General features: G+C 35.4%; 1 protein-coding gene across 2 annotated transcripts; it reads right to left on the bottom strand.

Moving 5' to 3' along the window:
- Positions 1-47,718: 47,718 nt before the first annotated feature.
- LOC138699426 (DNA ligase 1) lies at positions 47,719-139,097 on the bottom strand. 2 transcript variants are annotated; one of them, XM_069825297.1, is made up of 4 exons: positions 138,939-139,097; positions 88,562-88,729; positions 75,072-75,308; positions 47,719-49,550 (listed from the first exon to the last, which is right to left on the bottom strand). In XM_069825297.1, exons 2-4 carry the CDS (start codon positions 88,727-88,729, stop codon positions 48,366-48,368), a joined length of 1,590 nt encoding a protein of 529 aa, XP_069681398.1. In that variant the 5' UTR covers positions 138,939-139,097; the 3' UTR covers positions 47,719-48,365. The 2 variants fall into 2 exon arrangements, with proteins under 2 accessions (XP_069681398.1, XP_069681391.1); XM_069825290.1 differs by lacking the exon at positions 138,939-139,097 and adding an exon at positions 138,781-138,909.
- Between the last annotated feature and the right edge of the window lie 5,082 nt (positions 139,098-144,179).

The following is a 144,179-nucleotide window of genomic DNA, read 5'->3' as shown; positions in this document are numbered from 1 at the left end:
ACTGTCTCTTATTTGTGTACTTTACCTTAAATATAGCTTTGCGAGACGTATATGATGATAAATTTGTAGTTAAAAGAAAAGAGATTGTGGGAGATTCGAATCTTGAGCTACTACTATTAACTCGTTCAATACATCAATGCCGTAACGACTTACGCTACTGCGACTGTTAATATTGTTTTGGCATAATACTTGGTTGTCCTGTTCATATTCGCTTCGGTTGATTTTGTATTTATTAATTTTATTATTATTTCACTCTTCAGAGTCCCTGATGTATCTAGAATCAACCCTACATTCGATTTTATAACACATTTTAGACACTTAAACAAAATACAGCAAATTTAAATCGTTTAATTATGTGTTACCTGGTGAACTGCGGCTTTGACGAGACAAGCATGCGCAATGTTATGTCCCTGGAACTTAGAACTTGTCGGTGGCCCATTCTCTTTGCCGCTAAGTATATATTTAAATAGCTATAGAATTTCTATTATTTCTGTAAAATAAATATTTCTTTATTAATTAATAATAGTACAAGATAGTTTTGTAAACACTGAACGGGAATTCATTTCATGAACACCTTTTGTGTACATTTTGTACGAGATCACCCCTTTTTCCAGTCCACCCTTATACAGAGCGCAGCTAATATCTGCATTCCGCTCATGAGCTGTGAGCCGGCTCGGAGAGCGCAAACCTTGTGGAGGGCTGCTCTAGTTGAACGGAACAGTTATAATATTTTGTAACAGTGTTGTATTCGTAATAGTACAGGACAAAAGTAAATACATTAAAGAAACCAAGGAGGGCATTCTAGATAAAATTGAGTAAAGATTATTAATTTTAAAACAAAATGGCGATTTTTCAATACATTCTTTTAATTCTGGAATAACTTCAGCACGAATTTCGTTTGTTCCATCCTTGATATTCCATGACATGATGATTGAATGTGGAATAATAAAACTTTGCCGTAAGTAGCTCCAACGTCAATCATTTTAATAAAGCATCTCTTAAGGCTGATCCACAATAAACCGGGAACGAGAACCAGAACGACAACGGGAAGCAAAGAAGGTGAACGTGAAGCTTTTTGATTCACAATAAACCGAGAATGGAAACGGCTATGTATATCGATATGTATGTCAATAACGATATGTAAAGTCGTTATCACGCATTCTGATATAACATCAGAATTCAATTCGCGTGGTAATCTGGTTACATATACACGTTGCATATATGGAAAGTGATTCTACTGAAATTTTTTGGTTAGTTACAAGCAATGAATGAACAAGAAATTATGTCACGGCCTCCTTGCTATAAAATAGGCCTATACGACCAAATAGTTTTTTGACGACAATAGAATGAATCTAGTAGGCTGTGATCGAAAACGAGAACGGCAAAGTTAAAATTTGGCCAACTCTCACGTTCCCGTTCCCGGGCTCCAGCAAGCTTCTCGTTAATTGTGAATGCTCTTTCTCGTTGTCGTTTTCGTTCCCGGTTTATTTTGGACCAGCCTTAAATATACACTATTGTAAAAATGTTAAGCAAAGTGAATATGATTTTTAATCAATACTATGATTGAAATAAATTATGTCTGCTTTTGAAGAAATTTTGGATGCATCACAAAATCCCTGTTGTTTTTATGCAATCGCATATTATTATTTCATTACCGGTACTGATATGAGTTCGACAAGATGGGTCCGGAATAACATTATTTAGAATATAAAGCAATACTTTATTTAAGAAATTGTGTTATTTAAAGAATATGTCTCCTTATTTAAACACTCTAATACTTCCTGCTCTTCATGCTAACTGAAATAAAAATAAAATGGTAACCTCATAGGTATGCTGTTTTGAGCATCAATCATTAAAAGGTGATGTAATTGTAGTGCAACAACCTCGAGCTCTCGCGACCGATCGAGTAAACGCATTAACCGATCGGTTATGAATTCTCGACTGCATGCGCTCGAGCGAATCATTTCCCGACTGCCTTCTCCACAATCGAAGACTAATCGGTAAGCTTCGGTCGGTTGTTTTCATGAGAATGAAGGTATCTAGTCCCTGCACAGTAGACACCGGCAAATCAGACAAGACTCACGCCCGTAACTGTTTGCCGTGAGGTTTGGGTTCCGGTGCGCTACAAAGCAAGTTAACTTTTAAGACTGAACCCATTCAGCCCGAGTTTCATAGGTTCAGCCCAGGCGGAACCCAAGAAAGTCTGCCTGGTTGCTCGTATTATAAGGTAGAGTAACTTGCATTTACGGAAGCCAGTCTGCGCTGGTTAAGATGAAACAGTACTAGTTTGAAATCTAAGTTCGTTGGCTATTTATTCACTTCAAAAAATCTTTATTTTATGGTCCAACACGGCAGAAAATTCTTGATTAAAGAAATATAGTTTTACAATTTCTTGCACTACAGAATTTCATAAAATAATAAGATAAATATTATACATTTCATTTTTATACAAAGTGTATGTGACTCAAGAAATAACGGCAGATAATTCTTGATTAAAGAAATACATTTTTACAATTTATTGCGCTCCAGAATTTCATAAACATATTAATAATTAGATAAATATTATACATTTCATTTTTCTACAAAGTGTATGTGACTAAGAAATAACGGCAGTTAATTCTTGATTAAAGAAACACAGTTTTACGATTTATTACGCTACAGAATTCATAAAATACTAAGATTACAATTACAAATTACAAATTTATTTACAATTTACATTTGAATTGAATACATATGCATAGATACCCGAAATGAGCATAATGCTCGTGCTCGGGTACAGTCCAGTAGTCTACATAAATTTTACAGGGTTCAAATAATAATGCTGATGATATAAATAATAATAATAATAATAATAATAATAATAATAATAATAATCATAATAATAGAATAATCGTGACAGAAATGATACAAAGATTGTAATACAAAATAATGCATTAATAATAATAATAATAATAATAATAATAATAATAATAATAATAATAATAATAGTGATAAAATAAAAATATTTTACAATAATAAAATAAATACTAAGACGGATAAAATAAAACATAAAACCACTAGCGAGAGTTAACACAACTTAAATAAGCATATAATAACCGGAAAAGCCAAACTCGAAAATCAACAGAAACGTTCGTTGTATCGCAGACGACAGCAACCGCCGTATTGACATTGTGTTGTGCATTAATGGAAGTAGTGGGGAACTGAAAGTCTACGTAACTGCCGTTCTCTTCGAATCTTCTCGTAAAATCATGGGAAGTTAATGCTGAAAAAACAAAATGTCTACGAGTCAAACTGTTCATTATTACCAGGATAAATACAAATAATACTGAAATATATTAATCGAGCTTCAGTTATAGATCTCTCCTTTTGTGCAAGAGGTATCATATCAAAATATTTTATGAATGGCGGGGAAAATATAAATTTCAATAACTTTCTAGTGACAAGATATAGTGACAAGTACAATCAAGTGTATCTATGGCGATGCTAAGGAATCATTTATTGAAGATATACACTGTTATTAATTTAAGAAAATGATCTATTTATATTTATTACAATGTTTATCTTATAGGGTACATGCATCAGATAAATACAATAAAAATTAGTACCATATAATGATAGTAACACATAAAAAAATTATAATAAAATTTATCAAATATCATACAAACATTTTCATTTTATTTTTAAACTTAAGAATGTGTAAGTTGCTTAGGTCTGGATTATTTTTCAATACTGAATTGTATAGTCTTGGTCCATAATTCCTACTGTGTCTTAATCCAGCTGTAGTGTGGCATTTAGGTTCTGCCAAAAGAGTTGGGACATTTCTTCTGGTGTTATGTATATGTTTTTCAGTTATAAAATTCATTTGATTTTTGTGAAAATTAGTTAGTAATGTATGTTTATATATTTGCTCAATTTTTAGTACTTAGAATTCAGAATAAATAAATTGTGTCGGATAATCAAGTGGTTTATGCAGACAAATTTTAATGATACGTTTTTGTAGTAATATTAATGGAGTTAAGATAGTCTTCATCATTCCACCGTATTGGATGACTGATTGAAACAAGGCTAGATAAACTACACGGAGAACATAGATAGGCATATATGCACGAAGGGTTACAAAGTTGTGAATTGTTTTCCGTAACCTATTACATAAATATGTTACATGTTTATTCCATCTTAAATGTTGATCAATGACAACACCTAAGTATTTTACTTGCGTGGATTCTGTCAAGGAAGAGCAATTACAATCAATCAAGTTTATGTTACTGCAATTGTGTATTTTTTAATTTTTATCCTTATCGAGTTTGATTTTTCTCAGACTAGAAGCCGTTAATGTAAAAGGAACTGCAGTTGTTTTTGAAATGTTCAATGAGAGCAAATTTTCATCTAACCATTTCTTAATTATATTTATACCTCTATTAGCAATTAGGTAGGCATCATTCCAATTCGATCCACTAAAAATTACGGCTGTATCATCGGCATATGCAAATATATCTCCAGATGTGTTTCCTAGATTAATATTTAGCAAGTCATTGATGTATATTAAAAATAGTAGTGGGCCTAAAACTGTACCTTGTGGCACATCTATATTTATATTACGAATTTCACTGTGTTGGTCGTTAAATTTCGTTAATTGGGATCTGTTGCTTAAGTATGACTTAAATAAATTTAAAGCGATTCCTTTAATCCCGTAGGCATGAAGTTTAGAAGTGAGTATATTATGGTCTACAGTATCAAAGGCTTTTTGAATATCTAGGAAAACTCCCAAACATTTTTTACCCGAGTCTAATTCTTTGATAATCCTTGATGTTACGTTCATAATAGCGTCGTCCGTGCTCATGTTAGTACGGAATCCAAACTGCTTTTGACTTAATAGACTGTTTTTTTTCTAAGAAATTAATTAGCCTGCTTTTAATACATTTTTCTAATAGTTTAGAGAGACTTGGTAAGAGTGAGATGGGTCTGTAGTTACTGAGATTGTTTCTGTCACCAGATTTGTATACAGGTATTACTACAGCACATTTAAGATCAGTTGGAAATACACCTTGTGATAAACACAAATTAAAGACATGGGTTAGTGGTTTCGATATGGGTTCAATAATCATTTTGAGTGTTCTAGTAGTGATACCATCAACACCCGGAGCCACATTATTTTTTAAAGTTTTAGCAATAGTTATAATTTCTTTTTCACTCACGGGAAATATGAACATTGATGATGGTGGTGATGATGATGATGATGATGATGATGATGATGGATAAGAAAAGGAAGAAGAGAGTCTTGTGTTTTTGTTTATTTTTGATGCTATATTGTGTCCTATGTTTGTAAAATGAGCATTAAATTCGTTTGCAATATCATAAAGATTCTTAATAATTGAGCCATCTTTATTTACTATTTCCATATTACTGTAGCTTTTATTTGTTGAAACGTTAGTAACTTCGTCAATAGTCTGCCAAAATCTTTTGGGATCATTCCTATTGTTGACAAATTTCTCTGAGTAGTAACTAACTTTCATATTTCTTATAACGCAAGTTAAGATATTTCTGTACCTTTTATATTTTTTTGATAAATCTTCATTCAAAGGTTCACGTTTTACTTTTTTGGCTAGTCTGTCTCTTGTGCGTATTGATTTAACAATACCCGAAGTGATCCAGGGTTTTATTTTTTTATATTTACTGGGTACATTATTACAAGTATGAAAGGTAGGCTATATTTAGTTATTAGATCGCGGAGTATTTTGTAAAAATTTTGAAAACTAATTTCAGCGTTTTGGCAATCAAAAACCGTTTCCTAGGTCTCTGAGCTAATATTCGCGACTAAGTCTTTGTAATTAATATGTTGCTTGCAATTATTATGTGAATTTATGATGGGATCCTTAATAATATTTTTAGTAGTGATAGTGACTAGTCCAAATACCATATAATGGTCTGTAATTGCACTATTATATACTCCAGATTTGAAATCTAAGTTAATAGATGTTTTGAAGAATATATGATCAAGGCATGCATTATATCGAGTAGGGGCATTTAAGTATTTCAAAAAACCATATTCATGCATAATATTCAAATATCTGTTGCCAGAGTTATCTAAATTGTTTTCTGAAATTTGAATATTAATGTCACCTATAATAACATGATTTTAACGTCTTTTAGTTCATACAAAGACTGTTCAAAGCTATCCAGGAAATCAATTTTGCAGTTACTTGGAGATCTGTAAATTGCTGTTAGAGAAAATGGAGTATCGCCTATAGAAAAGTCAAAATGAATAGAGTTACAGTGATTAAATTCTACATCCTTTAAGCATACGGTAATATAATCTTTAAAATATACCACTATTCCATCACATTTATTATATTTATTTGTTTTAGAGTATTTATTATAGCCAAGTAAGTCAAAACGGTACACCACGAGGAGGTAATGACTCTAGTCAAGTGCCAATGCATTGAATAAAAAAAAATTCATATTCCTGCAAAGTGTATCTGACTCAACAAAACAGTAACATTTCGTAACTAGTGACTAGAAGAGAAGAGAAGAGAAGAGAAGAGAAGAGAAGAGAAGAGGAGAGGAGAGGAGAGGAGAGGAGAGGAGAGGAGAGGAGAGGAGAGGAGAGAAGAGAAGAGAAGAGAAGAGAAGAGAAGAGAAGAGAAGAGAAGAGAAGAGAAGAGAAGAGAAGAGAAGAGAAGAGAAGAGAAGAGAAGAGAAGAGAAGAGAAGAGAAGAGAAGAGAAGAGAAGGAAATATGTTGAAAAGATATTGGTAAGAAAATATGTTGAAAAGATATTGGTAACATTTATTATGAATATCAACAAATATTATAGAAAAATATTTCATTTTAACTTTTTCCTTGTCAGCAATTAAAAGTCTCATGAATACCTGTAAAATTTATAAAAGTTTTTCGTTCTTCAGAATATTGATTTGCTATTTAACTTCTGAGGGACAGATTTATTTTTATTTATGAAGCTGAAAGTTTAATGGTTTGCATTAAATTTATATTACTACGATGAAAAGGAAAGTGCAAGTAATTTATAATAACTGTTGACATTTAATGGATATTATGTTGACGAGAAATAGTTTTCTATGTCTTTATTAACGGTACGTTTCAGAAGACAACAAATTAAGTTTTCAGTAGTTTGTCTATATCTGTAGGCTTCTTATCAGGTTGGAATGACTTGGTTAATATTTATCATGCATCTGAAAGCAGCACAGTCTGGCGCAGGTCGGCGGAACCCAACAGTCCTTTCGGGTCACTCTTAGGACTGTTTGGGAGTCACGTGCAACCACACTGACTGCCTGCTTGTGAGGGAAGGTTGCAGGCGGGCGAACGATACAAAGCGTAAGCCTGCTCACGGACGTAAACAGTCATGGCAAGCCTGAAAGAGATTTTGCCTGTCTCTGCTGCACAGCGACAAGGCGTCACGTCTCTTGGTGTACGGAGGGAGCGTAGCAATAAGTTCAATGACCTTCCTGCAACTGACGTACTGTCTTCGCGCTACGAGTTGGCGCGGTGAGTAGATAGGCGGGACGGGGAACTTCACGCTACGCTCTGACCTGAAAACTTCAGTCCACTTACTTGGCTACACGGGAACGGAGTCAGACATAAAAGATTCCGCATCTTCGGTGCTGTCGCTATGACTATCATTATCACATTTTTCAAAATTTCTGGAGTATGATCTGTCCATGATAATCGTCTGTTTATGTTCCAGCCGTGTATATTAATTCGAATCTCTCAACAAAGCCATTAGCCCCACCGCCCCTGTCCTGATGAACAACAATGAGTGTTCTGGATACATTTGCGGTAGTCAAAACTCCCGTAACATTTTTATCGTGCCAGAACTTGGGAAACGTTAAATTGGTAGGCCTATCTATCCGCATTTCGTCCAGATACAAAATCGGTTTTTCCACTTTCCTAAGTATTTGCTGTAGATATCTTCACGTATTCTAATTTACAGTGTTTTCCTCAATTTTTTTTTGCTGCACACTTCTTCCATCTGAAATCCTTTTTCTTCAGTATTCGTCTTAATGTTGTCTTTCATTTCAAATCAGTTTTCTCTTGTAAAAGGGTAGACGTTTGTTGCAGTTTGGTACTATTTTTTTACTTGTTATTTAACGACACTGTAATAACTACTAGCTTCTTCAGTGTCGATTGAATTGATAATGGCAAGATGGTATTTGGCGAAATGAAACCAAGGATTCGCCATAGATTACCTGACATTCGCCTTCCGCTTGGCAAAACCTCGGAAAAAACCCAACCAGGTAGTCAGCGCAAACGGGAATCGAACTCACTCCCGAGCACAACTGCAGATCAGCAGGCAAACGCGCTACCTCCTGAGCTACGCCGGTGGCCCTCTTTCTTTTTCAAATAAAAATTCTCAATTATATCTTTTTTGTCAATCTCCCGTCGAAGTCATCTACATTTGCGTTTCGGTAATCTGGACGTTTACATTTTTTTTCTCCCTCAGATATCGACAACGCACTTTCTTCTGTGCAGTCTTTCATTTCATTCCTTATACGCTGTATTGTTCTTGTGGATAGATTAGAGTACTTTTCTACCTTCGCTGTAGGTTTCGTAAGAGGAATGCAAAGGCACTGTTGTTCTTTTTCTTCATCACAGAATTATTTTGCACTTCTAATAATATTCCTTGTCAATCCTTGTTTCCTCTTTGTCGACATATTTACAATAAACAAAAAACTGCTATAAACCTAAATAACAGTATACAACAACATAAATTCTATTAACTATATTATTATCAACACTATTAACACGAAAAGCAAAGGATAACTAAAGCAATACAAGATCTGTGGTATACTGAAAACAATTGTCTTGTTGAAACTAATAAAACACTACAGTAAAAACCCCACTATTATTATCACAAAGTCGCAAAGACTCATAAACACGTGCAGTAGATGTTTGTGAAACAGGAATATTGCAGTGAACAGCGCGGTGCGCATGCGCGACTGTTTCCCCTCCGCCCCGTCTAAGTACAGCCGCCTTCTCCTGGCGTGACAACAGTACATTTAACGTTCAGTGTAAGGACTGAAAATCCTCTGTCTGGTTATGAAACATGATTATTATGATTTTATGCAGTCCTTCAAACTTCAAATGCTCGCGCCTCAAAAAGTGCAAGAAATGACATATCGCATTTTCCTTTGGAGCCACAGAAATCTTGATTGACAGAAACAACACAACATTTGCAGTTTTGTCGTTTCAAATACTAAAAGAGCACCTATCGAATCAGATTCGATTTGAGGTGAGAGGTAAGGTTCAATATACGTCGGTTGTGTGAATTTTTAAACGCATCCGAATACATAATATTGTCGATTCAGATATATTTTTTCTACAAGCTTTCCTTATACTTCCCTCCTTCCACATTTGATTCGGACATGTGTGCAGTCTTACAAGTCCCCAATGAACTTGAAAGATACGGTAGGTAATCGAACAATTTTGTTTGAACCTCTAGATCAGTTAGAGAGTTCTTTTCCGTGTCGTAAATCTGCTAGTCGAAACCCTTGGCTTTTCTTACGAAGGAAGCCTTGCTAGTTCCTCATGCCGCAACTTAAACTTCTTGTCGATTAATCAACATTTTGAAGGACATGATGTTTATTTCGACAGACGTCGGACTTGTCTGGGTTGTTGGCGTAGCGGCCACGTGTCGTGCACAGTAGTATACCAACAGGAGGTGCAAATTAGTTACGATTCTTTGTGGCACGGGCTTCATCTGAATCAGACCAAAATTAAACCAAATGAATGATCGTGGTTACCTCGGGCAATCTAAGAAAGACTATTGCGTGCACAAGTGGATCATGGCTTCTGATTATTCTGATTAGCTACTTTATATTTATATAACTAGCGCATTTTAGTTTTAGATACATTGTGGCTCCGACAAGCTACGTAATCTATTGTTTAATGAAAAACCCGTCAATAACTTATCAATCGTAAAAGTTTTATTGTACTTTAGGTTCGGACAAACTTTTTCACTCGCATGTCAAGCATCATCAGGTCCTATGTTTGCGTGAACATATGCTGCCAGATGACATTAAATCAGATTGTACACATGCCACAAAAATTGCACCTTATGTCGTAAGCTAGGATTGTGTAATGTGATGTTCATAAGTTAAAACACAGATTTGTTAAAACATTACTGTATATTATATCAAATTATTTCTGGAAATATTAAAAACATGCTAAAGAATTAGGGTGGTATTCATAGACATTTCGCAGCACGCGCTATGAGCGTACTAAGCTAGCCCCGGCTATCCACTGGTTACTAGTACAGAATTCAAATCATATCCTATCGCTGACACTGGTTTATGAATACGAAAAACGCTGATAATCCACCGAAAGCCCGCGCTAAAAATGTCTATGAATACGGCCCTAGAAGACTAAGAATGCTAAAATGTAGTTTTGTACACTTGACACGTGAAGTTGGCCTTACATCACAAAATTGAAGTGTTTGACAAATGTATAGATGAGGTGAGACCTGGAATGTGAGCTGTGCGATAGGGGAAAGAATGAGCTATCAGAAAGAGAGTTTGTTTCACGATGGTTAATACTATACGAATCTACCGACACTGAAGTCCATCTCAGACTAAAATCTTTCTTTCCACTTAATACTCATTAAGTCATTAGTGATACAGCCACAGCACATGGTAAGGTCACAGGACAGGTCTTGCTTCCTCTACTGTACACTGGTTAAACAATATTGAAGACAATTATATGTAATTTGAACAATAAATTAAAATGCCAAGCAACCATAAGGAAAATTCCCCTATATGACGCAGTCAAACTGCGTAAGCAATCTGCAGTAGGCTCTTGAATATAGACTACGACTAATAATAATAATAATCCGTGGCGCTACAGCCCGTGAAGGGCCTAGACCGACCAGCCGGCTGCTGGCCTCACGCCCACATGCCAAAGCAGAGGTGGACGATCATCCAACCAGAATGAAGGTATCGTGTGGTTAGCACGATGATCCCCCCAGCCGTTATAGCCGGTATTCGCAACCGGATTTCGCTACCTAATGTAGCTCCCCAAGTGCATCACGATGCTGGGTGGGCACCGGTCCCATACACTGGCCGAAATTTCATGAGAAAATTTCTTCCCCCATGAGGACTCGAACCAGCGCGCATTCCGTAACGCGAGTCCTAGGCGGGATGCCTTAGACAGCGACGCCACGGCGCGGGACATAGACTACGACTACACCGTAAAAAAAAAGCCGTTCAAAAGCAGAAAAGGGCAAAAATACAAAAAAAAAGTAGAACATTTCCTAAAAATTACCAATAGATAATAAAAGATAGAAAAATGTAAATTAAATTCAAAATAAAAGTAGGCTATATGGTTTGTTTTGAAGTGAAACGAATTTATGTTCAATCCTGCATTTTTTGTGAAATCTCTGAGAAAAGATTATATTCGTATTAGTTCATCGACTTCCGAGCCATAATCTTTCATGACCGTGTAGCGCCGAAAGAGATCTTAAATCTAGACCTAACCTAAATTCCAGACCATGGATGAACACAGGAACAGTTCCCTAGTTATCGAACATAAATCTTTAAAAAATTATTATATTATTATCGGCCTATAAGTTTAAGAAGTATGGACAAAGCAATGTTAATTGTTGTACTATAAGATAAAATTAAATAAAAATTACATATCTGATGATAAAAAGAGTAATGTCGTCATTAGTCTGTCTTTTACAGGAATTACAACTCGCATTTCGTGTCCTCCTTAGTAATTTGTGGTCCAATCAAATTTATTAATATTTCAAGTTGTTCTGCTGACATCCTGACAACGTTTCTAAAGCGTTGAGGATCCCCTTAAGCCTTGGTTTTTCTGAACCGACGCATGCGACGTGCGAGGTGCGAGGCCCGCCTCGCACAAATCTGGACTACATGAGAGATAGCGAGTGATTTCTATGGCTGCGAAGTGCGCAATCTGCGGAGGTTCGCAGAGAGGCCTCGCAGCGTCGTCTCGGACCGAATCGCGCAGCCGGATTTGTGCGAAGCACGCACTGCGAGGCCTCAGCAAATAGCTTTGGTTCTAGAGGGAAGAAACAATGGTGGGTGGTAAAGAAAAGTTGTAAATTCACATTTTTTCACTCCTTAAATTTAAAGGAATTCACAACTTTTCGGTGATTGGTTCTATCTCCCTATTCAGGTGAGAAAATAAGAGGTAAGAAGGGTAGCCTATTCGTCGGAGTCGTTACAAATACCTGTTCTACTTGACTAAACAACGATAGATTGCAAAGAGGGGAATATAAAATACGTAAGAGATGAAAAACAAACATGAGGGTTCACAAGAACGGATATATGAAGAAAATACTGACGTATCTAGAAAAAAATTGAAATTAGATAGCCTAGATAGAGTAGAAAAAGAGAGTCTACTGATCGAAAATACTGTGCATGTAGCAGTAAAACCGTATTAATTCACTGATAGTGTTCTTCCCAACGATAGATCCTTCACTGCAAATCTAGCATTATTCAATCTTCCATATTTTATGCCTTCTTCTTAGTCTCCACATACATTTCAAATATCTTAGGCCTATGTTGTGTATCATCTGATAATTAGTTCTGCTCCGAACTTCTTTTCCCGTTCACAATTCCTTCCAGTGCATCTTTCAGTAGGTAGCTTCTTTCTCAGCCAGTGAACCAACCAATCTGTTATCTGTTCACAGCAGGGATGTTAAATCGCCTGTATTACGTGCTCATACTACAAACATTACAAATCCAACAAGATTCACTTTTCAGCAAGATAAAGTACAATCATCGCTCTTAAGGAAATGGTTTGCAGGTTCTTGAGAGCACGCAGTGCAGGCGCTTTGATAGCCCTGGTTTACAGCTTTTTAAAATGAGTCCAGTACTCATTATTATTTTCAGGTGTGGATTCTAATTTAGTGGCTTTCTCTTGAAAACTTGCTTAAAGTTTTCTTCTTTCTCTTCGTTCTTAAGTTTATAGCCTATATATCCAATTTCGTCACAAGAAAAATATTAGAATTAGATACATATAGCGTTGACAAATAGTCTAATGAAGATATCACTGTTTTCTCCACTAACAATGCAGGATAATTTTGGCTTATTCTTTCAAAAGTAGCAAGACGGCGAAATCCATTGGACATAACAAGCGCTCAGCAACTGATTCACGCGAACTCGCAGGATGAGAAACCACAAGCTTCTCAGCGTCATTGCGAAAATGGTACGCATGATCGGGGTTGGTTTTTCTGAACCGACGCATGCGAGGTACGAGGTGCAAGGCCCGCATCGCACAAATCTGGACTACACTAGAGATAGTGAGTGGTTTCTACAGCTGCGAGATGCGCGGTCTGCGCAGCGTCGCAGAGAGGTCTCGCTGCGTCGCCTCGGACAGATTCGTCCGGCCGAATTTGTGCGAGACGCGCACTGCGAGGCTTCAGAAAATAGCTTTGCATCTAAAGGGAAGAAACAATGGTGGGTTGTATAGGAGAGATGTAGATTGGATTATTTTTACATTGCTTAATTGTAAATGAATTCACACCGTTTCGTAGAATGGTTTTGTCTTCGTCATAGACGAAAAAAGGGGAGTGAGAAGTTGAAGATCAATATGAGAGTTCACATAAACAGATAAATAAAGAAATTAATGAAGTATATGGGAAAATAAAATTATTATAATTTAGATATGTTGAGTAGGGAAAACCTCCTTCACGTCCACGTCGTGGTCCCCGAGGCAGTGTAATCTGTGGTTACACTGAACAAATTTTTATATTTTATCTTGCTCCGAAACAAAAATAGGTGAATATTACTAATAATTATGTGTACCCTAAATCTGAATTTAAAATCCAAATTGCCCCTTCACGTACCATTTTCCGCGGAAAATGAATTTAATTTTTAAGAGAAAAACTTGTTTTTAATTTTTCACTGCTTCTGGTAAAATGACAACACACTTGGGATTCAAAACGCCTCATAATATTTGAAAAATGTTTACTGGATACAAACATGATGTTATATAGTTTAAAACAGAACAACAATAAAAATATTTCATGCATATATTGAGAAAAAATTTGAAATTTGAACTTACATTAAACGAATTTTCTGGATCACTTCTGTTTATAACTAGACCCGATACTTTCTTTTACAACGAACCAACAATAGTTTCCAAGCATCCTGGATGATGATCTTCCTTTATATAGTCTTTCCATTTCAGATATTTCTTGATGAACTCTTTTCCCATGCTCCTCGCTTACCGCTCCAAGGTTGGGAGAAAATAAATTCAGATGAGAATGTAAAAAGGGTATTTTGAGAGACATATTACACCTCATTTTCTCATATGCACGTGACATGGCTTCCACAACAAGTTCTATGTAGTTGTCTGCCATAGAATTTCCAAGGAAATTTCAGCACACATCTTTGAAAGCACGCCATGCCATTTTTCTGTAATGGAAAGTTTTTCCTCAAACAAAGAGTCAGCCATAACTTTGTGAATTTGTGAACCGATGAAAATGCCTTCTTTTAATTTACCTTCACTCAAACTGGTAAACTTTTCTTTTAAATACTGAAAACCACACCCTTGTTTATTCATTGCGTATACCTCACGTTGAACTGTTCTGAAATTTACTGAATAGAAGGGACCAATATATGTTAATTTATTACGAGTACAAAATAAAATGCCAACAACCATAAGAAACCGGAAATAAGTTATAAACTCATAAAATGCATTAGCTTTAGATTTGGTTTACAACCTCCAACCCGCGCCAGACGTTTCCTGGGGGAGCGCTTATCGAAAAATGAAATCATAGTATCTCTTAAAACCCTTATGCGATACGAAGGAAAGAGATGCATTTTCAGATTCAGCGTACACAAAACCATAAGGAACACATTGTTTTAAGTCGGAGCAAAATTCTTATTGTTCAGTGTTATAGAAAACGGGAGAGAATGAGAGCGTGGGTCCGTTCCTTACAAACCGGAATCCTCTGGCTATGGGGTCATAACTAGATAGAAAAGCAGACAGGTTTAGAGGTTTTAAGGTAACAGTCCCATCACGAAACTCACTCATTGAGGGACTAATGCCCTAGTCCGAGGATATTTTCAAATACTCGAAATTTTCAGGCAAAAAGTCGGAAGCGGTGGAGAGACCAGCTTTTAATCAGCGTTCAGTCTGAAGCGGAACAGACGAGAAGGCCTAATCCAAGATAATTAATGATGAGGATAGTGATGATAATGACGATGATGATGTATAGGGAGATAGTGTCTACTTGATGCAAATAAGCGTGAATCTAGTAGTAGAATAGCATAGGGAAGCGTAAATCTGTAGAAAATGTGTAAAAAAAAACCGGCACTCATACCTCAGGAAGGTTTAAACTAGGTCGAAGTTTTCAGATGTCCCCATCAAGCAACCGAGTTTAAACCTCCCTGACGTGTGCTGAGCTATCATACAGCAATATTAAAGTTAAATAGAAAATATTACAACGCCCTTTCACGTGATTCGTTTCGCAGCCGGAAGATGTAGGTTAGTTTATTTTACGGCTCTTTATCAATATATTATGGTTATTTAGCGTCTGAATGAAGGTGATAATGTCCACACCTGTGGAGTAACGGTCAGCGCGTCTGGCTGCGAAACCAGGTGGCCCGGGTTCGAATCCCGGTCGGGGCAAGTTACCTGGTTGAGGTTTTTTCCGGGGTTTTCCCTCAACCCAATACGAGCAAATGCTGGGTAACTTTCGGTGCTGGACCCCGGACTCATTTCACCGGCATTATCACCTTCATATCATTCAGACGCTAAATAACCTAGATGTTGATACAGCGTCGTAAAATAACCCAATAAAATAAATAAAAAATGAAGGTGATAATGCCGGTGAAATGAGTCCGGGGTCCAGCACCGACAGTTACCCACCATTTGCTCATATTTGGTTGAGGGAAAACCCCGGAAAAACCTTAACCAGGTAACTTGCCCCGACCGGGAATAGAATCTGGGCCACTTGGTTTCGCTACCAGACGCGCTAACCTTTACTCCACAGGTGTGGACAACAGATCATAGAGAACTCTAGTAAGTACATGGGTTGATTGGAGCATGATAACTGGTTAGCAGGCAAATATGCCACTTCAATCCGTGGGAAAGAGTGGTCAGAAAGTTGATTATGGATATAGTAAATGGTTGGATTATCTACAGAGAAATACATGGACGAGAACTCCCTGGACCTACTTAGAATCCGATGATACTTGGCTGTTCAATATCTCAAGATGTTTTCGAATTGCAAGAGAATGGAGCGCCCTATTTCATCACCTCGAGGAGTGAAATTTGATATGAGGTTTGATAATAGAGGTCATTTCATGGTAAATCGACCTCTCAGAAACACTGCCGGATGGAATGGTGTAAATGGAGACCAGTAACATTTCGCAAGAAGTGTGATGTAACACTCTGTCAAAGATGCTTTGAGCCTTACCACACTTGGTAAAGACAGATATTACTAAAATAAGTGCAGCATTGTATTGTTGCATTAATTACTAAAACCGTCATAAATAAATTTATTTATATTGTTGTAAATATTTCTGGTTACAATACATTAAATATACAAAAAATATATTTACTTTATTGCAAATGAATACGCAGACATCATAAGTGCCCAGAGGTCTATTTATAGACAGGGTGATATTCAACTACTTGGTGCACGGCAGAAGAAACAAAATATATTCTTGACATCTTATGGATTAAATTTTTTTAATAGATACATTGTTCTAGTTTTTTAAATAAAAATAATTTGGGCTTTAATGGGTTAATTAAATACAAAATTCTATAGAAGAGATCCCTTGAGACTCCAAAATAACTTTTAAATTTTGTTTCACTATCAATCAGATGGCGGTTTACAAGAATATTGTAAGCACCCTCGCTTTTCATATTCTTGAAGATATCACTGTCTTCACCAAAAAGAATACAGGATCATTTCCTCTTCATCATTATCTTCCTCTTTCATCATTAGCAAACAGGTGACGAGATCCACCATGCGCTCAGCGACTGATCCACGCGATCTCGCAGCCTGAGAAACCACAAGCCTCGCAGCGTCATTGCGAAGATGGTTCGCAGCGGCGGCCTCGCATCTCGCACGTCGCATGCGTCGGTTCAGAGAAACCAAGGCTTAAGAGTCGTTCATCCAGTAGTGTTGAGTATGCACCCATACTTTGTCGACGATAAACGCAGTTTCTCACCCAATACTTTCCCTCCTGCGGTTGTTTTTTATGTTTTAAAATTCTGTACATGACCAAGGCTTCTAAACTTCTCATAGGTTGCATTAGTATCGAGCTTGCTTGCGAGGGATTGACGGGGAAAAGAGAGAGACTCTAACGTCAACAGATTGCTGAGCGCGCCAAAGCTCAAATGCTTCAAAGCAGTATCTCGTGTTTTTTCTTGTTTATGTTGTTTCGAGTGCATTATGCCAGGTCAAAGATGTGCTGTTGCGAAATGCAACAATTCTAACGATGAAAATAAAGAGTTATCTTTCTTTACGAATCCTAAAGATTTAGGAATTAGAAAAAAAATGGGTAATTGCGTGCAAAAGACAGGATAAATTCAATCTTGATACAAGCAGAGTATGCTCTGACCATTTTAAAGATGACGATTTTATTCCTAATTTCCGAGCAGCATGAATGAAAATAAAGCCGAAACGACCGAGAATGTTAAAGCCTACAGGTAAGTTTAAATAAATCACATAGGCCTATATAAGTAGCCTATGTTAATACCAGCTTTGTATAATTAGATTCATCTATGTTAACCTACAAATTATTTTCTTTCTTTTGTAATCATGCTACTTATACTAATAGTTGCAAACCAAAGGGGTGGAGGGTTAACGACTGATACCAGTGATGTTTTTTCACTATAATTCTCGTTATATTATTATATTGATTTTATATTAACGATTTATGACATTCTGTCATTATGGCATAATCAGTGGGTTAATCATAATAGCCTCCAGTGACAATTCATTGTTGAGTTATAATGATTATTGTAAATGAACGTGTTGTTGACATTTCATTACCGGTACATGCCCATTTTTCCAAACTTAGAATGATATATTAAAATAGATCAACGTTAGATTTTTTATAAACATGCATTTAAAACAAAACACCACCATCTTGGCCCTCTTTAAATTTTAGTACATTATTCTTTCTTTTGAAGGTTTAACCATGCCATCACCAGTATGGCTAAGTAGTTTCAATAATACTGAAAAATTCTACAATGAGTTTCATGGCAAGAACACGATTAAAAAGGGGCTGAATATTATAAAAAGAACCAAAGAATATGTGGCAATGTTCGTACGTAACGTTCCACGTGAAATTTTATTGTTGATTGTACAGTCAAAACTAGGTTCTTTATACGAATCTAGTATGTGAACACAAGCCTGGAAACTAGCAGACGAAAACGGACGGCAGACACTGAGAGCAGATGAATTGTTAAGTGTAAGTACAGCTTTTATATACACGGAATAAACACTTTCAACGTATTTATTTTATTCCATGATGCGTACACACTTGGTTTATATTTCTTGTAATGTTTTCATTTGAGGCGATTACGTTTATAGCTATTTGATTGGCTAATGAAAAACGAGATAACCTATTGAGAGTATAGAAGTCTTGGTACATGACAACAACAACACATTGTTGTTCATCCATTTTTTGACGTACAGTACCTCTTTTGTCAGTAAACGCACAAAAAGTTAACACTGTTGATTCAAGCGGGCACGGTTCTGAGAGAATTTCGAGATTTTTACTCTCCAGAATTCCAACAGCGCTCTCTAGTGGGCAATCCACCTGAGATTACTCTTCAGACTTTCTGTCTTTCTCAATTCTAGTAAACACTAAGCTTAACACCACTACTTTCTTAATCGACTCAAAGCGGGAAACCCAGTATAGTTTCTCAGGAGTAGTACTGATTAATTATTTATATTTGGTGTAATCATAGGATGCTTACGAATTTTAAAACATTAAATGAACTTACAATCAAGTAATCACTGAAATTTATTTCTAAAACCTTACGTAGAATTTCGATTTTTATTTGCTACTTTTAAGTATGCAGGGTGATTCAGGACCTCTGCAACAAAGTCTGGAGATCGATAGACCTCGCAATGAGGATCATTTTTCGTAAAACGTCCATGTTCTCCGATGCTCATTTAGGAGCTAAGCGACATCGAAACAAAGACAGGTTTTAGTGTGAAATTAACAATTATGAAATGAATTATTTTTCAAGTATGTTTGCTGACAAGTTACAGGTGTTCAAAGTGTTTACCCTGAATGTGGTTACATTAATTACACCGTCGTAGCAGTGGTTATCTGCCTGTGTCGAATTTGCTCAAAAGCAGCTAATACTCGCATAGTCGGTTGTTCTCTGGTGTAAGTTCACATGTCCCAAAAGAAAAAAAGATTAAGGGCATGAAGTCGGGTGATCACGCTGGCCACGCAACAGGTCAGGCTCTTCCTATCCATTGCTCCCCTTAGTTGTTGTTCCGATGTGCTCGTACAACTAGGTTGAAGGCGTTGGGACGTTATGTTGAATCACATGTTCCCTCACATCGTGAAGGGTACATCCTCCATGAGCAGCGGAAGCATGTTCCGAAGAGCTCTCCATTCAAACGGGGCAGCAAAATGACAGGACACTTCTAACTTTTCCTCAAGAGTACTTGAAGAAATAAATGAATAATTCATTTCATAATTAACTGTAAATGTCACTAAAACCTGTCTTTTTTTCGATGTTGCATAGCTCCTACATGAGGCACCGGAGAACATGGGTTGTTTTACGAAAAATGATCCTCATTGCGAGATCTATCGATCCCCAAAGTTTGTTGCGGAGGTCCTAAATTACCCTGTATACAGAGTGTAACAAAACATGTGGGAAAGCTCTAGGGAATTTAGAGAGGACCTGAAAACAAGTAAAAAGTTCATATAAACATATGATCAATTCGCTTAGTATATTAATTACAGTCATTGTTTGTGGTGTACATAATATTTGTGATGATAGGGTTTAATTTACAACTTAAAATACTTTCTTCTTATAAGGAAACTTCTACATTATGTGCTCAAAATGGCAACCATCAGCTCTAATACAGGATTCTGAGCGTCGCAACTTACTCGACTACCTTACTCTCTCCTTCCAGGCGTCTGCCATATCTGCTGACATCCTTCTAGTCGCTGGCGAAGAATTTGCACGTTATGAATAGGTCTGGAATACACAACTGCCTTTAAATGACTCCATAAGTAGAAATTCAATGGACTGAGATCAGGAAAACGAAGCAGGCCAGCATGTCGGTCCCTCACGACCTATCCATTTATTAGGTAATCGCTGATTAAAAATTGCTCTAGAAGAAAAATCATAAGCTGTGTGTTTATTTTGTTATAGCAACTGTCATTATGTGGCTCTGAATACAAAACAAATCAACAACGACTTGAATACAGACGAAAAATTACATGTGGTTTGTTTGTCATCACAGATATTAGCCTATGCACACCACAAAACAATGTCTATAACTAAAAAAAAAAAACCTAAGCGAAAAAAAGATATGTATACACACATATAGACCTATAATTTAACTAATGGCGGATACTTCACTGTTCGTCATTCACGCATATGAAGCCAGTTATGTAGACCAATTTACCGACATAATCGTTGCCCAGGATGCGCCATTGGAGATTGGTCTACGCTACACCCACGATGAGATGAGGATGATGGAGATTTTTTGGGATGTCACAGGGGAACCGGAGATCCCAGAGGAAACCCCTGCGTTATCTGGAACGAGGGCTTGTCCAACACAAGTTATTATTCGGAGATACACCAGGGATTGAACCCGGGTCCACAGGATTATAAGTTCAACGCTCTAGCCACTAGACCACCTCGGTGGCTCATTTATTTAGATATTATACAGATGTGAAAAAATTCACGATTTTTACTGTATGAACTTTTTTAGAAAATCAAATCGGGCTTAATCTGGCTACGAACGTCATAAGTAGTACAGCACTCCGAATAAATAGGCAAATCACATTCCAACAAGTATTCATTTCATACCACCTGCTGTAGCAATTTCGAAATTGATATTCCTACATTGTTCGAACTAATGTTCTTGAAATGCCTCTCAAAGTAATTCTGCAGGTTTACTTTTGCGTAATATAGTATTTGTTAAGTTTGACAGTTTTCATTACAGAAATAAATATCTAAATCAGTGGTATTTCGTGAATCGCAAATCAACACCTTAATACACAAACAGGGCGTAGGTATAAGGCATGATCTCCATCCCCTTGTTCGTTCAATGTTAAGGAGTTTGAGTGTCTTCTCCCTCCTACTGTCACTTTACTGTGTATTGCCGGCTGCATTTTATGACGTAATCTTTGCCACCCACTGATCTAAATAAATTAATTCCACAATTAAGATAAACCACATAATACCTTCTTTCTGATTATATTTTAAAGCACATTAGCCTGTTTTATCCATCCCAGGCAAGCATTTTCTCCGTTCACTTCTGCATACGTAATAATAATAATAATAATAATAATAATAATAATAATAATAATAATAATAATAATAATAATAATAATAATAATATGCAAGACGATTCAGGAGGAATAGTAAATATTTCAGGGAGTGGTAATATAGTCTGTTCTGAGTAAAAAAATTCATATAAGCAAGTGTCCAATTTTCAATAAGTATGGAGATATAAGATACAACTGTCTGAATGTTGCTCATAACCAGGGAAAGGATTTATATGTAAATACATATTTACTTATAAAGCTAATATAATTTATATTTTGCATTATCTTTATGTTTCACAATGTGTAGGGTTGAAAAATCCTACTTTTATTTTCCATATTTTTCCATATTTTAGAGTTTAGTACATATTTTCGTTAATTTCCATATATTTTCCATATTTCATATAAAACAGTCCATATTATATTAGGTTTAACAATAAAACAAAACAAAATTCCATTAACTTTTAAAAATACATTTCAACAATAGAGATTTAAACACATGTTCAGTAATCCCTTTAACATCAGAGTTATTTGATAATTAGCAGTCCTATCAACAATGGGAAAGTAAGTTACAAAACTGTATTAATTTAATTTAAAATTTTTAACAGACTTCAGTTGTGCAGCTCAACAGTTAAATGCCAGTCAGAGTACACATAGGTTCAGTTTTGTAAATCATACTATAAAGACGGTAAATATGCCAAAAGTACGTCATTCAGTCAATTTAAAATCAAAACTAACAAGTTACATTTCAGAATTTAAAGAAGATGGTTTATCAACTGACAATAAAATATTATTTTGTAATTTGTGTCAGTGTGCAGTATCATCTACACAAAAGTTCCTGGTGCAACAACACATTACAACTAGTAAACATCAGGCCAACAAACAACTAAATTCCAAGCAGAGACAATTGTTTTTAACACAACCAACAACATCGAATGTAAGATCTGAGTTTAACATCGACCTGTGCCGTTCTCTCATCTCTGCTGATATTCCTCTCTACAAACTAAAGAATAAGGTCTTCAGGGAATTCCTTGAAAAATATACTCAACATACAATCCCGGATGAGTCAACACTTAGGAAGACGTATGCTCCATCCATCTACGATGAGACAATACAGAAGATAAGAGATGAAATTAAAGATAGTTCAATTTGGGTTTCCATTGATGAGACTCCCGACAAAGAAGGTAGACTTGTTGGTAATGTAGTTATCGGTTTGTTAAGTGAACAATATTCTGAACGAATTCTTTTACATTGTGATGTTCTAGAAAAGTGCAATAACAAAACTATAGTTAAACTGTTCAACGAAGCTATGGGTATCCTGTGGCCAAAGGGTATTATGTACGATAATGTGTTATTCTTTATTAGCGATGCTGCCCCTTATATGGTCAAAGCTGGACAAGCATTATCTGTTGTATATCCTAAATTGACTCATTTTACTTGTGTGGCGCATGCATTTCATCGTGTGGCAGAAGTGGTCAGAGACAATTTCCCTAAAGTAGATTTGTTGATTTCATCAGTGAAAAAAGTATTTCTCAAAGCTCCCAGTAGAGTTAACGTGTTGAAAGAAATGTACCCTGAAATTCCATTGCCACCAAAGCCAATTTTAACTAGATGGGGTACATGGCTAGAAGCAGTTGAATATTATGCCGAACATATAGACTCTATTAACAATGTTCTCCTTGCATTGGACTCTGAAGATGCAGTCTCAATTGATACTGCGAAAACAGTTACCTGTGACATAAGTGTGAAGAATGACTTAGCTCACATTCAGCATACATTTTCATGCATCATAAAAACGCTCAAAAGTCTCCAAAATAGGCACCTTTCACTATCTGAAAGTTTTGAAATTATAAATAGTACTGTGGAACAACTGAATCGTGGTAGAGGTAAAGTTGCAGATGCAGTAAGAGCTAAGGTGGACACTGTACTTTCAAAAAACCCTGGATATGAAGAACTACAAAAGGTTGTTGCTGTGATGAGTGGTGAATCAACAGTGAAGATTAACTTGGACTTATCCCCAGCAGACATTGTGAAATTGAATTATGTACCAGTTACTTCTTGTGACGTCGAACGCTCTTTTAGTCAGTATAAATCTATCCTCAGAGACAATAGAAGAAGATTCACTTTTCAGCACTTGAAAGAAATGTTTGTAACCTATTGTTATGGTAACAGACAATAAAAATTGTGTTTTGTTGAAACTACATTGGAAGATAAGGTACGTCCATTATATTTTTTGTTTAGTTTGATTAAAATGTACCAATATTTAACGTACATAGTCATTTTTTTATAATTTTAAGTCCATATTTAATTCCATATTTTGGTAAAAATCCATATTTAATTCCATATTTTGGTAAAAATAACTACATATATATTTACATATTTCATATATTTTTAGTCCATATAAATCCGTTCCCTGCTCATAACAAACGTTACAAGCAGCAAGAAAGAGAGACAAAAGTGACATAAGTAGCTACACTTACATGAATACATAATATGATTACTACAGACACAGCTGGTGCAACTATATTGGCAAGAATGTATCATTGTATACAACAATACAGTCAAGACACGGGAGCTCAATTAAATTAAAGGAAAACGAAGACCATATACATTGAAAAAGAAGACATTACTCCACTTCGTAGCTGGCTTAGAATTCAACTGTCCATTAGAATTCGAGGAGTTACTTTTTTCAATTACCTTGCTCAAACTAATATGAAACAGGGTCATGTTGGGAGATCTCGACACTTTTAAGAAAAGTAGTCATTGCGAGCGCTGTTCCTAATGAAAAAGTCGAACTACATGAGATCTGTACTGACTGTGTTTTTAATGTCTGTGTAAGTGAATCTCGTGACTTCAACTTGTTTTTTACGTTCACAGAAGGCAATAAACAAAATGAATGTGAGATACAATTTTCTTTTCGGTCATGAAATATAATATACCATCTTTAGCTTATTGTATTTTGACTGGATTTGCGTGATATTAGAGATGCACAAATTATTATTGTATATATATATATATATATCTTTATTGATCTGTAATATATATATTACAGGTCAATAAAGACGTCAAAGTGATTAGTGATTACCCTCAAACAATTAAATTTGTTTCGAGTGTGCTGCTATATTTTGAATGAAGGTCTACCTCGGGGAGAGGTCGACACTGTGTTCTGGGGAGGTCTCGACATGTATCGAGCTCTACCTGATTTCGCTTGTGGTCCTTCTGGGAGGCTGTCTCTATCACAATTTTTGTGTTTTTCGTCTTCGGAGAGTTCGCAATCCTTCATAGTTTTTAGTGCCACTTTTTCCGTCTATCTGTTATTCTCTGTGTATCTGCCTGCATGTATGAAGCTACTCATCTTTCATTGAACCGATTTAATTAAACTTTATATTTTAACTTTCATTTATATCGGGAAAATAGGAAAAAGCATAAGTCTCGATACAAACATGAAAGATTAAATAATTGGCATATCCTTTACCTTGATTCTAAAGTATATATGAATTAACAATTAACGACGTAAGAGAATTGAAATCCTGGCGCACTGCAGGATGATATGTTTGAGTACGAGCTGGTTTTAGTAAAAAATTGATGTGAAATTCGCGTTGAAGAAGACATTAACACTCTTCCAAAAAACACCACAAACATCATCTGCACAAGGACATTTAAGCTTGCCTAATTCTTCACCTACTGATACTTTCTTTGAAGAACTGTCGCCAGTTCCGCTACTAACACTTCCATCTGGTGGCAAAAGAGTAATAAACCTGCAAGACTCAGATTAATAATGTTTGAAAACTATAGGAAACAGCTGAAGGGGACTAAACAACAAAAAGAAGTTAGGCTTTCCCACACAAAGAAGCCGTCTAATGCTCGGCGTGTAGGGGGAAGAAGCTAGTTCATCAAACAATTCGGACAATCTAAAAAAACCAATTGTGCCACGTGTAGTGGGTATTACTAGGATGACAATGCTAGGGAACTTTGTATTCAGTGTGTTAGTGAATACCAAAATTATTTCACAAGGCATGTGTGAAAAATGGCACCGATGAAAAATTCACATGTAACCAACGCCAAATTTAGAAATATTGCAGGAGTAAGAATTGTTTTGTAAATGCTGGGTTTTAAAGTGTTTCCTATGTTTGTAATACTGTGTCGAAAGCTTCCCCATTATGAGAGAAGTCGAAACTTCGACACCAATTTGTATTTCTTTTAATACAGTGATACAAATGGTCATATTGGCATCAGATATATGAAATGCACAAAAAAGCATGTCCATATACAGGGTGTTTCAAAAATACGGGGCATAATTTCAGGTATGTATTTCCCACATGTAGACAATCAAAATAGTTCATTACATGTGTCCGGAAATGCTTTACCTTCACAACATTGAAATTCACCGGAACGTTTTTCTTTCCGCAGGTCGTTGCCGTCAAAGGAGACATTAAAAGGGCACTCTGACACTTCATTCCGAGGCGAAGGTTACATTCAGTGTCGTGTAGGCGTTAGACTGTGCGACATGTATTCAAATCAAGAGCTGGCAGAGATACACTTAATGTACGGTAAGGTGGACGGCAATGCTGCGCTGGCTCGTCGTTTGTACCAGGAGAGGTACCCACAGCGACAATGTCCAGATCGGAAGACATTTGTACGTCTCCATTACCGTCTGTGCGAGTATGGAAAATTTAACTCTCCTGGTTTGGGAAGGGGACGACCAAGATCTACAACTCCAGAAGTACAGGAGGAGATTCTGGAGGCTGAGAACATGACTCCTTCTATCAGCACACGAAGGGTAGCGTTGCAAGTCAATGTTCCTCATACGACTGTCTGGAGACTGTTGAAAGAGCATCAATTGTATCCTTATCATTTGCAACGTGTACAGGCCCTGTTACCAGCAGATTACCCTGCACGAGTTAGGTTCTGTCAGTAGTTCTTGCAGCAGTGTGGTGTAAATCTGAACTTTCCTGCCTTAGTATTATTTACAGATGAAGCACAGTTCACACGAGATGGCATAACAAACTTCCACAATCAGCATGTATGAGCGTATGAAAACCCACGTGCAACTGTTCCATCTCATCACCAGGTGCGGTTCTCCCTCAACATGTGGGCCGGTATCATTGGTGATCGATTAGTTGGACCCCATGTACTTGTAAACAGACTTACGGGGCAGGCGTACACAAACTTCCTGGAAAACACCATACCTCATGTTTTAGAAGACACTCCACTGATCAATCGTCAACACATTCACTTCTTGCATGATGGCGCTCCTGCACACTTCAGTCATACGGCTCGCCGGTACTTGGATCGAAGGTTTCCTGATCGATGGATAGGTAGGGGTGGCCCAATTGCTTGGCCTCCACGCTCACCTGATTTGAACCCTCTCGATTTCTACTTGTGGGGCCATTTAAAATCATTGGTTTATTCGTCTCCGGTGCCTGATTTGGAATCCCTTCGGAATCGAATTGTGGCATGTTCTGAGGACATATGCAATACTCCTGGAGTTTGGGATAGTGTTCGCAGGTCAATGAGACATCGATGTGAGGTCTGTATTCAAGCAGGAGGTGGACATTTTGAACATCTTCTGTAATGACAATGACCTGCGGAAAGAAAAACGTTCCGGTGAATTTCAATGTTGTGAAGGCCATAACTCGGAAATGAAGCATTTCCGGACACATGTTGTAATGAACTATTTTGATTGTCTACATGTGGGAAATACATACCTGAAATTATGCACCGTATTTTTTAAACACCCTGTATATTAGAGGAAAAATTAGAATACATTTTTTATAAATTCACCTCAAAATTAACATTTTTCCTTAGCGTGTCGGGATGTCCCTAAAAGACCGTAGTTGGAATTTTATTACTAATATCATTCGTCAGGTATTGTCTACACACAAATTTCCATTTGTCGATTTGGTGAAGCCAGCATATTATGTCAACATATGTGCTCTGTCGAAGGCATGGTATATGGCGAAAATTATACCCACTCCAGTTCTATCTGCAAGAAATTGCATTTTGTTAAAGGTTAGGTTTGTGGAACTGACAAGTCTTTGGCGCTCCAAGAGATCAGTTAACTCTCAAAATTTCGAGGAGAATAAGGGGTATGAACTGTATACTAAAACAGCCAGTCCCCTTATTCACCGAAATCTTCTTCACTTTCAAGGAAATGCAGATGACTTCTCCTTCAAGTTTTTCTCTAAATGAATACCCATAGCCAGCAAAGAAAATCCACCAGATTTACAATATCTGCCCAGTCATTCACCACAAATACAGACTCTGAAACAGGAACTGAGTTATAAATATAGGCCTACCAAAAAATACCATACCTTCTGTCGCATGTAGATATATTTACAACTATAGAATTTTTCTGACTCTTAAATTTGTTTGTCGTTTCCCTCTGTATAATTGGAAACGGATTTGGAAAATCCATGAAATAATGTTTTGACCTTTCAGCAGTAATACGTATCGTTCCGAGTGGTCAGTGATATAATATAACCCACTAATATTAAACAATATCCTACAATAACATGTTAGCACGAACATCTTTCTATAGTCTACTTATTGCAAGGAAGAGGACAATCTTTAACATCGTTTTCTTGAGTGCCTGAGTACTAAACAATATTGCGAGAATACGATTCAAGGTATTAGTGACGTCACTCATATCCTGGTGACAACTATAGATTTTACAAACTTTTGTGTGGATTGTGGGAATGTATGGAACAGAAACATGGACATTACGACGAAGTGAAGATAAACGACTGGAAGCATTTGGAATGTTAATATGGGTATGGAGAAGAATGGAGCGTGTTCAATGGACAGACAAAATAAGAAGTGAAATTGTGTTTTAAAGAGCGAATGAAGAAAAAATGATGCTGAAACTGATCAGAAGAGAAAAAGGCTAAGAAGAAACTGCCTACTGAAGGATCCACTGGAAGGAATGGTGAATGGGAGAAGAGTTTGGGGCAGAAGAAGATATCAGATGACAGTCATTAAGATATGTGCATCGTATGTGGAGATTAAGAGGAAGGCAGAAAATAGGGAAGATAGGAGAATGCTGGGATTGCGGTGAAAGATCTGCCTTTAGACACAACACTATGAATGAATGAAATATCCTCAAGCCAAGTTTTTATTATGCGCCAAACAGAGACACTGTTGTGAAGCGATTAGCAATTTGCATGGAAACAAGCTGGAATAAATGTTCATGTAATGTATAAATAATATACAGACATAATTGAGGGGTTCACAACGAGAGTGGACCAAGTCCATCTGGAATAGTTCTGAGATATTTGAGTCTTAAAGTTCCTGGCTCACACTTAGCAACCTTCACTTTCCATAGGAAATGCTGCCCTCTGTGGAGTAACAAATGAGTTATGGACTTTGTTTGTTATGGCAATGAATAAATCTAAGTTTTCTTCATACGAGATTGTATTAATCCACAAACTGACCACTGATGGACTTGGTCCACTCTGGTTGTGAGCCCCTCAATTATAGGCCTATATTATAATGTACACACAATGTCATTAAACGTATCACAGTGTTTCAATAGAATTATAATATTATGTAGAAAGTACTGTTCAAAATTTACAGTATTGAGTACAACATTTTGTATGTGATAAACTACATATTATTAAAAAAAAAATAAAAAAAATAATAACAACAATAATAATAATAATAATAATAATAATAATAATTTAATAATAATAATTTATTTATTATTAATATTTGTGTGCTAAACAACAGCCGGAGGCCAATTATAGTTCAGCACAATACACAAACAGAAGATACAAAGGTGCAAAAACAAATAAATAATATATTAAATAAACAAAAACATACATAAATAAAATTGAGAACAAGAACAGTAAATACTAATAATCAAAACGAAACTATACCTTAAAAGGATCTAAATTGTGCCCATGCAAATTGGCATATTTTATGCATCTACAGACTGGAGAAAGTGATTTTGAATTTCTGTTATAAAAATTTTTTTGAAATCTTAAACCTTTTGTAGGAATACGAAGGCTGATATTTATTTATGATAGACTCACAATCAATATCACCCTTGATAACTTTGCAAAAAAATTGATAATAAAAATTTTGACGTCTAGAATAAAGGCTACAACAATTAAAATATTTACAGGTAATCTCATAGTTAAAGTCAGAGGAATTGGGTGTAAATCGAAAAGCACATAAGGAAATAAATTTTCTTTGAATATTTTCCAATTTAACCGAATCAGTTGAAGTAATGGAATTCCAGGCTATAGATGCATATTCAAGTTTAGATCGAACCAAAGTAAAGTATAGAATTAATAAAGTATCTGGAGTAGAAAAAGAATAAATTATAGACCTTATTAAACCGAGCATTCTTATTGAATGATTATAAATATATTGAACATGATCGTGAAAGTATAATTTAGAATCAAGTAATACACCAAGATCTTTAATAGAATTTTTCCTAATAATACAGACGTTATTAAGAGAATAATTAAATTTTATGGAAGTACTTTTTCGTGAGTACGAAATGACAAAAGTTTTTGTTTCATTAATTTTCATTCCATTATTGTCAGACCAAAGTTCAATAGAGTTAATATCATTTTGAAGAGTTTGGCAATCGGCAGAACCATTTATTGAGTGAAAGATTTTGAGATCATCAGCAAATAACAGGTAGTTTGAACTTATTCTTTTACATATGTCACCTATAAATAATAAAAATAATAGAGGGCCCAATGTAGATCCTTAGGGAACTCCACATAAACAATTAAATGGGTCCAAGAGAGAATCTCCTAGACGAACACAACATTGTCTATTAGTTAAATAGTTTTTAAACCAGCTCACGTAGTTAGAAGAGAGACTAAAGTTTTTTAATTTATTTATCAAAATATTGTGAGGTACAACATCAAATGCTTTGCTAAAGTCTATATAAATTGAGTAAATTTGACCTTGAGTTTCAACAACAGGCGTAACAAGATTAAGGTAGGATACTAAGTTTATAGTTGTTGATTTACCTTTAATAAACACATGTTGGGCTGAATTAATTTTATTCTTAACATAAAATGAAACATGTTTGTGGATTATTTTTTCAAAAATTTTTGAGAAATTGTTTAATATTGAAATAGGTCTATAATTGGAAACAACATTTTTTTTACCATTCTTAAAGATAGGAATAATGGATGCTTCTTTCCAAACCATAGGGTATGTACTGGTTAATAAACTTAAATTAAATATAAAAGTTAAAACGGGTATTAGAATATTAGAACATCCCTTAATAATAAAATTAGGAATGCCATCAGTGCCCTTGGATTTATTAGGTTTAAGCATTTTTATGGCTAATGAACATCAACTTTAATTTTAGGTAAGGATAAGAAGTCAGTAGAATTATAATCCAACAAACAGAGATTAGAATTAGGCTGTTTTGAATCGATTTAAATTGATTAGCAAATTCATTAGCAATTTCTTTTTGATCAGTAATGTGAACCCCATTTATTAATAATTCGGTGGGATAATTATTGGATTTTCGAAAAGATTCTACATATTTCCAAAATTTCTTGGGTTCATTTTTCAAATTTTCATAATAATAATAATAATAATAATAATAATAATAATAATAATAATAATAATAATAATAATGGTTCTATTTAACCTGGCAGAGTTCAAGACAATCAGGAGATTGTATGATTACTTCATACATATTGCATGGAATACATCATTTTCATTAAGCATTGTTAGACTAACACTAGCCTATTTGAAGTTTTGCTACTGGTATATTTGTATATCCGATTACGAAAACCAGCTATAACGGTTGGGAGGGATAATCGTTCTAACCACACGATACTTTCATTCGGGTGGATGATCGTCCACCTCTGCCTCGACATGTGACAGTAAGGCCAGTAGCCAGCTGGTCAGTCTGGGCCCTTAAAGAGCTGTAATGAGAGCCCGAAATTATTAGTTCATCTACAGAATGATATAATATTCAAATTAGTTTGTTTTTATTGACATTAAATAGTAGTAAATGTATGTGAAGATGTATTGCAGAGCTTCTTCCTCACAGCATTGTATTTATGTTTACAGAATAAGGTACAAACAAAAGTGTGTGCTGCTAATGGCGTAGACTCGTTACATGTCAGTTACGATTTGTGTCTATAAATTGTCCAGATTTTCGTACATAAATTCTCAGTTTGACTATGTTCCTTACCATTAAGATATCCTTTGGTTAAGCCAAGAAAAAGTTCTGTCCAGGTATTTTGAATTGCGTGAATATTTATCAGAATTCATAATAGAAAAATAGAGACAGTCCAGAACTAGTTGACTCTACATGGATTGAGGAACTTAACTTTCTCAAGGATATATTCGAGCATCTGAATGTTTTGAATTTGAGATCGTAAGGAGAGGATCAATTAATTTGTGTCGACAGATATTATTAAAAGCTTTCAGATGAAGATTTCATTGAGGATGTCACAGATCTCACAGCACAATTTTTATAATTTCAGCACCTTCAGTCATTAAACTCCTGTTCAGCAGTGTAAAATACTGCAATGTTTTAAAAAAAATCTCTGGGAAGAGTTCCATAGACAATTTAAAGATATTGACTTACTCCAGCCCAAGTTGGATTTGTTTTGTGATCCTTACTCATCAAACCCAGAAAATATACCAACACAGTTACAATTGAATACCTGAATTGACAACATCCCAAGTCCAAAATTGATCGAATTCGACTTTTTACCTAACAAGTTGTATTTTACATAGGCTATCATTTGTTTTTGGATCATACAAATATTTATTTCAATACCGTACTCATAATGCAAGCCTATATAGTTTCTTTGTGGTCCTGAAAAATTTACTTCAATGGACTTGGAATGTTAGCCATTTCAGGTCTTCCATTAGAAATTATTTTGCTGCAGGAAATATTTCATCAGACATATGAAGGCTGGTGTCGGCAAAAATCAGAAAAAGCACTTCTGAATTACGCGAGAAATCAGGAATTTAAATTTGTTTCTAGAAGTGTGATGATGCTCATATAAAACAGTACATGATCATGAAGCAGTTAATAACAATAAATAGGCTAATTATAGGCCTCATTATGTAAAACTGCTTAAGTTAAAGAGAAGCTAAGTTTATTATTTGTTATATCCTACTATTTTATAATTAACTGCATTATTACAGAGGTACATGCTCCAAAACATGCTTTTATTTCTTGTTTTTTTGTATGAGCTTAACACATTATCTATTACTGAAGAGCAGTTTAATTCATCTTGCAGTGGTAGGCCAATAGAGTTCATTTTGCTCACCGTTTCTTTTTCCACCACTACTGCCTGCGGAATAGATTCATTGGAACCCGTGAGCGCTTGGTAGCATATGGTCTTTCACTTGCTCTGACCTTGACATCCCTGGTCTATTAGAATTTCGGAATGAATAAGAATAAATTAAAAAAATAATAACACTTGAGTGTAATTTCCAAAATATTCTTGCATATTGCAGGTTAATGTGAAATCCAGATACCAAGACCGTTATACTAACTTGTATAAAACAAAAAGACAAAGGATTTATATGAAAAGCAAATCAAACTGATAAGTTTCTATTTTCTCTATCGTCATAAAAATGGCCGACCTCAACTCACTGAATTTCTTTGAAAGCGGCTAATTGAATTTCGGGATGTATTGTTAGGCATAGGGGAGGTTGCCCTAGTAACGGTCACTTAAGCCTTTATCATTATTTGAGGTAAATCTGTTAATGAATTTAAACAAAATTGAAATCTAAGATACGGGATAACGTGAAAAAAAAATCAGTACAAGAATTGTATCAAATAACTTACGTTTAATTATCCATGATTTAGTGTTTCCTAAACTGTTGAGATAATGACTTTAAAAAAACTGTTCCCAGTACTGGTCACGTTGGTTTACATGGAAAAACAAAGGTATGACTGAAGAGTTACACAAAATTTAAATGAAAATAATACAATTATGTCTATTCTCTTGATATATATCACTCTTAGTCATTTCTTGCAATTCTCACATACAAAATAGACTATTTGGTCACCGTCTGCACAACCTACATGAGCCCAACCACAACACTTGCAACACTGCACCCAATCCTCCTCAAAAGATTTGCCACAAATAATGCATTCAGTTTCCTCGGTATCATTTTTGTCTTTTTTGTTGGCTTCATTTTCATTCCCAAGCTGAAGTTTACGTTTGGTAGGCCTACCGCCTGAAATTGCCTTCTTCTTAGGGTCATTTTTTCCACACAACGCTATTTGTTTCTTCTGTCGCTTGATTTCCTCCTTTTATTCTAACATATTTATAAAGGGGATGGATGTTAGAATTTTCTCCTCTCCTTTTTCTGTTAATGATTTTTCTCTGCAGGTCATCAGATACAGGAAAGACCTTAGCTATGGCCTTCTGGAAGTCTGTAGATCTAGACGTCGAAGGAACAGCCATGTCAACCACTGGATTTTTCGAAAGTGTCGGTGATGACTCTGGCAAAGAGTCGCCATTGAAATCTGAAGACTGCTGAAGGTTTGCCACGTTCACCTCCCTCTGCCACTTTTCTTGTGTTTGACGCTGGTAGGAAATCCAGTTCTCAAAAAATATTCCTGTTGAAGGGATATATCCCTGTACATTGGAATCCTGACTTTGCCAATTCCATCCTGCATATTTTGGTGAACGCAGTTCCTACCAATCCGCAGATGTCTTTGTCATGATTTTCAATCCCAGTTTTCCATACTTGCTCATCCACTCTTCACAAGCTTGCATTGTATGCAGATTTGAAAGGCCTCATGACTGCATGATCCAGAGGCTGGAGTTTGTGTGTTGTTTGTGGGGAAGGCTCAACATATGGACGTGATGCTTTTTGGCAAGAATAATAGCTTGAAGATCTTTGTGTGTACTATGGCCATCTAAGATGAGCAGAACTGGAGTTTGCTCTGTAGTATTTACTCTCTCAATGAAAGCCTTCAGCCATTTAATAAATCCTGAAACCGAAATCCAGCCGCTTTCTTGAGCATCAAAAATGCTACCATCTGGCGCATCTTTCATCAGCTGTGGATTCATTGGAATCCTCGGAAATACAAATAAAGGCGGGATGAATTGGTCACCAGCAGCATTGATGCAAAGCATCACTGTGATATTCCTGGCCCGTTCACCTGATGTTAGCTTGCTTTGGCTACTTGTTTTTTCCCCTTAATGGACAACACTTTCTGAAAGTTTGAATGTACAACACTGACACCCATCTCAATTGCATATCTTGTTTGGAGGGAATGAGTACTTATCCATAAGTTCTTCTAATTTGTTAAAAAAAAGCATCTACTTGCTCCTTGTTAAAGCCTTGAGCTCTCTGCAGGCTTGTTGACTAAGCACAACGCAGAGAAAATTCGGGATGCTGCTTTATAAATCCCCGATAAAACATGTTCCCTGCAGTTTTCTTTATTTTATTGAATCGGTGGGGATATTTGAAATGTTCAGCCAGAGCATAGGCTAGTTTTAAGAATTCAGTTTTATTTACAGGCAAGAAACAGCTATCAAGGTATTTGAGATACGAAAAAAGTTCGCCCTCTAGCTCATCATCAAAGGTTTGTTTAAACCTTCTCATTGAGGGTGTAATTTTAATGCATTTCCCCTTTTTAAGAGCACATACACGGTCACTCAAAGTGCTCAGAGAAGCAACGAGCTGCTTCCCTCAAAGTCAATTTTCCCGCCATCATACCATCAATAGCCATTTTCATGTTTTTTTCATCCCATTTTCCTTTCTTGGTTGCTGCCATCTTGACAATAATCCCTGAAATGTAGAATAAGTTTACTACAGCTGTTACGAGACTTTCTGCATGACCGGTAGTAGGAACAGACATAGTGACCGGCACTAGGGCAAGAAAAGGGTTATAAAGATAATGACAAAGGAATTATATATAACAAAATTTTTCGTAATGTAAGCATATTAAATCATTGCTTAGGTATGTTAAGTATATAATAAAATATAATAGATAAGAACAACTCACCTAAACACAATCAGTAATGGTCCAAATGTTAACAGCGTAATACAAAAACCCCGTGGTGCTCACTTCACAAAGGTTTCCTCCAGACTGGCGAGGCAAACACTGAACCCTATGCTAGGAACCAAGTTCCTTTGTCACCGGCTACCACTTCATAACAGGTTGCTTCTCCTATATAGCTTATAAATGTGTAACTACCTGGTGACCGGTATTATGGTCTGACCGATAATAGGGCAACCTCCCCTACACCTTTATAATAAACGAAAAAAACATGACTTCAGGGCAGTTTAAAAAATGTTTCTGTCTCTTATAGGTTAATGCAATAACCTAGATACTGGTACCAGGGGCGGCTTTAGAGGTAGTGCCGTTGTGCCATGGCACCACCAGAATGCAGAAGGAAAAGGAGAATTCATATTTTCCGCTCAAAACCTGAGAGAAACAAGTTACGCTTACACAAACTCTACCGTCAATATGATCTTCGCAGCGAAACACGTTGTAACCAGTGTTTGGAGGATGGATCTGTGCCAGGCACTACATCCCATAAGAAATATAATGGGATGTGCGCGCAATCTTCATGTTCGCTCGTCATTTTTAGCATTTAAAAGCATGATCTGAAATGTGCCAGGCACAAATTGCCGCTGGCTTTTGCAATGCTTGTAAAACTGTATACATCCCCATTTACTACGCCGATCCCTTACTACCTCGCGCTCTGTCTGTCCTTCCGCTTTGTCGGAACAAGTTTCTTAGCGAAGACTGCAACAATACGATAATAAAATCTCACCCGGTTTCTTGAAAACTTGGCTTGAGAAAGTTTTCACTTTATTATTTCTACCAACAGTACCAAGTGTAGTGTGAACGTGTTAAGTTGTGAGGTTGTCATCGTAATAGTGGTCGTGTTATCGTGTTGTGTACTGTTAAAAAATTAATTCGGTTGGCGCTTTATTGAAATCTCAGTTTTCAACATTAACATATGAAAACAAACTTCGTGTTAAAGAATTAGGCAGACCAACACCGCACTTAAATATTCATCGAAAGCAGCAAAGTGCTAAAGTTAACAGATCTCGCAAATTCAACCCAGATATTTATTTAAAAAACAACTGGTTGTGTGGATGTGATGTGAAAAATGCGTTCTTTTTTTTCCCGTGTGTTCTGTTCGGAGGTGAACTTAGCTGGTCAAAAGTGGGTGTGACAGATTTAGTACACTTATGGGGTAAAATAAAAACACATCATAAGTCAAAGGTTAATATGAATAACGTCTTCAGTTTGTCTATGCTGGGTAAAGCGAACACTGAAAATCAGTTAAATTCGCGATTGCAAAACACAATGAGCAAGTTGATAAAAACATACATGTGTTAAATTTAATAATAAATTGTATACGATATTGTGGGGCACTAGATTTAGCACTAAGAAGGCACGATGAATCTGAGGAGTTTTGTTTGCAAAATAGACAACTTCAACAAAAAAATGATGGATTTATTTTCAAGTCAGAAGAATAGGCGAATGGGTTTTGTCTATCGCGCATATTAACCTGGTCAACAAAAGTGCTCAAGTGCTCCAGTTGTATAAATTTTGGTGAGTGATTATTATTATTATTATTATTATTATTATTATTATTATTATTATTAGAGACGAGAATTTTATGCACTATAAAATCCCAAAATATGCATGCATTCATGCACTATCAAACTATGAAATATGCATGATCAAGCGAAAAATACATTAAAATATGCACTTTTATTTTCGTTTCAAAATGTCTTATTTCACTTCACTTTTTTTGCACAGTTAAAAACCTAATAACATTTTTAAATTGGTTTCTGTGAGGTTCCTGCACTTGTCTCTATATTGCAAGAAGTTACGGGTTTAAACTTGAATGAACATATTTGTGACAGTGTCAGGTCAAATTCTTCATTCAAGTTTTCGCCACAAATAACCTTCTTCACTGAACAAAAGAATCCGCAGTCCGGGTTAGCATTTAGGACCCTGTCCAATTTGTTTTTCGCCGCTACATTCACTTTCCCACGGGCATAACTGAGGGATCTATGAAATTCTTTGAAGATTATTTCTTTTGTTGCATTCTTGCAATATGTGAAACAGATGCGACATGCTGGTCGACTTGAAATTTTTTAGTACATTTCATCTGAAATTATAATAGACCTTACGGTTACCTAGATACGATTTAAAAACGGGCATCGTAATTTAATAATTATTTTGAACAAGTTTTGTAATTTTTTACAAAGAACAATTCATATAAAATATTCGGAAACAGAACAGCATTGCTTTACTCTTTACTCCAACAGTCGCAAAATACGACATCCTCATCTGACCTAATAAAATCTTTTCCTTTACAGTAATCCACTGTGCAAAGAGTACACTTTTGGAATCTTTAAATTGGAAACATATTAGAACCACATTAACACGCGCAAACAGAATAAACAAACACATTAACAACTTACGACATTCACACACTGCAAACACAGTTTTACGGTGATTCCATCTTTTCTTTCTGGTAACTTTTGTATTTCTCACCTTTCATTCTCAATATTTATCTCATTTTTCACCCATCCCTTTTTATCTGCTTTCCTTCTTCTGTCTCACCTTAGCATCATATTGCTGTTCAACATCTAGGCTCTTATTATGATATTCTAATGCACAATTGGAATCCCCTATATTATCTGAATCTGTCTCTCAACCAGTGTCGATATATGGTCCTAACTTCGTACTGGAAGCAGAATTGTGATTGTGGCTGGAAGGTACCTGTGTTAGAAATACATTAAGTGGCAAGAACTATCTTCAACAATTGGTGTGGTTAATTGTAGAAATGATTGAGGTGTGCACATTCACATTCAGTTGTGTCAAGAATAGTACTGGTAAATTTCTTAATAACATCCGATAGCGTACATCAATCAGATCTGACTGGCTATATTATCTCGTAAAATAACAGGATTTTAAGTTAACTGAGTGCAGTTTTCATATTGTGTAACTGCAGCCATCTCACCTCATTTCTCTATACAGGGTGATTCATTATTACGTATAAATACTTCGCGTGTGTAATGTAGAGGTGAAACTAAGACTAAAACGTTCTATGCAACTTATTCTCAAAACCTTTAATTCCAGAGTTAACGCCATTTTGCATTCCCAAATAAAGAAAGATAACACACCAAATGTAAACTAATTATCACTTTCGTACAGTGCATTTCGACTTCAATACAAAAACAATCAAAGTCACTAAACCCATATCCTCGGCAGTCCACTTAAGCACGTTTTGTGAATTAAAACCAAACACAGTAAAAAATGTAACACAGCCCGTTCAACTCATTACGAACAATTCCACACGCATGTTCAATTTGCTGTCGTAGTATTTCTACGTTAGGTACAGCAGAAGCATACACTAACAACTTCAGGCGGCCCCGAAGGTAGAAGTCCAGAGGGTTCATGTCCGGTGATCTGGCTGGCCAAGGAGTTGGCCCTGCGCGGCCTATCCATTGATCTGGATACGCAGCATTGAGATACGCCCTTACATTGCGGCAGTAAGGTGCAGGAGCACCACTGCGCATAAACCATAAGTTCACTCGCATTGCAAGAGGGATATCATGTAGCAGACCATGCAATTCGCGTTCCAAGAATGCGCGGTAGATTTCCCCATTCATTCGCTGATGTAGAACTCGAGGTCCAAGTAACTGATTCCACACAATACCACATCAAATGTGTGGGAGAACAGTAATGCCTATGCAGTTACTACGACATAGGTGGCATCTACTGGAACTCTGGAATTAAAGGTTTTGAGAAAAAGTTGTATAGAATGTTTTAGTCTTAGTTTCATCTCTACAATACACACAAGAAGTATTTACACGTAGGCCTAATAATGAATCATCCTGTATTTGATTCTGAGTTGTGTATCTAAAAATGACTGAAATAAGAGCAAAAATAGTTTTTAAATCAAACTAAAAGTTTTATTTTACTTGCAGGATTGGAATCACCCTGCTAAATTATTCATAAAACTTATTGATACATTAGAACTGCAAACCAGCCCAACCACCCTCCTTTCACAAGATAAGTTAAGACATTTATTTTTAGAAGAATATGAACTCAGATACGTGGTATTAGCACATGTTCTAATGGAATACCTAATATGTGTTATTAGAAAAAATGTCATCTGTGTTATTAGCAGCAATAATTCCAAAATTTTGATGCAGGTTATTAGAAAACTTAAACAGCTACTAACGTAATTTTTTCTCATACGTTGGATTAGCACTATGGGATAGAGTATAAAAGAGTATCCCAGAATAACTCTAAACCTCGATTTCGTAAAATTGAAAGTTATGTGGTATTAGATATAGACTATTGATATGTTGCATTTGTGTCCATGTGAACTTGACAGCAAATGAATTTCTGTTTGCTTTAGTCGAGGACCTATTTTATCCAATGAGAAGTTCTGTTTCATTCGAACTATAATTATTATAAGTAATGACACATTAAAGTTTTGTTACTGTATGTATTACAGTAGAACTTGGTTATAGCGACCTCGTTTTGTGCGACATCTCGCCTATAACATCAAATATTCTGTGGTCTCAACTAATTCCCCATAAGACATATGCTTTTCTACCTTGCTTAATATGACAAACGTATATGCATCTACCTCGCATATAACGTCATTTTCAATCTCAGTTTGGAATACGACTTTCTAAGAACCAAAGTATTTTATGAAATATTTTGTTGAAATCTGATAACCTGGCAAATTCTTTACTGTCTCCTTCTGTCATAGACTCCTGGAATGCAAGCAGATTCCCCACCCCATTGTAACCTGTACAAATTCATTCGGTATTAGCAGTACCTGCATGTGGTCAATTTCAATAGGAAGTTTTCACTAAGTGCACGCATTTTAACGCGTATGGCCACTAAAAGAAAAGTTTTAACATTGGAAGAAAAAGTTGAAGTGATTCATCAAACTGAGAATGGAATTAAAATGTGTGATGTGAGTTTGGCCTAGTTAATTTCACAGTCCAAACGCTTTGGAAGAGCAAGAATAAAATTGTTTCTGCATTTGAACAGAATGGATCGAAGCTAGGGGAGGGAGCAGTGAATTGTAACTGAAATAATGAACATACTCATAGAACGTAATTTAGAAAGTGTGTATTGGGCAAGTAGGAGACAGAGTAAAATGACTGATTACTTCACTCCTAAGTAAAGAAGTTTAGTAAGTACTGAACAAACTGTTTTAATATAGAATACTATACTTATAATTGTACATGTATTTTATTGTGTTCATGGCAGGCTTAAAAGTGAATACATACATCTAAAATAAGCCTAATTAAGTTTATTAGTGACAATTAAAATTTATTTCATGTGCCGTCTATGCTTATCCTTATTTAACAAGTATATTGGTTATACAATATTTTGTTACATAATTATGTAATTATGTAACAAAATATTGTATAACCAATATACGTAATATGTATAATATATATGTAATTATGTAACAATGTAGCAATATATGTAATTATGTAACAAAATATTGTATAACCAATATACTTGTTAAATAAGGATAAGCACAGACGGCACATGAAATAAATTTTAATTGTCACTAATAGTAAATTAGCTTATCGGTCCCATCATGCCTTTTAAATTACTAATTAAATTTGTTAATTTTCATTTTCCACCTCACTAGACTGATAATATTAATCTCAGTTACTACGACACTCGTTTATAACAACATAATTTTTAAGGTCCCTTGAATGTCGTTATAACCAAGTTCTACTGTATATTGTTTTTTTTTTTTAATTTGAAACCACCCCCCCAGAATCAAATTCTGACTCCACCACTGGTGGTAGTAAACTGTAGTCTGTTAAAATGTCACCATATACATTAACACTAGAACAGAAAACTTTCGTGAATGACATGTATGGTATATGATAACAAACTTACATGGGGAAGTATGTAGGCGATTTTTAAAGATACTTTCTGATGAACCAGTTCCACATAGGGATACAGTACGAAGGCTTGTTCCTAGGCTTATGGAAATGGGATCTCTCAACAACAGAATTTCTAAGTGAAATAATGTTTTAATGAAAGAAAAACCGGATCAAACTGGAGAAATATTAAAACACTTTCCAAATCGTCTCGCACAGGTAACAGGCATCTCAAAATTCAGTTACTAAAAGTCTTAAAATTGAAATCTTACAGAGCATTTACTTACAACTGCATGAATTTTTGTGATTGAATTTCGTAGAATATTGCAAATGGTATTGTGGATCCATTGTAATGGTTTCATTCACGTGGTCATATTACTTCACAGAACAATAAATACTGGATCACGGAAAATCCCCAATTACACCCGAAATTCCACTGCATGGTGGATAAATAGGTGTATGGAGTATCATAACTTCAAGAAGAATAAAGGGCTCACTTTTTTTTTTTAAAACCCTGCAATACTGGCACATATGAGGGGCAGTCAAATGAAAATAGGTCAGATGCCAAAAAGTATCACAACACATTTATTTCCTCAAAAGTAATCTCAAGAACTGTTTAAACATTTATCCCACTGCGAGACAAGACGATCAGTTCCATTCTTTAAAAAGGTAGTGGGCTGTATACCGAACCAGTTCTTTACCCAGTCACCACGTCTTCATCAGATACAAAACGAAGTCCACAAGTGTCTTTCTTCAACTCTCCAAAAATGTGAAAATCGCATGCAGAGAGATCTGGGCTGTAGAAGGTGGTGTTGAAGCATTTCCCAACCAAATCTCTGAATCTTATTCCTCATGGAGTTGGCAGTATGTGGACTGATTGTGGCTCCATGCTCGAGCAAATCAACAAGCAGAGGACCCCTAGAATCGAAGGAGAATGTCAACATGACTTTACCGGAATGTGTGTATTACTTTGGACTTTTTCGGTGGGGAAGAACCCACGTATTTTCATTCTTGGCTCTGTCAGTTGCTCTCTGGTTCAAAATGGTGACACCATGATTCGTCCCCAGTGACAAAACAGGACAGAAATGCATTGTCTTCCTCGTGGTATCGTTGCAAGTGACCCAGTTAAGCAGCCATTCTGTTTGTATTTTGTTCCTCCATCAACTGATGTGGAACCCATTGCAAGCAGATTTTTCAGTAATGCAAGTGCTTCATCGCAATGATGTGTACGGAACCATGACTTATTTCCACCAAACAACGAAGTTCTTCCACAGTGAGCCGTCAATTTCCCCATATAAGACCATCAACCTCTGAAATAACAGCAGGAGTGATGGCACGATGAGCCTGTCATGGACAAGCATCGTTTTGGAGTGACACACGTCCCTCTCGGAATCTGTTGTGCCATGACATGCTGTGTTCGCCTAAACAGCAGACATGATATGATGGACTTCTCGTCCTCCTACTCCTTCAGCAGTCAAAAATCGCACACCTCGCTGTTCTTTGCCTGCCTCCATTAGTGACGTTGGACAAATAAACGTATCTCTAACCTCACTTCCAGCACAATAAACGAATGACTAGTGTGTAGTGTGTAAGCAGAGGTTGTAACTGTGCTTTCGCAAGTCGCCACCAGATGTCAGTTTAGAAGTCAAATTCCAGTGGTACCAACTTGCCCGACATGAGATATATGCATGGTGACCCATTTTCACTTGACTGGCCCTCATAAATGAATCCTCTGGATTCAAAACCCTCATTCATTCACAGTGTTCTGCCCAATGGCAGGTCTTTCACTGCAAACCCAGCATTCTCCAGTCTTTTCTATTTTTTGCCTTTCTCTTAGTCTCCACATACGATCCATATATCTTAATGTCATCTATCATTCCTTCCAGTACATCCTTCAGAAGGCAGTTTCTTCTCAACCAGTGACCCAGCCAATTCCTTTTCCTCTTCCTGATCAGTTTCAGCATTATTCTTTCTTCATCCACTCTTTCCAACACAGCTTCGTTTCTTATCCTGTCTGTCCATTTCACACACTCCATCCTTCTCCATATCCACATCTCAAATGCTTCTAGTCGCTTCTCTTCACTTCGTCGTAATGTCCATGTTTCTGCCCCATACAATATACACTTCACACTAGTCTCTTCCTTAGTTCTTTCTCAGAAGATGCTCCTTTTTCTATTAAAAGCTACCTTCGCCATTATCCTCCTTTTGACTTCTTGGTAGCAGCTCATGTTACTGCTTACAGTACACCCCAAGTATCTGAAGATGTCCCCACTTGCTCTACTGCCTCATTTAGAATTCGCAAGTTTACCTTCTTTATTTTTCTTCCTATGACCATGGTCTTCGTCTTGTTGGCATTTATTTTCATTCCAAACTGCTCACTGCTATCATTTAGCTTCAGTAACATACCCCTTTACATCATCTCCTCTTCTGCTAACAATGCCGTATCATCAGCAAATTTTATGCACTCTATTCTTTTTCCTCCTACTATCACTTCTCCCATGTTCTGAAAACAGTTCTTCACTAAATCCTCCAAGTAAATGTTGAACAGGATAGGTGATAAAGGACATTCTTTATGTACTCCTCTTCCTATTTCGCTTTCTTCTGACATTTCTTCTCCTATCCTGACTTTGATTCGTTGTGTCATATAAAGTTTACTGAACAGCCTCCTCTCTTCCCAATACAATCTATTTTCTTTAGGATCCCCATCGTGTCATATAAAGTTTACTGAACAGCCTCCTCTCTTTCCAATACAACCTATTTTCTTTAGGATCCCCATCAGTTTATTCCAATCCACTCTGTCAAATGTCTTTTCCAAGTCCACAAATATTATATACACTTCTTCATTCTTCTCGAGGTATTTTTTGCCAATTGTTCATAGCAGTCCAATTGCATCTCTCATACCTTTTTCCTTCCTGAAGCCATACTGTTCCTTTTCCAACTGTTCTTCTATCTTAGAATATAAATGTCGATTCAGTATTTGCAGAAGAATCTTCGCTGAGTGTAATATCAGGCTGATAGTCCTGAACTCATTACATTTCTTGGCATTATTTTTCTTCGGTATTGGAAGCAACACTGTCTCTGTAAAGTCTTCAGGCCAGTCACCTTTCCCATATATTTCGTTGGATAATGACAGAATTCCCTTCTTGTCAAGCATTTCACTAATTCAATTGGGATTCCATCCACTCCTGTTGCTTTCACATTCTTCATTTCCCTAAGCGCTAGTTCAACTTCTCTTAAAGTAGAAATTCCTTTTCTGTCTTCTGATACGACTATTTCGTCTTCTACAGCCAAGTTATCTGGACAATTCCCTGTCTCATGTAACTCTTCTACATATTTCGTCTCTCTGTTCAGTATTCCTGGTTTGTCTGTTATTTCATTTCCGATTTTCTGTTCTATCAACTACATGGATTTGTTTTTCTTTGTGAAGTCCAAACATTTAACTTCACGGTACATTAAATCACATCTTCCTTTCCTCTCTAGATCCTCGATTTCTTTACATTTCTCTTTCATCCAGTCTTTCTTTGCCTTATCAGTTCGTTGTTAAGTTTCTTCTACCTTCTTTTGTGTTGATGATTTTCCATTTTCTCCTTTCCTCCACATCTTCTCCAACATTTTCCCTGTGACCCATGGTTTCTTAATTCTTACACCTTCTCTGTATCCTATTGTTTCTCCTGCTGTTGTTTGTATACAGCTTTTTAGATGAGTCCAGTACTATTCTCTGGTGTGGATTCTAATGTAGTGGCTTTCTCTTGAAAATTTGCTTCAAATTTTCTTCTTTCCCCTTCATTGGTCAGTTTTTTCATGTTCAATTTCGTCACCTGTCTTTCTCTTATCTTCTTCAGAGGAATATCTACAAGATAAAGATCTGACCCCCAAGGGAAAATCTCTGCCTCGGAGAGAAAAATGTCCAGCATGATCCTCTGGTAGAAAAAAGCAAAATTCTCTTGCCCCTTCTATACATGAAAAACTTTGTAAAGGGAATGAACTAGGATGAAGAGGTTTTTCAGTACCTCAGAGGATTACTTCCACAGCTCAGTGATGCTAACGTTAAAGAAGGATCTTCACTGGCCCACAGATTCGTTCTTAAAGACAAAAACTTCGAGCATGGGAAGCATTCAAAGATGTTGTGCATGGATTCCTGGGAAATCAAAGAGTTGACAAATATGTTAAGATTATGAATAATCTCCTAGAAAAGTACCATCAATTAGGCTGCAACATGTCACTCACTACATTCTCAATTGGACTTACTCCCTGATAACTGCGGCACAGCGAGTTATGAGCACGGAGAGTGATTCCAGCAGGATATTTCGAAAATGGAACAAAGCTATCAGGGAAAATGGAATGCTTCTATGCTTACAGACTACTGTTGGACAATGTCAAGAGATGCCCCAAAATATGAGTACAAGTGACTTGCAAAGAGAAGCCGTTCACGTGATTAAGCACTTTCATTTGAGGTTAGTGTATCCATAAAACCAGAGTTAGGCCTACTAAACAAAATCTAATGTCACATTCATTTTTCTCGACCCAAAATTAAGTTCATCTAGCAATTTTGAGAAAGGAAAGAATTTCTAAGTGTATTTAGGCTCGTATAGATATATCTAAAAAACTAAAAATTTAATGTCATATTCGTTTTTCTCGACCCAAAATTAGTTATTTTGAGAAAGGAAAGAATTTCAAAGTGTATTTTTGTTGACTAGTATAATATGAAAACAGAAAAGTGGTGCTGCCCAGCCTAAAAAAATAGTATCTTAGTGCCAGCAGGGCCCTCCAGGTCTGAAATACACCTCTGATTGAGTGATGCACACCAATAGATTGCAAAGGATGAGTTCTATTGATTTACATAGCTTTGAGTTTAAAGGCCACTAAATTTAATGCAAAAGACTTGTTAAGAATTACTGTTAGGTTTAAAATCCCCTCTATCTGCCACCAGTTACTCTCGAAATCCTTCAATTTGTGGAAGTAGATATAGGGGATGAATCAATGGGACTCAAATATGCTATTTTTTTAAACAACATACTTTGAGCAAGATTCTGCCACAGTAGGCCTATATACTGTTGGAGATTATTTTGAATTAATATGGGAGCTTTTTGATGAGAGTCATTACTAGAGGGTTTTGGCCTGCAAATTCTCCAGATTTAACAATAACTGGCAATAGAGAGGAGTTCAAATTGCGTACACATACAAAACAACCAAAAATGTCAATATTTTTATATATTATCTACAAATTCAGCAGTTCTGAGATACCGGTAATATATTTAAACACTGTCAATATGTACACTATCAGTTTTCATGGACATTTGCACCTGACCTGGACAGGATAAAAAAACTTTAGTAAAAATTTCTGCACCGATGTAAAGAATTGTTGCGGAAATTTTGTGATGTAAAATGTTTATGAAAAGCTGTATCTTTCAAATAACCCCACAAAAGAAAGCATGGGTTCGGATTTGGTTGAGATTATTTACAGTAGGACTGTTTGTGAAAATATTTGCACAACCTTTCACCTGAGAGTGCTTAAGAAGCTCATCCAAGCATTGCATTTAGTTTGTTGTCAAGCCTCATTTTGCTGGAAAAATATTTCTTCAAAAGAGACCCTTCTAGCTTCAAAGATGAAAATAGTTACTTATGATACTAGTTCATAAAGGTTCTCATTTTGGCATGAGTGATAAGATAACTTTTTGAATGTGTATCACACAATGTTTTTATACGATAGCACAAATTTACATTAAATACAGTACATATTTCACGGCCATCTAAACTAAGAATCATCAAGAAATAAATATCCATGGAATTAAAGCCTGTTTTATTCATGATCATGATTTCATGGCTGCCTAAACCGGCCATAATCAACAAAGTAATTAGGAAAAGTTGAATGCCACATTTTGTTGCAATGAGTATTACAGATATAATACGGACTAAAATGTAAATATGAATGTTAAATTTGTTACTATACTTATTTGTTTTATGTGTAATATTTACATAAAAAATATCGAGGTAATGTATTGATTTCTTACTGAATGAAGTTTGTACAATGAATATTGCATTTTCTTTGGCACTGCATAAAATAAATAGCAGCATGTAAAGTGATTACTTACTTTTTAAGCAATAGTGTTTTAAAAGGCTCACTTTATGCACTGATAACAGTGAGTAAGATAAACTTTATGCACTATCGCATAAAAACACACTTTTAACATATAGGGCAGTCTCAAAAGAGACGAGATATTTACCAAATAATGTTTTGTGAAGCATAAGGGAACAATGGCAATGCATTTCTTATCACTGTTGAAGTCAGCAGCTTGAGATATCTTACAAGTGAAATGTTGTACAATTGAAGCTGTTGGGTCTTCTTTTTGAAATCCTGTATAATTAGTAACATAAAGAATCATTTGGCTGAATCAAATGCTTTTAATCATAGGCAACATGTACAGACAAAATGGCACATTTACAATAAAAAAATTAACGACTTTTAAGTAAGACATAGCACAAATTTGAACTAATATTAGGAACTGAAGACTAAATTTGAACTGCAAATATCTTCACATGCACAAACAATGGAATCATCCATTGTAACATTAAGTTAGGCATTGCATATGGCAGCTATTCCGGATGAGATCCTTTATTTTGTCGGAATACACAATGACACGTTAATTTCACTAGCCTTTAAAATAATTTTGCAATAAAAATGAAAGGTTTCACGTTTCTTCACTTGGTAAGGATTGATCCAGCATAAAAAAGCATGAAATCTTCCAAAACACGTGAAACTTTGACAGTAATGAACACAATGCTCCTCAAAATGTATTCTTATGAATACTTTTGGTGTCGTCATAAAAAAAAGGAACTAAATAAAAATAACTTATGTACATAGTAAAATGTTACAGTAACAGGACCTAAGTATTAAATATTGCAATGGTAAAAATTGCATCGAGCATTATGAATTGTAACATTGGACTTAATTTGCTGGTTTGGTACTTCATAAATTACCATCAGATCCAGACATCACATTACTACATGGTAGCATTCTAACTTCAATCTTTAACAGTTAAAATCAGGATATCTCGCTTTATTCTGACAACTGTCAGCAGATTCATAATCTGCTTGTTCTGGGGTTTTAAATTTATTTCCTACATGAACATTCTGTTTACCTGACACTTGTTTCTCAGCAGCTTTTTTAATGGCAGAAGATTTCATGCGTAAAAATTTATATGGTTTTACAATAGAAGTATGAGAGTCTGCATTCTCGTAACTGCATGCTTCTTCCATTGGAGCTGCTTTGCGAGCAATATTTGAGCCAGACTCCTTCTCGATTCTAAGAGAGTCGTCTATATGTAACCCAGTATCTCCATCATCTAAATTTCGACTGATACTTAGAATTTTAGCATCTCCAAGTACATCAACTCTTTGTTTAGGATCTCCACTGTCAAAATGGAAATCTCCTCTTTCTTCATCTTCTGAGGAATCGGATGACGAAGGGAAGATCTCTTTGAACACAGTGTGCTTTGTGATGGTACAGATCTCGTTGACATGGATGTCCCCTTCTTTTCTGTCCTTGACTTCATCGAACTGCTGTATGGTCTGAGTAAAGAGTTCTCCTTTACATGATCGGATCTTGCTTTTCCTCTGGTGTGTTGGAGAGTTCTTTGCTTCTCTGGACGGAATCACTGACCCATCACAGGTAGCAAGCACGGAGTTTTTAGTTTGTCTGACAGAAACTTCTCCTAGTTTTCTGAAATCAGTACTGAATGAAGCTATAGGAATTCTAGATACTATCATTTCCTCCTCCAAGTTATACTTTTTTCCATTCTGTTGATCTGCTTTGCTATGAATCTCACTGTGGGCAAGTGTTGCGTCTTTGGGTTCCATTTCTTCCCTTCCTCGTTCTCTACTTTGCGCACGTTCCATTGCAAACCACATGGCTAAAGTTTCGCTGCATTTCTCTTTTTCCTCACCTGCTTTTGTATCTCGCTGTTTCTCTACTTCTCTCCAAGTTTCTTCGTCTTTTAAATCTTTGCGTTTTTCTCGATCTCCAGTTTCCATTTTCTTTCCATTTTCTGCCTTCTCTTTCTCTCTCTCTCGCTTTACTTGTATGGCCAGCCATATGTCTTTCAGTTCTCCAGTCAAATCACGATCTTTAAGAACAGAGAACTCTCGTTTAAATTTTACTTCTGGGTTCATTGCCTCAACAAAATCCAACATCAGATCCACTAGAGCATCACGGTCCTGAAACAAATAATTTAAAATCTAGAGTAATTCATAAACGAATACAGTAGACTCTTGCTAATCCAGTCATTCCTTGCAAAGAGGGGTGCCGGATTGGCGAGAATGCCAGATTACTGAGAGTGCCTAGAAATATAATTAAATTTAATGTTATAAGCTGCGCCAATTTGCAATCCTATATCGAAACTAGAATGTTCCACATGTGGCCGGGCACGTGTATACAGGGAGGAAGTGAAATAACCCTGCAGATTTTCAGAGCAAATAGCACACGTTATATGTAACAAAAAATGTAACACCATATTGGTGGAAAGTTCATAGATTTCTAAAAAAGAAGTTCTTTTTCCTAAAAGTTTAACACCCTTTTTTCAGTAACTAATGCAAGTAGGATCGTGAGTTTTGTCCATATTGATAGAAAATGTAGTAAAGAATTTTTATTTTAGTAGGTTATTTTACGACGCTTTATCAACATCAAAGGTTATTTAGCGTCTGAATGAGATGAAGGTGATAATGCCGGTGAAATGAGTCCGGGGTCCAACACCGAAAGTTACCCAGCATTTGCTCATATTGGGTTGAGGGAAAACCACGAAAAAAACCTCAACCAGGTAACTTGCCCCAACCGGGAATCGAACCCGGGCCACCTGGTTTCGCGGCCAGACGCGCTGACCATTACTCCACAGGTGTGGACTGTAGTAAAGAAACATTCATCCCTCTGGCGCAGTTGTGCTCACAGAGGACAACCTGCATATACGTGGAGCTAGGGCAGGGCGAGGTGCATTGTGTTGTGATGACGTAACAGCGTGCTAACTCGAGCTTTTCCCCAGCTGATCGACCCTTCTTGGGTTGTAGACTTGGCTTTCCTGACAGATGTGACAAATCATTTAAATGATCTAAAGATTTCCTTACAATATAAAGATCTCTGATTATTGATTTCTTCAATAAAATTGAAGCATTTCGAATGAAGCATAATTTGTGGACACAACAAATGCAAGAACGCAATTTGCCTCATTTTCCAAACCTAAGCAAATTTGTGTCTAATGTTACAGATCCACAATATACTGCATTTGTGGAGTCTTTGACAAACTTAAATAAGGCATTTGAGGAACAATTCAATGAAAAAGAATCCCTCTAGTTGGATGTTCAAATATTCATGTTCCCATTTTCCGATGATATATCCACAAGTCCCTCCACGCTTCAAATGGAATTAATAGATCTCAAATGTGACAGCTGTCTTCAGGTGAAGTTCAAAATAACTGAAAATATAACTACATTCTATCATTATATCTCATCTGATCATTTTCCACGTCTGCATTGCCATGAGGCAAAAATAATGAGTATGTTTGATATGACGTACTTATGTGAGCAGGTTTTCTCTGTTCTAAAAATGTGTGAAACCAGCCACAGATCACAGCTAAGCGATAAGCATTCAACATCTATGATTTGGCTGCATTCGAGTAGATCGATTGTTCCAGATATTACTCGTCTGGTGGCACAAACACATATGTAATGCCTAGCATTTTAAGTTTATGTCTGTTCCTAAAACACTGTTTCTGTTTAGAATTTCTTTTGTAAATGTAAATGCAATAAATTGATTTATATTGTTTATATTTTGTTTCAAAGACAATCCTACATCCTCATCTTCTTGCTCCGCTGGCTCTGCCGAGTTCCATAGCAGCGAGTTCTACTTGTTGCCTGGTCCATTTGTACCTGCCCAGTCTGCATCCTCTCGCCCCTGACAAGGATTCAAGGGGGCTCCTGTGAGCACTCCTGCTCTGGCATATTTCAATAGCATGGACAGTTTTCGTGTAAATTTAACTTAAAAACTAATTTCAAGTCACTGAATGATGCAACCAGATTGCTATGTTGTAGCCAGGGAGGGAGGTGGGAGATAGTTCACGTAGTGAGAAAGACCTGAGTTCGTTGACCTCTTACATCTGTATTACCAGAAGAAAGAGGACTGTGTTAGCAGCAATGTTGCCAGATTGCTGATACCTCCAACTTAATTTTCTAATTAAGCGTGCATTTAATCACAAAACATAATATAGGTTTTCTGCTCATTTAAGTGTACCCTATCGTCCCTTTCAATCTGCAGGGTATTTCACTACCATCCTGTACATATACAGAGTATAAGTATATTTGTGTATAAGTAATACACATGGCACAAGTACAAATTTCCCAAAATACTATTACAGTAGAAGTGATAGGAAGTAGGCCTGCACTAGAAGAAGACCAGATAATGAAAGTCAGGATTACTGAGGGCCAGATTAGCAAGAGAGATTGTTGAGGACAGCAGTAAGAAAGGCAGAGTGACATGACATTTGTTACATCATTTTCCTTATTAATAACAGACTTCACTTTATTATGATTTGATAGAAACGAATGTAATGAAGTGCTTATAAAATGTACCTACATAAATCCGATTAGCTGTATATAACATATGTAATAAATATTGAATTGGTGCTTAATGCAATGTGATAGGGCTATTATATAATTCCTGTAATATACAGTTGCATATCCTGGTTTTGAGATATAGATGTGCTGCCTAAAAAAATACTAACTTGCCTCTGTCAAACTTATATAAACAGTTCATATATTAAAAAGTTTTTTTTTCCCCCAATAACATTAAGCTAATTGCTTCTAAAAATGAAATAATGTATAATTACATACCGTGTAACAAATAAAATTTTATTCCAACTCTCTCCCTTGTGAAGAGAACAAAAAAACAAGGATATCTAATAAACTAATTTGCTTTTACAGTGAAACCTGTTCAAGATGGTCCTAATTTTTCTTTCCGTTTTGGACAGGTTTCCATGTTATTCAGGTATGAAGTTAAAATGGAATATTTTATCATGTGTATAAATGAAAAACAAAATGACATGCCGCAAATTGTAGAAATTACAAAATATTCCGTTTAACACCACTGACATTAAATCAGCTTCCTGTCGCTTATTTAATTGGTGAATGATCTTTATGAAAATCTCATTTCCTGTATAAATTGTATCGTAATTCACTCATTAAACACTATAAAGTTTATTAATTACACTAAATTTAATATCTAACACTATACTATAATACTGTACTGTATATCACATTATTTAATTGGACTAGGAGCCATCCATTAGAAGCCTTGAATTTTGGATTATCTAATTTCTTTGTCAGTTCAAGGGTTTGCTTTGCAGAATAGATCCAGAAATTGGCATGATCTCTGAAAGGGCAAGAAGATCCACTCCCACAACAATTCATTTATTTCTATGTAACCAGTTGTTTTCTGTTTCCTTTTTATGTCACCATTATTGACCGCAAACCACTCACTCATGATACAGCCTTTATTTTCGAAAGTGTTAAGTTACACCTGAGTTTTCTATTCCTAAATTTCAAGATTATTTTCCATATGCTCCATTCCTAATTTTCCTCAATAACTTTTACTTCATCAGTTAATGATAGTGCAACATTTTTACGCAACTTTTTTTTTATCACGAAATCACTAATACACTTGCGTTCTACCCAGCTACGACAGTATACAGGGGTGAAGCACTGAACTTCTTTGATGGGACTCGTCTGCCTAGTCAATAGGGAAATAAAATTTATGACCACCAGGCCAACACACCCTCGCATCCTCAAAAATTTTGCAAAGAAAACTTGTTTTTTTATCTTAGTGACCTACGTATTTTGTACATTCCTTGATATAGTTTACATTAAAATAAAAAAAAGGTAAAAGGTAAAGGTGTCCCCTGTAACGTGCCATGAAGGCACTTGGGGGGCATGGAGGTAGAGCCCCATGTTTTCCATAACCTTGGCACTAGAATGAGGTGGTGTGGTCGGTACGATGCTCTGACCACCTTTTACCCCCGGGAAAGACCCGGTACTCAATTTTATAGGAGGCTGAGTGAACCTCAGGGCCGTTCTGGAAGTTTGGCAACGAGAAAAAATCCTGTAACCACCTGGGATCGAACCCCAGACCTTCCAGTCTGTAGCCAGCTGCTCTACCAACTGAGCTACCCGGGCACCCAAAGTAGTGTGTCGAAAATATTATTTCCGTTTTGAACAGTAGCGGACGGTTTCCGTTTTATTCAGAAAAAATTACACATAATTCATACGAATTTTGCCAAGACCAATAAATTGTTCCAAAATAGACAGGATTCCGGATTATTCAGGTTCCGATTTGAACAGGTTTCACTATATTTTCCCGATGCATTAACCACTCCACTATCATATAGTGATTAGCTGTAAATATAGCTATACAAGACGTGAGTCTAATTTTACGTAAAGTTATTAAAAGCAGTATGTATTGTGGGTCCCTATCACCATGGCATGACGTGTTCTCAAGTTGTGGATAGAGGAGATTGCCTCCAGATATAGAGGGTAGCTGCGAATATATTGAATAAGCAGTCGCAGACAGCTGATAAGGAGTGGTCCTCCAGCTCGGGGGTTGGGTAAAGGGCTAACAACCCATCACTGTAAACAAGAGCTTGGTATAAAACTCCAACATAAGCCTTGGAATGAGATTGATTCTTTGACACGAACACAACAAAGGAATAAGGTTATGAGATTTGGTACACGGAATGTCACTAGTCTTTATAGAACAGAAGGGGTAACATTAGTAGCAAAATAACTAGCCAGATATAGAATAAACTTGTGGGAGTACAGGAGGTTAGATTAGATTGGAATGGCATACCTATAGGAGATTACTTGTTGTACTATGGAGAAGGAAACAGTAATCACCAATAAATTAGGAACAGGATTCTTTATTCATAAAAGAATAAAATCAGCAATAAAAAAGGTCAAATTTATCAGTAACAGGTCACAGTATTTAGTACTTAAGGGTATAGTAGATAGTGTGATATCGTAGTTCGTCATTGCGCCTTCAAAATCCATTATGTGCACTTTCGGACGAAAATGAGATTTTTCCATCATTAGGAGCAGTTTTCAATCAGCCATTAACCCTGAAAGTAGTTTACCTCTATTCTTACATACAGAAATTTTATTAGCTATAATGCAAATTCCACTACATAATTCTGAGTTAAACTGCCCATTAAAATTACGCTATGTGTTAAATCTGCACATGTTGGTTTTCTTCCTACGATTAGAATAGAATAGATTGTTTTATTTTCGCTGGCAGAGTTTAGGCCATAAGGCCTTCTCTTCCACTCAACCAGCCTTAATCAATACAATACTGACATACATATTTAAATTATGAATATTTACAATACACTAAAGATTCTCCCGAAATATTCTTCAGATAAATTTTGACTAGTACATGTTTATTTAATTTGAGAGAAAGCCTATACAAAAAAGTAATAATTTATGACTGTGCTAATGTAATTCAATTCAGTCTGTATGCAATATGTAAAGAATTATAATTAAGTTGAGATACCTAGTTGGTTAAATGATGAGAATTAATTTAATAGTAGTTTACTAGAATATGAAATGCCTATTATTATTCAGTTGAGAAGCTTTTGTCATCCAGTCTGCCCTCAAAAAAGCTGAAAGTTACAATTTATAAAACAATTATATTACCAGTTGTTCTGTATGGTTGTGAAACTTGGTCTCTCACTTTGAGAGAGGAACAGAGGTTAATGGTGTTTGAGAATAAGGAGCTTAGGAAAATATTTGGGGCTAAGAGGGATGAAGTTACAGGGGAATGGAGAAATTTACACAATGTAGAACTGTATGCACTGTATTATTCACCTGACATAATTAGGGACATTAAATCCAGATGTTTGAAATGGGCAGGTCATGTAGCACGTATGGGCGAATCCAGGAATGCATTTAGAGTGTTAGTTGGGAGGCCGGAAGGAAAAAGACCTTTGGAGAGGCCGAGCGGTACATGGGAAGATAATATTAAAATGGATTTGAGGAGGTGGGATATGATTGTAGAGACTGGATTAATCTTGCTCAAGCTAGGGACTAATGGCAGGCTTATGTGAGGGCGGCAATGAACCTCTGGGTTCCTTAAAAGCCATAAGTAAGTAAGTAGTTTACTAGAACTATGTTATCATCATCATCATCATCATCATCATAATCATCATCATCATCAGGCATAAAGGTTATAGTCTCAGAATGACTGTTATGGTCCACGAAAGTTTTAAAAAGTTTAGAACTATGTTATAGTGAGCAAAATATAAATCTAAAATATATTGATATAATGAGAATAATATTAATGTAATAAGATTTTGTCATTAGAGGTTTTGTATTATATTTAAATAAATCAATGGTAATAATAAGAATGGTATCCTCTGACTGAGGTTCTGGCTGATATGTACATCTATTATCAGGCAGTACATCTCACTTGATGATATGTGTCGGAGGAAGAACAAATACTGTTTGTATGCATCTGAAGTCTGACTTGTGTAATATGTAGCTAGTTGGCGGTGTATGCAATGGAGGGGGAAAGGAACTGGCCACCCTACCCCATTATCTCCTGGCCTAGTTGCCTTATCAGTGGTGCCTTCTTGGTATCACTTGTGAGGTTCAGATTTGTCTTTGGACAGTTGACTAAACAACAACAATAAGAATGGACAAATGTTAGTTTCATTGTAAATAACAAATATTAATCAGTAATTAATCTCTTAAACAAGAATTTATGTAGTGTTGACCTAAATGAAGTTACTGTCCAACAGTCCCTTACATCGCTCGGAAGTAAGTTCCAATTTCTAGCAACTGAAACTGTTTAGGATGAAGAATATAAAGATGTCTTGCAGTATGGTATAATGAACAAATTGTTGTGATCAGAGCTGGTGCTTAGCTGATGACATACGGACAAAGCCAAATAGACTGGAGTAGTGATGCACAGAATTTGAAATAAGACAATAAGAGAATGCAGGGCTTGTCGATTGCTTAGCCTTAACCAAGATAGAGTTCGAAAAGATGGGAAAACATGATCATACTTACGAATATTGCAAAATATGATCGTACTTATGAATTACTCAGACAGAGTCGCGCCTGAACTTGTACATGGCAGTAATTATCCATAAAATATTACAGTTATTAAAACTCAAAACTTCGATATGATTCTTGAGAATAGTCCAGTGCAATTAAAATCTTAAAGTATGGTCACACATCGCTACTTTTGCAGCGATGCAGTACAAAAAACTGTGCAACTCTCGTACTGCGACGTGTGAACAACAGTGCAACCCGAAAAGTAGCGGCTGCCAAACCTGCTGCTCGCTACTTTTCCATGCTGCGCGCAGTTTAAAAGTAGCGACGTGTGAACAGGGTTCTCAGGGTTGCAGCCGCAGCATTTTTGATATCGGTTTTGTTGAAACTTTTGCTGTGGTTGCAACCAGTGTTGTCACCCAAATGTGCCAATGATACTTTTATTGTTTGGATCTATTTTAATGTTAGATGTGATGAAAATAAATTATTTGTAACAGTTATTAAATGCACAACACAGTCTGAGCATATTTGCTGACGATATAATTCACTTTTTTAATTTTCTGTAGCATAGTTTCAAACAGGAGGGTTGCCAACATTGATAACGTGAATATGTTGTTGGTTATCATTTAAGTATATAGGCGTTTTTAAAAGCTTTATAGTAAAAATAATGCCAATTTCTGAATACTAGTTAGGACAGAAAAGCAAATAATAGATAAGTAAGCTTTCGCATGAGTTTATTAATAATGCGAACATAACCACAAAATGTATATGGAGAAGTCAACACAGAGATGGAAACCTGCAGCATGACTGCAGCTGCAAAAGTAGCGCCTTGTGTGTGAACAGACTCGCAACCTCCAGTTGCAACTTTTGCTGCACGCGGGTTGTGCAGCACGAAAAGTAGCATGCAGCGCGCTACTTTTGGCTTACACATGCCGTTGGTAGTCCGGGGTGCGAGAGAGGAAGTGCTACAATTTGGAGGAGCTGTGCGATACCGACCGATGAAGTAGAAGCAGGTGACGAACAGTTAATAAGAGGTAAAATGACAAATAGAAACTCTAACAGAAATAAAGTATATTCAATCAAAACTATAGATACTGAACGAAACTACCTACTAAGAGATAGGCATCAGCAAAGATTAAATTTTCCTAAAATCAGAAAAACTTATTATTAATTAAATAAGGTAAGAAGACAGGTTTTGAAAATAAGATAGAATTACGTCAAGGTTTTTTTTTAAATAATAATAAAAAAAAATTGAAAATAGAGAACTAAGGTAGTTATTAAGGTATTCCGATAGTTATATTAATTAGTAAAAGTTCAGAAGAAAATTTGACTTTATAAATTGGTTAACTAATATATTTTAATTTCAATAAGAATGCAATTATAATAAATTTATTAGATCATAATAGAAATCATAATAGAAATGAATCGATAATGAGTACATGCGACATAATGATGAAACTAAATTGAGGTTGATTATGTAAGCAATTTGTCAAGCTTGTTTTTAAGCAGGCATGCGGTAGTCTTCGTAGAAGTCACGCAAACGTTTCTGCTGACATGAAAATATTGTAAGAAAGAAAGATTAACCTACATATGGAATGTACCGATTCAGCTATTTCAGGTTCATGACTTACAGTATGTCGACATCTGATCATCTAATTGGAATAATAAATTATTATGTAAAATAAGACCTAAATATTACAATTAGATTTTTGAAAAGGAGCAAATAATTAAGGTTTAAAGTCTTAAGGGTTATCACGATTGGTTTAAACATGCACTAAAACAAGACGTAAGTGCAAGTTTGAACCAATAAATTATTGAGATTTGCGATAGATTAATTAGTTTAGGAAATTGTATATTTATTATGTAGAACTACATTTGTATATAGATCTTTTGTTAAATTATTAAGTTTTGTACTTTTGTGAACAATATCACTAAAGCTATCTATCTATCTACTTTTGGCTTACGTGTGAACATGACATGCAACTTTTGCAGCTGCAGTACAAAAGTTGCACAGCAAAAGTAGCGACGTGTGATCGTACCTTAAGAGACCCTACGAAAGAATCAGTTACAATAGATTATGGAAGAGACTGACAGCTGACATTGAGTTAGGGAATAAAGTTACCATCAAGAAAATTAAAATAATTCTAGTATTAATAGGCTATGGACAAAGCCAAGCTCTGATGAGAAATTCAGTGAAAAGAGACATTATGAAAGAAAAAGCCAAGGAAATGTTTTAAAGAATAAAAAAAAGGGGAAAAACTCTGGGAAAGATGATATGCAGTCAAGGGCTTTGGAGTTGCAGTATAAAGGACTGAAAAAAAAACTTCAGGGAAAACTTCTGTCGACAGAATAGAAAACTCTTTGAAACCGAAGAGTGTGCTTGTCAGGAAGTTAATGTACAGACAAAGTGAAATTTCTTATGCAATCAAATTGATGACCAATAAGAAAAAAAAAAAATAATAACTGAAAATTTTTAGAAATTTGAATGTTGGAAGGAGAAGAAAGCATTCTTCAATGATTTAGTAGATTTATGTCAACTGTTAAGACGAAGGAAACAGTCAAGAATGTGTTAGAAATAAATATGGCTACGTCTGCTTCTTGCCAACTTCTCAGGGCGTTAAAGTTCCGAGTTCTTTCTATGTTTAATTTGAAGGAAGACACAATGAATAAATCTCACAAAGCTACTGAAGATGTATGTGAAGAAGAAGAAGAAGAAGAAGAAGAAGAAGAAGAAGAAGAAGAAGAAGAAGAAGAAGAAGGAGGAGGAGGAGGAGGAGGAGGAGGAGGAGAAGAAGTCGAGGAGAATACTGAGCATTAAATGAGAGAAGAGATGGCTGCAAGTCGAGGGGACATTTAGCATAGTGTGGCAGATAATCAAGAAAATAATAATAATGATGATGATGATGATGATGGTGGTGCTGAAATAATAAATGAGGTACATAAAAATGGAAAACGGAGACAAACAAAGAAGCATAGGTCAGACTGTGTTCAAGAATGGTTGAATATTGTACCAAAAGATGCCCAGCCTTTATTGTCGAACATTATCTTCAAGACAACATGTTAAGCCTATGTTTCATTCAATATTTCATGAACCCATGAATAAGAAGCATGGTACAAAGAATTCAAATATAGTATATGTGTCAGTAAAAACGAAAAAGTTTTGCAAATTTTAGAAGGAAGAAAAGTTGTCTATTTTTAAGCACACAAAGATCAGTGTAACACATGTGAAAGTTTCATTGATGGAAATATTCACTAGGAAGAATTTTTGATTTGCATACACATAAAGAAGGACGAAGTTTATGAAGCTTAAACCCATGCCATTTCTTCGGTGTCTGATGAAATTTTAGTTACATCAGTCGATGTTGAAAGTACATTACTTTGTCCTAAATCATTAGTATCAAAGCTGTACTACTCAAAGAAGTGGCAAGTTAATAACTACACAATTTATGTTTCTAACAGCAAGGATATTTATACTATGTCTGGCATGAAGAGGAGGAGGAATGAGTTCATATGAAATTATCAGTTCCTCAATCCATTTCATCGAAAATGGCCCTATAACATACAGGAAGGTCATATTAATTGCAGATAGCTGTAAATCTATACTAATAATAAATCTGTAACCGAAATTTTTCTGGTAATTTTCGTTTTTCCAAAAATAATTGGTGTTAGCATATATAATTAATCATCGTGAGACCGAAAATCGCTTTTTTGAAATTTTTGTTTGTATATTTGTCAGTCTGGATGTTTGTTACTCTTTTATGCGATAATGACTGAACAGATTTCGATGAAAATTGGAATATGAATTAAGTTCGTTGTAACTTAGATTTTAGAATATATGGCATTCAAAATACTTTATTTAAAGGGGGTGGGGTTATAAGGGGGCCTGAATTAAATAAATCGAAATATCTCGCTTATTATTGATTTTTGTGAAAAATGTTACATAAGAAAAGTATCTTTAAGAATAATTTACGATAAGTTTTATTCTATGCAAAATTTTGATAGGACTGATATTTAAGGATATACAAGAGTTTTAAAATAACAATACAATACATTTCACTGCCCCTCAGATTATAGCGTCGTTGTTCCTGCAATAACTATTATGTGCAAAATATAAAATTTTTCAGTAGGAAGAAAAAACACATTTATTCATTCTATGGCAGTAATACATAGGAGATCGTGAATTCTTACATTTTCGAAAGAAAGAAATTATTTAAGTTATTTAATAAGCTTCTTCTTCTTCTTCTTCTTCTTCTTCTTCTTCTTCCCTTCAAGTATTAGGCCAAATGGCCTGTTACGATCTCACAGTTGAATTTTCAATCCAGCGCTTCTTTGGACGACCGAGAGATCTCTTCCTGTTTGGATGATAGTGGAGCATGACTTTTGGTATTCTATCTCTATGCTTGCGATGCAGACGATTTATCCAGTTGTTCTGATAAAGTTTTACGTGATTAATTACAGGTTCTAGTTGTAATTCTTCCATTACATCTTCATTTGTGATCCCATTTCGTATATCCCGCTGTATATTTAATAAGCAAAAATCTGAAAATCGATAAATGTTACAGGAGTTATTGCAGGAACAACGATGATGGCTATAATGAAATAAAAAAAAATGACTTCATCTATTTAAAGCAACCTTATTATCAATATTAATTTACAGAGAATGTTTGTGTGTTTGTATGAAGTAAACTCAGAAGCTAATTAACCAATTTGGATAATTCCTTCAATATTTGAAATTTGTAGTTTCTCTAGATGGATATATGCTACATATGAGGACTGAAGTAAGATTAAAATAGATCTTAACGCACAGAAAACTTGATATTCTGTCGAAATATTGTACAACTTGATTATTGCAACTTTATTTGGTACACATAAAATACTCTAATTTTATACACTTAAATTTCTTTTTGTCTACAGAACAAAATAGCATTTTTACGAGTTTTGTAGTAAAGATGAGTATTTTTACTGGACCAAAAATATAGCACATAATAAATAAGCATTTTACCATAGAGCTCACTGGAGCTGAGTTACTTTAAAAGGTGTCACGAAATAGCGTTCCTGCACTCACAATTTACCCATATTCGTTTCCTGTGTTTCTTAAAATAATATTTATGTACCACATTAATTTTCATTTTCTTTATTTACATAAACAATGATGCACACCGAGCAAGTTGGCTCAGAAGGTAGAATTTGAGACTTGCATTCGAGAGGTCACAGGTCCGAACTCTGTGGCCGACCAATCTGACTGAGTTTTTTACGGTGTCCCTTAGTCATAAAGGCAAATGTCAAATTGGAAATTTACATGCCATGATTCAGCACTGCCTCAATTACAGATATGATAAATATTAATCAAAATCTATAATCAGTTACGTGAACACAAGCCATCTACAACACACTACAGAAACAGGAACTCAACAAGAGTAAAAACGGCCTACTGGTATACTCACACATTCTAAACATGACCACATATGTTAAAGAAGCATGCCTAAATAAACTTAGCAAAAAAAAAAAAAAAAAAAAAATGCACAGTAAGGTTAACATAAAAATTATCTTCGTACACAATCCACTCTATATTGACATTAATTTGGAGTGATTTATTAAAGGATGCAGTCAAGACTAATTTAGAAAAATGTTAAACGCATTATCCTTGCACCAGAAACGGATGTTCTCTGAACCAAATGATATTTAATCATTTGCATCTAATAACAATTAAGAAACATGTTAAAGGAATTATCCTTGCAGGAAATGAGTGCTCTCTGGTCCAAAATGATCGCATTTTAATTATTTAAATACAATTTCAATTAAGTAACACAGTAAATGATTTATCCTTCTATCAAACACAGATGTTTCCTAGACCAAATGTACTTATTTTAATTACAGTGTGTAATTACTTTATATTTATTTCTAACAAGTGCAGCGAAGCACATGGGTATGGCTAGTATCAAAATAAAATAAAATTTTGCTCAGGAGTTCGTGTTCAGTGTCAATTAAGTATAAAACTGATACTGAGCAACTAATACTGGAAAAATACAGTGATGCAAGTGGACAACATGCGCTCAACTATAGAAAAATTGTTTTCGTCCCTTATGTACCAAGTGATTGTGAACAGAATGCAACAAGCAAAACACAAACAACCCTATAATGTAAATTATATCGATCACAAGTTTTTAAAAAATTGTGAGAAGCAATAAATTTTACTATGCAAATAGTCCTACAAGTCAGGAAAAAAGTTTGACACCAAACGTTCTTGATATAAGAAGCGTAAAGTAGAAATATGGTATAATTTATTACAAACTCAGACAAACTAACGAATAGAGCGAAATTACAAACAGGAAGAAAACAGGAAGAGCGTTGGCTGCAGAATCTGAAAATTTATTAATGAAATGCCTAGTTTTCAAAGACAAACATCTAGTATGCTATCAAAAAATCTGAAAGTCAGAATTTATAAAACAGTTATATTACTCGTTGTTCTGTATGGCTGTGTAACATGGACTCTCACTTTGAGAGAGGAACAGAGATTAAGGATGTTTGAGAATAAGATTCTTAGGAAATTATTTGGAGCTAAGAGGGATGAAGTTACAGGAGAATGGAGAAAGTTACACAACACAGAACTGCATGAATTGTATTCTTCACCTGACATACAGTAGCGTGACATACAGCAGCGTACAAATTAATCCGAACACGACATATTTTTACATTTTCTGTCATTGTTGGCCTCACAGCTGCTCATACTGCTTTAATTGACATCTGTAGTACGTGTAATTCCATTGTTGAAAGTCTGTCATTATTTTTTTTATAATATGTGACATTTTGCCTGTCGTTTTGTACTTATAAGCATTTCAATTGTGTTGAAGACTTAATACTGCAATCCTGTGTACATTCTGTCGTCTTCACAAATGGATATAACTCCACGAAAACGGTCTAAAATTATAACATTAGCAGAGCATTCTTCTATGACACAGAGGCAAATTGCTGCAGAATGTCACATCGGTTTGGCTACTGTTAATTCGATCATAAAACGATACAGGGAGACTGGATCCATCACACCCCAGAAAAAAGGAAACTGTGGCTGGAAAAGGAAGACTTCACCTGCAGATGATCGTTTAATTGTCAGGAAAAGTAAATTAAATCCTAGACTAACTGCTGTCGACTTAACCCGCGAGTTAATGACTACCACTGTGGCGGATATTCACGTCACAACAGTGCAGCGTAGGCTTTTGGAAGCTGGACGAAGGGCTCGTAAGCCTATTAAGAAGCAACTGCTAACCCCTGTTATGTGCAAAAAACGCTTAATGTGAGCAAAATTACATCAACACTGGACAGTGAATGACTGGAAGAATGTACTTTTTTCCGGTGAGTCTCATTTCGAGGTCCACGGCCACCGTGTTTCTTACGTACGGAAAGGATCCGAAAAAATAACAGCAGCTCATCTCCAACAAGCACCCAAATACCCCCCTAAAGTAAAGTTTTGGGGTTGTTTTACACATGAAGGGCCTGGAGCATTAATACCTATCAAGGGAATGATGAATTCTGACAAATATATTCACTTATTGGAAACCAGAATCGTACCCCAGCTGCAAAAATCATTTCCGGATGGCAGAGGTGTGTTCCAACAAGACCTGGCACCTTGCCATACATCTCGAAAAACTACAGAATTCTTCAACAAGAAGAATATTCAGGTACTCTCCTGGCCAGGCAACTCATCTGACATCAACCCCATTGAGAACTTGTGGTCAATTTGCAAAAGAAGAATGCAAAAAATGGATTGTTCTGCAAAGGAGAATTTGATTTCTGCCCTCATTGGTGTATGGTTTCGCAATGAAGAAATTAATATTTGTGGGAAATTAGTGGAATCCATGCCAAATCGTCTCAGAGCTGTTATTAGGAACAAGGGAGGCCACATAGATTACTGAGGTATGGCTTAGATCCTTTTTTTATCCCGTTCAGTGTTTTTGCATAAGTAATTATGTTGTTCGGATTAATTTGCACGCTACTGTAATTAGGAACATAAATCCAGACATTTGAGATGGGCATGTGGTACGTATGGGCGAATCCAGAAATGCATATAGTGTTAGTTGGGAGACAGGAGGGAAAAAAACCTTTGGGGAGGCTGAGACATAGATGAGAGGATAATATTAAAATGGATTTGAGGGAGGTGGGATATGATGATAGAGACTGGATTAATCTTGCACAGGATAGGGATTGATGGCAGGCTTATGTGAGGGCGGCAATGAACCTGCAGGTTCCTTAAAAGCCATTTGTAAGTAAGTAAGGTATGATTAGCTAAAAGGACTAAAAGTGTTTATACAACCATTTTATGAAGATTTAATAGTTCTTTCTTGTAACTGCTTTGAAAAATTAAATGTATAGTAACTTACATAATTATTTACTGATATCTCTGTAATGTAATTTTATTCCATGATATTGCTGATGACAAATATCTCTATTTCTCAATACAGAAATGAAAATGACTAAGAGGAATGGGAAAAGAAATTAATAATAATAATAATAATAATAATAATAATAATAATAATAATAATAATAATAATAATAATATTACCGTTGTTATTATTATTATTATTATTATTATTATTATTATTATTATTATTATTATTATTATTACTATTACTACTACTACTATTTTAATTTTGATAATAAAAAGGAAGGAAATGTAAAATGTTAAAGTCTTAAACACTTAAATATGTAAAATTACCATAGTTGCAATGAATTGGTTTTTCTAATTTTTTATTATTTAATTTATTTTAGGTTTTCAGAAAGTCTTTCTTTTGCAAGAAAAATCAAGTTTGAAAGTCATATACAGTAAAACCTCGTTAATTTGGACTAATTGGGGGAAAAGTTGACCAGCTTAACAAAGTAACTCGAAACTCTTGCTGCAGAAGTTGGTTTGAAGTACATGCAAGTCTTAAAACTTTAATTTTTTCAAACTCACTTTTGTTTTGCCAGTCCGGATTAAGCGAAGTCCAGCTTATTGGGGTCCAGATTAACGAGGTTTTACTGTATATTTTTGGATTGTACAATTAATTTGTTTCAAATTTTGAGATTGTAAGACCTCATATATTGTACCCCAATTTCAGCTAAGTGAAGAAATAGGCGCAATCACAACCAGCTATGTGTCTCATAAAACAACTAAATGCTAATTACCGCAGTAAATCTTTGTATAGTAAAGTAAGACTGTTACAGAAATGTACCTACCTTAAAAGAATTAAATTAACATATGTAATTTTGTTAGCATTAATGAAGTATTGTCCAAATGGGAAATGGTCACTTGGTCGACCTATGAAAAGATGGCAAGAAAATCGCTTTTTCAGGCCGTAACAGTTCTTTTGGGACTAGTACTTGACAGGATGATGATGATGATGATGATGATGATGATGATGATGATGATGATGATGATGATGATGATGATGTTGTTAGCATTAAGTATTTTGTCTTTCCTGTAAAATTCAGTTTTTTACACATATCTAATTTTGAAATTACAACGACATGTTAGAAATGTTCATGTCCCAACAGAAGAGAAAGATGATTATATAATGGATAGCTTCTATGAGGATTTGGAAAAGTAGGACAAGAGGTTATTATTAAACAGACTGCTGCAAAAAAAAGCTTACACGTAACTAGTAATGATAATGGAGTTGGATTAATCAACTTTGCCACATCAAAAAATTTAATTGCCAAAAGTACAACCTTCCCCCACAAGGATACTTGGACTTCTCCAGATGGATTGACACACAACCAAATAGATCACATCTGATAGATAAACGTAGACATACTAGTACAGTAGACATTCAATCCTTCAGAGGGACAGCCTGTGATTCTGACCATTATTTGGTAATTGGAAAATTAAGAGAAAGACTATCAGCAACCAGGTGAGTAGAGCAACAAGTTAATATTAGGATATTCAATATTCCGAAATTAAAAGACGAGGAAACTAAGCAACATCATCCGGTCGAAATTTCAAATAGGTTCAAGAGTTTAATAAGTTCTGATGAAGTTGAGGAGTTTGACATTAATAACGCGTGGGAAAATATTGGAAACAATATCAAAATTGCAGCTGAGCAGAACATAGGTTATTACCAGGGAAAGGATTTATATGTAAATACATATTTACTTATAAAGCTAATATAATTTATATTTTGCATTATCTTTATGTTTCACAATGTGTAGGGTTGAAAAATCCTACTTTTATTTTCCATATTTTTCCATATTTTAGAGTTTAGTACATATTTTCGTTAATTTCCATATATTTTCCATATTTCATATAAAACAGTCCATATTATATTAGGTTTAACAATAAAACAAAACAAAATTCCATTAACTTTTAAAAATACATTTCAACAATAGAGATTTAAACACATGTTCAGTAATCCCTTTAACATCAGAGTTATTTGAAAATTAGCAGTCCTATCAACAATGGGAAAGTAAGTTACAAAACTGTATTAATTTAATTTAAAATTTTTAACAGACTTCAGTTGTGCAGCTCAACAGTTAAATGCCAGTCAGAGTACACATAGGTTCAGTTTTGTAAATCATACTATAAAGACGGTAAATATGCCAAAAGTACGTCATTCAGTCAATTTAAAATCAAAACTAACAAGTTACATTTCAGAATTTAAAGAAGATGGTTTATCAACTGACAATAAAATATTATTTTGTAATTTGTGTCAGTGTGCAGTATCATCTACACAAAAGTTCCTGGTGCAACAACACATTACAACTAGTAAACATCAGGCCAACAAACAACTAAATTCCAAGCAGAGACAATTGTTTTTAACACAACCAACAACATCGAATGTAAGATCTGAGTTTAACATCGACCTGTGCCGTTCTCTCATCTCTGCTGATATTCCTCTCTACAAACTAAAGAATAAGGTCTTCAGGGAATTCCTTGAAAAATATACTCAACATACAATCCCGGATGAGTCAACACTTAGGAAGACGTATGCTCCATCCATCTACGATGAGACAATACAGAAGATAAGAGATGAAATTAAAGATAGTTCAATTTGGGTTTCCATTGATGAGACTCCCGACAAAGAAGGTAGACTTGTTGGTAATGTAGTTATCGGTTTGTTAAGTGAACAATATTCTGAACGAATTCTTTTACATTGTGATGTTCTAGAAAAGTGCAATAACAAAACTATAGTTAAACTGTTCAACGAAGCTATGGGTATCCTGTGGCCAAAGGGTATTATGTACGATAATGTGTTATTCTTTATTAGCGATGCTGCCCCTTATATGGTCAAAGCTGGACAAGCATTATCTGTTGTATATCCTAAATTGACTCATTTTACTTGTGTGGCGCATGCATTTCATCGTGTGGCAGAAGTGGTCAGAGACAATTTCCCTAAAGTAGATTTGTTGATTTCATCAGTGAAAAAAGTATTTCTCAAAGCTCCCAGTAGAGTTAACGTGTTGAAAAAAATGTACCCTGAAATTCCATTGCCACCAAAGCCAATTTTAACTAGATGGGGTACATGGCTAGAAGCAGTTGAATATTATGCCGAACATATAGACTCTATTAACAATGTTCTCCTTGCATTGGACTCTGAAGATGCAGTCTCAATTGATACTGCGAAAACAGTTACCTGTGACATAAGTGTGAAGAATGACTTAGCTCACATTCAGCATACATTTTCATGCATCATAAAAACGCTCAAAAGTCTCCAAAATAGGCACCTTTCACTATCTGAAAGTTTTGAAATTATAAATAGTACTGTGGAACAACTGAATCGTGGTAGAGGTAAAGTTGCAGATGCAGTAAGAGCTAAGGTGGACACTGTACTTTCAAAAAACCCTGGATATGAAGAACTACAAAAGGTTGTTGCTGTGATGAGTGGTGAATCAACAGTGAAGATTAACTTGGACTTATCCCCAGCAGACATTGTGAAATTGAATTATGTACCAGTTACTTCTTGTGACGTCGAACGCTCTTTTAGTCAGTATAAATCTATCCTCAGAGACAATAGAAGAAGATTCACTTTTCAGCACTTGAAAGAAATGTTTGTAACCTATTGTTATGGTAACAGACAATAAAAATTGTGTTTTGTTGAAACTACATTGGAAGATAAGGTACGTCCATTATATTTTTTGTTTAGTTTGATTAAAATGTACCAATATTTAACGTACATAGTCATTTTTTTATAATTTTAAGTCCATATTTAATTCCATATTTTGGTAAAAATCCATATTTAATTCCATATTTTGGTAAAAATAACTACATATATATTTACATATTTCATATATTTTTAGTCCATATAAATCCGTTCCCTGGTTATTACGAAACTAAGAAAAAGAAACCATGGTTTGATGAAGATTGCTCCATGGTAGTAAAAAGAAGAAAACGGGCAAAATTGAAATTCTTACAGAATCCAGTCCAGGAGATAGAGATAATAATTTAATCAGTCAGTGGAATAAAGACCGAAGTCCAGAGAAGTAAATTTTTCAGGAGACGAAAAAACATCACATCTAAATCATTAGACCAACACAAACAAAAATTTGCACAGTTGTAGGTCATAGTGCACCACTCTGATAGTGAACACTTACGTATGAGTTTAATAGTATGGGTAATAAATAGGATGATAAGTGGTGGACTTCGGTCCTTATTACATTGTTTTACTATGCAAGACAAGCACAATAATTTGAAATAGTGAATTTTATTTATTGAATAAGTTGTATTTTCAGAATACACACATCACTTAAGCTAAATGTCTAGAAAAAAAAAACAAGATATGACACCAATATGATTAATAATGATACTTATAATAAAGAAACTATTTCAATGTAATGAGAAATTGCCTTCTATCCTTAGTCACTGCCAGCCATCATTCTGAGTTCTGCTACCTTCCTCACCCTTAATACTTTGCAAGTAGTGTTGTGCATTCTGTGATAGATATTTTAGAAGTTTAGATACATCATGTACATTTGCACTTTTAACGGATAACTGCTCGTGATACAGCTATGGTACATTGAGGTTGGGAGTCAGGTTATTCTTAAGGAGATGGAAGCTGCTTATGACCATTTTGCTCATGAATTTACTGACCTCTACCTGGTGTTTGTGCAAATGATGCTATTGGAAAATCTTGTATTCTGATACCTGAAACACATCACCATTTTGAGATGCGCTTTTCTTGAAAAACTGTGTGAAATACCCATCAATGTCTTTGAAATCAGTATATGTCCTTTCAACAACTTGGAAGTGACGTTTAACAAGTTCAATCCATTCACTTGGGATCTCCACTTTTCCACCTACAGCACCTCTACGAGACACTCTCTGAATCATATTCGTAGCTCAGCCAATACAATATCTAAAGTCCCAGACATCGGACCTTGTTCCATGGAGTGAAATTTTTAAGCCGCTGTAATATGGTAATGGGCATGGATATCGGTCATTTTAATAGTGCATAATGTGCGCCTTGTCTTTAAGAGTAAATTGCACTCACAAAACCACTTTCGACAAAACTTAGACTTCGCCCTTATTCCAATGACCGTTTCAATTATTTCAATGAAAGACGGGAAGCAAATTGTACACTTAGGAACAAAAAGAGAGATAACTTGAAGGAAAAAATGAAGATTAGATGCATAACATCATGTTCTATGGATGGATACTACCTTTTGTATTGGAAGTTGTTTTTTTTTTTTTTTTTTTTTTTTTTTTGTTAGGGCTCAGCCATTCCTTTCATTTTTTGATGTTGAAATAAAGGCATCATTTTTCGCCATCAGTAACAATAGGAATGGTCGATGCTGTTCACGAGCTAAGTGATGACGAGCAAGCAGAAAAGCACAAATGGCCACCAGCTGATTTCTTTTGTTTTCACTTAAAGCATCTGGTACCCATACACCCGATTTTTTAACCTTGCCCATGGATTGTAAATGTCGCACAATGGTTGACTGGTCACAATTCACCATATCTGCTAATTCTTGGACTGTGTAACATGGATCTTCATGGATTAAAGCATTCAGAAGGTCTTCATCAAAGCCCAACGGTCTTCTTGAATGTGGCAAACCATTCATGTCAAAGTGGCCCTCTTTGCAATGACAGAACCATTTTCTTGCAGTGCTTTCTCCGATGGCATTCTCTCCACACATGACGCAAATGTTTCGAGACACCTCCACTGTTTTTGCTTCTCTACTAAACTCAAACAGAAAAATATGTCGAAAGTGTTCGTTTTTTTCTGCTTGACACTCTATTTTCTTTAGATCACAAATAGCACAAATTTTCTTCAAATCCGCAAAATTCAAGGCGTATTTACAACACTCCAAATAACAAATGATAAACAACACAGAGTTGTAATGACGAACAAAAATCTATGAATTTATGCATCAACGTAATAGTTTCAATATTAACACAGTAAAGTTAAAAAATAGTTAATTTAACAAAATTTAACAGATTATTAGAAATGCTAGGGTTTTTGTTCTGCATAAAAATCTACTGCATCAGAACCAGCACAATTACCAGGAAAGCAGAGCTTGAAGGTGAAGAATTTAAAATGTCTGAAGTAGTCAAATACTTGGCAGTTATTTTGGACTCCAAGGCTGACTGGAATCAGCAATTTTTACAGAAGATTATAAAATGTGCAAAAACTATATTTCAAGTTGTTAGGTGCATGTATGGAAAAAAATTGGGATAAGATCTACCATGATACACTGAACCTATACCAGATAATCAGACATCTTTAATGTATGGAGCCTTGGTCTGGTGACCCAGGGTTGTCCAAAAATAACTCTATAATTCAGATTGGCAGAATTCAAAGAAGAGCCTGCCTGTAATTACATGGGCAATGAAAACTACTCCTACTGCAGTAATGGAGACACACTTGAAGTTGCTCAACTCCATTAAATTTACTAATAATAGAAGAAGCAAGAATGGCATTCTACAGACTGCAGAATATTAAACTACTGAGAGTTTCTGGAACAAAATCAGGTATGCTCAAAATTAGGAAACACGAGGTACCAAGAGTTCTCATGGGTGACATATTCCCCCTCTTGTTTGAATTTTCTGCCAGAGTCACAGCAGCCGAGCACAGTTGCGTCAGACCCTCTCGATATCAGTTGTAAGATGGATGTGTGCATGGAAACATAGTCAAACGTAGAAGTGCGTAGTGATCCATTTTTTGCATCTGAAGGGCATCTCACCAGCAGAAATTTACTGTCAACTTGTTAAGGTATATGATGCAAAAGACACTTCTGGTGGGAGGTAATGGATCATCCTCCTTACAGTCCCACCAGCCACCCAGTGATTTCCATCTCTTTGGCTCATTGAAGTAGCACCTAGATGGTAAGCGATTCAACATCAATACGACTGTTCAGCAAGCCATCATGACATGACTTCAGGGACTTGATGCAGATTTCTTCTATGCCGGCATCAATTCCTTGATTTACCATTGGAACAAGTGTTTGGACAAGTGTGGTGACTACGTAATGCATACCAGTGCCCTATTACTGTGTATTAGTATATCTGCCTGTGAAATAAAGTTTGTCCATGGGAGTTCTTGTTACCTTACTTTATGAAGCACCCTCGTATATATAGAAAACATATTTAATATGCAACCAGGCTGTGGCATGGAAGGGAATGGAAAAGTTGACAAACTTGTTCAACAAGGGGCAGATTATAAATTAATTGGAGCTGGTTCTCAGAATACATAAGTATTCAGTAAGAGAAACAATTTTAAAACTGCATCAAAATCCACAGTTAATTCCCGATTCACCACGAAAATCGTCTGTAGCTGCATTTAGATTGGCAACAGGTCATGATTGTTTGGCTAAACATCTGCATAGAATTGGAATATATCAGTCCCCTAACTGCCCATTGTGCAACTCAAACCAAGAAATGGATTCGGAACACCTCAAAATCTGTGCTTCATTGGCTGGTCATGATAATATCTTTGAAAAATATTGGAGTGCAAGAGGTCAAATGACTTTATTGTCAAACGCCTGGCATTAGAAAACAACAACAACAACAATTTAAAAACTGGCCTGAAAAAAATTATAAGGCCGGGTCAAAGTTTCAGGAAATAGACATAGTAAACTGACAAATTGAACTGAAACCCTGACCAAGTTATGATGTGAGTGCTACCTGTCTTTAGGAAGAGCAAGTGAGCAAGGGTGGAAGGGAGAGAGTTAGCACTATGAATTCAGCATTGCCAGATTTAGTAGCAATAATGACTTGGGAGTGGAGATACGTAAGATTATTTATTATTATTGTTATTATTATTATTATTATTATTATTATTATTATTATTACAAATACACAGAAATATAACAATGCATCTATCCAAGTCATTCAGTATGATCATTTGTCCACTTTCCTGTTTTTACCTGGCATGGATAACTAGATATGGTTACTATCAGGTACTTTCATTTCTCTTCCAATTTTTTTTATGAATGATTTCAATTTTTCTGTTGCTGTTGCAGCTCATTTAGTTGCTTGACATAATGATAAGTGAAATGAACCACTGTCTTTCTCAGCATCAAAGAACGCAATCACCCAATATTTCTTCCTTCACTATGTACAAAGTTATTTTTACCAGACTCCAATCGTGTGAAATAAACAGCTGACAATAGTGTAGCTATGTACTCAGGAATCTTTATGCATGCACGGACACAACACAACTTACAATCAGATAGAATGAAATCGACAACATTGCGATTGCAGTTGTTTGTACTTGTAGATCCACTCACAGTTTGTCAAACCTGCTAATAGAAGCATTAAGAGGTTCACTAGTTGCCTCAATGCTAGCATAATGGAACCTTCATAACCAACAGTTATGGCAGAAATGAAGAATCCGTAATTGTGATAATACTGCAGAGTGGTTTCTTCTATTGATGCCTATACACATCCTCTCAGATTGGTATCTGAAGGACATGGAGCAAGGGAAAGAGAAGAAAGGAAGAGAGAGATTCCAGAAGTTGGCGTGTTTTGTGGGGTTTCACTTGAAGTTGTGAAGTTATATTTACTAGGACATACGAAAAGAGCTAAATACTTAATTAAGTGTAATAAACTTCTGCTTGGAATAATACAGTTTTTCTCACAGATCACACTTCTGTCTAAAAATTCTTGGAAAATATGGGTCTGCTTGTGAGAAACCTGGATTGTAGATTCTGCAAGGCAGAAACTGCAATAGCTCATCATATTATCTGGTCTGGCAGGCCCTTGCTTGCAAAAAAAAATTCATCTCTGGGAAATTTATATCAGTACCAGAGGATCTTGACTAGTGGTGCGCATGATTAAGTAGTCTCCAGAGCAGTTGTTTCCACACTTCAATTAGAGACCTCTGATTACCTTCGACTGATGCTGCAATAACTTTCCTTTGAACAAGACAGCAGGTTGTGTATGTGCTTTGGCACACAGGTACATTTTCCGCTGAGCATTCCTTTAACCGGATCACATAATGGCTCAAATCCGAGTATTTTTTTAATAAGTGTGTAATGTTTTTGTTTATTCTCTCATTTCTTTGGCTCTCTCTCTCTCTCTATTTTTGCTTGAAATGCTACTTTGGTCGAGATTTTTTTCTATGTTTGAAATTCATAGCATTTGTGGAAGAGCATGTTAATTTTATGTTAATGATCAAACGAATGTCATTAAATTCAATTACTGCGAAATATACAGCAAAAGTAAAGTTGTAGCTAATGTAAACAATTATAGTTCTCCTAGAAACATTTGTTTATTCACAAATAGTTACTGCCAATTAGTCTAATCTGTAACATAAAATATATTACCTAGAATTTCAAAATGAAACCGAAGAAATGTGTGGTATGAATGTTAAGGTTTAATGTTTAAAAATAATTTATTCAGGCTCTTCTTCTGAAAAACTCTTTTACATATTATTCATGAATATGTTCTATTAGAACATGGTATAATATTAATAAATATACTGTAACATAATAATAATAATAATAATAATAATAATGAGTAACAATAATAATAATAATAATAATAATAATAATAATACACAAAATTTAAAATACCGATAATGGAAATTGTAAACATTTTTAATAATAACCTCCCCCCCCTTGACAAAATTCTGCTACTTTAAACTGAATGAAAGAATTTAATTTCCATGTGTCAGATACCCGCTTCAGTGTCATTTTATTCCACTCACAACTATCGCAAGTCCCGCCGGTCGGTTGGCCAGTCATCCTTGAGAACTCCGTCCTTCAATTGTTGTTTCCTTCCGAATCTCTGCATCTCTCCATATACCCTCTCTATCATCTATGGCAGTACTGAAGATCACTGGAGAGGAGCTTTATTTGTAATCTCCAATTCTTCTGCCAGTTGTATTCGTTCCAATGAGCAGCACTAATCTTGACCAATTCCTATTAGCAGACTGTATTTCTTAGTTAAGGATACAGGGGTAATGACCTGCACTGTATTAATACACTCAGGTAAGCACAATAAGTCATGGGCTGCAGTGCATCTGCAGGTTAATACAGAAAGCCTGTAGTGAAGGGAGAGGAAGTATTTATGCGTTTTTTAATGCTCCCCTACAACTATCATTTTACATAAGTGTAATTCTTCTTTGCCAATTCCATAAAATAAGATAACAGAGGTACCGGTAACCATTGTGAAAATCCAAAATCTACAATAATTAGAAAAATGAAGGTATTAAGTAATCTACAATGAAGCAAATGAATTACCATGGGGTCTTTCGCAGTCTTCCCACTCAGTCTCAGAATCTCAGGATTTGCCATCACAGCAAATATGATAGGCTGTTTCTTGGGAAGATTCTTCCTGTCATTAGGCACTGCCAATGCAGCTGTGCTGTTGTATGGGATCCTCATTCCTCCGTAAAGTGGGATGGGGTCCTCAGGCCGCCGAGGAGTTGAGATTTTTATCCAGGACAATACATTGATGTAACATGGTTCCTTGTAACCCTGTGAACAAATGTAATCACACTAATCACTGGCTCATAAAGCATTCCTTCAAAATAGCAACGTAAGATGATATACTGTACATGTTTCATTATCAGAACTTTCCAGTAATGATACCAGTACCAAAAAGAATCAATACAAAGTCACAGTCAACAACTTTTACCTGAATCATAAGAAATAGAAAATATAGTGCTAGAACTTATTACAAAATTTAAATGAAACTAAAGTCTCCTATTGATGTTATCAATAATGATGATGATAGTACCTGTAGTAGTAATAATAATAATAATAATAATAATAATAATAATAATAATATCAAACATTTCGCTGGAACTATCATAATGCAGAAACAGAAGCTATACAATATGGATTACGAGAGTTAAATAAAAAGCAATGGTAACAGTGCCATAATTTTGAAATGGCTTTATTGTCAAAGAAAACACAATTTACATTTATTCACTGTACTCTTCTACCACACTTGTGGAAGATGTCATACACCATTAGCATGTCCATCTCTTCTGATGTTCCCAAGTGACTGCCCTATGGCATGAATAATGGCGTCTCTTATGTTGTAATGCTTCCCTCTAAGTGACTCATTTTGGGAAAGAGATCATAATCGCACAGACTCATAAAGTGAGAGTAGCTGAGATTCCAGTACTTCCCATCACCGCACCAGCAGCACAGAAGATCTGTCATGGCATCAGCAATGTGACTCCTCATACTGTCATGAAGGATGACAAGGGTTGTTTCCAGAAGTTGCTATCCCTTTCTCCTTAAATAGGCAGCATCTATAGTCCGGGCCAGCTTACTTCATACCATAAGAGTGAAACCTAACCATTCTTCCCCCATTACTACATATGCTAGTGGATTGTGGTGATTTTCTAGTTTGCAGGTTGAATTTTCCCTTGCCAACTTCGTTTCGAATTTTGATATTGACAAATACTACACATGATAGTGATTTTATAACTAGTATGTTGGCAGCTGAAACAAATATCGACAACATTTGTCGGTACTGGAGTTCCATGAAATTGAAATTGTGCTAGATTTCTGAGCCTATTACTGGAAACTAGTGAAATTGGAACATACTAGTAATTAATTAATATCAGTACTAATATTAATACATAATAGTTATGTGTTGCGTTGTGGTTATAATTCAAGACTATTGTCAGGTAAGTATTCAGAGTTAAGCTTAGTACTAATAATTTCATGTAGCCAAACAAAATACATTTTTAGGTTAAGTCTCGTGAGTCATTTGTTTAGTCAAACCGATGAATTTCGTATTGCCAGACAGAATACTTGACATGTTGATACCTTTGTCGTATAGTTTGCCTACGAAAATATGTTACAAATTATTGAATTATTTAGAATAACCTTCCAACATAAAGTACAGTAAGTAAATGAGTCATTTAGTACGAAGGATCGTGTGATATCTGGTAACAGTTGGCAACACTGACAAGACAACAATATTTGCTGTTTAGGAATTGTTCTTATATGACCCTCACTATACTGTCCGCCTTGGTGGTACCACATGGTGCAGTATTACCCCATAGATATCATACACCACAATGAAGATCACCTTGTGCAGAATGCACTGTTCTTGGAGCCGGAATGCTTCCATTCATTTAATTGCTGCTTCAAGCTTGCTTCATATGAGTGAACCCACATTTCGTCTGTGGAAGTCATTACCTTCCATCTGGTAGTGGTTCAGCAATTTCTGTGCAATTACACAGCGCTGCCATTGTTGTACCTCAGTGATTGGGTATTCAACACACTGCAATTTTGCGTACGGTAATCCATGAATGTCATGCAAAATGTGGAGCACGATTTTGTCTATCTCTGTGGCTAATTCAGGCGTAGTTCATCAGCGATCAACATTCAGCAAGGAAGCAAGAGGAGTCATACTGAACAGCATTTCTTCCTTCACGAAACAATTTCACCAATCATGTCACTGTACAATATGACGATGCTGCATCACCACATTCTTCACGCAGTCCTTGATAATAGTCTTGTGCACTATGATATCGTGAAACTTCGATTTTAATTCATAAGCATTGTACCAGGTTCATAAACATGTCATTAGGGCATATACGAGGCCTGTCTAAAAAGTATCCGACCTTAATGTTTCCCGCGTAAAGTTGTGATTCTAAGGCGGCGCCACTGTGCATGGTGGAAGGAGGAACTGTAATGCGCATGCTTGAATTTTTTCACCGCATTCGCTTGTGCCAGTCACTGGCTGGTGGTCGCCAAGTAAGGTGCTGTTCTAGGTGTTTGTCGGATTTAGTTTTCTCGCAAGATGACTGAACGAATTGAGCAAAGATACTGCATCAAATTTTGTCAAAAGCTTGGTGATTCTCAAAGTCAAACAATTCGTAAGATTCAGCAGGTGTTTGGGGAAGATGCGATGGGTGTAACACAAATTAAGGAGTGGTTCAACCGATTCAAAGATGGCCGCACATCAGCGGAGAGTGAGCAGCGTTGTGGCAGGCCCCAAACTGCTCGGAGTGCAGCTGTTGTTGAGAGGGTGCGAAATTTGGTGATGGCAGATCGTCGTTTGACCGTGCGGGAGATTGCCGAAGAGGTTGGAGTGAGTAAAGATTCTGCACATGCAATTTTGTGTGATGATATGAACATGAACCGAGTGGCTGCGAAATTCTTGCCCAAGTTCTTGTCCCCGGAACAAAAGGACCTCCGTCGTGACGTTGCACAGGACCTTCTGGACACCGCCAACACTGATCCTGGGTTTCTGAACACCGTGATAACTGGAGATGAGTCATGGGTGTACGGGTACGACCCAGGAACAAAAAGACAGTCGTCGCAATGGAAGCATCCCGAGTCTCCAAGGCCGAAGAAAGCGCGGCAGGTGCGAAGCAAAATCAAGGTGATGCTGACTGTTTTCTTTGATGTCCGTGGAATTGTGCATCACGAATACGCACCGGAAGGACAAATGGTGACAAAGGAGTACTATCACGATGTTCTCCGGCGACTCCGTGATGCAGTTCGGCGCAAAAGACCAGACATGTGGACGGCGAACAACTGGCACTTGCATCACGATAACGCCCCCGCACATTCATCCCAATTGATACACACTTTCTTGGCCAAACATGGAATTACAACCGTTCACCAACCTCCCTACTCTCCAGACCTGGCTCCTTGCGACTTCTGGTTGTTTCCAAAATTAAAGACACCACTGAAAGGATCCCATTTTGAGAGTAGAGAAGAGATAATGCGGAATGCGACGACGGAGCTGAACACCATTCCAAAAGAAGACTTCCAGAGGTGTTTCCGGCAGTGGAAGGATCGGTGGGCTAAGTGTGTGCAAGCACAAGGGGCCTACTTTGAAGGGGATTAGGGTCCCAACCCCGTCAGGTATTTGAAATATTTTTTCTGGCTAAAGGTCGGATACTTTTTAGACAGACCTCGTACACTATCCTCCCGTCCTTTAAGGCATTGTTGTATTTGACTGAACATTACACAACTGATACCACTCACTGCACTAGCTCGTCACACTTTCCATTCTCAGCTCCACAACACCCTAATGCTACGAGGGTAATTTCATAAGTCATGGCAATTATGTTATATCTTCCAAATAACCGAAAATGTAGTTAGTGCAGTATATACATTTGAAAACCTGTTGTACACTGTACTGAATGCCACTGCCAGACTGCATCTTTGTGCATTGGTGGCTAGTTGACAGCACACACAAAACTAAGTATGCTAGAGGCTGTGCTCCAAGATGGATGTAAGTAAAGTTGAACAGCGGACATACGTCAAAATTGCAGTTCTTCGTGTTCGAACATCCTCTATACTCATCTGATCTCAGTCCATGTGACTTTGATCTCATTTCACAATTGAAGAAGCTGCTATGTGGAAAGCAGTTTACTAACAGGGAGGACATCTTAACAGCATTTCGACAAGAAATGATGGACACAGACGAATCACACACAGCCTATGGTATTCAATGCCTGCATCATCATTAGCAAAGATCAACTAAGTCATATGCATGGCAGTTATGGGCATGTGTCTCATGGGTTTATTCATCTCTAAAGTGATGTTGTGCAGGTAAAGCGTGTTAAGTCACTCTAATGGGACTTAACACTTTTACACGGACAATGAGATAAGTCCTGTAGAAAGGACTTAACCCTCTTTACCTGACTGTTATACAGGGTCCGGTATTTGGTACTGATGAGTTTCAACATGCTGTTGTAAAGGGACTATAAGGTTTAAAAATTAAAAAAAAAAAAAAAACACACAGTATGTAGCTTGAATAATGCAATTTATTGGAATGTCTTAATTTTTTTTTTTTAAATTACATATTTCAAGTGATCCCCTTGGTATCTTATGATGTGTTGTAATCTTACACGAAAATTGTTCATGACACTTTGCAATAAATCTGGGGTTTTGTTGATTTCTTGCACTTCAGCTTGTATCCTGTTCTTCAGATCCTGAATAGAGTGTGGTCTGGTTTAAAACACTCTTGCTTTGAGGTGTCCCCACAAAAAAAAGTCAGGAGCTGTTAGATCTGGGGATCGAGCCGCCCAATTGATATCCCCAAACCGAAAAATTATGCATCCTGGGAAGAAATTTCTCAACAATCGCAGTGTGTCTCTGGCAGTATGGGCCATAGCCCCATCTTGTTGAAACCCCATCTCATCCCTGTTTAGTGTCGATACCATTCACCATTCACTGTAACAGCTCCCTCATTTCCATCTTCGAAAAAATAGGGACCAATTATAACTACAGCAGAAACAGCACGCCATATGGTCACCTTTTCACAATGTAATGGTCGTTCATGCAGTGCCATAGGATTTGTGTGACTCCAGTATCGGAAATTTTGCATGTTGACGAAGCCATTTAAGTGAAAATGTGCCTCGTCTGACATAAACAAATTATTCAACACATTATCATTTTCTTGAAAGATGACATCAAATTCAATTGCAAAATAAGTCGAGAGGCCCAATCTTGTGGTTTCAACTGCTGAGCAACTTGAATCTTGTAAGGATGAAATTTTAGATTCTTGTGCAATATCTGACGAACTGTCCTGTCAGATATGCGCAAGGCCACAGCATGTCACACTGCAGATCTTGACAGACTTCATTGCACAGCCAATCTCACTCTTTGGATATCTTCTGGAGTACAAACATAATGCCCACCACCATGAAAAGAAGGTTGTAAATTGCCTCTGGCATTAAACATGTTAAACCAACTCATTATTGTGTTCCTCGAAGGAATCCTACCGTGTCTCTGAACACTGAACTCACGGCGAAATCGACGTTGTGTTTGAACAACAGACTTACTTTCAATATATACTGATACCACAAAAATGCGTACGTTAACTGGCCAAGCATCCATGATTAACAAAATTGCATGTTTGGAAGTTAATGTTGTCTTGACAACATTTCATTTTCGTTACTCTCATTTCATTTTACAGCTCTACCAAACTAATTAGAACCAACTGCCGGACACTATATTTCTCTACAGGTAAATGCGATAAAATACACCCATTAACCATCCTCATGACTGGGCTCAATTGGTTCGCAAGTGTGGTAAGAAGAAAGTACTGTTGGTTACAGAAAGTCATTAATCAAGAAAAGACACTCAAAAGAAATATTTGGCTTCTTACGTAATGGTGAAGAATGGGTAGAATGGAGAAAAATTCTCTTCAGCACTGGGACTCGAACTCGGGTTTTCAGCTCTACGTGCTGATGTTTTATCTATTAAGCCACACTGGATTCCAGTTCCAATGCCAGATTGAATACTTCTCAGTTTAAGTTCTACCTCTCTTGTTGCCTTTTGGTGGCCTACCCTCATGTACTGTGTTACAGAATATGTGACGGTGGCACAATGTCCAACATTATGTACAGAGGTGCACTCATGACGAGTGACTAAGTGGCCAGGGTCTGACGGAACAAAGCGCCGTCTTGAATCACGGAAGTGATTACTTATGCTTATCATATTACAATGATGTACCGAAGTACATAATGATATTTCTGAGCAGAAATTCTGCATTATCTTATGGTGAAGAAGGGGTAGAATGGAGAAAATTCAGAAATAGAATCTAGGGTGGCTTAGTGGATAAAGCGTCAGCACATAGAGCTGAAAAACCGGGTTTGGGTCCCGGTGCCAGAGAGAATTTTTCTCCATCATACCCATTCTTCACCATATGGTAATGCAGAATTTCTGCACGGAAATACCATATGCACTTCGGTAATATTGTAATATTCTTACATAACACTTGCTGATTTATACAATGAGTACAAAAATAAATATCCAGAGAACTATGTGAACCGCAAGATATATGAGAAGATGTACCATGACTTTAAATATGACAATTAAATCACCCAGTAAAGACACTTGTCAAACTTGTGATAGATTGACCATGCCTATAAAAGTTTCGAAAGACAATGCAATATTACAGAAAGAGTACGAAGAGCATTTAGAAATGTGTAAAGACCGAGAGCAGTCTACAGAGGACTGAGCAGGAAAAACAATTTGCTTCGACATGCAACAGTGCCTCCCAACCCCGGTGGTAAGCAGCTCCTTGGTATTCTATAGACGACAATAAAATTGAGGGGTGTTTAGCAAAAACGTCAATTGTCCAAAATCACATTTTTGTGGGAATCTTGAAAATACTTCACAGCATCAACAATAATTGGCATTTGGCGTTGGTAATTTGTATGATCACACTTCTTTGTTATTGGATTTTGTGCAGTATGTTGTTTACACATAACTCATAATATATGGATAATGGGAGCAAAAAATCCTTTGCACAAATTACATTTTTACTTCTGTTACTCTGGTGTGATGGTGCTGCCAACACTATGTAGATCAATGAAACCTGGACACTGACATTCTTACAAGAAATATTGTGGACTATTGACATTTTAACAGAAACATAATTTCTTAAAAGCCATTCGACACTGTACTATCGACGTTTTTAAAGAACTGAATACATGTGACTATGCATGTCCCACAGGAGCATCAGATGGCCGCTCTAACTAAAACTACCATAGTATGGACAACTGACGTTTTTGTTAAACACCCTTCAATTGTGAACTTACAATCTAACAGTCCATGAGTGTTATGGGTCAAGGGACCTGTTTTACGTGGCACGAGTCAATGGTGGCTAGAGGAGCCAATGAAGTAACTTCCTACCTCTACAAGTATCTAATGAGTCCCAGTACACATGTGAAGCACGAGACAATGTACTCAGATACTTGTGGAGGACAAAATAAAAATACCCACGTTGCTGCTACGTGTTTGGTGGTCATTAAGGAATCGTCACATATCGACGTAATTGACCATAAGTTTTTGGTCCCAGACCATACATGTATGGAGTGTAATGGTGACCACAGTATCATCGAGAAAAAAAACTATATGATACACCCATTCACCACCCTCATGACAGGGCTCAATTGGTTCGCCAGTGTGGTAAGAAGAAACAACTCTTGGTTACGGAAATGGAAACTGAAGACTTTATGGGATTCTTGGCTCTGTTAAAGAAGGAAATGCAAATGAGGAAGGTTGATGAAGCAGGGGAGAAAGTCAATTGGAAAGAAATAAAGTCGACTTCACTATGAGAAAGCAAACAGTGGAACACACTATTTCAAAACTTCACTTCATAATGATTCCATTTTCCACTCTGTGAATCTTCAAAGGACAGGTAGAGAATATAGCAATTTCAATCCACCTCAGGAATACTCTGGTCTCAATCCTGTTTCAAAGGAGAAGAAAACAGATCTCGTTGAATTTTGGCTCTTCATTTCCAGAATTTTCTGGAGTTTTTATGAAAATTTGGTGACGAGTGCCGATGTGCAGGACATTCTCCCCGCTATTGACAATGTACACTATGATAATGAGTAATTTTCTCAATAATGTACTTGTTTCAGTTAGTTTTCATAATAATAATAATAATAATAATAATAATAATAATAATAATAATAATAATAATACAGAGGACTCTTTTCTATTGAATTTATATTTTTTCTCTTTCACTTACACTAACAAGATTGTGTATTAAAATAAAATTTGCTGTCAGTAATTTAATTAAAATGCTACAAATTTATTTTTCAATCAGTTTTCATTTTCATTATGTAGAGACAGCTCTCCTTTTTTTTTTTTTTTTTTTTAAGTGATTCTGTTTCATTTCCTATGCCTATCAGAAATATGTATTAATACAAAATGTACTATGAATAATGAAACACATGAACATTTATTTATAACATTCAACTAAGAGGTAAGTCCAAAACACGATCGTGCAAATTGAGGTAAGTCCACATATCAACAAATGTTTTCAAAAATATTAATTCTATTAAGTTCTAATAAGGTTAATCGAATCTCAATATCCACATATTGTTTCCTGAATAAGTAATGAACAGTAACATACAAAACTTTTTAATTTTATGTCAAACACTTAATTACAGAGTTCTTTAGAAACTTTAAATGCAATTTTCTCAATAACAAGAAATCTGGACTTAACTCTCTTTGCCCATGCACCCGCGAATTTCCCTTACCCATTGCCTCCTGTACCCGAACCAAATTTGGTACTAGCATTGCGAAGCACATTCCAGTGACTTTTAATAGCATTTAGTGAATTGTTATTCCCACAGCTTTATTGGCTGTTACAATATAGTTGCCAGGACTTATGAAATGACCCATTTACGTGGCTTCCCTCAACCCATTAAGAGCAAATGCTGGGTAACTTTCGGTGCTTGACCCTGGACTCATTTCGCTGACATTATCACCTTCATATCATTCAGACGCTATATAACCATAGCAGTTGATAAAGCATCGTAAAATAACTAATTAAAAAATTTTACGTGGCTGACATAGCAGCAGTGTTGCCATTACTTTTAACCAACCCTCGTAAAAATGTAGCAGTTAGAATAAGTACCTTGTAAATAATTGTATAATTTGTAGATCTTGCAAGTGGATGGTTCCAGACCACAGAGTACAAATCCCAGGAAACTCTTCTAAAATGATTCTCCATTCCTGCTTCAGTTAGATGCCATATAAAAACTACCTTCAAATTTATACAGATGGATCACGAAAATCTGACGATGGGACATCAGGAGCAGCATATTATATTATCAAAATATAAGGAAAGTTACTTCATACCATGTTCATCTTCCTCCAATCTTGATATTGAACTGTTGGTTATTGAAGCTGCTCTTTAATGGGTTTCCCTAAATGTTGATCAATCTTATTTGCATTTTTACTAACTCCATGGGGTTTTATTTAATATATTAAATACACACTAACTTTATATGCACATAGGACTACTTCTATACAAAAGCTACTGAATAAACTCAAGAATATCCAAAAGAAAATAGCATTCCACTACTGCTCCATTAATCATCATCACATCATCATCATCATCATCATCATCATCATCATCATCATCATCATCATCATCACCAGCAGCAACAGCATGTAATGCTATATAGTTCGCCTCCCATAGTGCAGAGCAATACTAAAGTGGCTTTGATGTGTCACTACTAAATGAGGACACTTGTGTGAATGATGCAGAGTCATCACTGGAGGAGAGGAGAAACTTTTGACATAGGCAAAAATTTACAGGCCACAATAAAGAAATGTAACGACCTGAAAATGTAAAAAATTGTCAAAATGTACTGGTAATCATTTTTAAGGAGACATCACATTGTAATCTTTCTGATCCTCCAAGATCTAGAACACTTTCTTTTATAGTGCACATCCATAAATCCTAAGGAAACAAAATAAAATCATCAATACGTCACACAAGATTCAGCTTTGCACACATATTGACCATTCTCGTAGCAGACATCCACAAACACTGATCAAGGTATCCCTCACCCTAATGAAGGCTACACAATGGTCTATAGTTGACCCTATGTTATCATTAGTAAACGGATTTTTAGAAGTTAAAAAACGAGAGATTTAGGACTTTATAAAATCAAATTTATGAATTTTAGGAGTTTATATAAAATTAACAATTAATAATTTTAATTTTAGCAAATATTTCATTTTAGGTGGAATGTATGTACAAAGAACTGGTGCTGAAAATGAGTGCTACTGAACTGAAGACTCAAATTATGTCAGTGAAAGAGGCTGATTGCTGATTGGGATGCACTGACGTGAACACTAATTTGTATGCTCTCGTCTAACCTGAACAACCCAGCAATATAAACCAGTTCCTAATGGCTTTGCACAGTATGCGATATTTGAGCCACATAACGCAAACTATGCTCATTCTTTACTAACACAACTGCTCTAGTAGCATCCTTAGGACTTAAAAGCATCTTAACTCTTAAATGCTTAAAACTGAGTAGAATATTACAGAATTCCAGCATACACAGGAAACAAAATTATAATCTCGGAATATTGCTTTGGTTTCTTCCTGCAAGGGCTTTAATTGCTTACCAATAAATAGAGAATGAAGGCAGAAAGTAGCAAAGAGAGTGCCATAAATTACCCAATACGCAATATAAACCATCCAGTATGCAATATTTTCCTCCCAAGACATGAATTAACACTTGCCTATCACAAACATAGCCACAGAAGCACATAAAAACTTTTAAAACTTAGATTATAATTTGACTTAAATTTTTTCAAGTGTTATGTTTTTTAACAGACTTTCAGGCAGTTTATTACTCCATTTGCAGATGTAACAAGTTACATAAATTACACAAAATTGGCATAAAGGATAATATGTTTCGTTAGCTTTCAGAATTTATAACATGATTTTGTGCTGCAAAGTTTAACAATAATACTTGTCAAAATAAACAGTGACACAGAGGTTTACCACAGGGATCAGTTCTTAGTACAACTTTATTCATTATGTACATATCAGTGACTCCCTAAAATTCTAACATTCTGGAAAAGGTTGGAATGAAAACTGCATTGTTTGCTGATGATTTAGTCAAGTGGACCTCTAAACTAAGAAAACTAAATGCCCAGTTACAAATTACTCCCCAAAATTCAATATCACAATTAAAAATTTCGTGTGTAGAAAATTTAACGAACACTGATAAAACATGGTATGAAATTTTCTCACTTGGCAAGGGAGAGGTAACGATAACTTTACAATACGGCAATAAAAACCTGTCTAGGATAATGCAGCGAAATATCTTGGAGTTATTTTTTATGATTAACTATCATGGAAGAACCACATAGATAATATTACAGAAAAGGGAATAAGACTTTCACTTCTAAAAATACTGGCAGAAAAAAATTGGAGATACATAAGAAAAACTCTCAATACAACAAACAAAATATATATCAAAAATTAATTATCCAATATTGAGGAGAAGTACTGATAACATCACCCAAAAACTATCTCGATAAACTCAACTGATTTCAAAATCAGGCCCTCAGATTAATTACTGGAACAATAAAAACAACTCCAATAGTTGCTATGCAGGTTCTTATGGATACTTGTAATATAACTGAGGAAATGAAAGATCAAACATTAATACAGTATGAGAAATTAATTAGTTTGCCACATACAGGAAATAATTAGTACAATATCCAAACTGTGGGTAGATTAAAAATTTTTATAAAGTTAATACAGGAAATTAAGAAGACTTAAATATTCCACGAAGGAAAGAAAATGTATTAATGAAAGACAACCCATTAAATACCATTCATATAGAATAGACTTTGGTCCTCATGGACGATGTTAAAAAACTGAAACAAATAAACTTGTTTTGAAGACACTGACTATAGAAACAACTGAGACAAGATATTCACATAAGGAATGGTTACAAATATTTATACAGATGAATTTCTTATATCACATTCCAGAGGAGCAGAAGCTTGAGAAACATGTCGTCTCTTTTCATTTTACCATTCTGAAGAAGAATATACAACAAATTTTGAAGGAGAAGCTACTATCATTGCAAATGCTCTTACATAGATAAATAAATTCAAAATAATAATGTCATATTATCAGATTCAAGGACAGCTATACAAGCTATAATTTCACAACAATCTACATTCTACAAGAGGGGCTAAAATTCAAGATTGTGAGAAAATGATCTATTACCTAACTAAACTACAGAAAAAAATTAGTTTACAGCAAATTCATTCCAATTGCTATATAAAGGGAAATGAAACAGGAGACTTTTTGGTTAAAAAGGACAATGAAATTTTACAACCATCTGATAACAGACTTTCACTTTATTCTGTAAAACAACTAATCAAAAGTAAATTCAGATCTGTCCAAAAACAACAAAATTCGGATAGAGCAAAAGATAAAACCTGGGAAATTTTATTGACTAATAACCCAGAGATAATCCCCGAAAGCCCACATAAATCTGCTGTTATGATGTTCAGGTTGATAACAGATCATGATTGTTAGGCAAGCCACCTGCACAGGATAGCAACTTTCCATACATTGGCATGTGTAGCAGCAAGAAGATAACTTACTTGCTTACAAATGGCCTTTACAGAACCCGAAGGTTCGTTGAAACCCTCACATAAGTCCACCATTGGGCCCTATCCTGAGCAAGATCAATCTAGTCCCTGCCATCATATCCCACCTCCCTTAAATCCATTTTAATATTATCCTCCCATCTATGTTTCAGCCTTCCCAAAGATCTTTTTCCCTCAGGTCTCCCAACTAATGCCGTACTCTATACGCATTTCTAGCTTCACCTATATGTGCTGCATACCTTGCCCATCTCATGCGTCTGAATTTAATGTTCCTAGTTATGTTAGGTGCAGTTCTGCACTCTGTGACTTTTTCCATTCTCCTGCAACTTCATCCCTCTTAGCCCCAAATTTTTCTAAGCACCTTATTCTCGAACACCCTTAACCTTTGTTCCTCTCTCAAAGTGAGAGTCCAAGTTTCACAACCATACAGAAGAACTGGTAGTGTAACTGTTTTATAAATTCAGAGCAGACTGGATAACAAAAGCTTCTCTGCCAAATAATAGCAAGCATTTCATATATTTCTTCTGGGTTTAATTTCCTCTCGTCATGCCAAAGAATCAGTCCCATTCCGAGGTTTAGGTTGAGGTTTTGTAAGAAGCTCTTTTTTTTTACAGTGATGGGTTGTTAGCCCTTCGTCGAGACCCCCCCCTCCCCCGGATGACCACCTCTTATCAACTGTCTGTGACTGCTTATTCAATAGAGTCGCAGTTACCCTCCATATCTGGAGGCCATCTCCTCTATCTGCAACATGATGACATCATACAAAAATACTAGAATGCAACAAATTTACATTTACACGTCCACTGAAAGGTCAATGAATGGCAAGTGATGAGTCAACAGCTTACCTGAATGAAGTCTTGAATGCACATGTGGGGCTGTGGTGGATTACGAAAGTACCGAGCTCCATTCTTTGCTCTCTCCATTGGTTTGTTAGATTTGCATGTGATCAAAGGTGTTGCCTGGTTCAAAGTTGTCCTCCCCACCGTATCAACTGCATTGAACCGCTCTCTCATCTGCAAGGTAAGATATAACTATATAGTAATTACAAATAAATAGAAGAAGTCAATGACTGATTTGAATATTTGGCAATTTTGCTAATGAGAAAAATATAAGCCTCAGACTTTTCTTTACCTTTGTGGTTTGAACATGAAGAAAGGGAATGAGATTACGAGTACAAACAAGGACATAAGGTTTCTCCTTTTTATAAGGAACTCAATTACATAATTATTTGATGAATTACATCACAGACAGCATTTATGTTTGCTTTATTTGTTACTGTAACGTATATTTCGCAGTCAAACTAAACAGAGGCAACCCACATAAGGAATGGAAAGAGGTGGCTTCTCCATGGAGATAAAAGTACTCACAAGTTCACAAATTTAAATCTAACGAAATTTAAAGCAAAGATGTGACATAACACATAATTTTCTACCTACATCTGTAATTGTAAGTGGAGAAAGTCATTTTACATAAATTTATATCCACAAATTAGTGTAGATGTGGTAATACCTACAATTGTGCTATTATTTAATTAAATTATCATAATAATCAATTCCCCACGCATATAATAAAAGTAGTTTCATTTCAGCAAAGAAAGAATGTTATCTATCAAACATAAATTTGAAATAACTGTCATGTTCGGAGTCCGGATGTTTGGAAAATTGCCTTTTATTACTGGGTTGACTTGTAAGTTATATAGATTTAAACATATTTCGAGATATTTACGAGTGACTGATTGGACCAATTTCTGCCCTTTTTATCTTTTAAAATAAATTAAAAGTTTATTTTTCTTCATTCTTCATTACATTCTTTTAACACTTATATAATAACTGATGAACTATAAAATTAAATAAATAATAACTTCATTGTGTTAATACAAGGTGGAGTAAAATGTATGGTACATTTACATAATACAACGCTGCATAACAGTACACAGCATGGCGACTTTGGAATTGTTTATCTGAGGAGGTCTGCCATTTTATTTGCGATGAATCAATGGTCCATACAAATACGCAATCACATTGTGGAAGCTTTTATTCATTTAAATAGTGTAATCGCAGTTCAGCATTTCTTTCACCAAGAACAGTATCATCGTGTTTGACAGACGGACAATTATGCAATTGGTCCAGTCTTGAAGGGAACATGGAAAAGTGAAAAACAAGAAATCGTCACGTAGGCCTGAGAATGTCAATCGTGTTTGAGCAGAAATGCAGCGAAGTCCACAGCACTCAGCCCATTGACATTTGCTGACAATGCAAATCAGCCAGCGATCGCTTCATCGGATATTGAAAACAGATTTGAAATTCCATCCTTACAAGCTGCAAGTTGTTCATGAGTTACGTCCAATTGACCAGCAGATGAGAATAGCATTCCATGTGCAACTTCAAGAAATGATTGCTGAGAACAATATTTTGCTTGATTTGTTGTGTTGAATGAAGCACATTTCCATTTAACCAGATTTGTCAACATGCAAAACTTATGGTACTGGTCACAAACACCAAACCTCAGTCGCTTCATGAAACTCCACTGCACAGTCCTAAAGTTACAGTGTGGTGTGGTGTAGCCAGATTTGGAATTATTGGCCCACACTTTTTCGAGGATCCCCAGGGCAGAACCACTACTATTAACTCAGAACGATATTTTCAAATGTTCAACACCTTCCTGGTACCTGAATTAAGAAGGATAGGACATCTTGACACATGGTTCCAGCAAGATGGGGCTATTGCCCACACAGTCAATATCAGCATGAACAGACTGTGACAGCTGTTTCTGAGCCGACTCATTTTTTGCTATGGTGACATCCACAAGGAGAAGGTCTATTCCACTCGCAAGGAGACAATTGCAGATTACTGGATTAAATTGCAGCCATTCTACGCGACATGCTGGCACATGTGATGGATAGTTTCCTGAGTCGACTACACACTTGTAAAGTGAATGAGGGAGGACATTTACCGGATGTAATTAAAAAAAATATGCATCTGTTGCCATTAAAGTAATGGCAAAATGTGTACATTGTTTGCAAATAAAATGTATTTCTAGATAGCCAAACATTCTTCTATAATTCATCGTTCTTTTTGTACCATACATTTTGCTCCACTTTGTATTTAGATTATAATGTTATTTTAGCTGATTGACTAGTCTCGATGTTATATCCATCAGGATTAAGAGGATGATAAAATAACATCATAAAACACGATGAAGTTGCTATTTATTTAATTTAAATTACTTAATAGTCATCAGTGTGTATTTATTTATTTATTTTAAGTTATTTCACAACCAATATTTTTATTACCTTCAATTTACCCTTTTTATGTGTGGATATACTATTAGACTACTTCAGAGTTGTAAAACTTTCAAAGAACTTATTTATTATACAAAGAGTTACCAGTATGCTTTAAATCTCCTCCTGCCCACTCAAATACCATTAATGAAAAAGTACTGGCTTACAGGAAATAAAACAAATCTGCCAAATAATGAAAGGTAATACTACAGTTGTGGTAGACAGAAGTCCTTTTACACTAGCTTGATTCAAGCATCTCCAGTTACATCAGTTGATCAAAACTAAATATTCAAAGTCCCAGATATAAGACACTGAGTATGGACAGAGATCATGTGAATCGCACTATAAAATAAAAAAAAAAAAAAATTGGTTTATTTAACGACGTTTGCAACTGCTAAGGTTATATCAGCATCGCCAGTGTGCTGGAATTTTGTCCCGCAGGAGTTCTTTTACATGCCTGTAAATCTATCTGACATGAGCCTGTCACATTCAAGCACACTTAAATGCCATCAACCTGGGAAGGGATCGAACTCGCAACCTCAAACACAGAAGGCCAGTGCTATACCGACTGCACTACCCAGGCTGATACTAAAAATTACCTCCAAGACTTGGATCATTAGTTTTTTCCTTGCATTCTACGTTTTCAAAAAGTGTACAAGTTCACACGCTGAATATGCAATAATTGCAATACTCAATACAATGTAATAAACCACACCCATTCTCAGCTGAGTCACTGCGTGTATTTACTGGCAGCTAATTTCAGGGGACGGGGATTCACCAACCATGCAGCCATCCGGCTTTCATGTGATCTCTCTCTCTTTCCCTCATACCCTCTCTCTTGGTATGCATTACATAAAAACAGCTGATGCCCGAAGTATAACATAAACACCAGTCAGGAGTGATGAATTGCTGAGAATAGTCGAATTGGCATCTCTAATAAATTAAACAGAAGTTTAATTCAATATGAACCCAGCTGAATCATGAACTTAAATCCAATGATGTATGTATCCGTCAAGTTCTGTATTTTTAACCCTTCTGAACTGCCATACCCATAAAATGAAGAGAATATTCTTTTCTTTTTTATTCGCTCAAAACCAGGATATTTATGTGTCGCAAGAATTATTTTCAGGACATCAGAGCACAGATTTCGATTCCAATATGATCCCAGAAAATCTTAGATGTATAGCACCCTGGTCTGTGAGGATAAGGGCCCATTTTCTTGTAACTCTCTTTACTTTTTGTTACGAACATTTCTTCTTGGTTAGATAACATAAGACAATTTCTTATATGTTTGAGCATAGCTGCTATTTTAAATAAACATATTAACTCATCTCTCTTCAGCACATTTATTGCATTGCTTATTGCACCCACATTTGTTTAATAAATTCTAATTGTTAATTTGCCATTGACCAACATGTGAGTGTGGTGCTCACTTTGATTTTTAAAATTTGATATTGCCTCAGTCAATTAATATTAGATTCTGGGCTGCTACCTACCTTCGAATCATAGTGTTAGGATTACATGTGTAGGCTATCATCGATGTGCATTTCACTTCTTGTCCGACAGAGAATTATTTACATGATTGTGTCACAGGAGTGAGCTTTCTGCTCATCGTTAATCAACAATGTAGCTATTCTTTTCAGGTCTTCAAAATAAAGATTATAATTGCAACACCAAGCCACTAGCATTTACTAACAATGCACATGTTATTAAATTTAAAATTTCAGATAATGATTATTATTACGTCACCAGAATTTTTACCACACTGTAAGCAATATTTTTTTGCGTTGAAACACAGTTTATAAGTATTATTAAACTGAACAACATGGAAGATCCAAGAGTTTTGAAATGACTGTCTGAAGATTTGGACACAGGAGTTATACCATGTTTTAGTGATTCAGAGGAATCTGATATTGAAAGTCCTATTCATCATCTGCCTGAAAATAATGAACATACTTCACTGAAGTTTCAGCAGGAGAATTGGATTTAGAGTATAACGACAGTGTATGTATTCATACAGTAAGGAAACTTCACCACTTTTTCTGCCAGAAAGACATGTGCAAGCATACAGCTAGTGATTTAAGCGGCAAATAACTAACACTACTGGAAAACTCAGCAGTTTATCTATTATGGTGATGATCCAGGAGTAAAAGATTTATTATAAGAATGAGGGTTTTGAATGAACTCTATTGTTCAGAATTTAAATTGCAGCAACAACAAAGGACGAAACCCAGAATGGCATTTCTTCACTTTCTCCAAAGAAGCAAACAAAAAAAATCCATACATATTTTAGTGTAGCCCTACTGGCTTACGCTTGGCATGTTCTTAACATGTAAGTTCCGGGTTTTTATCTTTTTATTTCGTTTAATTAATTGTAAGTTACATTCTGCTGTAATGATTTCAGATGTGAAAATGGGTTATAAATATTCGGCTAGAGAACTTGCTAAAATAAAATACAAAATATTTGAGTACAAATTGCTATTCGTGCACAGAACACTTCCAGAACAGCTAGTTTATGAATTTCAATAACAACTTATTAATTAAAACTGTTATAATCGAGCAAGATTGCTCAGACTGTAGTGTTTGAGACTCAGATTCAGGAAGTCCTGAGTTCGAATCCGTAGCTGATCAAACTGACTAGGATTTTTTTCATGGTTTTCCTCAGTCACTAAGCCAGATATCAGATTGGAAATTTACATACCATGATTTATCCTGCCTTAACCATCAACATCACAAGCCTACATGTTGAAATAAAATCCAAATCAGTTAGGTACATGAATACTAGCAAACTATAACACACAACAATAAAAACAGAATCTCAACAATATTCAACAGTATACTGATATACCAAAGATTCTATACATGGGATGACATACTAGCCATACCCGTATGCTTCGTTGCACTTGTTATAAATAAATATCTTCTTCTTCTTCTTCTTCTTCTTCTTCTTCTTCTTCTTCAGGCTCTACAACTCTACAACTCTCAGATGAAAGTTTTGGCCTTCTCAACAAGTTTCTTCCATTCCTTACGGCTTCCAACTATCTTTGTCCAGTTTTCCACCTTCATCAATTTCAAATCATTCAGGACATCAACCTCCCATCTATTTTTTGGTCTACCCTGCTTTCTGTTAACTATTGGTTTCCATTTGTATATTTGTTTGATCAGTCTATTATTCTTCATTCTATTTATATGAACAAACCATCCTAATCTTAGCGATTTTATATGATTTATTATGTTTCTATTCTTTATCAGCTCATTCAGTTCACTGTTGTATTTAATTCTCCATATACCATCATTCATTTTAGTTGGACCAAAAATTTTTCTTAATATTGCTCTTTAAAAAGTTAGTAGTCTGTGTTTTATGTTGTTTTTAAGGACCCATGTTTCGCTGGCATAAGTTACTACAGGTCTTATTGTAGTACAGTATAGCTTTAGATATCAATTTACTTCTAAATAACTGCAGGTTGGCATGGTATGCTTTGTTTCCCATAATATCTCTTCCTCAATGGTGTTGCTGTTATTACCAGTTGATCCAAGATATGTGAAACTTGGTACTTGTTGGATCATTGTATTATTTATTTTAAGATCTCCTAAAGTTTCGCTTTTTGTGCTACATTTTAAGAATTTTGTTTTCTTCTCATTAATTATCAATCCAAATTTCATTGCCTGTTCTTTTAAATTGTTAAATGTTTCAATCAAAGTCGATTTTGTTCTTGCACTTATTATTATGTCATCAGCATAAACTATACATTGCCTTAATTTTATAAATAAATAAATATCATTAACTTCAATCTCTTATTTTTTCAAATAAAGCTTTGTTATTGTTAGTGAATAATTAATTTATTACTATCAGTTATAAATCGTTTGCTCCTGAATTACTTTCAAAGTTGTATTTAGAACTATGAATGTAACTGTTATTACCAGGCAATAGTTTCTGGAGTTGTTTGATTAATTCTATTTTTAAGCTTGGTATTATGTTAGACCTAACAGCGTCTGAAATAGAATATATTGTAAGAACTGAAGGTTCAGCTGAAAAAAGGCTTTGTCACCAAACAATACCATTTGAAATAAGATGTTGTACTGCCCTATATTATTTAAAATGTGTATTGATAACGGATGTACTGCTATAAGTACCTACCTAAGTTTTTAATTGGTTGTGGGGGCTCTTGAATCTCAGGAAGAAAAACTTTTCCAGCAGCGCAATATATTCAAGACTAATTTACAAATATGTTAAACGAATTATTCTTACAACGAAAACGGATGCTCCCTAGACCAAATAGTCATATTTTAATTATGTAATTACTTCATAGTTTCATCTGGTATTGTATTACGTTATGACTGAGATACCTATGTTGTTAATTGTTTTTATTGTAACATCCAACCAAGAGTATATAAGATCTCGTGCTCAGGAGGGTGAAGTTCGGGGTTTGAGATAGCCTACCTACAAGCCACAAGTCATGCTGAAGATGTTGGTTTGTTAATTATTCAATATGGAGTATTGTGCACTACATAGAACTGTTATCTATTAAGTATACATTACAGTAGCTCACCCAAATACGTAATTAAGCAATAAAAATAAGTACTGTTATGTTACTGAATAATTAATACTTAATATGTGCCGCATGTATATTTGTAAAATTATTCCATCTCTGACTTTCATATTTTCATAAAAAATGCAACGCAAATCAGACATCAAATTTCAGTATGGTACCTTCAAATAGCATAAAATTTACATATCGCTAATTATTAGTTTCGACAGTATACAAAGTTTTCTGTGTGTAAGGTTCTGTTTAGTCCCATCTTATATTCATTTGTGCACAGTCCTCGATTCACTCATGAGCTTCTGTAATGACACAAAGCCTATGTCCATCTAAAGGAACTACACTTTCCAATGATGAAAGAATTATTCAGATCTATTAAATAGTTTTCTGAGATTGCCTCACACAAACACTCTCTCTTTATAATAATATTTAGTATATTATAAACATATATCATCCATATAAAAGGGTTAAATAAATATTAATCCGATTGTTGTCCAAGGCCACCTTAAATAAATGCAGAGTCAAATACAATTTTATCTTCATTACTCGTATATTAATCTTAGGCGACAATGATATAAAAAGCATTGTTATTTTAAAATAGATATATCTCGCCATATGGTAATGCAGAATTCCTGCACGGAAATATCATTATGTACTTAGGTACATCATAATAATATCATTTCTATCAAAATTTTGCATAGAATAAAACTTATCGGAAATCGTAAAGAAACTTTGTTATGTAACATTTTTCATAAAAATCAATAATAAGCGAGATATTTCGATTTATTTAATTCAGGCCCCCTTATAACTCCCCTTTTAAATAAAGTATTTTGAATGACATATAGCCTAAAATGCAAGGTCCGTGGAGGGTCGGTTGCTATCGCTCTCACAGGTCCCTTCATAACAGCGTTTAAAGGGAAAGTCGAGGGGGCTGTAAATCTGTGACGTCACCACGGGAACACTATACTCATTTTCAACCCTCAGCTTGCACTTTCTAGCGATAAACAAGTGATTTAAAGACCTATATTTATATATCTGTTTGGGTCACATACACACTGAAGGAGTAAGGGCTTAGATATAGAACTCCCACTTCAATGCCCCATCTTTTTTTTTTATTCAATGATTGTTTACTTTCCAAATTCTTATAGCAATATAAAAAACTATTACGAATGCTTCATTGTACCAACTTGCTTTTGTATCTCTAACCTCTGTGGAATATTTCGGTCCAATTTTAAAGAAAGTTATTAACGAATACGCATTGCACAATAGGTATATTTAGTTTATTTTACACATCAATTTCTGTTTCCGAGTCCAAAATATTAATTATATTAAAGTAGTGTTCAATAAATAAAAACTACATTGGCGAATGACAGAATTTAAATTACGCATGCAAAATGTATTAAATTTCCCTTAATAACACTGGACTAGTGTGTGCACTAAAACTAATTAATAATTAATTTTATACAGAATTGTTAAATGAATATTTTGTAAATTAACCTATAGTATTTTAATAAAGTGGTTTCAATAGCAGCGGGGAGTGAAAGTATCCCAATTTTAACATTTAACACTGATTTTACAAATAGAACAATTTATTTAAAGAATGTTTCACAAAATTTAAACTGACTCACCTAGTCTTGTGAAGGACGCGATGAGCAGCTCTGCAACCATTGTTTCTGCTTCATACGGTTTCTTCTTTTGACGTCCTGTTTCCTTCTATTTAGATAACGAATTCTAAAAAATGTCCGTGCTCTACTAAATAACTTCAATAATTCCGGATCTTCATTTGGAAACTTTTTCCTCAAAAATCTAAATAAACGGCCAATTACATTCTTTTTCCTATTGACCGATTTTTTATGAAATTTTCTAAATATAACTTCACACTCTTCAATTGTTGCCATCCACTGACAAGAGGGATAAACCAATCCACCACGAGAAACGACCTCTATCCATCCTGGAGATTGTTGACTGGAATTAGTATCCGAAACAGCACTTTTGTTATTACATTTTCTAGCAATGTAACCAGCAACATAACTGAGCGCTTCCATTTCTTCCCTTTTCATCAGCTCTGTTGTGTCAATTCTATCATCAATATCCATCTCCAATGAGTTTAGTTCCTCAGGGATTTCATTCACGCTTTCATGAGAAATGTCTACGAGATCCTGAAAAACTTGCTTTGTTATTATTACTCCACCTGAATCTTCTACTGGAGCACTTGTAGGGTGGGGCAGTCGACATCCTAATATCAGTAGGCGTAAGCGATTTTTTACTTCGACGGGCAGAGGGTTATTATAAAAATGTCCCATCCCACGAATTTGGGAAAATAGGTTTTCCAGAGCATCCTGATTGAGTTTCCTGGTCATTATATAATCAATTCCTTTTTCTTTTAAATCGCTATGCAACCCTTTCAAGCTCTTAATAGAGGTAAGGAAGCCATTCTGAAAAGGTAGAAGAGTATTTTTGCCTCTGACTCTCAGTTCTTTTATTGTTTCCTCCATTCTATTTAATATATCTACTTGTTCATTGTGGTTAATTCCGAAGGCACATTTCAGTTTATTGTGTGTAGGATCTTTCGGAATTCCCGAGTTCATTACATCTGTGAAGTCATTTATGAGTTGAAAAAATTCATGAACTTCTTCACTTTCGGGTACCAAATATTTGATTAGAGCAGCAGTGTGATGTGAAAAAAGTTCCATAGCTGGTGCAACTCTTTGCCTATCATTCTCTTGCACAGTAATGTGACCCCAATGTAATTTTGGGAATAGTTGCAACTCCGAAGAATCGGATTTAATAATCCGTTCAATTACATTTTTTTCAATAATTGTGTCATTCAACTGAAACCCACTGTCAATAAAATGGTTTCTTAATAACTTAATCAGGTGGGGCAAATCTGCAAAAACCCAAATATTTGCATCCGAAGCAGGATTTGTAAAGCAGGTTTGATTTACATTTATTTGCAACTCATTTCACAGTCTTCTATTGCCGCCACCCAGATCAGAAACAATTGCAACTACTCTGAAACCTGCCACTTCAATTTCTGTTATAATTTCAAACAGTAGCTCTCTGTTCATTGTTTTGTCGAAATCATAATAGATGGGCTGCTTCCACTCACCTGTCAATCCTCGGATCATTACGATTTGAGCATTTCTATGAGGGCCCAATATCGAATCATCCTCGTGATCGTAACAAATGACACCATTGACATTCATCTCATCAAATAGTAACACAGATAACTTATCCATTTCGCTCAAAGACATCCCCTGCTCTTTTAAAATTTTCAGTACTGGTGTAAGAATACCAGGAGAAAAGGGCAATTTTTTTGTCCAACGCTGCAGAGTAGCAACGCTTGGTAGAGGAATTCCCACCTGTGATCTCAAATGATTGTACAGTTTATCACTAATTGCTCGCTGAGCTAATGCCGGAATTATGTCTTGTTCTTCCCATCTTTGCTTTCTTTTCCCGCTAATAAGCATTTTTATTTGCCCTGGAGTGAACACTTTAGCTAATAAATGTTTTACTTTTCCATTTACTAAGCGATTTAAACACTTTCTTTGTCGTTGTGAATTTTGGTTGACTCTAAAATGTGCTTGATTTTTATATTTTATTTGTAATTCTTTTAATTTAGACTCTAACTTCTCAATGTCTAATTTAAGTTTTTCATTTTCTATACGTAGTTCTTCATTTTCTTTTTTGAGATCCAGTCCCTCATTTTCCAATGAGCAGACGAAAGATAACACACCCAATGGATCGTCCTGCCGCACTGTTGTTCTTGCATCTAGTTGTTCACTTACCTCAGACAAAACTTTTTTTCTGCAAGCTCTCTCTTCTACACGTTTACTTCTAGCACTGTTTATCTCACTGTTTTGCACATAGCACACTGGTAAATTCAGCGATGGTTGGGCGTTTAATTTCAATTTTTTCTTTGCTGGTATGTTCAAAAGCTCGGCTTTCAAATCACGCTCGTAGGAATCAGATGTGAAATGTTCGGAACAAATACGCGCAGTTTCAAGATTAAATTCATCTTTTCGATAACACTTAATCTCCCAAACCTTTCGGAGCTTTGGATCAGAGGGAAACGTATGATAAATAACACTCGAGCCTTTAGTTTTCCTGCTATAATTCTGGCACTCGCTCACCACACAATTTGGCATTTTGCATGCTATAATAGTAACAATATAAGCCTATTATAAACAGCACACCAGCAAGGTATATACAAAATCACAAACACACCCCGCGTTTTCTAAATTCCAGTAACTACTAATAAAGGCAGCGCAAGCCAAGGGGTTGACAATGGAGTGTGTCCCCGTGGTGACGTCACAGATTTACCGCGCCTTCACTTTCTCTTTAAAAGCTGTTATGAAGGGACCTGTGAGAGCGATAGCGACCAACCGTCCACGGACCTTGCCTAAAATGTAAGTTAGAACGAACTTAATTTATATTCCAATTTTCATATAAATTGGTTCAGCCATTATCGCGTGAAAAGGTAACAAACATCCCGACTGACATACAAAAAAAAAAATTTCAAAAAGCGATTTTCGGTCTCAGGATGGCTAATTATACATGTTAACACCAATTACTTTTGGAAAAGCGAAAATTAACAGAAAAATTTCTGTTACAGATTTATTTATTAGTATAGATATAAAATACTGAACTATAAATGACTAAACATAATATAAGTGAATTTGAGAGGAATGGAAATTATATTGAAAACAACGAAACTACATAAGAATTAAACATTAATATTGCAGTTTAAAGTAACTTCACCTAATGTAAACAAGCAACCTGACTACTGGTATAGATATTTCACTCGCTGTTTTCATTCCCGTTAACTTCATAACATATTTTAGAAATTGAAGAGCGTTTTTTAACACATGTTTTGTTAACATTTTTAAACCTGACTTTTTTTATATCTTTTTTTAGTTAATTTTTCTGATATTTTATTTTTTGTTTATGAGTCATTCCACGTCAAATCGCACAGCCATAAAACACTACCTTCTCGGAAATGGTCGAATTTTTTTTCATGAATTCCAGACATCAAATAAAAAGACCCGTATTGTTTTATTTTCACAATTATTAATTATTTGTGTAGTTATGACTATCTGAAATTACGCAAATTATGCGCGCACTGTTACATAAACTCACTTGGAACTCTGTGTCTACAAATAATTGAGATTTGCGGTTTGGCGCATTTGAAAGACTAAATACAACACTTTTTATTACTTTAGGCCTATCACTAATAAATTTAAAATTTGGCGTATTTTTTTAATCATTTCTTTTTCAAAGCATAATTACTATATTAAATTGCCAAGTTAAAAATCTAAAAAAATTATAGACTTGTTCCCTGATGTATTATCTGTAAACTACTGCATTTAGAAATGTGGGATCTCCACACATACATTTGTAACAATTTATTTTCCGGAAGCATGCACGCGCTCGCGATTCCCAGCTAATGTACTACTTGCAGCCATAGATAGACTAGAAGGCTGTCCACGGAAATCCCCCGTTGCATGTAATATCTGATCTCGCAACACTACGAAAGAAATGCATTCATTCATCAAATGATCAATACCTTAAGGAACAGTAAATATCTAAAGTTATCTTATTATTGTCAGAACAGCTAAGAGGGGGAGCCCTTCACAATGCTGTATGTTTATACTGTATAAATAGCGAAGTGTTTAAAGATAGCAAGGCTGGGTAAGGCAGTAAACTTTATGGCAGTAAACAGATGGCAGGACACAAAATATAGAAGAGAAAAATAATCAGTCAGGGTTTGAATTTCACGGAGTGACGTGACTTCTATACAACATCAGTGACGGTAAAGAACGCGTAATATATAACAAGTGTTTAAATCCATTTGACCTTTCTAATCACGATTTTAAAAAGAAAACACTAAGCCGCATAAGTCGCGATTTATTGATAAAGCTCAATTTAATGGAGTCTTTGAATGTGCGAATATGTGATTCGTTCCGTAAAAAATCTATCAACTTCCAGATAGGTCAGATGAAATTATATGTGAAGCCGGTAGTTCTTGTGATATTAGTAAACATGAATCAAGAGAGAGTGATTATCCCAGTTCTTATTCTAGCAGATCTATGGATACAGCGCTATAAATCACCAATATCGAGGAAATAAACAAGAGTTTGATGTCAATAGAATCCCCTATCAAGAAAAGAAAACTACAACGAAAACGATACCCCCGTGAAAAGTTTAAAAAAATAAAAGGCTTCCAAGCAAGTAAAGTTTTTCATGTAGAAGATGCATCGTCATCCCTTCAAAAGTCGCCATATTTTATTTTTGACGGAATGCAAAGAAAATATACAACCTGAATATTACATAGTTATGTATTGCAGACTTTTCTGAAAATTATTCATTTGTAATACAAGATTGAGTACAAGGTGTGCATTGGAAAAAATGCCAAGACACAATACATCCTTTCGTAGTATATTTCAAAGAAGATACAGAAGTTCGTCACAAAAATATTGTCGTCATCTCAAAAAGCATGAAACATGACACCGATTCCTTTCATTGTTTTCAATCCGAAGCTATCAACTTCTTAAAGCAAGAATTCAACGATATGGAAAAAAAAAATTACTTTTCCGATGGATCAAGTTAACAACACAAAAACAAAGAAAATTTTAAAAATAATTGCTTACATGAAGACGATTATGGAATTAGTGCTGAATGACACTTATTTGCAACGTCGCATGGTAAAAGTCCATGTGGTGGCATTGGAGGAACTGTTAAAAGACTTGCAACGAGATCAACCTATACAAGATTCTATAAAACAACATCAACAATAAAAACTGTTTGATTGGTCACAAAAAACATTTCTAAAGTGTCATTTATATTCTGTCCATTGAATAAGCACAAAAACCACACTGAAAATTTGCAGGCCAGATACCACAATCTAGAACCAATAACTAGTACATTAAAATTACATTCTTTCATTCCGTTGTCAAAAACTGAAGATTTGGGCCTAGTAAAACAATTTTCTTTCAAGAAAGAAGGTAGGCGAATGAAAATTTAAAGTGTAGTGTGAATGAAAACAAACGTTTAAAAAGCATAATGTACAAATATTTGAGGATATCATAAGTAAATTAGCAGTGTTTTCTCGAGTGACTTGATCCCTACTGTGTGTAATCTTGCAACGTTCAGTCCATCATCCAGCGCCGATAAACCTCCCAGCGTGCTTCAACGCTTCCCATCCACTGCTGCTGCACCGACAGCTACACATTGCGTCGTAAGTAATTAATTTTCCATTAAACTATTGGAGATCCCATTGTGATTTTTTCTGGAATTATTAAGAATACTTCAGTGCACCTAGTAGGAATTTTTTTAGATTTTTAATACGGCTATTTCACATTGATATCTAACTTTTAAAAATTGAATCATAAAAAAATATTTGTAATAATTATATTAAAATTAGTTAGTAAATATTTAACAAAAGACAGTACTTTAAGCTTTTAAATGCATTTTTCAAAAAAATTTTAACGTAAATATCGTCGGAAATATGACGCTTTAAATGTTGGATTGTGCGACATTTTTAACGAATTTTAACATGCAATATTTTAAAAACATGTGGACTTAGGAGGAAATAAAAGTACACTTGTTGGTTTATTAGACCTATAGAGTTGATAAAAAAAATATAAACGCAATCAGAAATATGAAGGTCAAAATTTGTATAATTTTGTGCGATTTGACATGGAATGACTCTTATATGTGATTTTATCACATTTTAAATGTATTTATATTGTATTAACTTGTGATTGTTACATTTTATTTTCAACAAAGAACAAAATACAATAATATTACTTTTTTTTTTTTTTTTTTTTTGGGAAAACACAAAAACTCTATACATTCATCAACGATAATAATATTGAATCACTAGTATGAAAAAAGGATAGGTCCAAATTTGCCGAAATAACCTGAAATGTATTATTTGCTGTCTCAAAATACTCACACTTAAGTAAAATTAAATGTATGCACAAAATATTAGGAACATTCAATAAAATTTAACATGAATTCCCAGTAATGTCTTTATAGAAATCTTTAGCAGATTCTGGTATTCTAAAATACTTCATCAGGTTGAGAACATTCTTTTTCTTCTCCTGACTGACCATATTATTCTTAGGCAAAGTAGCTGCATTCCTTATTTCCTGGCTCCAGATCTTTTTTTCAATACTTAACTTCAATGGGATCTCCAGTGTAGGTGTCCGCCACTGGTGAGTATTTTCTTGTATGATTTTCTGTATGTCATCACTCCTGGGGCTGTAATTTTGAAGGGCATCTTAGGCTTCAAGACACAGTGAAAAACAAGAAATCGTCAGGTAGGTCAAGAACCACCTGAACGCCGAGAATGTCAATTGCATTCGAGCAGAAATGCAGCGAAGTCCACAGCACTCAGCCCGTCGACATTTGCTGACAATGCAAATCAGCCAGCGATCGCTCCATCGGATATTGAAAACAGATTTGAAATTCCATCCTTACAAGCTGCAAGTTGTTCATGAGTTGTTTTGTGATGTGTTGTTGCCGTACTTCATACTAACAATTAAATTAGATTAAACGTATAGCAACAGCGCTTATTCTTGCCATAAATTATAATCCACAGCTGCAAGAGGATGTCTTTGACATTGATATTGTTGTCGGCTTTTCATATCTCAAAGCCTTCCGCTTTCTTTGATAATGCCTGGGCTCGAATGGTCACAACTCCAGGTAGTTCACTGTAATTCTTCCTTAGAGCTTCACTCAGTAGCGTTTCATACGGTGAAGCAATTAGTGTCTTATTATTTGATATATAAGTTTGTATGCTATTCTATCGGAAATGCCTCATTGTTGTGTTTTTGGGTGTTCAAATACTATAAACACAGACCTTGGAATAAGTATTAATGAATTTCCTAATCGCGAAAGCTCACCGAATAGATTCAAAGCATGGGTGAATCGAATAAATTAGCGTAATTTCGAACCCAACCGGAATTCCATTATTTGTTCTGAACACTCCACTCCAGAAGATTTTTAAATTACATTCCAGCTAAGAAATGTACTTCTGCGTATCAAAACAAGTAGACTGGTTTTAAAAAAAGTGAAATCCCCTCTTTAAAAATTGAAACTGGGTGAAATTAATGAACGTCATCAAAGTCAGAGAAATACTGGTGCATACGTAAGGAAGAAGATTATAAAACAAGCAATAGACTAGTCATTTACAAGTTCATGCAGTGAACTATGAGAGACAGTGAACGAAGAAGCAGGGGCCAGTGATATCCAAGAACAAGTGATGATGCCAATTTAAACACACATACAAATTGCAATGAATTAAGTGTGCAGTGTGCGCTGGGGAGTGAAATTTTCAGGGGTATTTCGAACTGTGAAACTTCTGAAAGTGAGGAGGTAAATGATATGGATCTGTCCTTTTGTGAAACAGCTAGTAGCATTAGTGACGTGTACACTGACTCCATAGGAGAAGCAGTTTTACTGAAATATAACAATTTTAAAATAGACAAGTGTGCCCTTCTCTCTGTTCGTCATTTGTTATAAATGCGGAAAAACTGTAATTTCTGTGCAGCCGAGATCTAGGGCCCTTCATTATCTGTCGAATCTGAATGCAGTGCTCGCCATAAATATATCTGGCGGTCGCAAAAAAACGTAAAGAAATCCTCTCTTACTGTTAAATTAGCAACATCTCTTTACACTAACAGTGTAAGTTTGAGTGTTTTCAGATCCTTTGCCAAGACTTTCAATTTGCACTTCATGTCTCCTACTTCGTTTTATAACATTATCAACAGTTATGTCGCACCTGCGATAAAGAATGTGTGGTTACAACAACATAAGAATATAATCGCAGGTAAACAAAATAAAAAGGTTTGGTTAGCTGGGAATAGTCAGTTTGATAGCCCAGGATTTTCAGCAAAGTACAAAGTCATGGACATTACCACTGACGAAATAATTGACTTTGTTGTACTTCAAAAGGGTCAGATTAATGGGGATTTGGAGAAGCCAGCATGCGACAAAATATTATCTAGATTACTTGAAAAGGTGTAGAAATGGAACTTTTCTTTCCTGTCGCCATCGAGAGGTCCGAAAACTACTAAGGACGAAATTTCCGCAAATAACACACAAGTTTGTGTGGCACCTTTCTGAGTATCTAGCTAAAAAGTTTAACCCTTGTACCTTGTACTACCAGACATTTTTTGTGACACTGAATACCATGGGGTCAATGTTGACCCCAGTATTAAAAAAATCGGAAAAAAAAAATACTTACACTTTCAATGCTGACATTTATGCACAAAATTAGTCTTCAGCCATGGTTTTCATTATAATTTTTTCATAAAATAATTATTTAACTACAATATTAACATTTTTATATGGTTATTGATACTGATGTGTAGAGAGGTAATACATTTTTCAAACATTTTTCATATGTGCTTCGAAGGACTTCTCCAATCAATTACTATATTGTTTGCATATCAAATGGTCTTGACATGTAAACTTTGCACAACTTCAGCACCTGCTTGAATGTTTTCGGTCAACATAAGTGCCCAGAAGTGCCCCGATAAGAGTCTTAATCTTCCGATTTTATCCATCACAATTATTATTTCAGTCAACACTGGGAATTCAATCCGAGAGCACCTAGTGATAGGGACATGTGCTAGAGCTGATGAACTGGAAGGCTTTATTCTATTTTAGGAGATTATACAGTAAGAATATGACTTACTTCTTTGTACTTGGTTATTTGATGATGGTGTATCAACTACTGGGTTGCAAATCTAGCTTTCAGATACAGCTCCCTGTGAAGCTGATTTGAATAATTGTTCTGGGGCCAGGTATCGAACCCGGGACCTTTGGCTAAACACTCCAATGCTCTACCAACTGAGCTACCAGGAACTCTACCAGACACAGATTCAATTTCTCCCTTTATATCCACAGGCCTCAAAGTGGGCTGACAAACATCAAGCAAACAACACTGAGTGCACACAAACTCTGTGTGACTTATTGTGGTTTTCTGTTAATGAACAGTGACGTGTATTATGCAAACCTAGCTTTCAGGTGAAGCTGATTTGAATAATTTCAAGGGAAAAATTGTTTCAGGCCTGGGTATTGAACCCACCAACGATCTACCAACTGAGCTACCCAAGAACTCTACCAGACACTGACTCAATAGAGTTCCTAGGTAGCTCAGTTGGTAGTGTGTTGGTGCGTTTAGCCAAAGGTCCCGGATTCGATATAAGCCCCGGAACAATTTCTCCCTTGAAATTATTCAACTACTGGGTTATCTAGCGTCAATGGAATTGGTGATAGCGAAATGATATTTGGCGAGATGAGACAGAAGATTTGCCAGAGACTACCTGACATTCGCCTTAGGGTTGGGAAAAACCTCAGAATGAACCCAACCAAGTTATCAGCACAAGCGGGAATCGAATCGATCCCCAAGCGCAACTCCAGATCAGCAAGCAAACACGCTACCACATGAGCAATGCCAGTGACCATGACTTGAAAATGTGTTGGACAGCAGCAGTCAAAATTTTTATCCTCATCGTCAGACGAGGATTTGATACTTGATGCACAATAACTACTCAAAGCATCACCATCTTCAAGACTTTCGATGGTGTCAATCTCCCCATCGTCATCAGAAAGGTTCTGGTCATCGTTCGTCAACAACGTAGCATCACAATGTTTCGCATCATCATTTTCTTCTAACAAAATTTTGCATACTTCATGATTGGGCATATTTAGACCTACAGCAGCTGTCATATAGTCAGTTGCTCATTAGACTGCAAAATACAGTTAATTGCTGGAGTATTAGTGAAATCTGGCCGAAAAAAATGAAGAACTGGACTAAAGAGTGTCATAATCTGCCACTAGGTAGCATAAGAGTTAATTACGAGTGGTTTGTCCGCAATAAATTATAAACCACACAAAATGTCGTTTTGGGGTCAATGCTGACCCTGCGGTACTAGATGTAATTAAATCAATATTTCAGAAACAGAAAATGGTAGACGAGAAATATTTTACAGGAGTGTCATTAACCTAAAATAAATAAAAGTTAAAAAGGGGAAAAAAATATAAAAATTTTTTGAAGGAGATACAAACGGTATGTGTGGGGTCGCCATTGACCCTATGGTAGTAGGAGGGTTAAAGAAATTGAAAAAATCGCCACTTGTACAAAGTTAGAAAGATAGCATTATAAACCACATGTGGTGGTCCTGTCAAACTTGTGGTGGAGACGAAACTGTGCTAGTTGAAAAATTTTAATCAGTGTTGTTTCATTTTGTACTGTAGGCCTACATAATTGGACAGGAAATAAAGTTATTCATCAGTGTGAGCATAGAGAACGTACTGAAGATGAAGAAAGTGAATGGGTCAAACAGCAATCACACGACTACATGTTACTATCATCTGTAATAAATTATAGAAATTTCATTGAGGGCCTGAAGCAAGCAAAGAATTATTGTCACACAATGTGGCAGTAAAATATAAGTCGAAAAGGGTTCACTTCAGTTATGACGGAATGGTACTAAGACCAATGATGGCAACCATGGATTACAATTCAAACACAAAAAGGAATGTTAAAGGTGAGAAAATGAAATATTCAAAACCAACAAAAAGTGAGTAGTAGCTTCAGTTCATGAAAGAGAAACTCATGAGTACCATAAAGACATAGTGAACAGGGCATTACATTATGTGAATGGGTTAACCATTGAAATGGAGGAAGATCCTTACCTGTCCAAAGATGTTACATGATGCATTGCTCCAGTGGCCTCACCTGAGTTTATGGAAGCTGTGAAGAGCTGCTCTTTTTCTAGTTTCAAGGAATGTTAAATCTAATTTTAACAATTTTCGCCAATAAAAATTTCTATGTGTATATTGATATAAATTTATCAGTTAAAACTTTGAATTTGTTTTAAGAAATGCAGGTTGTAATAGGTTTTCGAAATTGATTACTTGTTCTGATCGAGTTATCACTAACATTGAAACAATTATAAATGGTCAACAATATGCTTATTGGAGGTAAAGTTATTAAAACCTTTTAAAAGGAAAGAACAATTGGTGAAATAAAAAAATGTAACAATTAAGATAATTTTTAAAATGTTCTGAGTGTTGGCTGCAAAATATAATAAATTATGGTGAATTTCTTTTTAATTAAAAACAATTTCTAGTTAATAAAAATACAAAATTTCCCTTCTATCAGCAGTTTGAAAGTTTCTGTACTCATTGTCAGGGTTCGGTTATTTGTGATGAATTTCTTTTATTACGCATGCAGGTATGACTTTTCTGTTTCCTCTTCCGAGGGGATTCCAAGAATTAATCCAGTAAACAAACTGTCTGTAAGCAACATAGAGCATATGTTCTTGTTATTTACTTCCTGTAACTCTTCCCTTTCAAAATTAGAGTCTGCTCTCACCATCATAACATGCCTAGCAGTATTCAACGTGTCTCTGTTTAGTACAAAAACATGAAATGCATTATGAAATGTAATACACTAAACACTTCCCTTTACATCTCTTATCATTGCACTTTCACAGCAACAGAAATACTCTTGATGAGTTGCTGAAGACACACATTCACCGCAGACACAGCAGTCCATGGTTCCTAGTTGGTTTGTATTCTCACTGTTTTCTTCCCATATTCTTACAATTTCACCTTTCCTGGGCTCAAATTGATTCCAGCCATGACTCGTGGAAATAATTATTTCATATAAGACTTGACCCCAGACACCAGAAACTTACACTAATAATAGGAAGAGATTTACGCAGGAAGAAGCTTACAATTATCATACAACGGTATTGTCCTGGACATAGTTGTTTTCACGAAATTGTAAAAGACCTTCCTACCCCATCTCTAGTCATTGTGATATATGATGACACTGGATAAAGCCCAGTTGCTGCTACTTATGGCCATGGTCTACGCTTCATAGTGGAATTGTGATGTCACTTCTGTAATACCAAGAATTTTTATCGGTGGATTGTCACTGTTCTATTTGTCGCATGACACTCGGGTTTTCACAGAAACTAATCTCTACACCTACTCTGTTAGAATCATTTTCTACCTAAAAGTACATTTTTTAAGTTGACAGGGCCTTTGCTTTTCCACAAGAAGTTTTAGTTTTAAATCTCAAGAATGGACAGTGTCCCTAGCAGCTAGTATGAAGTGCTATAAATAAATCACTCCAGATACTGTTTTCCATGTAGAGTATTTGGTCACAACTCCAAATCAAACAAATCCATTTTATTTACTCACAAAGGGCGAAAAAAGATTATATTATTTACAGTGCAAGTTCTTATTGCTAGTTCATAAAATGAGTGCTAATAAAAAAAGTTACCAATACATTAAATAGAGAGGATTAGAAGACATCATGGGACTGACTTTCCTTTCCATCTGGACTCTGAAATTTCCTTACTACTGGTGAAATTTATTTCACAGGATTCTTTCTATTACGTTATTTTTTGGTGAGAAGGATTTAGCATTTAGAGGTTAGGGAAAGAGTACAAACCGGGTTGGTGGGTCAAACCAGGACCCTCTGTTTCCAAGATTAGTGCTGAAACTTGGCTGCCAACACGTGGTACTAGTTACTGTCCGCGAAACTTATCTGGGCAGCTAAAAGAGAGAGGCGCGGGGAGTAGAGGGTTCACTTCTAGCGGAAGCAAGGCAGGAGAGGGGAAGATGGTCTATGAGGAGGGTAAAACACATTTGCTTGCTTCGTGTGATTGTTGTACTTACAGTAATTTTGCGTTCTGTAAAGACATATTTATGCAATGGCCGATAGTAATATGAGATACAACAAGGTTATAGCGTAGTTTGTTGCTATTAAGAGGCGAAAGAGAAATATCTTACTTACTTACTTACTTATGGCTTTTAAGGAACTCAGAGGTTCACTGCCACCTTCACATAAGCCCGCCATCAGTCCCTATCCTGTGCAAGATTAATCCAGTCTCTACAGTAATCATAACTACCTCTCTCAAACCAATTTTAATATTACCCTCCCATCTATGTCTCGGCTTACCCAAAGGTCTTTTTCCCTCCAGCATTCCAATTAACATTCTATATACATTTCTGGATTCGCCCATACATACTACATGCCCTGCCCATCTCAAACAGTCTGAATTTAATGTTCCTAATTACAGTATGTCAGGTGAAGAATACAATGTGTGCAGTTCTGTGTTGTGTAACTTTCTCTACTCTCCTGTAACTTCACCTCTCTTAGCCCCAAATATTTTCCTAAGCACATTATTCTCAAACACCCTTAACCTCTGTTCCTCTCTCATAGTGAGAGTCCAAGTTTCACAACCATACAGAACAACCGGTACTATCAGATTTATAAATTCTAACTTTCCGCTTTTTTAAGAGCTAAGTGGATCACAAAAGCTTCTCAACCGAATAATAGCAGGCATTTCCCATATTTAATCTGCGTTTAATTTCCTCCCAAGTGCCATTTATATTTGTTACTGTTGCTCCAAGATACTGAATTTTTCCACCTCTTCAACGGATAAATTTCCAATTTTTGTATTTCCATTTCGTACTATGTTTCTGATCACGAGACATAGGCCTAATCATATACTTTGTCTTTTCGGGATTTATTTCCAAACCTATCTCTTTACTTGCTTCAAGTAAAATTCCCGTGTTTTCCCTAATAATTTATGGATTTTCTCCTAACATAGTCACATCGTCCGCATAGACAAGCAGCTAATGTAACCCGTTCGATTCCAAACTCTGTCTGTTATAACAATAAATATTAACAAGACGACCGAGAGAGCTGCCAGATATACAGATGTGAGTCCGAGATCCATAGGCCTACTCACAATAAGGAAAGATGTGCAACAATATCCAAACGAGACTCTGAAATCTTCTGGAAAGAAGAGGTAGGTTAGCACAATGATATTAATTTGTCCATTTTTTTTTATACTTGGGCATTCGAAAAGTAATGGCAACTTAGTTACTGTTTCACACTAACGGAATATGTTGTCAAGGAGGACATGATATCATGGCTCGATAAGAAAGCCATTCCTGTTTCGTAGTCTATGAGAAAATGTGATTTGATGGACCTAATTGACCTACATAAACCAGTAGAGAAATTATTCAGAGTTGACCAGCTTCTGAAACAGCATGGCTACTCAATACTTCTGCTCCCACCATACATGTGCGATCTCAACTTCACAGAGCTGGCTGGTCCAAGATTAAGCACTGCGTTCTTGAAAACAATTCTGCTGGTGATCTGTCACTGAAGACAACACAGGAGACGACCACAACAGCTGTTGATCAGGTGACGAAAGAAGACTATGCAGGTTTCTGCAACCATGTGATGCATTTCGTACAGGACTGCTGGAAAAATGACGCCACAATGGAGGACACCATTGACGAATCTATAATATGTCTAGACGACACCAGCAGTGATGAAGACTATGATGATGATGATGATGATGATGATGATGAAGAAGAAGAAGCAGAAGAGGAGGAGGAAGAAGAAGAATATGTTTTTTGGAAACCCAACAACTACAGACTTCTGCTTTTACTTGAAAGACTTTATGTATCGCTTACCATAGCTCACGGCCAGATACGAATATTGTAATAAAATTGGAGTTGTGATCATACTGTATTGCACAAAGAAGAAGAAATATGTAATTTATTTATGTCTGTTATTTTGTGAAATCATTATATTTTCACCTACCGTATCCAATAGAATACACTGGAATTAAATACCGAATGATGTTTTTGTAACTGTACGTATAACTGTGGCAGCGACGGTCAGATAACCAGCAGATAGCTACGGGGCAGCGAGAGAGCACTAAGGGACCCAGCTGCCTAGATAAGTTGCGCGGACAATACTGGTAGCTCTTAAATTAGTCGGAGCTGATATGTGGTTGTGTGAAGGTGCTATGCTTTGTTAGATACGTTTTTTAAACAAATATTCTACAGAGTTCAAATACGTTCCTGCATTTATAGCCTCTTGAACTAGTATTAACCAGTAAGTGGATTTGTGTAAGTACATCCATTTATTATTCACCTTTTAATTAGTATTTCGAAGTTTCAAATTATCATTCATTGGGGTTGAGAGACATGTTTTCTTCATTAGTATCCTATATACTGGGTACAAAGTATGCGGCAAAATTGGGTAGGCCTATACCCGCATTTACCCACCTCAGTTTAAAATACAATTAGGTGATAGGTATTATATACAGTTATCTCCATGTTTGATAAAATACCGATACAGTAAATTTGCAATTAAATATGATATAAAATTAATAAATTTAATTAATTAATTAAAAGGTCTATACAGTTCAGCATTTTGGATAGTTTAAAAATTAAAATATTGAGATACACGTTTTTAATTACTTCCTTTATTAACAAGCATCCCAAACTAATAGGTCATTTATAATGTAGGCCTAGAGCATAAATATACAACGATTTATGAATAGAAGCTTATCCATATCAGTTTCTAATATATTACAGTTATTACAGGTATTCATTCTCAAATTTGAAAATGCCATGAAATTATCAGAGAACTTCTCAAAGGCAGATTTGGTCACAGGACAACATGGTAGTGGCTATTAAAGAAGTTCTGTCAAGCTATATGGGTTACAAAAAGAGCTTCAAAAGCATTAAAAGTGCCTCCAAATACGCTGGAGTATAGGGTGAAGAATGATCGACAGGGCTTGTCCCCAGTAAAAGCTTCTGGAAAAAAAAATGGGTAGTTATAAAACTATATTCTCAAAGAGAAAGAATTGATGGAACATGTAGTGCTTTTTGAAGGAATGCTGTTTGATGTAACAATGATGGATTTCAGAAAGTTAGCAATTGAGGTGGCTGAAAGAAATGGCATATCCCACACTTTCAACAGGGAAGCCAGAAAAGACTGGTTTTATGGTTTTCTTAATCCAATGAACTCGTTTTTAAATTCCCTGTGTTCGGATTTAAATGTCCAGCTTGGGAATGAATGTGGAGTGTGCTGTAAACAAAGCAATAAAAAAATTACACACGATTTTAATGCTGATAAAATGTCTTACTGAGATATTTTGGTGTGGTAAATCTCACGCGACTACAGGTCATCAAACAAGGTGATAGGGTTAACAGACATAAGAATATCTCATTAAGAAACTCAGGAAAGACTTCAATTGTACAACCAGTACAGACATTTTTGATCTGTTGCAGTCTATTTATGAGAAATATAAATTCTCGCCTAATGACATCTACAATGTAGACGAAACTGGTATCACAACAGTGCCTAACAAACCCTAAAATTTTTTTGTTTTGTGAGGGAAAAAGCAAGTAGATGCATTAGCATTATCCTTGGCTGCATGAGGTATTCTTGTAACAGGCATAACTTGTATGAGTGCCTTGGGCAACTAAATGCCCACTATGTTTATCTTTCCAAGAAATAGAGAAAATTCTATCTTGATGGATGATGCCCTACTTGTCTCTTTCGCCATTTACCATGACAGTGTGGTTGGATACAAAAGATAACTTCACTGTGTGGTTCAAGAAGTTCGAATTTTCTCATCCCTTGCCTGTGCTTTTATTACTCAATAGTCATTTTACCCATCAAAAACATTAATAGTGAATCTTGCATTAATAAACAACATAATTCTTGTCTGCTTCTCCATTCATTGCACCCACTGCTTGAGCCTTTGGATGTAACCTTTATGGCTTCACTTTCATCCTACTATGAGCAGGAGTTTAGAAAAAGGCTAGCAGAGCATCCTGGATGATGTGTCACTATTCATTAGTGTTGGGAACAATGGAATGTTTATTCGATTACTGAAGTTCTAAATGTTGGTTGGTTGCTAATGCTCGGCATATTGGACTTCTTCCATTTGCCTTCTTATTTCCCAGTATCATAATGACAGATTGTAGCTGTTAAATTTTTACAGTTCTTGAGGTGTGTCATATCCATTATAGTATTGAGGGTGGGGCGCACATGGAAGGAACAAGGCACGAGAGACAAGGGTCGCGGAGAGAGAGGAGGCTGCAGCCATGCAAACTGGAGGGGACGGATGTAAGGGGAACAACGGTACGCTGGGCCGCGGCAGAGAGCAACTGCGACTGAGGGGGGGGGGAATCCAGAGAAGTTTCGGGAAACGTCATCCTCTCGGCATCTGTAGATTGTTCGCGAAATCGTAGTTTCTGGTTACTATGGTTTAGTGATAAATAGGAGACGCGAAGGTGCCAGTCAGTAGTTGTGGTTGGTATTGGACAGCGAATTCAGCTTGTGAAATCAGCAGCGCCCAGGAGTCTAGGGTTCGAAACATGAGTGAACTTGAGCGGCGTCCAAGCGGAAGCAAAGCAGTTGGAAGTCTGGAGTTCGAGTGCAGTGGACTGTCTCTCGAAGTCTTGGGTTCGAAATACTGTGAACTTGAGTGAATGAGCTAGAAGAACTAGCCAAGGCAACGAACTGTGAACTGAGAACTGACAGTTTTATTTTGTAAATAGTGTGAACATTAGTTGAGATTAGCAGTACATTGTTGTTCTCAATAATCCAAGTGAATTGTCATTGTCGTCTGTGGAGTGCAATAACGAATACTGAGTTGCTGTGTGGAGTGGAAATCCCATTGTTGACGGGAGTGTTTAAATTAAATTATAGAAAGTGATTATTGTTGTGACAATAAAAGTTATATTATTGTTTGAAATAAAAGTTACAGTATTATCTTCTTTACAAAGTAAACAATTAGGAGTAGGAAAAATATTTAGATGGGCAGCCAAACAATCATGTCCCATATATAATCGAAAAAGAGCCACAGCTTTCATTCATGGACATTCTGGAATTAAATTTTTATTGTTTAATAAAATATTCCATTGCTTATTTACACTCTCATAATATATTAATTTTTCATGTATTTTTTGTTGTATGATTTTCTTAATGATTAGTTTTGAGGACTGAAATGATGAACATGAATTTGTAATTTGTTGGATCATTGTGGACTTTTTCTGCTAAGGGATCTGTTATCTCATTACCTAGTATTCCACAGTGTGAAGGAATCCATTGCAAAACTATTGTTTTGTGAAGAGATTGTGTTTGATACTTTGGTCAATTTCAGCAATTCTTGTTGTTGTATAGATGTTTGCATTAATGGCTTGTATAGCTGATTTAGAAACACTAAATATAACAATTAAGTTACTTCTGATTGAGGTTCTGTTTGATACGTATATATATTATCAGGCAGTACATCTCACTTGACGATATGTGTCAGAGGAAGAACAATTGTTTATATGCATCTGAAGTCTAATTAGTGGAATATGTAGCTAATCGGTGATGTACGCAATGGAGGGAGAAAGGAACTGGCCACCCTACTCCATTATCTCCTGGCCTAGTTGCCTCATGAATAATGCCTTATTAGTGTTACTTATGAGGTTCAAACCTGTCTTCAGACAGTTAACTAAACAACAACAAATATAACAATAATGCAGAATTAACTGCCTCAAGTTTTCCATCAAAGTGAGTTGAATTTTGACCGAGATATATATAACAACAAAATAATTTACTGTACATTCCAGCACCAGTCCTATTATTAAAATTATTGCCAATTTTAGAGTCATCAGTGTAGATGTGTACCCACTCAATTTCTGGGAATCCTGTGTTAATAATTTCTAGTGCAATTTGTTTCAGACAAATAGGGTTTTCATTGTGTTTTTAATTTGTTCCATCAAATTTATATTATAATGGGGTTTTAATCTATTGACAGGATAAGGTGGAAGATGTAACTTTTTCATACTAATATATTTGTCTAATGGTAGGGTATATTGTTTTTGAAAATATTTAACTTTCTGAAAGAAAACTTGTTGGGTCTCTAAGGTTCTTGGAGTATCTGAGTAGATTCTCCAGTATCTACATTAGGTTTTCTTTTCAGTTTTTTCATATAAAATTAGGCTATGTTGATTTCTGTCTGATTATAATGGAGTGTTATCTGCAAAATCTTGCAGAATTGATATAGGTGTGGATGAAACAGCACCTATATTAATGCGTAACGCTTGATTTTGGACTTCATCAATTTTATTTAAATTTGATTTTTTTGCTGTAATAACTGTTTCACAACTATACTGGAGAACTGGTTTAATGTGTTTTATATGTTATATTCAAGGGTTGTCTAGAGCATCCCCATTTATTTTCAGCTAGTCTTTCCAAGATGGAAAGTCTTCTACTTGCCTTCTCCATTACTATAGCTATATGATGTTTCCAGGCTAATTTGCTATCAAAAGTTACACCTAAAAATTTATAAGCTTGAGTTTGTATGATGGGTTCATTATTCAATAGAAGTGAAATCGTTGGTATTTTATGAGCTAAGGAGAATATTTGGTAATTTGTTTAGTCTACATTAACACTCATAAAATTTTCTCTGCACCAGTCAGGTAATTTACAAAGCATATAATTCATTTGTAAGGAGAGTTGATGGTGATGTTTTCTTTTTGATGATGTCCAGATTACCAAATCATCTGCGAAAAGGACACAATTGATATTTTGTAGGCTACTTCCTTTAATTTTTTTTTGGTAATCATTTATCATCAGGTTAAATAGGGTAGGCCTAGTGCTCAAGACAGAACTTTGAGGGAGACCTCTTCTTGATTGTTTAAATTTTGATAATGTTTCTCCATAGTTTGTAGCTGAAAATCGTTGAATTAAAAATTACAAAACCATTTTACCATGTTATTATTTATACCCATTTTATGCATTTCGTCTTAACAGCTTCATTCGCCATATTGAATCATAGGCACTTCTAAAATCTACAAAGAGGGCTAGTATTGTTCTATGTTTATCTAAACTGTCTTGGATTTCTTAACTATTTGATTGTTGAGCTTTGCATTGATATTGTCTAAATCCTGCCTGAGCTGGGTAAGTAGATTTTGGTTTTCAAGAAACCAATTAAGTTAATGATCATCTTTTCCATAAGTTTGGCATGTACAATTCTGTAAAAATTGTGGTTCAGGTTAAGAGATGTTCATTCCGTTGCTGGAATACATTTTGAATGTAATCTTTCATTCAATGCATTGTCGAGGACTGAGAAGTTTTAATAATAATGCACTTTGCTGGCACGCATGAGAACACAAAAATAATTGCAATTATTTCTTGTAATAATTGCAATTATTACAAATCTAAAGTAAAAAAACTCCTCAGGGTATGATGAAATAACAAGCAAAATATTAAAAGCGAGTTCACATATTATAGCTGGGCCATTAAGTTATTTATGTAACTATTCAATGTTCAATGGTATATTTCCCGAGAGATTAAAATATTCAGTGGTTATGCCTATCTTCAAAAAGGGAGAAACAACGTCTCCAGAAAATTACAGGCCCATATCACTTCTACCAGTCTTTTCCAAAATCTTTGAAAAAGTAATGTATAAAAGAATCATCATCTAGAAAGATACGAAAGATACAACATTTTAGTCCCAGAACAATTTGGATTTAGGAAAAATAAAGGCACAGAAAATGCAACATTTGTTTAATTGACAAAATTCTGGAGGCAATTAATAAAAAATTACAAATTGGAGGGATTTTCTGTGATTTATCCAAAGCATTTGACTGTATAAATCATAAAATGCTGCTAGATAAATTAGATTATTATAGAATTAAAGGTGTTGCACACAATGGTTTCACTCATATCCCATAGCTAGGGAACAGAAAGTTGAAATCAATACAACTATGAAATCTGCATCGACGTGGGGAACTATTAATAATGGAATTCCTCAAGGATCAATATTAGGTCCCCTACTTTTTCTAGTATTTATAAATGATCTTGCCCTCCTAATAAAAGATGTAGGTCATCGCATATTATTTGCAGATGACACAAATATAGTCATTACAGCCAATAACTCCAACACATTCCAATCTTCAACAGAGGAAATTCTCTTCAAAATATGTGACTGGTTCTCAGTCAATAAATTGGTATTGAATTGTAACAAAACTAACATAATTCAATTTAAATCCTGTGCAAATTCAACCTCGCAAATTTCTAGCGTAATAATTAAAACAACAACCAAATTTATTGGCTTAAAAGTCGATAATGTGTTAAATTGGAAAAATCATATTAAAGAAATTACCCCCAAACTAAATTCAGCTTGTTCTGCTATTAAATCTACCTATGAAAAAAAGATAGTAAATATCAATACCTTAAAAACAATATACTTTGCATATTTCCAATCGATAATGAGTTTTGGAATAATATTCTGAGGACATTCCACAGATAGTAACAGTATATTTCTATTACAAAAAAGAGTAATTAGAATAATGGTAGGTGCCAAATCTAGGGAATCGTGTAGGACTGTTTTAAAAAAACTACCAATAATGCCCATGGCTTGTCAGTATATTTTTTCATTAATAATCTTCCTCGTATGTAATCGTGAAAACTTTGTAACTAATTCAACAGTTCATAGCATAAATACACGTAAAAAAAATGACTTTCATACTCCATCGGAAAATCTATCGTGCTATCAAAAAGGAGTTCGTTATATGGCAGTAAAAATTTTTAATAGCCTCCCTATCGATATAAAAAATGAAACTCAAAACATAAGATTATTTAGGACCAAATTAAAGAAGTATCTAATTTCTCACACCTTCTATTCTGTAGGTGAATTCATGACATTCAATAACACTTCATGAAATTGGTACTAAAACTTTGTGTTGTGCTAGTAGACTATAATGTAAATCTCATCTGTATATATTTCATCTAGACTGTGACTATAAATTAAGACTTTATAATAGTATTACGTTTTTTGACTTGTTCCATATTCTAGCTGTAAAGCAATGTATGAATACCATGGAATGTTAATAAATACAATACAATACAATACAATATAACATATGCATTCAAAGAGCAAGGTCAAGCAATCAGCTGACAAAAGTTGACAAGGTATATGCATATATATTATTTTAATGTACCGAAATACAGTACATATGATATTTCCATGCAGGTATTCTGTGTCATCATACGATGAAAGAGTAATGGAACAGAGAAAAATTCTCTCCGGCACCAGGATTTGAACCCAGCTCTACGTGCTGATGCTTTATCCACAAAGCCACACCGGATACCCATCCCGGTGCCAGACAGAATCGTCTCAGTTTAAGTTCCAACTCTTGGGTTCCCTCTAGTGGCCGCCCTCTGCACTACGTCATAGATATCTATGAACGTAGGACTGAAGTCCACACATGTGCTGAGGTGCACTCGTTATGAGTGACTAGTTGGCCAGGATCCGACGGAATAAGCGCAGTCTTAAATCATGAAGTGATTTACGCATATCATACATATTATTTTAGTGTACCGAAGTACATAGGATATTTCCATGCAGATATTCTGCGTCATCATATGATGAAAGAGTAATGGAATGAAGAAAAATTCTTCTTTCCGGGTTCAAATCCCAGTGCCAGAGAGAATTTTTCTCCGTTCCATTACTCTTTCATCGTATGATGACGCAGAATATCTGCATGGAAATATCACATGTACTTCGGTACATTAAAATAATATATATGATATGCGTAAATCACTTCGTGAATTAAGACAGCGCTTATTCCGTCGGATCCCGACCAACTAGTCACTCATAACGAGTGCACCTCAACACATGTGTGGACTTCAGTCCTATGTTCATAGACATCTATGACGTAGTGCAGAGGGCGGCCACTAGAGGGAACCCAAGAGTTGGAACTTAAACTGAGACGATTCTGTCCGGCACCAGGATGGGTATCTGGTGTGGCTTAGTGGATAAAGCATCAGCACATAGAGCTGAAAACCCGGGTTCAAATCCTGGTGCCAGAGAGAATTTTTCTCTGTTCCATTACTCTTTCATCATATGATGACGCAGAATTAATTGTAATCTTATTGTTCATGTTATAGTTGTAATCCCCTGGTAGAGGGGCAGAGAAGGCCTGACGGCCTTATCTCTACCAGGTTAAATAAATAAATCTAATCTAATCTAATCTAAATATCTGCATGGAAATATCATATGTACTTTGGTACATTAAAATAATATATATGGCTTATTCTGTCGGATCCCGGCCAACCAGTCACTCATAACAAGTGCACCTCAGCACATGTGTGGACTTCAGTCCTACGTTCATAGACATCTATGACGTAGTGCAGAGGGCGGCCACTAGAGGGAAAGCAAGAGTTGGAACTTAAACTGAGACGATTCTGTCCGGCACTGGGATGGGTATCCAGTGTGGCTTAGTGGATAAAGCATCAGCACGTAGAGCTGAAAACCCGGGTTCAAATCCTGGTGCCGGAGAGAATTTTTCTCCGTTCCATTACTCTTTCATCGTAAGATACATGCAGTCCATTACTAATAACCAAATTCTGTATGTTGTGCATAAAAAGTGAATGTGCCTAAATTCAGTCCTGTAAGAAAAGGAATACAACAAACCTTGTGCATTAAATGGAAGATAGTATTCGAAATACAATAAGATATTTCAAGAGACATACAATGTGTGCACTTACAGCTTTAAACCAATGTTTTTATTTAAGAACACAAGTCTAATTTTGTTAATAGGCCTAACAAAAGTTATGTATAAGGTTTCTTTTTAATTAACGAAAATAATAAGAAATTTCATGATAAATACAGCAGTTTTCCTCTGGGACATACATCTTTAAATAAATCAACATTTTTTATTTAAGAACAAAAGAATATATACTGTAACTTATGAAAACTAGAAATGATAATGTAGTATAATTTCCATGTTCTTATTTATGCCTAAACAAAAATAATGTATAATGTAATATGTTTTTAATATATGAAAACAGCAATAAGAAATTTCAAGATGCAAAGGTCTACAGAACATTTCCCTTGGGACTTACAACTTTTATATCAATCAATGTTTTTATTTAAGAACACAAGCATGTCTAATTTTGCAGAAGTAAGCCTGTTCCTTCTTTCTTTCAAAATTAAACCTGTTTTTGAGAATATGTGCTTCAAAGGAACTGATGTTGCTGGTCACGAGGTTCTCAAGAATAAATCACTTGTAAAAATGAGCTGCTTTTTTTTTTTTTTTTTTCGAATGATTTTCTTAACATTTCGAATATTTCAAATGATTTTAACAATCAAATAAATCGAATGACTTCATTCGAATAGTTCTCAACACTACAATTCACCAAGTAAACTGTATGGCACTGCATTTTCGAGAGCAGCCTGTCATACAAACTGTCATCAAGGGTTTTGAGATGTAAATATTTCCATTCAACCAGGATGTCTTTTCTGATCACTTGTTTTATTCTTCAGAAATTATTAAAAAACAACTTCAAGAGATGGCTGCCCAGCAGGAATTGCCACCAGGAAGAGTAGACACAGATATGTCACTGGAACCTCAATCATCTGGTGGCATTTCTGTTAGGCATACAAATTCTTCTGATTCCTCTGGAGATTTGTATAGTATACAAATAAATCTTCCACCTCCCGAAAAAAAAAAAAAAAATATCTGTATGTAAAGGCACCTATGAAGACCAACCATCATCATCATCATCATCATCATCATCATCATCATCATCATCATCATCATCATTTGCAGTGTCACCTAAAATATTTATGCACCCTCCACAACAAAACATCAGAGCAAAGAGAAGAAACAAAAGCAGAAGGGAGAAACTACCACAAGATCTCAAAAGGTCAACGCGAGATAAAACATCACAGAAGTGAAGAAAACTTTTCCAGGACCTTTCCATTAAGAATAGGTCAAAAGAGGAATGGGCTAAAAACGAAAACAAGAAGATGAAGACTCAATCTCTGAGTAGGAAACAGATAGTGAAATGTATGCAAATATCAAAAATAAAGTAGGTTGGATACAATGTGTTGTGTATCATGGATTTATTTTATTTTATTGGGTTATTTTATGACGCTGTATCAACATCTAGGTTATTTAGCGTCTGAATGAACTGAAGGTGATAATGCCGGTGAAATGAGTCCGGGGTCCAGCACCGAAAGTTACCCAGCATTTACTCATATTGGGTTGAGGGAAAACCCCGGAAAAAACCTCAAACAGGTAACTTGTCCCGACCGGGATTCGAACCCGGGCCACCTGGTTTCGTGGCCAGACGCGCTGACCGTTACTCCACAGGCGTGGACTGTATCATGGATGAGGTCATGAGGAATACATCAATGTCAAAGATGATGACACATTTACATGTGACTTTTGTTCATAAAATTGTTTTACTCCACACTCTTCACTAAATAAAAACATTTAATCTGAGTTTTATAGGTTTCATGTGGCCACCTGATTATACTCTATCTATGGAGGGGGAAGAGAGAGGAAAGGGAGAGAGTAAGACAAAGAGAGAATTCAAGCTCACTACCTTTCAGCAGATTCTCAAAATTAGTTCTTATGGGTTGCAGTTGCAAGATTCTTTAGTACTCCCAGAAAGAGAGAAAAAAAAAACAATTATTTTGCTATGTTAGTTAACACTACTCCAGATAAATCACACAATGAGCAGACAATTTTAATTATAAAAAAGTTTTATAGGCCTCCTGTGCTTCTTCATTTAAAGTACAAAGTAAAAAAAGGAAATGGATATAAATAAAATTTAAATAGTTGAACTTGATGTTTGGACAAAGAAAACTCAACTTCATATATATGCTGCTTATAATCCACCAAATAATACTCCTAACATTGAACATATTAAAATACAGTGAAACCTCGGTAATACGTTCAAGGGACCTCATAAAAATAGCGTACTAACGGGACCATGTATCAGCGAGAGTGGGTCATTTTTGGATTTTTTAAATTTTAACACAAAGGTATGAATCAGCATAAGCATTGTTGAAGGATTAAATACTGTAATTATGCAGAATAAAAAATTCACGATCTTTCACTATTGTTCTAAGTGTTGAAGAGGGATTCCTAATGATTTTTCACTATTGTTCTAAGTGATGAAGAAGGGATTTCTAAAGATTCCACCAACTGTTTCTGATTCATAATGGTGTTTTCATCATGTTTACAGAGAATTTGTAATTTCTCCGATATCAATAAAGCTTCCATAACTTTGCCACATCATAAAATTTAATTGTTAAAAGTACAATATTCCCCTATAAGGACATACATAAATATACTTGGACTTCTCCAGATGGATTGACACATAACCAGATAGATCACATCTTGATAGATAAAAGAAGACATACTAGTATAGTAGACATTCGAACCTTCAGGGGGGTAGACTGTAATTCTGACCATTATTTGGTAATTGGAGAACTAAGAGAAAGACTATCAGTAGCCAAGCGAGTAGAGCAACAAGTTAATATTAGAAGATTCAATATTCCGAAATTAAAGGACGAGGAAACTAAGCAACATTATCAGGTCGAAATTTCAAATAGGTTTGTCGTATTAGCAAGTTCCGACGATGTTGAGGAAGAGTTAGATGTGAATAGCATGTGGTTTGATGAAGATTGTTGCATGGTAGTAGAAAGAAAGAAACAGGCAAAATTGAAATTCTTACAGGATCCAGTTGAGGTGAATAGAGATAATTATTTCAATATAAGACGGGAAGCAAATCGTACGCTTAGGAATAAAAAGAGAGAATACTTGAAGGAAAAATTGAATGAGGTAGAAACAAATAGTAAAAATAAAAACATTAGAGATTTATATAAGGGCATAAAGGAATTCAAGAATGGATATCAGGCAAGGGTGAACGTGATCAAGGATGAGAATGGTGACTTGCTTGTAGATGCTTATTCAATCCTGAACAGATGGAAAAACTATTTTGGACAACTACTAAATATACATAGGCCAAATAGAAATGATCGGGACGAAATTGAAATACAAACTGCTGAGCCATTTATACCCGAACCCACACTTTAAGTCGAAATTGCGATAGAAAATCTGAAAAATTATGTCTCCAGGTATCGATCAAATTCCAGCAGAATTAATACAAGAGGGTGGAAGCGCATTATCTAACGAAATTTATAAGCTTCTACTTGCTATTTGGGAAAAGGAAATTGTACCAGAACAATGGAAGGAGTCCATTATCGTACCTATCTTTAAGAAGGGGGACAAGACTAACTGTAGTAACTTTCGAGGAATATCACTTTTGTTGACATCGTACAAAATTTTGTCCAATATTCTTTTGAGAAGATTAACTCCATATGTAGATGAAATTATTGGGGATCATCAATGTGGTTTTAGGCGTAATAGATCAACTATTGACCAGATATTTTGTATTCGACACATAATGGAGAAAAAATGGGAGTATAAGGGTACAGTGCATCAGTTATTCATAGATTTCAAAAAGACATATGACTCGGTTAAGAGAGAAGTTTTATATGATAATCTTATTGAATTTTGTATTCCCAAGAAACTAGTTCGATTAATTAAAATGTGTCTCAGTGAAACGTACAGCAGAGTTCGTATAGGTCAGTTTCTGTCAGATGCGTTTCCAATTCACTGTGGGCTAAAGCAAGGAGATGCACTATCACCTTTACTTTTTAACTTTGCTCTAGAGTATGCCATTAGGAAAGTCCAGGATAACAGAGAGGGTTTGGAATTGAACGGGTTACATCAGCTGCTTGTCTATGCAGATGACGTGATTATGTTAGGAGAAAATCCACAAACGATTAGGGAAAACACGAGAATTTTACTGGAAGCAAGTAAAGAGATAGGTTTGGAAGTAAATCCCGAAAAGGCAAAGTATATGATTATGTCTCGTGGCCAGAATATTGTACGAAATGGAAATATAAAAATTGGAGATTTATCTTTTGAAGAGGTGGAGAAGTTCAAATATATGGGAGCAACAGTAACAAATATAAATGATACTTGGGAGGAAATTAAACACAGAATAAATATGGGAAATGCCTGTTATTATTCGGTTGAAAAGCTTTTATCATCCAGTCTGCTGTCGAAAAATCTGAAAGTTAGAATTTATAAAAACAGTTATATTACCGGTTGTTCTGTATGGTTGTGAAACTTGGACTCTCACTTTGAGAGAGGAACACAGGTTAAGGGTGTTTGAGAATAAGGTTCTTAGGAAAATATTTGGGGCTAAGAGGGATGAAGTTACAGGAGAATGGAGAAAGTTACGCAACACAGAACTGCACGCATTGTAATCTTCACCTGACATAATTAGGAACATTAAATCCAGATGTATGAGATGGGCAGGGCATGTAGCACGTATGGGCGAATCCAGAAATGCATATAGAGTGTTAGTTGGGAGGCCGCAGGAAAAAGACCTTTAGGGAGGCCGAGACGTAGATGGGAAGATAATATTAAAATGGATTTAAGGGAGGTGGGGTATGATGGTAGAGACTGGATTAATCTTGCTCAGGATAGGGACCAATGGTGGGCTCATGTGAGGGCGGCAATGAACCTCCGGGTTCCTTAAAAGCCAGTAAGTAAGTATCAATAAAGCTTTCCGTTTTACTCCTTTATTTACATTGGCACTAACAAGTAACTTCACAGTTGTACACAATGCACCGGTCAAGTCTTCACTGATAATGCGATTTGCAACTGACAGCAAGAACAGACTCTGAATACACTAACTTGCAGGTACTCAAGGGTCGCATTCCATTCTATTGTATTCACCAAAAACTCCTACAAATCCTTGAACATGCGGGCACTAGCGGTAACTGTAGAAGTCCAGTTAGTATGATATTTTAGAATTTTCAGCAGATGAAAGAGTGTACTAAACAGGATGATGAGCGTATTAAGCGGTGAATTTTACATGGTTTTATATAGGGGCGTCAAGGGACCGGACAAAAAGAGCTTATAATGTGGGATAGCATAACAAACGGCATGCATTATCGGGGTTTCACTGTAGTTTGAAATACAAAGTAATTGGATATTTTAATACTCACTCAAGACGTTGGGGTTATGGGAAATAAAATAATGCCACGAAAGTTACAGAAGAACTTTACAATTCAACATCTTTAGAAATAATACGTTATAAAAAATATCCCCCAACTTATATCCATTTTAACTGCTACTGTGGTTCAGTGCAGATTTGGACCTGACATCTTTCCATCCAGCTCTTGAAATAAATATCAGTCTGGTAATTCATTACAATTATCTAACAAATGAACCAATGTAAAGGTCGTCTTACAAAATGTTCTAACGTTTATATCACACCATTTTTCGTTCCTGTATTGATGACTGTGCCATTGGAACCAGTTGCAACCAGTTTATTTAAGTGTATGTTATTTGTGTTGAGAAAATTAAAAGTATTATACATTTTCTAATATTTTCGGCAGCACTACTGCCCATGTCATGTGACCCATATAGAACAAACCAGGTTCTGATAAAATAACCACTTCTTCTTCCTTTATAATTTTTTGAGTTTTAATGTTGCAAATACTCAACAGTATTTCTGGAGGCAACGTATATAAGATAGAAATCTAGTTCATTAAGAACCTAATGCATGAAATGCTGAAATGTCTGGGCTGAATTTTATAAACTAAATGCTATAAACAAAAAAGATCAAATGGGGTTGTTATTGCAGTCTTTGGAATGTCTTCTTTCTGAATTGGTACTTGATGATAGGCTCGACAATGGTCGGAAAAAACAGTTTCCCCATAAAGAAAATGCGTGCAGTCCTGTATGTGAGAAAGCAGGTATTGATCAGGTACTGTAATCGAATTCAGGCGGCAATAGTTACCATATGGCTGCCACTCCCCATTACACTTACGAACCATATGCGGAGGACTTGAACAGCTACTCTTTGTACAAAATTAATTACACAAATCAAACGTCTTATGTTTGGGATTATAACATACTGGTAATATCAGCTATGTGATAAAAAGGTGCTGGTAAAATTAGCTATATATGTGCAGCTCCCAATATTTTATGTTATATTATTGCTGAAAGGTTTAAATTATCTGAAAGTTGATATATTTGCATTGTTGCTATAGTAACAAAGAAGGTAATAATGTTTTAACACATTGATATAAACACAAACTTGTATTTTGTGAAGTTTTTTCACTCTCCTGTAAAACCGGCTTCAGATCACATACTGTAGTTTCCCCTAACTATGGTCCACATTTGTCACATTTTTCTTTGTATATTTAATACTATTCATCCAGATTAAGTGAAATTTTGTCTTCGGACTCTTGTAAGTGTATATTAAATAAATATTGACATATGTGTTTGAAATTATTTAATTACAAGTGTTGAAAAAATAATAAGCATTGGTACATGTAGTTGTATTCTGAGTTGTCCAACTATGGTCCACTCATATATTCATGCTTGAAAGCATGAATGGACTATACCTGGATCTGTAATTATTCGTAAATAAATAAATTGAGTTTCTAATTTAAGGGTAGAAACATAATCTAGCACAGAAATATTAAAAATAAATGAAAAGTACATGGATTCTTTTTATTAGTACACATTGCATAAACACACAATAAATAAGTGAAATCTGAAAATCATTTTCCTGCAATAATGAACAACTACACTCACCGACAAAAATACCGGGCCACCTAAAGTTTCTCATTTTTTTCTGAGGTAAGAATCAGAAAATCCATTATGAAATGAAGACAACATTGCTTCCCAGAAAACAAAAAAAATTCTTGTTTATTATCAATTGCGCTATTATTTTCAACGCCAATCAATGGATATAATTAAAAGTTGTAAAAACTTACAAATTGTTTCAATTTTCTTTCAAATGTTCAACTGATTTCGTGGCCATCCAGATGTTACTAAGAGCGGATACTGCCTCCCCTCAGTAATTGCCACTTCTTACTATACATGAAACAACAGCTCCATTGTTCTTCACTTCCAAAACTTTCCCTGGCCACAATTCCTCCTCATAAGTAATTACCATATAACTAGGCCTATGTGCCTTTAGCATTATTTTAACAGATTTCGTCTTCTTTTCCACATCTGACTCACTGTCTGTAAATATGGAGAGTACACCGAAAACATCATAATCTGTATCCAATTCAATTTCATAGCTCTCATAGTCACTTACAGGGACGGTTGTGATCCTTCTACCCTGAAGTTTTCGTTTTACCAGACCATTATTCGTGCTAGTACCATTGCTGCTGGAACAGCCTGTTTCTTTATTTACTGGACTATAATGTTAAATGGTGTTTTAGAATATACTGAGATACCATATTTGCAGAAGTAAATAATCAAATTGTTCACATTTCATTAAAACAAATATTTCAAAATGAAATACAACTATGGTCCACGAAAAATTGTGGTACATAGTTGAGGACTGATTTCTAGCCTTGAGGTTAAACATTTTTCAAGCAGAGTCCTTAACCTCTGCCAATTTAATTATTACGTGAAAGTAAACACTATATAGCCAGGTTTAACCCTTCTCCGGGCAACAAGGGTCTGTCGGGCCCTGGCACTACTATTTTTGTGAATAAAATTAAAGCTATTATTTCTACCTACTTGAAATTTAATGACTTTGTTAATTTCTGTGTTTTTTATATGTAGGGAGAAGGAAAATATTGTAGTATTTTGCACAAATGTTCTAGAACACTTTTACTTCTTTAAAGTCTCAACCGGGCATGCAGGGTCTATTGGACCACAGTATATTTTATTGGTTTTTCTCACTTCGTAACTAGGTTTCGCTCTTTGAAACCATTCAGTGATAATCTGACGGCAATGGAATGTTGGCAAAGTTATTTCCGAAGCTCAACAACAATGGCATTTAAAAAAATGGACCAATTATGCGTTATAATAAATATAAATAAGTCAGTGTGAAGTTATGCTAGCCATAATACGGTGCAGTTTATAATAGAAAGAGTGACTGAATCTCTCACCTTTACTTTATTTTTATATGGGAGTAATTATTATGGAAAAGCCGAAGAAAGTCAAAGAGACAAAGGTACGGTCTTTAGATGTTACAGTATATTTGAATGCATCTTAGTTGTGCTGTTATACTGAAGAGTTGTAATTAGGTCAAATATTCTGACAGACTCAGCATAAGTACTTGTGTGAAGAATCAATTCAGGATTTGCTTAGAGAACCTGAGCTAAGAAAAGACGATTCTAGTTACGAGCCAAACGGTAACGCCGATAATGAGGATCTATCTATCAATGAGAAAAGCAGTTATCGCCAATGTGATCCAAAAGAGGTCAGTGTCGACAGTCTAGAACTAGGATATGGGGGGAAGCATTCGTTCAAACTGCTAATTTCTTTGGTAAAGATGGCACCACGTGGAACTCTCAGCCTTTTCCGACAGGCCGAGCTAGGGCTCACGATATTACCAAAGGGTCAATAAATAAAGTCACTCTTTCACCTGGGAAATCTATTGATGCCTTCAATCTTTATACTGATTCAGTTATAAGTGACATAAATAATCAAGAGGCTGAGCGACTATATTTGGAAATAAATTTTGCACACCCATGAAAGTGTTGTAACGACACTGAATTGCTGCCATTTTTCGGTCACATGAAAAAAATACTAAATTATATCATTTATGTATATTATCAAGGGTGCTTTGGTCACTATAATAATATCATTATTAAAGAAGATTAATATTGTGTACAATAAAATGATTTTCTTCTGTCAATGTATTAAAATGGCATGTGGGTCCGACGGACCCTTCTTGCCCATCAACGTTACAAAAGTAGGTTGCCCGGAGAAGGGTTAATTGTGCAAACAATCATATATCTATAATTTACCAGTTCTACAGAGGAGAGCTTAATAAAACAGACAAACACAAACTGAATGATTTCGTGTCTTCACACATTCAATAGAACGATGCACACTGACCTTGTTAAGCATCCATATCATTGCCACGTGTAATGGTAGATAGAAGCATCTATGGGGAACATAATTCCATCACAGGGGCGCCTTAAATGGAAAACACCGAACTCTTGGGGAACTAAGTAGTACGTAATGCGTTTTGAACCATAGTTGAGTGCCTGGACCATAGTTATGGTAAATTACCGTAGCAGTTTTTATATAGTAAAAATATTTCAGTAATCATATGCGTGATATTATCATGTCTTAAATGATAGAGATCCACCACTGTGGAGTAATGGTCTGACCGTGAAACGAGCTGGCCTGGGTTCAAATTCTGGTTGGGACAAGTTATCTCGTTGAAATTTTTTTCGCTGTTTTCCCTCAACCCATTAAAAGCAAATGCTGGGTAACTTTCAGTGCTGGACCCTGGACACATTTTGCCAGCATTATCACCTTCATCTCACTCAGATGCTAGATAACCATAGTAGTTGATAAAGCATCGTAAAATAACCAATTAAAAAAATTAACGACAGAATTCCCACTCTGACTTCAATACTAATTTATTTGTCGTACATCTCATAAGAAATGTATCTATGCAACTGAATGGATGACAGAGTAAAAAAAAAAAAAAAAACGAGATGAAAACTGCTGACATGTGTTAAACTGATCAGGGGCTATACGAGTAAGTTATTCATTATTGCAGTATCAATATTTTTATCTCATAACATTTTTTAGATATAGGCCTATCATAGAAAAAACTATTAAAATGCTGTAACACGCACAGAGACATAGTATTATTATTCTTCAGATATGACAACAAAATAGTAGTTATAAATTGTGGCTTCTCTCTATAGCTGAATTAGATATATACTGCAACTAGAATATGGAAGAAATGATACAATACAGGCACGTACTAATACAAACTGTGCAGAGTACAAGCAGTGGCACACATTCACACACACTATGTGTTACTTTGAGTCACAGGCACTACTAAATATAAGACACAAAAGCATTGTGTATATTAAATATACCTCAGCAGTGGAGTATGTCCAACACAATGCTGCATGCTGGCACTAAGCCTAGTAGGCGACCATCACAAGGTTGGCTAGCCTGTCCAAGTAAATACTTGGTGTATACATAATACATTATTAGGACAGTATTTGTGAGTGCCTTGAGTCATAATTTCTATTCCATTCAGTGGTGAATGAAAGGAAATGAGTTTCTACACTTATGACCCCAGTTATTCTCTTCATTCTCAATATTTATTATAAGTATTGTTCATTCCTACTAGAAGGTCAAATAATTGAACTAGCAAGAACTACTGCTCCAGCAGTTGGATAATTTATATAATACATTATATAAAAAAACTGATTTACTGACAAAACAATGAAAATGTGTCAGTAAACTAAATTTTAAACCAATACAGATAAAATTTTCTTAAAATATCTGAGATTATAAACAATTTTATAACAGTTAAAAAAAAAAAAAAATTCATTGTGCTTTACCTTTCAGATTGTAGAACAATATAAAAAACTATATATATGGGCTAGACTATAAAATTATATGGGATAGATCATGACTGAGTACAAATTTCTCTTACATCTTACAACCCAAACAAAATGATAAATACACTACTCATTTCATTCAGTATGCACAGTGCTATCATGGTAATTTTCTTCTCGACCATATGTACCACCCCTTATTTTTTACCCTGAAATATATTTTACCCTTTCTATCCCTCCGACCATCAATTAATGGATGTTTTTAAGTTAAAGAAGAAGTGAAGAAATTGTTTTGCTTCACCTTTAAATTTAAAACAAGCTTGATTTAAAGCAGTGACCAGCAGGGTTGCTGTGAATGGGCCAAAAGCGACTGAAACCCATAAGAGCACAGCCTGTGGGCTTACATTTGTGACATCACGCACTTGCCTGCTACAAAAGTCAACATGCAACGAAAAGTATAATGTTAATTTTCTAAAAATGTACAAGAATTGAAGACTGTAAGTGGGAAACACTGAAAGTGACATAATTACTACTTAATTTATAATTTTCCATGAAAGAAAATCAATTAATGTGCCAAGGCGAATAATTTGGGAAAGGTTGGAAGAAGAAGTTTGATTAGTGTAATATGTAGCTAGTTGGCGATGTATGCAAGTGAAGAAAGAAAGGAACTGGCCACCCTACTCCATTATCTCCTGGTTTAGTTCCCTCCTAAGTGTTGCCTTGCTGGTATCAATTGTGAGGTTCAGACCTGTCTTCAGACAGTTAACTAAACAAGAGAAGAAATACAATGCATGAAGGTGCAGTATGGAAACAAGATCCTAATAAATGTGGAATACAGACAATGGATTTTAAAAATGTTATAGTAAAATGACAGTGACTTTGAGATGTAATACAGACTCCAATTGATAAAGTAACAACAGCATAGCAGAAATAATGGTATAAACAAATAAATATTAGCGATAGAGATTTTAAAAGTATAATCTTATTATCTTCATAAGAAATGCATAAAAATACACATTAACATAATTTTCAAGGAACAACAATATAATGAAGATAACTTCATTGCTACAAAGCTCTCTTCAGAATTAACATAAGTCAACAGAATCTATGTGACTATTAAAATTTCTCTGATAGCAGCTTTGGGTTTAGGTTCAAACTACTGTACGTCCTTACTATCGTATAGACTACATTTCTTCCAAAAAAAAAATGGTAACTCTCTCACAACTATGTGGGTAAACTGAACAAACATCCTCCTTCCTGACCAGACGCAGGACAGTCCTGCTTTGAGGATGTTTGTCCTTCTGTCTTCCATGAGTCTGACAGAATGCCTAAATGTTTTCCTTTGTAGAATGTGGACCTCAAATGAACCGCTTTTCCGCAAAATGAAGAAGATTTAGTTAAAAAAGAAACTACAGTAACTTTTTATGAAAACTGTGTAAAATAGCCTATTTAGACATGCTGTGCAACAAATACTTCAAAGACTTAGATATTTTCTAGTGGGCTTCGCTGAAGCATGTTCCTCTGTGGTCTGAGGTGGAAAAGGGTGCTGAGTTCATAGCTAAGCAAGGACTTTTCAAAATGTTGATAGTGATATAAAATTTGACAAGTTTCCCTGTCTGACGAAGATTGTAATTTCAGAAATATGTGGAATAGGTCAGGAGGTTCTGTAAACAAATGTTGGAGAGCAATATTTGTTCATTTAAAGGACCACAATGTCAGGCATCATCACCTTTCGTCGATTATTTACTTAATTTTCTTTCTAGGTAAAAACACAGATCTGTAAAAACAGTAAGTCTTATATTCCAAAATACACAAAATTGGGACATTCGAAAAATGTTAATTACAAGTAAAAACAATAAAAGTCATTATGACAACAAAGTACAATTTCCAACTAGGCTATCTTGCAATGAATCTTATTTTTTTTTAAGAGTTTTCTAACTTTATTGAAGAAAATTTTGTCATCCAATAAATTTTAATATGAATGTAAAAATGAAGTATAAAAAATAATAGCACTTTATCCTCTGATAAATGCAGGCATATATCTGTAATCAATCAATAATAAAATGTTATTTGCATTGGTACAATAATCATTGCATTTTAATGCCATAATTATGATGACACATTTTATTTCATATACCCTACGCAACTTATGGAGTCCTCCTTTGATCAATAAAAAATCTGGTCAGTTTATATATTGCATTATATGGGCCATAATCTGGAAAAAATCCTAGCCATAACATTGTAGCTATCTTTAAAATCTGGTCTACAAGCAAAAATCATCAAGTAAACAGACAGGCCTACCTACTGTATGTGGATTTTACTGAAAATGATACGCTTATTTTAAATTTACACTTAGTTTTCCTGTGTCATGTATAGTTTTTTAGGTGAGTAGCATTTTATGTCTTATTTGCTGTGAACAACTGAATCACTGATTGGAATAAGGAAGAAAGTCCAATTTTTTCGAAAATAAACTGAGATATAAATTCTTTTCTTGAGCCATCCACCCATCGATTAGTGAAAAAGGAAGAGTCTACCAGCAATAACAATGAAGTAACAACAGCTTACTAAAATTTGCAATTCTTTTATTCATTTATTCATTTATTTTATTCCATAGATCTTACATGAGCAATGAAGCTTTAAGATGTGGAACATGTCAACATTTTACAATATTACAATTACAATTTTTACAAATTTTTATAGTTTTACAATTTAGTAATTTTCTACAATTTTTACAATTTTGTACAATTTTTTTTTTTTACATTTTGGCGAGATGTAGTGAGATGAGATGAGGTTAGTAGAATAAGGAAAGAATGTCCGGACTTTCTTCCTTTTTCCAATCACTATCGTAAGCATCACCACCAGATGTCAGGTAGGAAGTCTGTGTCTCGTTTACATTTGCTAATATTGCTCTCAGTGTGGTTGTAAGCTCGTTGTCTGTAAATCATCCATAGCAACATGAGTGAAAGTAATTCTGATAATGAACAAATAAAACGGAGAAGAAAGAGAGTAAGAAATATTAATGAATAGGCTTTGTAAAAGAAAAACGCAAGAGAGGTAGATCTTTAGGAAAAGAATAACTTACATAACTTTAAAAGGAGGAATTGTGCCAGCAAAACTGCCTCGTCCATCATGAAGGTAAGATCTGTTATGTTTCATGAGTTATATTTCTACTGCTAAATATTTCTCTGAACATATATTATAAATCAAGGCCTCAATGAAGTCTGTACATTTCCCAATGACCACATAAGTAAACTATTTGACTCACTGAAAGAATTACATGTGTTTAGTGATTCTTGTGGCGAACAGAATCGAAATAACACTGCTTTTTTAGTGGGTTATTTTAAGAAACTTTATCAACAGCTTAGGTTATTTAGCGTCTGAATGTGATGAAGGTGATAATGTTGGTGAAATGAGTCCGGGGTCCAACACCGATATTTACACCGGAGACAGAACAACTAGAGGCTTCAGTGACGTCACTACAGAAGAACCCACACACAGCAGAATTGTTTGTTGCACTACAAACTAAAAACGTTGACCATCTACTTTCATTGATCCAGCTGCACTCTCACAATACAATAACTTCTGTTCAGAAAATGTTTTGCAGCTGAATGGTACCGTACCTGCTAGTGCAGGAGGACAGGGTGGTCGGACCGCTTAAAAGTAACCGTCTCCAAGCTTCTAGATGTTCTGTCCCCAGTATACCCAGTATTTGCTCATATTGGGTTGAGGGGAAAACCCCGGAAAAAATCTCAACCAGGTAACTAGACCCTACCGGGAATCGAATCCGGGCCACCTGGTTTCGCGGCCAGACGTGCTAACCATTACTCCACAGGTGTGGACAATAACACTGTTTTACATTGCCTTATTTATCGAACAATGAGTCCACACCTGTGGAGCAACGGTCAGCGCATCTGGCTGTGAAACCAGGTGGCCCGGGTTTGAATCCCGGTAGGGGCAAGTTACCTGGTTGAGGTTTTTCCCGGGGTTTTCCCTCAACCCAATACGAGCAAATGCTGGGTAACTTTCGGTGCTGGACCCCGGATTCATTTTACCGGCATTATCACCTTCATATCATTCAGATGCTAAATAACCTAGATGTTGATACAGCGTCGTAAAATAACCTAATAAAATAAAAAAATCGAACAATGACTGCCAAGTTTCAGGTAATTCAGCACTATTTTCCTGTACGAGATCACTTGTTCCTACGGTGCAAAAACAAGACAGAATCTACTCTATCAAACAATATATTGAGGTGATAGTTAATTCAAGAAAAACACAGAATGCTTTTCATGTCAAGATTATTGGACATCAAGATATCATTGATGTTAAAGAATAGTGGTCACACTTCTTTAAAAAATCTTATATTGCCCTAAATAGTCACATGAAGGAAAAATTTTCACTTGGTAACTGCCGGCATTTGACCTATAAATAGAAAACCCCAGGCTATGTTGTTTCTTCGGAATGGATAGATGGATTGTATCACAAGACATACAGACTTTATTAAGGGAAGAGAAGCATCATCTGCTCCTAGAAATATGGCATACGACTCCAAAGTTCCTATACATCCCAAGAAGCTGCAAGATGTTAACAAAATAATTAAATATATTCCATCAGAGTATCAGGAGTTTTATAACAACATTCTTCAGTGGCCCACAAGAAATCCTATCCAATCTGATGAAGAAGATTAGTAGTTAAATTGTTAATTAAAATTATTTTTAATACAACAGCACAAATTATTAAATTCTTAAGATGTTTGACTGAAATTAAATAATTTTGACACTGTGTTAACAACAGAAATTTAACTAACAATAAATAGCAGATTAAACCTGTGTTTAATTGAGTTTCTTTGAAAATTACCCATGAGAATTGATAATTTATTGGAAAAAGGAAGACTGTCCATCAACTTCAAAAGAGGATAGATTCAAAAATATTTATCGAATGCGCTGAAATGACTTACCATACAGTACAGGGAACTTAGTTCTACAATTTTGTAATGCATCACAAAGCTGTAGGAACAATATTGTAAGTGTTAATAAGTTTTTCTCAAAACATAGGTGCATGAACATACTTCCCTTTTCCAATCAGTGATTCAATTTAAAAAGTCATATTGTACTGATTTTTATTTTTACTTTTTAAACAATAAAACCTGTTACTAAAATTACGCAAACTCCTTAATTCTAACAAATATCTGCAGTAGGTAATACTTAAACTCTTATTTAAAATCCAGTATATTGATTTAACAAAATGCAATACATGGCTGACACCTCAGGATACCTAGTCTCTAGATATAAATCAGTAAGTTTTCAGCATTCAAGTTCAGTGTATTGCAGTTGTTTATAAACTGAACTGATGAAATTTAAAATTCTTATTAATACAAAGTGCATACTAAGTATACCTATTTTCCTTCGGAAGGGATGTAGGCCGATGTGTACCAAATAAATTAGGTCTAACTTACTAGAAATGAACTTTTAAGACTGGAAGCATTTGAAATGTGGATATGGAGAAAAATGAAGCATGTGAAATGGACAGAGAGAATAAGAAACGAAGCTGTGCTAGAAAGGGTGGGTGAAGAAAGAATGATGCTGAAACTGATCGGGAAGATAAAAAGGAATTTGCTAGGCCACTGGCTAAAAAGAAACTGCCCACTGAAGGATGCAATGGAAGGAATGGTGAACATTAGAAAAATTAGGGGCACAAGAAGATATCAGATGATATACAACATTAAAATACATGGGTAAAATGCGGAGAATAAGAGGAAGGAGGAAAATAGAAAAGATTGAAGAATGCCAGGTTTGCAGTGAAAGATCTGCCCTTGGGCAGAACATTATGAATGAATGAACGAATGAATGAGTATGAAATACATATAGGCCTACTATGTTTAAATCTAGTTATATAAGTTGTTTGGCTTAGGCCAGAAAAATTTTGTTTCAATTTCATAAAGGAATTTCAGTGTAAGAAATTAACCTAATTTTTGAAATTAACCTAATTTTTATAATATTTTACTAGTATAGGGTACACCATATAAAAAAGCATAGGCCTACGTGCTAAAAAGCAGAAAAAAGGCTAGTATGTACTGTTCAAATGCTTTGTATCCAAAATACAATCTTAATAGAAATGCATACCGTAAGTAGGCCTAACTACCAAGAGTGAAGAAGAGGTTACCTCTAAGCTTATACTGATGTAACAATATAGGTGTTACAAATAAACAAAAAACAATAAAACAGTAATAACCAAGAATAATATATAAGGTAAGTTAATATAGGGTCTACATGTAGGCTATAGCAAGTAATGTAATAAGGCCATGAAATGTTATTGAGCAAGATAACGCCGAGCCTCCACACTGTCCACACAAGAGTTCGAATACGCAATACCAATCACAACCGTATTTATAACTCAGTGTAGTGCACAATGATAACGTTCTGATATAATATATGCGAATGAACTTCTACTGTATTATGGGTGTATGAACCTGACTAAAAATAAGAATGGGAACTGTGACAGAGAAAATTAACAATAGACTAAGTAATTTTCGTAATCGCAAAACCAACATAATAATTAAATTCAATTACAAATTAACAAGGCCATCAAAAGAATAACTGAGAATTAGGCCTAAACGAGGTCTTTAAAACAAGTTCTTTAAAATAAATTATTTATTTTTATCCTAGGCTTTTGAAATAAGTTGCGCGTACCGGTACTATTGTATTTACAGAATAATATGCTTGCTTGGCGTAAAAACTATTTACATTTCCGCTATCTTTGCATATCTTAAGCCTTCTGTATGGAGAACCATTCGAAATAGCAAAAAATATTGTATTGATCATAACTGCATTTCAAAAATGCATACAGACACAAAGAAAGTCTTTTATCACCAATTTCGTGTAAAGTAGGATATGAAAGAGGTGGGTTTTATGGTTAACATGATTAAAATAGCACATATTTTATACTGACCCACATATAATAACAAAATACAACATACAAAGTGAGCATGTCACAATTATTAGGATTCTAACGCTCAAAAGTGGCGTGTATTATTGTGACTACTTATTCTGCATTTAAACAGTTTCGTAGACAAGATCTATTCCATTTAATTATTTTAAATACTACAAGTGATGCATGTCACCACAATTTCTAGCATGTCTACACAACACTTAACCTATTCATACCGGTACCAGAGAGCTCTCGAATTCATCATCCCATAGTATTGCAACATTAAATTCAAACTTGAATTTCATAATGGGATTAGTTATGCACAAATCTGATTATATCTATTAAGTTTACTCAATCCAGGCATGCATTTCTTCTCGTATGTAAAGCAACAAACCGTTTTCAGAAGTAACTGAACATATTCTTGAAAGACATTTGTCCAGCAGACACGCAACCATTGAAGTTTGATAATACTTCAACTTGTTTATTTTTGCTGTTTGTTGACTGTTTTGGTAACAGGTCGAAAGAGAGAGGTCTGGAATCGATTTTCAGGTCACAAATTTTTGTGAATTTGCCAGCCTGGCCAAGGTGGGATATTAGTGGCAACCTCTACTTGACGAAAGGTTGAACTGCTTGAATTATTTCCCTACCCATTGTTCACTGCTGATGGTGCCATCGTGTACCTAAAATATGAATTATTATGTGGATTTTTACATATTTGATTCTAGATGGAGCAGAATCGCAGAATATCTCGAGAGTACGTGGAATCGCAACTACCGTCATCATCCGTCATCTCACTTAAAAATCTAATTAATATTCCTGTTTGTTAATAATTTCTGTTAAAGTAAAAAGCTTTTATAGGCTGACACTAATGTACCATACATATTCCTATTACAAAAACAACAAAAAAAGTAAAACAAAAAAATAAATGTGAGATGTATTAGGCCAGAGCAGAGCCTTCTTCAGTTACAAGCCGGGGCATGGGTAGGTTTGGCAACGCAGAGTGGAGGCGGGAGATTTTAGAGTGATATTGTGTTTGCTCATTGCTTTCGTTATACGTAACGCGTATTTTTTTCAATATTACTTCATGCACAAAGGTAAGATCAAAATTCAGAGTAGTGATGTAAATTATTACGGGTTCGAAAATAGTGTTTTATTGCATTCAATTAGCTATACTTCACAATACGGCGTAAGTAGGCTACTTACATACAAAGGCTGCCACTTAAAATAATTACAAAAAAAAACATGTTTTTATTGATAGTACGAAGGTAAATAAATAAATAAAAAAGATATGGTAATTTCATAGAAGACGGGCAAAATCCAAGATGGCGGACGAAAACTACCAAAACATATTGCCAACTATGAACCTTTAAATTACACCAAATAATTTAAAATCAAGACGGACAAAATCCAAGATGGCGAACGAAAACTACCAAAAGAAATTGTACCAAAATGAACTTTTAAATTACACCAAACAATCTAAAATCGAAGAAAAAATTTATAAACACAATCATTACTTACCTAACCAAAGAAAATTCAATCGTCACTAACGTCTTCAACAACACTCATTTCACTCCCAGTATATGATACAGGCTTCAAACCAGTCTTCCCATATCCAGGATAAACTTTTCCAATGTCCCGTAAAAACACTGGCAAAATAGCATTAGGAGTGGTATATCCACGAGCCTTCAGAGAATTCACATAAATAAATTGAAAAATGTACATTTCGTCCTTACACCCAGGTCTACCTTCTCGTTTGATACTGCTCTTCAGTGATTTCCACAATCTTTCAACATTTTGAGTATGTACACTGCTATCATCTTCTCTCACAAATTCTAACGAATGATTTACAACCTCGTGCACATAACCCTCCTTCATCAGTTCTCTGTAAGCCTTCCAACCATCACTTACTATCTTCGTCCCTGGCAAAATGAAAGATTTTATCAGTGGAATCAAAGTATCTTTATCTCGATTACCTACTCTCGTGATGAAACAGTTCCTACTCTCTCTCTCAATTCCTCCAAAAACCCACATCTGACGCTTTTCACTACGTGTTAAACGTCCTCTATTGAATTTACGAGTTACAATGTGAGATTCATCAATCTCCACAATTTTTCCAAACCCACCAATAGGAATAGAATTATTAACACTAATTACATAAGCGACCTCCCTACAAAAGCCATAATAATCTAACACAGAATTAATATTCGTGCCGATTTTAGACGCAGCAGCTCCTAGAGTTAAACCATGCAACCAACAAAGAATTAAACCAATACTTTGACGTACACTCAATTTCGCAAAACTGAACCACGTATTCACACAAAATGAAGTTCTTTTAGAACACTTATAACATCTTAGGGTAATTTCCTAGAAGACGGGCAAAATCCAACATGGCTGACGAAAACTACCAAAACCGTTCTGCCAACTATGAAGTCCAAATGTCACCAAACATCGCAAAATCAAAGATGAAAAATCAAATATATATTCGTATTTTTAAAGAAGAACAAGCCCTCCAAAAAATGAAAATATATTTAATTTTTCGCCTTTGATTTTTTTTGGCGTTTCGTGGCATTCGAACTTCATAGTTGGTAGTACTTTTCTGGTAGTTTTCGTCCGCACTTTATCCCCAAAAATCACAAAAACACAAAACAAAACATAACAATTTATCACCTTATCAAATAAAATTCAATTCTCATTGACGTCTTCATCGACAACCACTTCACTTCCAATATAAATGACACAGGCTTTAAGGCAATCTAAACTTAAACCATGCAAGCAACAAAGAACTAACTAACACTTTGTCGTACAGTCAACTGTGCATAAATAAACCACGTCTTTACACTAAATGAAATTCTCTTCGAACACTTATTACACCATAACATCTCCAGAAAATTCAGTAAGTAATTTCTTTAAACCACAGAAAAAACAGTTTTCTCCTCAACATTCAACACAATCCTTAATCACCAGCGAAAGAACTAAACCAAAATCGACACAAAATTTAATCAATAATTTCAGAACACGGATTTCTTCCTTTCCCTCTTACTTCAAAATTCCAACCTTGTGCACACAAAATAAATTATTGGCACTGAAAAGTGCCTTTTCGTAAGCATGATGATGCTCATTCGACAAATGCAGACAAATCTACAATGTAACATCACTCACGTCAAACAACCAGGAACAACTGACGTCATTATCCATTCAAAATTAATGAAAATTCTAGAATAAATTACAACTATAACCAATCAAATCGAAAGAAAATCATAAAATGACAAACTTTCAATAGCTTTAGCCATCAGACACAACATAACACCACTCACGTCAAACAACCAAGAACAACTGATAACGTCATTATCCATTCAAAATTAACGAAAATTCTAGAACAAATGACAACTATAACCAATCAAATTAAAAGAAAATCACGGCGACACCTAGTATAAAAACCTAGTACTAACATGTAAAAGTCACTAAAAGATCACTAACATTTAACTCTGAAATAAAAAAGTTGGTAATACATACTATATTCAACCAAGTGCCCGTCTTCTATGAAATTACCCATCTTAGTCTATAAGGGAAATTCACCAGATCATTCCTCGAAACCACACAAACAGAGTTTTCTTCACCACAATCCACACAATTCTTACTCTCGAACGACGGAATTAAACCGAAATCAATACAAAACTTTACACTCTTTTCTATATTAACACATCTCTCAAAAATATCATAAAAAGACAGAGTTTCAAATCCTTCGGCCATCAGATACAACGTAAACCTCTAACTTCAAACCCCACCAAACAAACTACAACTCACAACTACAACCAATACCACAACTCTACTGTATAACCAACCAAATTAAAAAAAAAAATCACGGCGACACCTAGTACAAAAACCTAGAACTAACATGTAAAAGTCACTAAAAGATCACTAACATTTAACTCTGAAATAAAGAAGTTGGTAATACTTACTATATTCAACCAAGTGCCCGTCTTCTATGAAATTACCAAAGATATTCCTTGCACCGAAAATAATAAAATCAATAATGCAATAAAGACGTAAGTTCCTACGCAGTATTCTTAAGTTCCATTCAGTTAACAAATTTGTGGCTAGCAAATTGACAGTGTTTTGCGACTTATTGGTGTTTCACCTGTGAAAGGTTTAGGATATATTTTAATATTATCTTCTGCGATTATCTATCGTGTTTTTCTACAAATATTTCAGATGCCTAGAAAGTGCTGTGTGCCTATGTGTCGTAGCAACTACACTTATAATTAAAAAAAAAAATAAAAACATACTTGTTTTTTTATTGGTGCTACAAGGGAAAATAAATGAATACTTAAAGAAATGTTACTTGTACCAAAAATAAATAAAATAATGATGTACTTTCGCAATACTCTATTCCAATCAATTAACCATTATGTGGCTAGTAAATTGACAATGTTTTGCCGCTTAATGTTGTTTCACCTCTGCCATGAAAGGTGTAGGATATCATATGCATTTTAATTTCATGTGATTATGTCGTGCTTTTCTATAAATATTTCAGATGTCCAGGAAGCCAGTTTCAGTTTGAACCTGGCCAGTCACCATAACAATACTGTTACCCTAAATTATTTGTTATAAACTTTTTAAAATATAATTTTAAATAAATATAACTACAGAAAACAAGCTAAGAATGTGAATTATGCAAATAGGCCTAAAATAAAATGTAAACAGAAGAACTATTGACATTCCTATTGGTACAAGGGAAAATAAATAAATACTTAAAGAAATGTTACTTGTACCAAAAATAAATAAAATAATGATGTACTTTCGCAATACCCTATTCCAATCAATTAACCATTATGTGGCTAGTAAATTGACAATGTTTTGCCGCTTAATGTTGTTTCACCTCTGCCATGAAAGGTGTAGGATATCATATGCATTTTAATTTCATGTGATTATGTCGTGCTTTTCTATAAATATTTCAGATGTCCAGGAAGCCAGTTTCAGTTTGAACCTGGCCAGTCACCATAACAATACTGTTATCCTAAATTATTTGTTATAAACTTTTTAAAATATAATTTTAAATAAATATAACTACAGAAAACAAGCTAAGAATGTGAATTATGCAAATAGGCCTAAAATAAAATGTAAACAGAAGAAACTATTGACATTCCTATTATAATAAAAGTATGAGGATGTAAATACAGTTAAGCCAAGTAAAACAATCTATGAAAAAATGAAAACACATCCCTTCAACATAATACGTAACAAATGTAGAGTATCCAAGCCCACTGAACGAATATTTCACTTTTATCACTGCCAATGTTGCGCTATAATCGTATATGCAAGGTAGGCTATAACAAAAACCTAAACTAACCAAACCTAACCTGTCAAAGAAGCAACAAGTTATACTAAATATGTGTAAAATTGGCCTATGTCTCTATAGTGGGCGGAACATAAGTAACATTGACCAAACCAACAAAATGATTATATGCATGTACAAATTATAGATAGTTCTGACGTATAGCAGGCATTCCGAATCTTCAACAAAACTGCAACATTTATGGGATCACAAAACAGCTGTTTACAATGACTTTGAAAACCAACGGCGTAACTTTATTGATATAGCAGGTGAGACCCAACAATTTGACTAGAATTCTGA

Source organism: Periplaneta americana, chromosome 1 (genome assembly GCF_040183065.1).
Source record: "Periplaneta americana isolate PAMFEO1 chromosome 1, P.americana_PAMFEO1_priV1, whole genome shotgun sequence".
NCBI lineage: Eukaryota > Metazoa > Arthropoda > Insecta > Blattodea > Blattidae > Periplaneta > Periplaneta americana.
This window is presented reverse-complemented; position numbering and strand designations above follow the sequence as displayed.

Coding starts and splice junctions, on each gene's coding strand:
- LOC138699426 (XM_069825290.1), bottom strand. CDS start 138,849: ATGAAATTCAAGTTTGAATTTAATGTTGCAATACTATGGGATGATGAA. Junction 75,309..88,561: donor GCATTCAAGACTTCATTCAG/GTAAGCTGTTGA, acceptor ATTTGTTCACAG/GGTTACAAGGAACCATGTTA. Junction 49,551..75,071: donor AGACTGCGAAAGACCCCATG/GTAATTCATTTG, acceptor TATTTGTTTCAG/GACCGTGATGCTCTAGTGGA.